Genomic DNA, 144,179 nt, shown 5'->3' with positions numbered 1-144,179 from the left:
CAAAAAAGCAGCCATGTTAGCAACAGGTAAAAAAACTGACAAATGTATAGATAATAACTCTAATGTAAATAATAGAATTGATGCGTGTAAGCTCAGACAACCTGTTAAATGGTGGGATAATGAATGCTCAGAGATAATAGAGAATAGAAAAAAAAACTAAAGATATGGAAACGGACAGGAAAAGTGGAGGATTTTATTGAATTCAAAAAAAGTCGCGCACTAGCTAGAAAAGTCATCAATAGAAAGAAAAAAGAAGATTTTATTAAATTTTGTAATAGTATTAATAAACATACTAGTATGAAGTACGTTTGGAATTCAATGCGTATATATAAGAATGTAAGAAATAAGATTAACTGGAACGTTTGGCAACATAAAGATAGAGAACAAGAAATATGGAATACGATTGAAGAACTTGCTCCTCCATGGGTTGCAGAGGAAAAAACAACAAGACGGATAACAAATACGACAGATAGAGAGGAGTTGAATAGGATGTTTTCTATGGAAGAGCTCTCCCGTGCCCTATGGATGATTAAAAGAAACTCAGCTCCAGGGTTAGACGGAATAGATTATATAATGCTAAAAAACCTACCGAAAATTGGCAAACAATTACTTCTAAGGTTGTTCAATGAAATTTGGATGAGGGATTGGTTTCCGTCGGATTGGAGAAACTATCAGATTTTGTTTATTGATAAAATAGGAAAAGAAAAAGTCAGACCTGTTGCACTTTCTTCATGTGTAGGAAAATTAATGGAAAGACTGATAAACGAAAGACTTATTTGGTGGCTAGAAAAAGAAAAAAAGCTATCATCAATGCAAAATGGATTCCGTAGGGGGAGATCATGTATGGAAAATTTAGTAAAGCTAGTATCGGATGTTCGTGGAACGAATCTGGCCGACAATTACACCTTAGCGGCTTTCTTGGACATCTCAGCGGCGTACGATAATGTAGACTTTGATATATTAATAGAGAAATTAAGAAGGGAAAAGTGTCCAACGGGTATTTACAATTTTATTAGTAGATGGTTAGAACCTCGTGATACATCTTTTGTGATTAATAACCAAAGAGTAGAAATTAGAAAAGTTAACAAAGGCTTGCCACAGGGAGCAGTTCTTAGCCCTATTCTATATGCGTTATACACGAATAAATTGACTTCCAGATTGGAAAATTCAGTCCAAATAGTACAATTTGCGGATGATATCGCGGTATATGTACAAAGTTCCAACAGATTTGAAAATAAAATAAACTTGGAGGTAGCAGTTAATAGAATAGCGAAGAATCTAGAAATTCTAAAACTAGACTTGGCACCACATAAAACAAATCTGGTGGAATTTTCTAAAAAGGGATTCTGTGATAAAAGGCTCTCTATTAATGTTAAGAAAACAAGAATTTTTAATAATCAGGGAGCTAGATTTCTAGGAATTTGGTTAGATAATAAGCTGGATTTGGATAAACAAGTTAGTGATATTAGAGGCAAAGTTAGTAGAGCTAATAATATTATGAAATACCTTAGTAATATAACTAGAGGCGTAGAAGTGAATACTGCTTTGATTCTATATAAAAGTATAGTAAGATCAGTTATGGATTACGGTTTGTTTGTGTATAGTCCAACTTCAAAATCTGTTCAACTTAAATTAGAAAGGGGCCAATTCCTGGGAATTCGTACAGCTTTAGGATATAGAAATAGCACGCCAAATAATGTGTTGATTGCAGAATCCAAGGTTATTTTATTAAAAGATAGAGCTTTGATGTTAGCTAAAAATTTTTGTAGCAAAATATTTAAATATGGAGAAAATACACTTAGAAATAGTCTTAATAACCTTCTAAACAAAGAGATGTTTGCAAGATATAGAAATCCAAGTTTTAATAAGAGTACTATTAGTGAAGCATGGGAGTATACGCGTCGTTTTAGCAACAGACTAGGTGCCCAAGAACACACTTTTGAAATATGGAACATGGAATATAGCTCCCTGACTAATGCGATAAATATAGATTTTGAAATCGGCAAGATCATTAAAAAAAAAGGAAAAAAAAGTGACTGTGATATTAGTAAAATAAAAGGATATAGGACTTTAGATATTAAAATGATTAACGAAATTAAACAGAGATATAAGTTAGATAATAAAACTTTTATTATGTATACTGACGGTTCTAAAGACATAACGGCTCAATCAACAGGTGCTGGTATAGCCATTGAGGAGCAAGACGAAGGTTATTATATTAGTTTACCTAAGGAATGCACAATATTTACGGTAGAGGCAATAGCAATTTCTACAGCTCTAAAGATTGCAGAAAGTAGAAGGAATTCCTTCAATAATGTAGTTATATTTTCTGACTCGAAGTCCGTTCTTCAAGCTATCTCTCAAAATAATATTAATGTATATAAAAATAAGTATGTTCTTGAAATAAGAAGGCTATATAGTCGATTTAAAGATCTTTATTTTAAGAATATATTGTTTGTATGGATTCCATCTCACTATGGAATCTCGGGAAATGAAATTGCAGATTTCCTAGCAAAAGCAGGCACCCAGGAACCGGCAAATGTTGAATTTGATATTCCTATTAGAGATTTAAGAAATATATATAAAAATGAAGCGTGGATAAGAACACAAGAATATGTTATTAGAGATTCTAGATTGAAAGGAAAGTACTATTTTTCTAACTTTTATGATAGGAACAGTAAAATACCGTGGTTTGAACATTTTAACGAGGAAAGATATTTTGTAACCTTTGTAAATAGATTAAGAGCGAATCATTATAATTTAAATGCATCGTTAGCAAGGAAAAACTATATAAATGACACAAGATGTGATTGTGGCTACGAATATGAGGATATCGATCACGTGATTTGGCGATGTCATCGATACGACGAAGAGAGAATGAGAATGGGAGACATCTTAAGTAGCAGGAATATCGACGGAGTGGAAAGCGTTACAGACATCCTGAAGAAAAAAGATTGGAAGAAATTTGGTGTTATATTCAATTTTATCAAGAAATTGAACAGAATTATTTAAAAACTTACTGGGCTCGCAGATGCGAGTAATTTAAAAAAAAAAAAAAAAAAAAAAAAAAGGCGCCCTCTACCCTAGCCTTGCGTTATATCGGGTGTCCACCGTGAAGTAATGCTTACGCGGTTCCGCGGTGGACAATACCCATATGACCAGGGGCTTCAGTCAGGTTTTAGGTCGGTCCCCCGCCCGATAGTCCCTCGGGATACTACGGGCGGGAATCCACCACGAAGCCTCCTGGCCCTCCCTCAGGGGTCAGGACGGCGAAGTTTGGTTTAGGCAAATTTCCTGACTTAAAAAAAAAAAAAAAAAAAAAGCCTTGCGTTATATAACCTCAAAAACCGATCCGGTCAGGTTGACGACGCGTGTCCCGAGTGAGATACGAAAACCAAAAAAAAAAAAAAAAAACGGTGTGAATAAAAATAAATGTTACAGAGAAACAAAAAGAAATTATGTTAAATTTTATGAATAAACATTCGGATTTCGGTCGGGGCCGGATACATTTTTGAACATGCTTGAATAAAATTGACGCGGCGTGTTATGAGAATTGATCGATATAAAACAATACATTAATAAAAAAGTAGTGTTTAAAAATCTTTTATTATAAAGTTAAGAAATGTACTGTGATAATCTTAATTATTAATTTATTATAAGATTATGAAATGTACTAATTTTATGTGATACAATTTATGTGATAAATATATATATAAATTTATATATAAATATATATATATATCCTATTCAAAATACCATCACACAATATTTCTTAATTCGTACTTCTTCTGCTTGCATTATATTTATATCATTAAATGGTATCGGCACTTCTCCTTCTTCCTCCAAATATACTTCATTTCCCATACAGCACCGATAGATTGCAAAAACATTACAACAATCTTTCACCGCAATATTGCAATATTGCAAATTCACTGCAAAATGTTGCTACATCATTGCTGTTGAATTGCAGCAATGTTAAAATGTCCGCTTTTTGGAAGATTGCAACAAAATATTACAACAATATTGCAATGTTATGAATTTGCAATAATGCATTGTTATTGCAACCATAAACTAATGTTGCATATACAGGTATATAAATGTAAATAAATCATTAATGAAAATACGTTGTAATTAATTTATATATATTACAATATATAAATTATAGAATTTGGATTACATGCAATATTTCCGAAATATTAATGTCATGTTGCTACAAGTGTGCTGAAATTTTGTGCACCTATATCTCTGCAATGTCTTTATAATGTTGCATTGCAACTTGCAACATTGCAACGTTGCTGCAATATAATTGCAATAATCTGTGCTGTATGGGTTAATGGAATTCTCCATTTATAAGCAATGTTATGTAAAACACAACATGCATTTACAATTAGAGCTGTAAAGAATAGATTTAAAAAATACCTTTTCTTATCTCAATTATGCACTATAATTATTTACATACCAGCAAATTCTGGTGTATAATGTAATGTCCTCTCTTTTAATACGTATTTTAATCGCGCTCTACTCTACATAACATATAATGCAGTAGGATATACGACACATTTTGACATTATTCGACACAATAATTCTTGTCGAATAATCTCACGTGAAATATTTCGCGTTTCCATTATAATGAAAATTAGCCAATCAAGTAAATGCTCACTTTTGTCATTTTCACTAGGTTTTGAGATACACAATCGACCCCCAGGGTACCTATTACGGTTATTTGGGTGAGTTTGCTCACGAGATGAAAATCACAAAAGTGAGAGATTCACTAGATTTTAACCAATAGAAGCGTAGACAACCTAGTGAATCTCTCACTTTTGTGATTTTCACCTCGTGAGCAAACTCAACCAAAGAACCGTAATAAGTACCCAGGTCAGAGTCGGGTTATAATGAGCAGTCTGATGGACGCGGCAAGTTGCCGCGCGCGGCAGTTCAGAAAGAACTAGATCTAGGGGCTTCTGAATCACTCCTGCGTTACCGCAAGTGAAGTTGGAATAATCCAACTTCACTTGCGGCAACGCGGGAGTGGTTATTTGTGCACATTTCAAAATAAAATTGAAACGATGGCAGGAGTAAATGTGGAGATTCCAAAGGTTAGTGTATGTTATTATATCCAAATATAATATAAGTTTAATATAAAAAAATATTAAGAAAGCAATCGCGAAGGTAATATATATGATTGTGCATAATTCAAGATTGGAGGTTAAGTGTATGTTTTGGTCGTTTCGGAAGAGAAAAACGTATTGTAACATGTGCGTACGAATCTATTTCAATTCTTATAAACATTTATGACTTGGAACCGAACTTTAGAATGACACATCGGGTGATATAATTGATTTTTTTTTATGGCAGAAAGTATACACATGCGAATTATGCGAAATAATTCTTGGGGACCTTGAGGATGAAGAAACATGGTCCCATGAATGTTTTGCAAATTATTCAGAGATTGTTTTTGATGTGAATAGCTTGTATTTATATCCCAAATGTGGTAAGTAAAATATAAAAGGTGAAAGTGACCGATATAATACTATTTGAGCGAATGTAACAATTTAAATATCTTGTAGAAGATGGAAGCATTGTGCGCCGAAGTGCGATTAATGGAGCAGAGCAGATTGTAATAGAATCGCCTCTTCCGACACAAGAGCCGTGCCCAGTGGAAAACCTGGAAGAACTTATCATTACAGAAGTGTCGGCACGAGAACTGTTATGAAATCAAAAACTGAGTATAACAAAACGTGACAGGCAAACTGTACAACAACTTTGGAAGCAAGTGGCTAATGCGACGAATGATACGTATATATATTTGTGTGTGTATGTGAGAGAGAGAGAGAGAGAGAGAGAGAGAGAGTAGTTAAAGAAAACTCAATAGAATTAAAGTGATATAACAGTACGATTTTATTATTACAGGCGAATGTTCTGTCGATGAGGTAAAAAAAAAATGGAAGAACTTAAGGGATCGTTACATGAAAATAATCTCTCTTGAAAAGTTGCCAAGTGGATCAGGAAGTAAACCATCTCGCAGAAAGTGGCAACATTACGAATTATTGTCTTTCTTACGTGACACTTCTTTGGAAAAAGAGTTAATATTTCACAAAAGCATTCACTGCAATACTAAAAACAGTTAATATTGATATTATTTCATTTTATTGTATTTTAGGACAGTTTCAAATATGATGAGTCGTGAGGAAGACACTAGCAATGATGACACGGAAATCCAAAGTGTGGACGTCGTAGAAGTCAACGGTGCGATTGATGCATCAAAAAGTATTTCGTTCATAAGCTGTACGGGCAAGTAAATAAATTTAAAAACAGAAAGAGAATAATAAGAAGAATATGCAATAATAAAATAAAACTTTTGCAGGGTCTACAATGTAGTCGTTATGACAATACGACGCTGCAACGGACCAATCAGAGAAAAAAAATCATATATTCTCTTCTTTGATTGATCCGTCACAGCGTCGTAACATTGTAACGACTGCATCGTAGACCCCGCATTATATTCAAAATTCCACATTAATTATCAACCGACACACATATATATATATTGTAGGAAAATTGTACAAATTGAATATCTCACTTGTTAGTACTATTACAGCTAGCTACATCAATTTTGTCCAATAATACAAAATGTATTATTATGTAAAAGTCATTCTTTCATTTTCAGGAATGAAAAGAAAACGAAAAAGTACTGAGCGCGAAGAAGACTTGATGAAGCAGATAGCAGAGGCCTTGCAGACTCCACGACCACCTTTGCCAACTCCTCCTGTTCTTGACGAAGTTGACAATTTTACTTCGATGATTGCCTGCCAGCTACGAGAGTTGTCATCAGTCCGCAGACGCGCAATAATGTTGAAAATTCACGAGCTCTTACGTGCTGAATTATTGCGTAACGACAATTCGGCAACAACAATAATATAACGTAAAATATAATAATATGAATAATATATGTATACGTATAGTAATAAAACGAGACTGATTTTGTTAGTGCAATAAAGCCGAAGCGTATTTATTCAAATAGTTATTACTCAACTGGACCGGGATACCAAGAAACATTAAAGTTATGATTATCTAGGAAAGTAGGAAAAAGAAGTTTTAAAGAATTAGTTTGCATGATTAAAAGGTGTGATTTATTTCCTTTGCATGTGTAGTATACAAATAATGATTATATCTGTGATGTCTAGTATAATATTATAAATAAAACGAAATAATATGCTAATGTATCATTTATCATTTTGCCATGCCACTGAGCCTTCATTATTAAAATATTTACAAAATTCATCTCTAATGAGCATGGCACCCCGAGTACTTGTATTTGTACTACATTTGGAGATGTCCACAAGTGCACAACCATCTTCCATAATCGTCCTCCACGAACCTCGTATGTGATCACCCACAGCCGTTTCTTTATCCAACATACCTGGTGGAATATAATTGTTCTTCTCGATATCACTCTTGCGGAGCCAGTTATGAATGCAGATTGTACCTTGTACGATCTTCATAGCAGTTTCCACACTACTAATGATCGGTTTTCGATAAACTCGCCATTGGCTAGCAAGTATTCCGAAACAATTCTCTATCACTCGTCTGGCTCTACTGAGTCTATAATTGAAGATGTGCTGTTCGGCGGACAAGTTATTTTTGCCAGAGTATGGCCTTAGCAAATATGATTTCAATGGAAAGGCTTCATCCCCGACAATGCAGTAAGGCAAAGACGGGCCTCCTTTGTAAAAACTGTCCGATTTTGGGATATTCATTTGACCTGCATTAAGTTGTTGACCGAATCGGCTTTCACGAAAAATGCCTCCATCACTTCGCCTGCCATACGCACCAATATCGACGAACCGGAAAATATAATTGGCATCACAAATAGCTAATAGCACAATGCTATGACTGTTTTTATAGTTGTAGAAATTGGAGCCAGCATTATCCGGATACTGAAATTACACAAAGATTATTATATATTTTTCACATACTGCAAGAAAATTGGAGTCTGCTCGTATTGTTTTTTCTATTTATTTCCCGATAGTTTTTAATATTTGAATAATGCCTGAAAAGAATTATAATACAAGTATTACTTACTTGAATGGTTACATGCTTTCCATCGATTGCTCCAATGCAATGTGGAAAGTCCCATATATCTTCAAAATCTTCTGCGATGCTCCGCCAGTCATCTTCGAATAACTGAGGTGGAAGAACCAAAGGACACAAATGTTCCCAAATAATCTTGCATGTTGTAGCAATAATATTGCTTACAGTCGTCAAGCCTACTAAATATTGATATGTCATTGAAGACATGGAATCACCAGCTGCCAGAAATCTGAAACGTAATGCAAATTGATGTAATGCAACATTTACATTCATATAACTAAAATAAAAACAAAAGATGTTTACCGTAATGTCAACGTCAATCGTTCTGCTGCACTTATCGGCTCTCGCACGACGTATTGTTTCTCTAGATGCGGGCCTACAATGGCTAACAACTCTTCGTATTGCGTGGTTGACATCCGAAAATAATTATGGAACCGCAGATCTTCCAATTTAAGTGTTGGCAGCAAGGCATGGTAAAAACCATGCTCACAGCGTTTTTTAAAAATTGGAGCAACCCAGAAACGCTTCTTTTTGTTGATCCGTCTGTTTTTTGCAGCTAATAACATAGCTAATGATCCGAGCAACTTGTCACGTCGGTCTGCTTCTACATTCTGTTCCTGACTGCACTGCATTGACCACTCATAAATTTTCATTTTCGCAGACATGATATATTGATTATTTAAACTGATAACTGAGATACTGAGGAATTGAGGTTATATTGTTTCGCGACAAACGCGATGACGCCGAATTCGCGCGACAGAGCGGCAAGCGGCATCAGTTTCAGAAGCCCCTAGATCTAGTTCTTTCTGAACTGCCGCGCGCGGCAACTTGCCGCGTCCATCAGTAGGCACCTTTACGGTGGAAACACCAATAACCCTACCCTATAAAATTTTAGGGTAGGGTAATTGATGTTTCCACCGTAAGAGTTCACTATAACCCGACTTTGACCTGAAAGTCAATTGTGTAATTTTTTCTTAAAGTGGAAACGTGAAAAGTGAAAAATTTTCGCCAATCACGCATTGATTTTAAAAGAAAATCGATGTGTGATTGGAAGAAATTTTTCACTTTTCACATTTTCACTTTAGAAAAAGTTATACAATAGACGCCCTGGACTCTGACCTGATTTAAACTCTCGGTGAAAATAGTCTATATTTAACAAAAGTGCTCGACCCTATATGTTGTCCTAGGGAGTTCCGGTTTCGCCTTGTTGACAAGAGGTTTGTTCTTTTCAACTGAACTGGCTACACTAGTTCAGAGGTTATCTTTTTCCCTTTAATGTTGAGCAAGAAGGACAATCTCAGAACCAGTTTAGCTGAAAAGAACAGACCTAAAGATGCAGTCCCATGCACAGCGAAAAATCGGAAACGGCAAAAAGAGAATTACAAAAACGGAATAGACGCGCATGCGTAGTGTGCAGTATGTAAATCTTGTATCTATGTGATCAACATAAGATTGTAACATAACCCCCATACGGCACAGAAATATTGCAGCAACATTGCAGCAATATTTATTTGCAAAATTACAACATTGCAGCAATATTGCAGCAACGGTAAAATGTCCGCTTGTAGCAATATTACAATACAATACTGCAGCAATATTACAATACAATACTGCAGCAATATTACAATGCAATAGTGCAACAATATTGCAATATAATATATGTATATATATGTATTATAATGCTTTGTATTGACGTAAGATCGCGTTGACTGAACTTGCTGCACTAGTTCAGAAGTTATCTTTTTCCTTCCAACAATGTCGAGCAAAAAAGACAACTTCTGAACTAATGCAGCGAGTTCAGTCAATGCGAACAGACCTATAAGTGGTATTTTTACATTCTAATTAAATCTGAGATATATATATCTCATAGATTGTTAGAATGTGCGTGTTTGTAAATATATATTACATGCAGTATAAAAGAGAATATTTCAGAAATTAATATTTATGTATATATATGAGTTACATAAAATAAAATATACGCAACATTTAAATTTATTCTTACTATATATTGCAATAAAAAAACCAAATTATATAAAAATTTTATATACAAAATATGTTAATATATAACACGGTATATATTCATATATAATAATCTGCGTATATAATATACATATATATGTACACGTGCACAACATATGATATAATAATTTTTTATAAACCTAATAAAAACAAAAAATTTACTTAAATTGCATTAAAGTATCTTAATCATGTAAGAACAAAAAATACATATTATTTTTACTATTTATAAAATTATAACAGTATATTTTCAATATTGCTGCAACATTATTACCACACTATTACAGCAATGTTCTATATTCATATTTCAGCAATGTTGCTGAAATATTGCTGCAATATTGCTGCAAGGTCCTGTGCCGTATGGGCCCTCGATGCTGCGCATATAAAATAAAAGTACAGCGAGCAAGTTTAAATTGTTAAAATCATTTATGAATGTTCTTCTCTTCTTTTTAGTAAAAGATAAAGACAGTACATCTTGTTAATTTGCTCATAATTCTTTTTGGATTGCCAAGATGTTTGTGGCATTCGTTGCAACTGTCTGCATTTTTGCATTATTAATATCAAATAAATTGCAGATTTCATATTTACGTACCCAAACAATTATTGACACATTATTGCAGAATATAGAATTAATAAAAATTTTTAATAAACTTAAATTTTTTTAAAAATTTTGCGTGTCTTTTCTGTTTCTATTTTTCAATTTCTAGCATCCCATGGAGCAGATTTTTCAACAGGAAATAATATCCTAACCTTTCTTCAACCAAAAATTTTAAAAAATACAAAAATTAGTATACTTTGAGTGTAGTTATTAGTTACACAAATATTTAATAATAATTATTTTATTTATATAAATTATACATTTTATTTTTTACCTTAAAATAGCGTTTCCGATTTTAACAAATTTCGATTTGTCTTCACTTTTTCTGTTTTTTAGCGTGCATGGGACGCCGGGAATTAAAAAAACGAAACAGAATGAGCAGACGACACGCTGTGTAGCAGCGCATGCTCCATTCTCATTTTGCGATTCCCTTTTTGTCTTTCCGATATTTGCTATGCATGGGACTGCACCCTAAGAAGACGTGTGTGTGCCCAGTGTGCCTCGCTCAGTGTATCACTTCGTTATATCTAGTGACTTTAGACATCCCATGATGGCAGGGACTCATGCGGTTATCATACAAACTACCCAAATCATTTTCATTTTGAAACTTACCCCTACCATTAAAAAGTGACAAAGTTTTTAGATCTGTATGTACGACTGTCGTCTTGCCTTCTCCAATAATCTTAGAATTTAAGGGTCGGCAGGCGACATGGTGGAGACGCCTATCGGCCGGCCGGGAATTACGGATTCTTATTTTCCAGATATTAGCGAAAATATTGAATGAATCTTATTAAATTTAGGATATTCTTAATCAGTAAGCTCATTTGTAGTCCTCTAAAGAGCTATTTTATGAAAAAAAGATAAAAATAAAAATTTTTAATAAACTTGGGGGAATGCACAGCTAGGAACGGGTAAGGTTGGGTTAGCCGCGAATCCGTATTTTATTTATTATAAATTTTTAAGAGCAAAAATGTAAAATCCGGCCTTTTAGAGGACTGCTTTATTATATAAAGAATATATTAAAAAAAAATTCACGAAGTTATGTCACTTATTTTATGAAATATCTGGACGATAAGATTCTCACTAGATTCATAAGGAGCAGGGGAAATTTCTGTGGTAACATGCTGACTGCTTGACAAGGAGAGAGCATCATTCCATCTTTGTCTCTCTTACATCGCATATGTAGTAGCGTCCATGTAGGTACAAACACTAATACGTGAGCACACGGATGCAATTATTGAGAGATAATGTCAGCAAAAAGGCTATCATATTATTTTTATTTTTTTGTATATGTATGCATATGTAAATAAAGAACAAAAATAAAAACTATTTTAAGATGACATTTTATAATTAATTTTCTATATGTATTTGCATTTTATTAATATATATTACATTTTTGATATGTTTTTAATTTATAATTTATATAAACATAAGTATGAAATAAAAATTGAAATAGTTCTGAAAATAAGTATATTAATGATAAAATTATTCAAAACAATAAAAAAATTAAATTTAATATTTTTTAGTGTTTGTACCTACATGGACGCTACTACATATGCGATGTAAGAGAGACAAAGATGGAATGATGCTCTCTCCTTGTCAAGCAGTATTAAAAGCCATATTAAAAGCTCTAGCTTCATTCAATTAATAATCCAATATAATAATCAACAATTATTTTTATATAATATATAGTATTTTTAAATATTTTTAAATATTTAAAAATATTTTTTTTAAGATTAATTGAGGAAAAGAATATTTTAAATATAAAAAAATATTTTAAATATTCTTTTTCAATTAATTTTTAAAACAAATTTTTAAAAATATTTTTATATATTCAAATACTTATTATATTATATAAAAATTATTGTGAATTATACTCATTGGAGTAATAATTATTGATTGAAGCTTGTTATGGCACAAACTGAACATCTTGTACATTGTCTGTATAATATTTTACTTATTTATAAAATGTTTTTTATAAATAAATGAAATATTATATATATATATAATATATAAGATTATAATATATAAGATTATTGATGTTACATTGTATAACTCTCATTTCTTTCTCTCTGCTACATAAGTACTTATGACGTGAAAGAACTTACGAGTAACGTATGATGGCTCAATGCAAGAATATTTAATCACGTAAAAAACTTGAGTTCAAATATATCAATATCAATTTTTTTATAATATATTGGAATATAGAAAATCATAGAAATATATTTTTTATATAGGCGATAAACTTAAAAATTTGATATTGAAAATATTTTAATCATTTTACAACTACACATACTATAAATATATAAATGCAAAATAATTCCGTAAATAAATTTCAAGTAATAAATCAATTGCACACATGCACACAGCTGGTATGTAGATTTTTATTAAATTTATTTTCTGAATTATTTTACACTTATATATAGTGTATGTAGTAAAAATATTTTCAATATATTAAAAAATTTTTAAATCGCCGAAATATATTTTTTTATCATTTTTCTATATTCTAATATATATATATATATTATATAAAAATTGATATTGATATATTTGAACTCTAATTTATATACTGGATGATATACTGAACATCCTTGCATTGATTATACATTACTCAACGTTCTTTCACGTTATAAGTATTTGGAGCAAATTATACAATAGCATCAATGATCAAAAAGAAATCAAGAATATAATCAACATATCCCTTATATAATATATATATATATATATATATATATATGTTATATATATACGTTATGCACATATGTGCATAACCATATATACAATTTCCAAAAAGTGGGTGCTTATTAGTCTTGCTACGTTACTGCTTTCTGCTACGGAAGGCCAGAAAGCATTTTCAGGCGGCATCTCGCGTATACCGGCACGGTAGATGAACAAGGAGAACACGTGATTATCGGTCCTTGTCTCTCTTACGTGCGTCCGCGTGAGCGATGCAGTTGGTGTATGTACGTGTACAGACATACACCACTACATAAAACCCGAGAATTGGTTTCTCGGCGTTGGCAACACTGAAACCGGAGTTTCGCGTTGTCACCGCACGAGGTCTCCAATATCAATTCGGAGTTTGCCTGGGTGTACTGCCGACCCTTAAGCGGGGAGCAAACACTTTTGCAAAGATGCATAAGCGTAAGCATAAAGCGGGGAGCACACACTTTTGCATAGGCGCATAGCATAAGCATAAGAATCTTAATTAGTCTATGAACGTATGCATAAGAAATTTCAACTAATCGAATTTCTTATACATATACTTATGCGCTTATGCAAAAGTGTGTGCTCTCCGCTTTAAAACAAGCGTGGGGTATACAGGGTGTTCGGTAATTGTCGCCTCAACTGTTGTGTGCAGGTAAAGTGAGTTAAATCGAATAGGAAAGTCCTCTACCGTTTTGCGATTTACGCAATAATTATTGAGTTATTAAATAAAAAAGATCGGCCAATCCACGCGAATAGAAGCGCGCGACGAGAAGAGACGACCTACTCAAAGTCTGTAGATGAACGACGGGAGGGGAAAGAAGGTCGTCGCATGAGCCGCCATTTTGGGACCACAAAGTTATGTGTGTTGTATGTCGGTGTGTGTCATACGAAGTATTAGTGAAAAAAAACTATAGTTGAACAGCTGTCCGGTGGCTGGATTGGTGGCGCTATTTTGGGGCTCATGCTGAAACAATGATGCGACCTTACCCTCCTGTCGTTCATTTACGGATCTTGGTCCTACTGCAACACGATACACGAACATTTTTCGAACACGATTTGTACACAGTCATCGTTCGTTCCTCCCTCTGCTTTGCTGCGCGCCGTGTATCGTGTTACAGTAGGACGTTTCTTCTCGTCGCGCGCTTCTATTCGCACTTCTATCTTTTTTATTTAATAACTCAATAATTATTGCGAAAATCGCAAAATGGTAGAGGACTTTCCTATTCGGTTTAACGTTTAACTCACTTTACCTGCACACGATAGTTGAGGCGACAATTACCGGACACGCTGTATACTATGTAGCATAAGTAGTAAGCAGTAGCCGTATGGACAAACCTTAGGCTGTATTTGTATTTCTCTAATAAAAAAATCTCAGAATTTATAAATTGCTATATAATTTTGTCTCCCAAGCAGAAATGGCGTATGGGCATGCTTTGCTGAAGCCCAACCAATCATAAAGAGAAGAAGAAAATATGTTGTCCTAACTTAATTTAACCTAATCTAAACGTGACACTATTGTTCATTCTATCTGATTCTATCAAGTTTGTTGGCGTCCTTTGACGCGTTCAGACGTGTTTCATCTGAAAATTTTTTTCCGTTGTGTTCCGTTCTGATCCTAATATCTTCTCAAAATAACCCGCTGATGGCCGAAAGTCGTACTTGCGACTGGGTCAAAAAGAAGATCTGATTCTATCCCTATCGTATTTAGAATACAACGCACATAAAAGCAGCAAAATATTGATATAAATACGTTCCTATTATATATTTTACAAATATGGCGTTAATTTTAAATGTTTGTGCTCAAAAAAGACTTTTATTTGAGAATTTTAGTAATTTGAAACATGCTCTAATCTATAAGGTTAGAAATTTAGTTTTCTAAAAAAAAAGTTCTTGAATTTTATAAAAGTGAATTAATTGCTACATAATGGAAACGATTTTCCCGATTATTAATACATATTTATGATTTTGTAGAAGTTTCCTATGGTGTATAATGTGAAGTACTTTTCAACAAAAAGTTATGAGGAAACTTATATGGACAGAACTGAAATTTATCATGGAACTTTAACAAGACAAGTTAGAGCTCTCAAACTTTTTTCGTTATTGACATCCACTGGTGGTTTATTGGCTCAACCATTTCTTTATTTGAAGGCTGTAGAAAGTGGTAATACAGGAGTTGTTTTAGGAATGTTTGCATTTGGATTTTTAGCTGTAACCACTCCTTTATTAATACATCTAATAACAAAGAAATATGTAACACACTTATATTACAATGCAAAAGAGGATAAATATATTGCAAACACTTATAATCTATTTGTTCAAATAAAAGAGGTATTTATAAATTGTACATATATGATGTATTGTTTATAATATCTTTTGGATAATATAAATTTTATGTTTCAGCTTACATTTACGCCAGACGATGTAGTGGTACCAGATATAACTGGCATGTTCACAAATTGTGTTATAAAAGGTACACCTTTATTTTTAGAACAAGAGTTTTTCCATGATTCTGTTCACTATATACGAATAATGGGATATGATAAGCCAATAGATTTTAAATTAAGTAATAAAAATAGTATTGATCAAACAATTACAGTGAACACTAAATGTAAAGATCATATAAATAAAAAATAATTATATTTTACTTCCGTTTAGATTTTTTTTCATCCTAAGAATCTAATGATTTCAATAAGTTGTTAATTAAAATTTAGTCAAAGTGGCTTTTATTGTTAGTTAAATATTTTATTTTTATCAGTTATAAAAAATAAAATTAATAATTTGGTTGGAAATGAAGTCGACATTAATAAGTTTGTAATAAGAATATTATTATATTTATAATATCTTTGTGTGTATATACACACTATACTTTTATATTTATATATATATATATATATACATATATGTATATACATAAAATTTGGCGGCTATATATAGAGAACAATTAGACTAAATATCATTTCCAATATTATGGTTCATTCTCATCATGCAAAACGTGCTTTCTTATCATATGGTAACACATTCCAAATGTCAAGCAAGCTATTGCTGTTCCTTGCGCAGCAACTCGTAGCTGTATCAGGTACATCTGCGTAGAGATCTTCCTCTTTTTGAAAGCATAAGCACCATAGCCACAGATGCTCGTCAAACTTATTAAACCTGTTTAGAAAACAATAGCTGATATTAATGACAAATATACTTTTTTACATATTTTATTATGTATATACATACTTGCAACAAGAAATGGTGATCTTCGTCCTTTTTCTAATATTCTTTCTGACAATGTTTGGTCTACTATATCATTATTGGCGGCCATTTTGAAGGAAATTTAATTTCTGTTAACCTGAAAATTAATTTTTAAAATAATTTGTTTAGTACAAAACTTACATATTAGATTAAATATTCTAGATATTTTAAAGATAATTTTCATGTTTCCAGTAAAGCTGAACTTTCAAAATATATTATTTATTTCTAGATTTAGCATTTCTATTCAAATTTAAGTTGAAAAGACTTGTATTCATAAATTAATTTTTATTGATTTATATTTGCAATTAGACTTATTACAATTCAATTAAATATAATTCTATTATAAATAATTAATAATTATATAACGAGGTATATTATGGATTTTAGTTATACTGTATTTTCTGATTCAAGATTGAAAGAAACATTGTTCATTGATCTATGAATTGTTTTCCTCTTTTTTCAACATTATACTATTAATATATGGATATATATCACATTTATATAATAAGTATCCGTTAATAATAAACTAAATATAAGTATCATTTAATTATAAAAATCTATATTGTTCTAAATATACATCAAATTACTGATACCTAACCTAATTTAAAAATCTAACCATAAAAATAGAAATGCTTATAACAATAAAAATTTTCAAAACATATTTTCTTGTAATTTTTCATATTGAATATATTGAACTTAAATCATTTATATTTTTTCATAATGAACCTTGAAATCATTTAACTACGCATTCTTTCTCTTATATATTAATTTGTAACATAAGACATGTGAATTCTCTATTTATGTATTTCGGATAATTCTCTCTACATAAAAACATAAATCTGCATTCACGAAAGCACATATCAACTGTTGTGATGGGCTTTTCTCACCTTTATATATTTAGAAGAGTGCATAAAGTGTTGGAGTTGAAGGTGAAGGTCCCGTTAGTGCACATGTAATAGCACACATTCTTATATTGGGTGCGTTCCGTTATGCACTGCAAGTACTGACAGTACTACCAATAGCGTTCCGATATAGATAGCAGTGCACTGCGAAAGTACTATCATGAGTATATGACGTCATTAATTTTGACGTTATTTCCTGTTGCGATTACTGCAACCGGCGAGGTAAAGCACTCGCAGTAATCAAGATGGCTACCTCCATGTGTACGATGGAACTAACTTTTAAATTCCATATCTGAATATAATGATACAATATTTTTAACGTAATTTTTACATTTTATTCTAGGTATTTTAATTTGTCGTCTCATTTCATTTATTAATTCCATTTCCAAATCGCTTTCACTTGATGACTCACTCGAATCATATATATTCTCGATTAAATTATATGTAATTAATGCAATAATGGTATTATCCATTTCACCAATTTTTCACTCGATGATTATTAGCGAAAAAGGTTAGTTAAAAGTCTGCTGAAAGCGTACTGTAGTGCGTTCCGTTTTACTATTTTGCAGTAGCTTCAAAGTGCACAAAATTAAAAAGGAACGCTGTCAACAGTACACTTGCATGACGTCATAGTGCCAGTACTTGCAGTGCATAACGGAACGCACCCATTGATTAATGGCTGGGGCAGAGAGAAAGATGAGAGCGGCCAGGCCGGCGTTTTGGCTATTACCGTTTTTACGGGACTGCTTGAAGCGCCCCTCGCACCCGTTTTTAATATCGGAACTAACTGCACACCCATTTTCTGGCAGGGTCGATAAAGTTTGTATTTGGTGCGAGTCCGTGCTACGCTCATAATTTTCGTGTTAACACAGTATCACGTATTCATTCTGTATATGTGCGATCTTTTCTCTTTATTTATATATATATATATATATATATATATATATATATGTATGTATTTATATAATTTGTATAAAAACTAAAATATAATTATTAAAATATATATATATGTATATGTGTAATGAAATATATAAATCTTATTTTAATTAAAATAAAAAGAACGATTAATTGTTCGATCACCTGGATTTTGGAATGTAATTTTTAATATATATTATATTATATTTAATATTTATCGCCGCTTCTATTAATATGAAGTGCAATGTCAACGTGCAATAATGTACAATTATTTAAAGTTTCCATGCCTAATGTATCATGCCGGTATAAAAGAACGTCAAGTAGCATGCGTAGCCGAGCAACTAAGATGACGAGCTGAAATCGTGGACATTTCAAGTTCATCAAACCCCTGCCTTTTTCAGATTTTTTTTTCACTTTTTTCAAATAAGTTATTATGTGTATAAATGTGTAATAATCAATATATCATTATTTGATAATTTTTTTTGTAATGGAACAAAATAAATTATTTTTTAATTCTGCAAGGAATTTAATTATTAATGCAAACGCCCACACACATAATTTAGATATTCAATTTTTTTTAGTTCAAATGTTTCTTGCAATCTGTATACGACAATCAGTCCACTCGCTGTGCCACAGATTGCATCGCATAATACGCTCAGAGTTATAATACGATAGAGATCGCTTTACGCTGTTTTTCCTTGAAATAAATAAATTTTACGTGTTGTGTACGCGTGTTTAGTATATTTGTTTCTTTCATATTAATTTTAACTATAATTAGTTTTTTAATTAAGATTATTTTAGTGTTAGTTGTTTATTTGTTAGTGTCCTGTTTTCTTTAATTTCGCATTTTTTAATTTTCTTTTTTTTTTGGTGTTGGTGCTAATTATTATTTTTATTTTACAATGTCGAGTAAACACCGGTTTTACGATAAATGTGTGTATTTAAATTGCACAAATATTAGGACAAAAGATGGAAAACGTTTATTTCGATTTCCATTACAAACGGGTGCGAGACATGATTTATGGTTACGCAATAGTGGTGAGTTTATAAAATTGATTTACTTATTTATATCAATATATAATATATATTGATATGATATATGAAACAAATATATATATATATTCTTTGTTTTTTTTAATAAAATATGTCAGATATTATGTATGTTTACGTATGGATTACGTTGAAGTGTTTCTTTGCCGCGTTTTTCTGATCTCGCCGAACGGTTCGCGAATCCTGTGCGAATAAAAAACGATGCGCGTGTGTGTGTGCGTGCGATTGTGATGATCAGTTTCAGTTCGTCTTCAACGCTTGACGAGAGAAGAGGTCCCGAACTGCTGTAAGTTTATAAAAACATATTTTTGTATAACACATTAGAACGATTTTATATTATTTTTTTTGTCTAGAAAACGTTATATTAATAACCGTTATGAAAACGATCTCAACGACGGTCGTCACCGGCATCGTCGCCGTAGAATTCTAATGTAGATGAAATTTAATCTTAGTTTAATTTACTTTTAATTTTTTTAATTTGTAGAATTAGAATAAGATAAAAAGTAAGTTAAACCAATAAAATTGAAATTAATTTGCGTTAAAGAAGTAATATATAATATTTAGAAATAAATGAAAAAATCATACAAATTAACAATTAGTATTAATAATCTTATCGACTTCTAATATTACTATATATTTACCATTCATTATTCAATATTCGAACTATTCACTATAAATATTGCATATTTTAAATAAATAAGTATTTTTGAAAATATAAAATAAAATATTTTAATTTTTTTTTAGCAAACTATATTATACACGAAAGAAAGCATGAGTAGTGACAGAGAAAAAGCAATTATTGGCACGGCAATATCAATAGGAAAAAAACTTTTGTCCAATTGCGAATTTGATTCCGATTCATCATTATCTGATAGTGAAACTGAAATTTTATTGACACTTATTTGCTCAAAAAAAAAGAGAAACAAGGCTAAACGCATTGAAAGATATGTGGAAGAAACCATTCATCATTTCACTGACAAACAATTTCAGTCAAATTTTAGAATAACACGTGAAACTTTCCAAAGTTTACTTATTATTGTTGGTCCACAAATAGAAAATACTAATACTACTGGAACTGGGAGACCAATGGTCCCAGTTGAAAAACAGTTATTAGCAACAATATGGCTATTAGCGACGCCAGATTCTTATAGGTATCCTGACATTTTTATATATATGTAACGCTGATTTTTATTAGAAGTATGTAAATGTTTGCTCTTTCTGTAATCTAAAAGTAAATAACATTATGATGAAAAGAAAATTTTACTCTAAAAATTCAGACAATACCAAAATCAATTGTATATTTATTTTTAAACTATCATTAAATATATATTTATTATGTCTAAATTTAATTTAAAAATGATGTTCTTTTATGTAACAACAGATCAGTTGGAGAAAGATTTGATTTAAGCAAATCTACATTATTTTCCTGCTTTGTTCGAATTACGACAGCTTTAAATGATTTAGCACCTCAAGTGATTCATTGGCCAACAGAACAGGAACTTCCATTGGTAAAAGAAAAATTTAAAGCTATGGCTGGAATTGATGGTGTTATAGGTGCTCTCGATGGGACATGTGTACCAATTAAAGCACCATCAAAGGATCCAGAAACATATCGAAATCGTAAAATGTAGTACGCCATAACGCTGCAAGCAATTTGCGATGCTAATTTAAAATTCATAGATAGTTATTCAGGATATTCTAGTTCAGTACACGATGCTAGGATTTTTAGAAATTCTGACATTTATAATTTGATACGTCAAAATCCAGAAAAGTATTTTCCAAATGATGAATTTATTTTAGCCGATAAAGCTTATCCTACTTTAAAGTGGTGTATTACTCCATATATAAATCGAGGAAATTTGACAAGACAGCAGGGAATTTTTAATACACGAGTTTCACAGACAAGACAAACAATTGAAAGAGCATTTGCTCTTTTATTTGGTCGATTTAGACGCTTAAAATATTTGGACATGAACAGAGTCGATTTAATACCCAAAACGATACTTGCATGCTGTGTTTTGCATAATATATGTCTAGATTTTAGCGATGATTTGATATGCGAATATGTACAAGAAGGTATGGAGGCAATAATGGAAAAACCACAGGAACAAATTATATATGAAAATGAAAATGAAAAACAACTTGGAAATGAACGTCGCGATGCACTATGCAAAGCATTAAATCAAAATCGTCGACAAATGTAATATGTTCTCAGTGCTATATTCTGTAATATAACATATATTCTATAATATATTTTATAACTATATTTTATAATATAACATAAATAGGATATTCAAAAATAGGATCGCCCTAATACAGTTAAAATAAAAAATATACTTTTAAAATAATATACTATATAATAATATCAATTTAAAATAAACTTTTTCATTTAGATACTTTGAGGCGATATTTTTTAGAGTTAATACAGTAACCACGTCTTTGGCACAGATTTAAAGAAATTGAAAATCAATTTTTTTTTTCGCATTCAAGAAAAATAATTTATTAAGGGTGCTTTCCTTTTAGCGACACAAGTTGACACAATCATCATTCTGTCTTTTTTAAACATTCAGGCTTTAATAAAAGATAGAATGATACTTGTGTCAGCTTGTGTCAACTTGTGTCGCTAAAAGAAAAACGTATTAATTCAAACAATTTTTTAATCATTAACTATTCAATCTCATTTTTCTTGGATGCAAATCTTCTTATAATTTAAATTAATACTGATATACTTATCATTATATAAAATGTATTGCAGAGCCGGACGGAACAATATTAAATAATCTTATCACAGCTTTATAGCTTTTCCATTAATTTTTCCATCATGCGTTCATAAGAACTTATACTTTGTCGAAGAAGTTCTTGTTTTTCTTCGTGCCTGGCCTTCTTTGCGTTTTCTTTATCTTCAAGTATAACTTGTAAATCACTGAGAGTTATTGTACTCGCTCTCTTTCGTTGTTTTTTTTATTATCTTTCGCATCATCAAGATCTTTCTGTGTAACTGTAAAATAATAATGTAACTTATAATAAATGTAAACAAATTCTTAACCAAATACATTTATATAAAATAATAATATTTATCATACCTTCAAACTTAATATTGTCATTCGATAAACTTGCTATTGCAACAGGAATAACATTGGGTTTATTTCCAAACAATTCATCGAGTTCCTCAAAGTTATCACATTTTACTGGTGCTGCACCAGTACTTTTAGGACCCATATTATCTATTTTTTTAAAATACTTTTTCTTCATGTATTTCATTTTTTCTTTACATTGTGCTGCAACAAAATTATAGCCTTCGCATTTCATACCACAGGCAATTTTAGTCCAGATATCGTCCTTTTTAATGCAATTGGAACTAAAATCATTTTGATACTTTTTGTACAAATGTAGCAGCATTGCTCTACTTTTATCTGTCCATAAGTTTTTCATTCCTTTATCCAGAACTTTTTCATTGCTCTCTTCTAAGGGTATCAATATTATGTTCTCAGTTTCTTCTAAGATAGATGTCGAACAGCGAGATGAATTTTCTGTATCAACATTTTTTTCGGGTAACATAATTTCTATTCCATACGGTTTGAGCAAAGTTTCAATAATATATTCCGTTAAAGGAATATAAGCCATTCTGCCTGCTGTAAAATATAATTAAAAGAGGTTATGTTATTTGTAAACGTTTTTTAACAATTAACTTGAGAATTATACAAAGCAATTTTTACAAAGGAACTAGATATTAAGCATTTATTAAGCATAATTCGTTCTTTGTCGTGTCTATTAAGACACAACAAAAGGCGAAATAAATGTACCAAATTTCTAAACATATATTTTGTAACTTACTTTTATTGTCACGTAAATAAACTTCCGACATTTCTGCGTTGAAAATTGGATTTCTATCGGCACCTTCTATAACTTTATACAAAGCTTGGGATTGTGATATCTTACAATTAGACATATTTGGTACACTATTGTAATTTCACTTATTTCACGTACGGACAGAGAGGTTTCTTTCCCCTGGTACGGAATTCTTGTGTAAAATGTGAAAAGTGCGTTTCTGCGCATGACGGGTAAACTCTACCTCAGTCGCGAGCAGGGTACATAAGGAGCACCCTGGGTAATTCCTCAAGAACTTTCTAAACGCATGTGGGTAAAGGTAACTTTTCCACCATAATGTATTTTTCGACTTTCTGAACGAGTTCAGAGACATTTATACCCTGCGGGTAACGTTTACGAACGCAGCCTTAAGTTGACTAGATTCCGGGAAGAACGAAAAAGTAACCTCGACATCTTGTGTTCAGTTAAGTAATGATTTTTATTATATGTAATTAAATATAGAAGATGATCAAGAATATCACGTATGACAAATATAAAAATTATTATTATTCAGTATAAAAATGCTATTACATTAAGTACATTAATTATATTTTAAAAAAGGGTATAGGTTCGATGTTTATATAAAAAGATATAACACTTACGGTGTCATTATCCATTTTTTTCACACATTCTACATAATTTACAGTTTTTGGAATTATTCTTCTAGTTCGAAGAGTTGTAATTATTTCTTCTTGCTCGCTTGAACTAGAAGATTCCAAAAATGTCTCCAAAATATTAAAGAGAGCCAAATCCGAATTGCTCATTATGTCAAATTTTCGTTCAAAAGAATGCCCTACTGCTTGCATGCATCCAGTGCACTGAACTGGCACCGTCAAAATATCTCGTGCCACTTAGTGCGCACTGAGTGCGCTCTATGCGAGTGTTGTGCGTTCAAACGAACACACAACACTAGCCAAGTGCGCATTGGCACTACCAATCGAACACGCGCCTGACATTCAGTGCAGCCAGTGCACCCCAATCGAAAACGCTATAATAATATAGCCCAAAATGTCGCGTTTTTCCGCATCTCACTTGTTGGTATAGAATTATATCACAAAAAGTGCGCATGATGGAATGAAGTTAGAAATTTAAATTAATCTTTATCTTAATATAATATAATAATAAACTTTATTTATTTAATATCAAACTTAATCTTTATCTTAATATAATATAATAAGCTTTATTTATTTAATATCAAAATTATAATGACTTATGTGGATAGATCAGAAATTTATTTAATATCAAAGTTATGACTTATGTGGGTAGATTAGGAATAGAAAATAATACGCATTCTTCTGCGTTTCTAATACCAAAATTAGTAAGTGTGATATAATCTTCATCTTCAAGATCATTTTCAGTGGATAGTGTAAAATGAGATGTTTTTATTGGTTTAACGTTTAACTTATAGCGCATGGCATGATGCGACGTATGACGAACTCAGTGAAAACGTGGCCCAAAATTCATAATTGTCTTGTAATTGGTCAATTCGCTTATAATTTGTGATGTATGACTTATTATCAGAATCGGCATTCGGCATAAAGAGTTTTCACAGTTTCAGACTTGTAAAACGAAATTGAGGACTTTCGTTAACGGAATAGCCCAAATGCGGATTTCCGCATTTGAAAATTTTTTACCGCACGCAGACCCCTCTAGATAGCCCAATTTGCGGTAAATAGCCCAATCTGGCAGCTCTGATTGCATGAGCTTTTTAGTCAAGAGATTGTGACGTAGTAGACATACTGGTACATAATTGGTTATCGAATAGGGAATTTTTAGTCTAAAGTGGGGAGCACACACTTTTGCATAGGCGTATAAGCGTAAACATAAAGCGGGGAGCACACTAGGCGCATAAGCGTAAGCATAATAATCTTGATTGGTCTATAAATGTATGCATAAGAAATTCAACCAATCGACTTTCTTATGCATATGCTCATGCGCTTATGCAAATGTGTGTGCTCCCCGCTTTAGTATCACATCACTGGCATATTTTTGGCAATTTGATATTCATTTACACGTAATTTGCTGGTGTATCAAATAATACATAAGCTAACCATTTGCGTGCAATATGTACAACTAAACATATTCCACATGCAAAACTCAAGCAAATCTCGTACACAATTTATATACATAAAACGCACAAATTTTGCACGCAAAAATTGTTATCTGGGTTTCTTTATTATTTATGTCACATGTCTATGTATATATATAAAGATAAGATAATGTCAAAATTTCATCTAAATTCTAGATGATTATCTATATCATTTTATTTAGATAACAGCAAACATTGATTGTAATATTATTTTCATATTGGGTTTTTTTATTTTATCTCTAGAATACATTATTATTAAAGTATTGTACAATAATTTTGGGACATCTTTTACATTATTATATTTTATCATGAAAAAAAGATAATAAATTTGTATCATTTGAGATTTACAATTTGTAACTAAAATGAATAGATTTCGTAAAAAAACTGGTTGTTTATACATATATTAACTTCGCCACATCACATTTTCTTATTAACGTATGATTATTATGTTATATACGAGCTTTTCATCAGAAGTGATTAATTTTACTTTTTGTAAATTTTTTACATTTACCACATACCACATAGCATTATAATTTTATTTTTGTGCTCTATATAATACAATACTAAAATTAAGAAATCTACAAAAAGTATCAATTTGGTTTTTGAGAAGCTTATATTTTACATATATTTCCAGCAAAAAAGTTTCTTCTGAAAACAATCAAATTGAACTCCTTATTTTACTTATATATATTTTATATCATACATATACAAAAGCGCACGCTGGGCTATTTTAACGCGATAATTGAGAAAACAACATGTTATTAAGCCTAATAGGCACCTGTATTTTATCGACTATGTTTGACCATGCATATATTTTATATTCATTCTTTATTCTTTCTGTTACATTCATCTGTTAATATTATAAATCAATAATAAAACATACATAATTTTTAGCTATAATTTATATGTACGCATAAATGAGTATATGAAAATAGAAAATTCATAAAAAGTGAACATCTGGAATAAAATTCATAAAAAGTGAGCTGGACAAGAAACTCAAAGGCATTTTCAAACAGAATCTCTGATATAATGATATGCTTCGATTATAATCATTAATGCTTTGTGTAAATTGGCACAATAAGAGAGAGAGATATATATATATATATAGAGAGAGAGAGGGGGGAAGAGGGGAGAGAGAGAGAGAGAGGGAGAGAGAGAGAGAGAAGAAGCGAGATAGGGACCCAAGTAGCAAAATGACGATATTTTGACGTCTAATGATGTCATTCGACGTAAAAATGACATATACTACGTGGATAAGGAGGGGAGAGAGAAAAAATATTAGTATTTCTTATTTAACATCAGCTTCCACACGACAATCACGTTTATGAAATATGAATGTACTGGTTTGTAGCTGCGCATATGATGCTATAGATAGATCTACATGCACTGTGCAGGAAATAAATATAGTGTAACTGTTTCTTTTCTAAGCAATTAGTATAATACTACAGACATTTTTTAATAATCTCTATTATAATGCGGTCCAGTATGCGCTATTAAATGCTTTGACCGCTACGTTGCAAGTACCATAAAATATACGGTTCACGAACGCTGTAGATGCTACCGTTACTAAGCAAATGGACCAGGTTATAACACTTGTAGCTGTGTAGCACGAGCATATTCTTCTTCTGTCACATGTAATGTAAATATGTCATCAGTTTTTTCATCAAGCAATTGTAATTCCATTTAAAATTTTTTAATAGTATTACAACTTTTCTTAGTATGTACTACAATTGTTCATGGATACCAAATTTCTATAACATACAGCTAACCCACCTCGTAAGGACAGGCATTTGAAGCGTCTTGGGGTGCGTTCCGTTATGCACTGCAAGTACTGACAGTACTACCAATAGCGTTCCGATATAGGGTGCGTTCCGTTATGCACTGCAAGTACTGACAGTACTACCAATAGCGTTCCGATATAGATAGCAGTGCACTGCGAAAGTACTATCAGAGAGAAAGATGAGAGCGGCCAGGCCGGCGTTTTGGCTGTTACCGTTTTTACGGGACTGCTTGAAGCGCCCCTCGCACCCGTTTTTAATATCGGAACTAACTGCACACCCATTTTCTGGCAGGGTCGATAAAGTTTGTATTTGGTGCGAGTCCGTGCTACGCCCATAATTTTCGTGTTAACACAGTATCACGTATTCATTCTGTATATGTGCGATCTTTTCTCTTTATATATATATATATATATATATATATATATATATATATGTATTTATATAATTTGTATAAAAACTAAAATATAATTATTAAAATATATATATATATGTATATGTGTAATGAAATATATAAATCTTATTTTAATTAAAATAAAAAGAACGATTAATTGTTCGACCACCTGGATTTTGGAATGTAATTTTTAATATATATTATATTATATTTAATATTTATCGCCGCTTCTATTAATATGAAGTGCAATGTCAACGTGCAATAATGTACAATTATTTAAAGTTTCCATGCCTAATGTATCATGCCGGTATAAAAGAACGTCAAGTAGCATGCGTAGCCGAGCAACTAAGATGACGAGCTGAAATCGTGGACATTTCAAGTTCAAACACCTGCCTTTTTCAGATTTTTTTTTCACTTTTTTCAAATAAGTTATTATGTGTATAAATGTGTAATAATCAATATATCATTATTTGATAATTTTTTTTGTAATGGAACAAAATAAATTATTTTTTAATTCTGCAAGGAATTTAATTATTAATGCAAACGCCCACACACATAATTTAGATATTCAATTTTTTTTAGTTCAAATGTTTCTTGCAATCTGTATACGACAATCAGTCCACTCGCTGTGCCACAGATTGCATCGCATAATACGCTCAGAGTTATAATACGATAGAGATCGCTTTACGCTGTTTTTCCTTGAAATAAATAAATTTTACGTGTTGTGTACGCGTGTTTAGTATATTTGTTTCTTTCATATTAATTTTAACTATAATTAGTTTTTTAATTAAGATTATTTTAGTGTTAGTTGTTTATTTGTTAGTGTCCTGTTTTCTTTAATTTCGCATTTTTTAATTTTCTTTTTTTTTGGTGTTGGTGCTAATTATTATTTTTATTTTACAATGTCGAGTAAACACTGGTTTTACGATAAATGTGTGTATTTAAATTGCACAAATATTAGGACAAAAGATGGAAAACGTTTATTTCGATTTCCATTACAAACGGGTGCGAGACATGATTTATGGTTACGCAATAGTGGTGAGTTTATAAAATTGATTTACTTATTTATATCAATATATAATATATATTGATATGATATATGAAACAAATATATATATATATTCTTTGTTTTTTTTAATAAAATATGTCAGATATTATGTATGTTTACGTATGGATTACGTTGAAGTGTTTCTTTGCCGCGTTTTTCTGATCTCGCCGAACGGTTCGCGAATCCTGTGCGAATAAAAAACGATGCGCGTGTGTGTGTGCGTGCGATTGTGATGATCAGTTTCAGTTCGTCTTCAACGCTTGACGAGAGAAGAGGTCCCGAACTGCTGTAAGTTTATAAAAACATATTTTTGTATAACACATTAGAACGATTTTATATTATTTTTTTTGTCTAGAAAACGTTATATTAATAACCGTTATGAAAACGATCTCGACGACGGTCGTCACCGGCATCGTCGCCGTCGTCAAGATCGTTTTCATAACGGTTATTAATATAACGTTTTCTAGACAAAAAAAATAATATAAAATCGTTCTAATGTGTTATACAAAAATATGTTTTTATAAACTTACAGCAGTTCGGGACCTCTTCTCTCGTCAAGCGTTGAAGACGAACTGAAACTGATCATCACAATCGCACGCACACACACACGCGCATCGTTTTTTATTCGCACAGGATTCGCGAACCGTTCGGCGAGATCAGAAAAACGCGGCAAAGAAACACTTCAACGTAATCCATACGTAAACATACATAATATCTGACATATTTTATTAAAAAAAACAAAGAATATATATATATATTTGTTTCATATATCATATCAATATATATTATATATTGATATAAATAAGTAAATCAATTTTATAAACTCACCACTATTGCGTAACCATAAATCATGTCTCGCACCCGTTTGTAATGGAAATCGAAATAAACGTTTTCCATCTTTTGTCCTAATATTTGTGCAATTTAAATACACACATTTATCGTAAAACCGGTGTTTACTCGACATTGTAAAATAAAAATAATAATTAGCACCAACACCAAAAAAAAAAGAAAATTAAAAAATGCGAAATTAAAGAAAACAGGACACTAACAAATAAACAACTAACACTAAAATAATCTTAATTAGAAAACTAATTATAGTTAAAATTAATATGAAAGAAACAAATATACTAAACACGCGTACACAACACGTAAAATTTATTTATTTCAAGGAAAAACAGCGTAAAGCGATCTCTATCGTATTATAACTCTGAGCGTATTATGCGATGCAATCTGTGGCACAGCGAGTGGACTGATTGTCGTATACAGATTGCAAAAAACATTTGAACTAAAAAAAATTGAATATCTAAATTATGTGTGTAGGCGTTTGCATTAATAATTAAATTCCTTGCAGAATTAAAAAATAATTTATTTTGTTCCATTACAAAAAAAATTATCAAATAATGATATATTGATTATTACACATTTATACACATAATAACTTATTTGAAAAAAGTGAAAAAAAAATCTGAAAAAGGCAGGTGTTTGAACTTGAAATGTCCACGATTTCAGCTCGTCATCTTAGTTGCTCGGCTACGCATGCTACTTGACGTTCTTTTATACCGGCATGATACATTAGGCATGGAAACTTTAAATAATTGTACATTATTGCACGTTGACATTGCACTTCATATTAATAGAAGCGGCGATAAATATTAAATATAATATAATATATATTAAAAATTACATTCCAAAATCCAGGTGGTCGAACAATTAATCGTTCTTTTTATTTTAATTAAAATAAGATTTATATATTTCATTACACATATACATATATATATATATTTTAATAATTATATTTTAGTTTTTATACAAATTATATAAATACATATATATATATATATATATATATATATATATAAATAAAGAGAAAAGATCGCACATATACAGAATGAATACGTGATACTGTGTTAACACGAAAATTATGGGCGTAGCACGGACTCGCACCAAATACAAACTTTATCGACCCTGCCAGAAAATGGGTGTGCAGTTAGTTCCGATATTAAAAACGGGTGCGAGGGGCGCTTCAAGCAGTCCCGTAAAAACGGTAACAGCCAAAACGCCGGCCTGGCCGCTCTCATCTTTCTCTCTGATGAATACGTGATACTGTGTTAACACGAAAATTATGGGCGTAGCACGGATTCGCACCAAATACAAACTTTATCGACCCTGCCAGAAAATGGGTGTGCAGTTAGTTCCGATATTAAAAACGGGTGCGAGGGGCGCTTCAAGCAGTCCCGTAAAAACGGTAACAGCCAAAACGCCGGCCTGGCCGCTCTCATCTTTCTCTCTGGTACTATCATGAGTATATGACGTCATTAATTTTGACGTTATTTCCTGTTGCGATTACTGCAACCGGCGAGGTAAAGCACTCGCAGTAATCAAGATGGCTACCTCCATGTGTACGATGGAACTAACTTTTAAATTCCATATCTGAATATAATGATACAATATTTTTAACGTAATTTTTACATTTTATTCTAGGTATTTTAATTTGTCGTCTCATTTCATTTATTAATTCCATTTCCAAATCGCTTTCACTTGATGACTCACTCGAATCATATATATTCTCGATTAAATTATATGTAATTAATGCAATAATGGTATTATCCATTTCACCAATTTTTCACTCGATGATTATTAGCGAAAAAGGTTAGTTAAAAGTCTGCTGAAAGCGTACTGTAGTGCGTTCCGTTTTACTATTTTGCAGTAACTTCAAAGTGCACAAAATTAAAAAGGAACGCTGTCAACAGTACACTTGCATGACGTCATAGTGTCAGTACTTGCAGTGCATAACGGAACGCACCCTTGGTAGCGAATATGATGACGTATTTTATGACGTCATGAAGTTTGCTGTAACATTTTATAGCACAAGTGAACCAACCGTAGCGCTGCTACAAACGCTCCGTAGTACTTATAGCGTAAACCGGACCGCACTATTAGTCAGTTGTGCTTTATTGTTTGCAGAGCTAATGACATTTGTCATTTTTGTATTTTACTTTAAAAAAATGTTTCTTTATATATCCCTTACATAGAAGTATGGTATAAAATCGGATTTTGTAATTTGGCTCTCTTGAATCTTTTGTAATAAATAAATACAGATTCTGGTCAAAACGCATTTTGATCTACGGCTAGCTATACATTGTTTATCAATTAGCGATTTTAATCTTCAAAAAAAATTTACATATTTGCGTACTATGCTGATTACAAATATCACAATTATAATACAATTTTTTTATCGTAAAATGAGAATAATGAGTTCGTTTATAATTTTTTTTACGGCTTTTTTATGTGTATAGTCGCTCAGATTTTCAGTCTTCATAAAGTATTTTTCATTACCGACTTTTTAAAAGGTGCATGTAGCAAAGCCGTATCGTCAAAGATAGATATGACCACTACTTTGTCAATATTTCGACTACTCCTAATTCTATGAAAAATTCAAGGCACATGAATATTTTTTCATACAGATGCGAGTCGATGTGATTTATTTCATTTCGATTATCTCAACAATATAAAATAAAAAAGTTTTCTAACTTTTGACATAACAAATCTAACCTGATTGATATTGTCAAAAGTTAAGTAACTGCATCAGTGGCATAACTAGAATAATGGGTGTGAGTTCCTCAAAAGGATGGAGTCAAAACAATAAAATAAAACATGAAAAAAATTTTTGAATGTTTTTCAAAAATTTGTAAGAAAGATATAAGGAAGTATTTCAAAAATAACATACCAACATTTTTTTGAAATTCAAAATTTCGAATTTTTTTGAAATAAAAAATATTACGGATAGACAGAGATACAAAAATATTAAACACCGGATATAACGCAAATTAGTTACGGCACTGAAATGCATATATATAAAACTATTTGGGGTCTACTTATTAAAACTTTAATCATTCCAATTTTAAAGTCCTTTTTCGTTTAGAATTAATAATGCATTAATCTAATAATTTGTCCATTTTTAGGAGAAATTTGTTTCAATTAGAATTTTGCAGCAATATATACACATTATGATGAGAACAAATTTTCCAGCAAGAAATCACAGAGGTAGACACAATGTGATGTAATTAGCTATCGAATATGATAACCAATCTTGTAATCAATTGTGTTTGTGTATTTCTTATGGAAAGCTTTCAATGTGTTCACAGTTGATTGTTCTGTTACTATGAAATTGGTTTATAATATAATATTGTAATGACGTGTGTGATGACAGAAACATTGATATAAAGATCACAGATTAAAACCATTATCTTCGAAATTGATTCAAAGACATGAAAAGAGTATACTAGCTCAAGTTGTACGGATATTGTACACTAAGCTGGTAACAAATCGAAGTCGTCTGATACATGTACCATTGGAACATGAACATCTTCTATCTGAGGAATTATTTTGGATTCACAAAGACCCACTTCTTTCAATTTCCATTCCCAATTCATTTGCTGAACAGCGTGCAATGATTCTGCTTCATTGTGATGTCTCAACAGCATACCTTCCTGAAATTAATTAATGATTATAAATAGAAATAAGGATTTTAAAAAAATATATATATAGATCATTCCACGTCAAATCGCCCCCCCGCCCCCCCGCCCAAAATTGTATTGAAGTAAATTTAACTTCCAAGGTACCAAAATTTAGCTTGAAGCATCTAATTTTTTATACCGTGTGGCGATTTTGAGAAATGTTAAATAATGACCTTGGTTTTGTCAGTTATATAAAAAATGGTACGTATTTTCTTATTCAAATCTTTACTATTTTCTTACAAATAAAGTATAAAAGTCATTTTTAATGTAATTTGATCCGCTGAATCCGAATCTGAAGTCAGAAAAACAAAATATATATTTTTGCAAATAAATAATTAGTTAAGAGTTTAACAAGGCTCTGTAATATAAATATAAATTTAAAGATATAAGACAGGCAATAAGAGCCAACTCGCGGATGACAGTGTGTTATCCTAACAAAACTAAATTTTTCGTTAGGATTAAGTATCTGTGCACAAGGCACCAAATTTTACTTGGTCACGGCCAAGATTCAAAATATGAAATAGTCTCATATTTGAGATTTAATTTCAATAACCCTTTCACCCCCCTACGGAAATAAGTAAATGCAAGAGAAAAATATAGATCCGAAAGTCGCTGAATCGGGAATTCCCGAGCTAAACGCGGATGTTGCTGTGGAAACAAATCGTGCACAAGGCACATATTACTCTTGGTGTACTAACCAAGACTTTGAAAATTGAAATAATCTCTTACTTGAGATTTTCTTTCCAAAAACCCTTTGACCCCCTTATTGAAATAAATAATTAATTGCGAGAGAAAAATATAGATCCGAAAGTCACTGAATCGGGAATCGAATCCGAGACCTTTCGCTTGCCGGGCGACTGCTCTTCCAACCCCCTTCACCGAAATTTGAATATTTTACATTTTATATAAAAAAATTGTTAACTTCATAACTCAAAACGTACTTAATGAAAATGAATTTTATTATAATGTTTTAAAAAGCTCTCGAGATAAGCTACAAAAATATATAATGAGAAATAGGGGTTTCCATTAAAAATTGTTAAGTTAACCCTCAAATGACCTCCAAATTTGGCGTTTAGGTCAAAATCAAGATTACCATCAGATATCCCCCTCGAAATCCTACAATTTTTGTATGAAACATTTTTTGAAGGAAGCCTTGGTTTTTGAAATATATTAATGCATTATTTAAAATGGGACACTGTGTGTATACATTAGAATTTATTTAGCTTCCATTTTTGATAAACGTATAAAACATAAAATAGCTAAACTCGAATGGCTAAAGTCTCCACACAATTTGATAAAGTTTCTATATATCTGATTTTTTCCAGTTGAACAATTCTTGTTCTTTACTCGCAATAATAGGCAGCAAATATCGTGAAGGTTTTTGTGTAATTTTTTGCGAAATTTTTCCATCAGAGTATGTAATGTCTTTACCTTAATCTTCTCCCATTTGTCATCGACGTCTTGAAGCCAACTTAAGAACAATCTACCGTTGTATCTACTCCTTGCATTTCTATCTTTCTCTTCTTGTTCAGGAGTAATGACGTTATAAACCTCTTCGTCTTTGAGAATCGTGCAAACAGAAAAGGGAAGAGACTGATTAGCGAGTGCTCTAGCAGCTCTACCATGAACTCTAAGAATTTCCTGTTCCACCGACAGAACTAATTTCTCTTTTTCAACCACATGCTGCATTCTGAGACGGTATCGCTCCTTTTCTTGTTCACTGTACAAATCCTTCATAGATCCATGCAAACCGGCTGGTGGGTTAACATTTGGCTCTTTCGCATTACTAGCTAATACGTATGTACAGCGATTCATTAAGTAATCTTTAAAACCTTGAGGAGGTTTTGGTTGAACGGGAAATAAGCTTTTTCGTCTTCTTTCAATCTGCAAAAAATATTAAAAATTTGTGTATTGAATTTTATAATTTTTTTTATATGTATGAAAACTGAAGTTTTTCTTTTTTTTTCTTTTACAGTTTATATTCTAATAGTTGATACATACAGGGTATAATAATAAAAAGGTCAGAACATTGGATTATCTAGAAAAATATAAGTCCTACAAAAAATGAAAATTGTAGGGCTTAAAACACGCTATGGTATAAAGTACAATCAATTGGTATAAAGACAACAGATAATTGTTTAAAAAAAGAAATGTAATTTGCAACATGCAGCTCCATACTTTTTCTTAAAAGCAACACTGTGTTTTCTTTTCACCAAAATTATGTTTTTTTACACCCTATTTATTGATCTTATTGTTCCGTGCAGTTTTATGATTAAAAATTAAGGTATGATTACCGAAAACTGAATATTTTACAAGATATTTTATATTTTATATAAAAAAATTGTTAACTTCAAACCTTATAATTCGAAAAATACTTAATGAAAATGAACACTATTATAGTGTTTTAGAAAGTTCTCGAGAGATAAGCTACAAGAATATGTAATGAAAAATAAGAGGTTCCATTTAAAAAATTAAAGGTGACCTTTAAATGACTATCCAAGGTCAAACTGATAAGATCAGTAATTTTTTGTACAACTTATATTTTTCGAGATAATCCAGTCTCTCGATCTTTTTTGTTACACCCTGTATATGCGTTGTATGTGTCATCAAATTAGAAAGAGCAAATAAGACAATAAATTTATTTTGTGCAGCCGGCGCGCAAAAAGTCGCCCTTCACGCACATGATGGGATTTTAGAAAGGGCTCCCTTTCCACTCACCGGTCACACAAAATATCGTAACCAACATGTGCGGGTCATAAATCGGCCGATCGTGCGGATTGTCACACTTGGCTTCGCCTCATGCGCCAAACTTCCGCAAACTCTCGGCCGATTTACGATCCCCCGCGCTTGTTAGCTAATATACTATTTAATAATATTACCTGCTTTCTAATATTAAGAAATAATTGATAACAATTAGTGATCGGTTGATCGTGCGGATGAATTTCTGGTCCCGTATTAATAGCTTCAGTCGCTTCGCTGGCAGCGACTGTAGCCGTAGCTTGTTGTGCTTCTTTGTTAGGTCTCATTTTTCTTTTCCTAGGATGAAGTTCTACAGGCGGCGCCGGTGTACCGATATTAGACATAGAGGAGGTATTAACCGGTATGTTCTCTAAATTTTCTGTACTATTATCCTTTTGATTTTTTCCTGAGATATCTACATTTTTATCCGATTTTTCCACGGTTGCGTTAGACTTTGGGATGGTCCCTGTATTTGTCGATTCTGACGAAGTAGCCTTATTAACATCGGATCCAATTATTTCAGGCGTTGGCGAGTGATGTCTTTGTTGTGGCGAAGAATTATTCGAACGATCCATGGAAGTATTAATTGGTAATGGCGACGAATTGGAATAATTTCCATTTCCTGACGAAGGAGTGGTTTCTTTTGATGTGGAACCGTTATTACCATTACCGGTTCTGTAATAATAGTATATGGTTATGAGAATTATATATAGTCATTTAAAAATAAGTAATTTATAACTATAACTTTTCTTATTTTTTTATATAATGATTTATATATTTGTTCTCTCTGTATATTAATATTTTCTGATCCATCATAATCTTTATAGCATAAAAGTTGTGTGGATAGAAAAATATAACTTATTTTATTAAAATAAATATATGAACACTTTGCAGCACATATTTATAAATAACTTTACAAAATCATAAGTGTATTTACTATTTAAAAATTATAAGACATATAACTCAAAGGAAAAGCATATTTGGACCCATATGTTTATAGGAACTTTTTTCTTATTTTGACCTCTAGAATACGCCCTTAAAATCTTCGACATATGTAGGTTTAGAAACTCCCTGTACTCTTTAAAACCATACAATTTCAGTTTAACTCATTTTTCTCTACAGATAATATTGATTATAACATCAAACTAATATTTTCAAAAGCCTCATTTTGTATATCTGAGTAATTAGAACAACAATCTAACTCTTTATTTACCTGTGTGAACTTCTCAATACTCTTTGATGATGCGTTGATCTTTCTTCTCCATGTAAAGCTGAAGCAAAGTCCTTTTTATCGTCTCCTTTTGTATTAGTAGTATTTTCCGTAGGACTAGTTGTACCACTGGCCGACTGATTTTGCTCTTTCTCAGTTGAATCGTTGCTGTTCGAACTAGCAACTACGTAGGGTAATTGATGACTTCTATTCGCAATATTTTTACCGTTTCTATTGCCTTGCTCTTGTTCTGATGCTGTACTTTGTGGGATAACTATCTTCAGAGGCGGTACTTTAGGAGCAATATTAGAATCAGAGCACTTTGATCGATCCTCTTCGCCATCGGATTCAAGAGCTGGAATACTAGTTTTAGCGCTTGTCGAACTAGAAGTATTCGAAGGTTTTGGGCTACTGGCCATCGAGGAAGTACTAGGACTCTTTCTATCTGCGTTGATGGAACTCGTACTTTGACTTCCTTTACTGGATGTGACCCCAGATCCTTGTTTAGTTGATTTAACACACTGCAAATAATTATATATAATTATTATTATAATATATGTATACAATATATAATCGCTAGAAAGAGAATATCCCGCGAAAAATGATTAAATATGATTTAAATATGGTTTTTATTACTTGTTTATATGAACTAAATTAAACTCAAATAAAAACCAATGTCAAATTTAAAAGTAATTAAATTCATATATGTTCTGAATATGCATCCCAATTAAATTTAAATATGTTCTTGCTATCGAATTTAACTTGTCCAGCCGCATATATGGATTATATTAATATTTAATAAGCATCTAATCAACTTGAGTTTCTAATTTGGTTTAAATTTGAAACAAATAAATTTTTAATTAACACACAAATTGTTAATTAAATTAATTAACACATGTAAGAACTGTGTTTCAAGACTAACAAATATTCGGCGTACAGTTCGCATAGACTAGAATTTGTTAATGATATTAATTATTCGTATATACACAAACCGTGTTGGCTTTTAACATACTGGCGTTTATTTCGATATTTCTTATCTGTTTATTATGTTTTACTGCGATATGTTTACATATTTTATAATTTCAGTTTTAGTTAATATAGGTCATTAGCTTTTAATCATTATAAATATACGTACTCAGATAGCCACAGTGATTATTATTATACATAAGTATACGAAAAATTAACATTGAAGATAAGTAAATTAATAAAAATGGACTTACAGTTAAATCGAGTAAGATGTTATATTGTGACGTGGAGGCTTTTCGATGTTGATAGCTCGAGGTAACAATAACGTATGATTTTTAACTCTCAGAGAGACGCACAACTGAGAAAATAGTTAGTTGTTTATGTTTTTTAACTTTCAAATCTTTGGTAGTCTATGTATAATGTCGTCATAAATTACTGGCAAGTCATCAATATCTGTTTTTAAATTGAGACTGTTATTTTGCCTTTTTATAAATATCATCTCTGAAATCAATCTTTTACTATATTGCGATTCTTTATCAAGTATTTTTTCATTGTCCCAACAAAATTCATAATTATGTTTTAATCTATGGTCAGTGATTACCGATTTTTTTACATTTCTGTGTATATTAGATCGATGTTCAGATATTCTAGTAGATAATTTCCTACTAGTCTGACCAACATACGATGCATTGCACTCTTTACAGTCTATCTTATATATTACATTGGTATTTAAACACTTAGGAATAGGATCTTTATGTACTTTAACATATTTAATAATATATGAATTTTAAATCGGCCAATAGAGCCCAAGCGCGAAAAAGTAATTCTTCGGAACTGTATCTCTTGGTTTGAGATTACTAAGTTCCATATATAAATTAATCTCAAATTTACATATGGAGAAAAATAGGCGAGAAAAATATAGGTCCGAAAAGTCGCTGAAGCGGGAATCGAACCCGCGTCTTTCACTTTCCGCGGGTTCGATTCTCGCTTCAGCGACTTTTCGGATCTATATTTTTCTCGCCTATTTTTCTCCATATGTAAATTTGAGATTAATTTATATATGGAACTTAGTAATCTCAAACCAAGAGATACAGTTCCGAAGAATTACTTTTTCGCGCTTGGGCTCTATTGGCCGATTTAAAATTCATATATTATTATTATTATTAATATTGATGAGAGCCGACGTATATTTCTTATCTGATTTAATATATTTATTAAATTTGTTAAAACTATAAAAAGAGAGTTTAACATTCATATCTTTAATAATGTTTCTCTATTGTTCAGTGAGTGTCGGTAAGAATGGGATGCAAAAATACGAGACTTTTACATTTTGGTCATTCTTATTTGTAAGAATATTTCGTTTTTCTTAAATGTTTTAGTCTTTGGTTCATTGTGTCAAAAATCAATTTCAGAGGATAATTATTTTCAAGTAATATTTTGATTACTAACTCTAAATTTTCTTATGAAATTCTGGATTTGATAATAAGAAGGCTCGATCAACTAGCCCCATTATCGTACCTCGTTTTTGACTCATAGGATGTTGAGACAGGAAGTTCAGATATCTACCAGAAAACATTTTTTTATGGTACCAATCATATATAATGTTATTATTTTTTAATATCAATGTTAGGTCGAGAAAATTAATTTTATTATTGTCTTGAATTTCAAGAGTAAACTGGATTCTTTCGTGAAAGAAATTAAATAGATTTAATGTGTGATCTATGGAATCCGATGGAGCAGCCATTATTATATCATCAACATATCTAAAATATATAGGTGGACAAAACTTTAGTAGTTAAAGAGCTTTATTTTCTAAATCCTGTAATACAATATCAGTTATGATAGAAGATATCAATCTTTTTAGTCAGATGGTTTTGTCGCTAGCAATCAATATTTTTTTATGTATTGCTATTGATCTTTTGTAGAAATGTATTACTAGTAACGCCAATTAATCATTTATTTCTAGTGCTTAAAATACTGGTATACAGTAATTTAAGTACTAGAAATAAGTGATTAAGTACTTAAAATAAGTGATAAATTGGCGTTACTAATGATAAATTTCTATAAAAGATTACTGCCTATAAAGTGTTGCGTTTTATAAATTTTATCAAAAGTTTATCTTTTTTTTTTTAATTCAAGGTTAAGTTTCTTACTAATTGTAAGCATATCCCTTATAGAAATTTATCACCAGTAACGCCAATTAATCACTTATTTCGAATACTTAAAATACTAGTATACAGTAATTTAAGTACTCGAAATATCAGTGATTATAAGTACTCGAAATAAGTGATAAATTGGCGTTACTAGTGATAAATTTCTATAAGGGGTGGTCAAACACTCCTACAGCACGAAATATTACTAAAATATTGCATAAATATTTCAATATTGCGCCATATTATAAATATTGCAGCAATATTGTGCAAATATAATAAGTTATTATTTTATTGGAGACATTGCAAATTATTACTGCTATATTATAATGCAATCACATAGTTCTTTCATTTACCACTATGCGCCGCAAGTTGAACTATCTAACTCGCATTAAGTTTTAGTCCCGAGAATTATATAAAGCATGCAAAAAGTAGCAATTACAATCAACACTTTTAATGAATTTAATTTTTTCTGATGCGATCCTAATACAAGGAACTCAAATATTAAATTGATTGCTCAGAAATCAGACAAATAAATGTCTGAATAAATGAAAAAAATAAAAAAATAAATATTCTGCAATATTTTATAAATATTATATTCACCTTTGTAGAAATAAATCAGTATTATTGCAGAAATGTTGCACAATATAGTTTGAGAACAGACATATCTATATATTGGCAAGTTTTTAGAAATATTGCATACAATATTTCAATTTTGCAAAACAATATTTTTGCAATATTCTGTCAATATTTCGTGCTGTAGGGGCAAATAAGAAATATATAATAATAATAAATTAAATATATATAATAATAAATATATACATATTAATAAAAAAGTATATAATAATGTTTGTGTATATATAAATAATTAATATTATTAACAAATTATTCTAGCCTATGCAAACTGCGCGCCGCACATTTGTTAGTCTTGAAACACAGCTCTTACATGTATTAATTAATTTAATTAACAATTTGTGTGTTAATTAAAAACTTATTTGTTCCAAATATAAATCAAATTAGAAACTCATACAGGTTAGTTAAATGCTTATTAAATATTAATACCCCCATAGCAAAAACATTGGTGATATCATGGTGATGTGCAAATGTTCGCTTTGTCACAATATGATATCATTGTGACATCACACTTGTGACAAAGCGGACATCGCTATGACATCCAGAACACATCAAGATATCATCAATGTTTTTGCTATGGGGGTATGATTCATATATGCGCCTGGACAAGTTAAATTCGATAGCAAGAACATATTTTAATTTAATTTTGATGTATATTCAGAACATATATGAATTTAATTATTTTTACATTTGACATTTGGTTTTTATTTGAATTTAATTTAGCTCATATAAATAAGTAATAAAAACCATATTTAAATCATATTTAACTGTTAATCGCGGGATACATAAATTCCTTTATTTATTGCTATGTGACACGCAATACACGCTTATTTATCTCGTATATTTTCGTCATGAGAATTATATAAAGTTAGCCAAGTAGTTATTATACATATATTAATAATATAATTACATGACCTGTTTTTATAGTTGAACTAGTTGCGCTAGAGTTTATCTTTTTCTCCTTCTAATTTTTTAAAGATTGATTGTGAGATACAGTATTAAAAAAATATTTTTCATTTATTCAACAATTGACCAGAAAAAAACGATTGAAAATCATTAAAAACTAATAATTAAATATCATTAAAAACTAATAATTAAATAAAGCTCCATTAGTAAGTAAAGTTCTCGTCCAATCACTGGAGTTAAGCAATGCTTGATCATGATCAATCTTTAGATAGGTGGTGACCGCTTGGGAGCATTATTTTATTTTGTATAAAATAATTTAAATTAAATTTGAATTAAGATTCAGAACTTATTAATTTCATATATAATTTCAATTAAATTTTAATTTAATTTAAATATATTAGCTAATTAAATCCTTATTAAGACAAATTAAATATGAATATCTTAATGATGAAATAATACTAAGAATTACGTATATATACTTTGCATACTTCGAAACATATGTACGAATATGCATGTCTATTAAGAATATATGACATGTAAACATATGTTTTGTAGTATACAATATATATATATATATATATATATATATATATATATATATATTTATTTATATATATACATTCTAGACATTTTTAATCCACATTTTTATATTCTTAATTAGTTTTATATATAGAACAAATTCAATTCTTACCTTTTCTCCACCACCAACAGCATTCCTATTGATATTCTGCCTTCCCAATGTGCTAGTCTTCGCGGTCTCCTTCGTGTTCTCGGAATCTTTTCGTTTCTTCCGACGAACTTCCTCATCTTGCTCCTCCGCGTTGTCACCCTCGAAGTTACGCTTCGCTGTTGGCGACATCGAAGCGGTCGATACTTCGTCGGAGGTCAGTGGTGTCGTTATTGCTTCATTGATAGATATTGATGAACCACTGGCATTATTATCACCGCCATGATTATTTTGGCCGTTCAAGGATTTACCACTATCCTTATCCTTGTCCGGATTAGGATTCGGAGATGAGCTCGCGCCTCTCACCGGGGTCGGCTCTTTCGAGCTCTTAAATTCGTATATGTCACCGCTATCGGTAGACGATGCATTGCCGGATGTGCTGGTACCCGAAGCTGCATTTGTGCTTACCGACGACGTATTGGCTGGTGTTTTCGACGAAGTCTCCATGGAGCCTTGACTCTATTTATTAATAAAAATATTTGCATTAGCAATAAAATATAAAGAAATTGATATACACGAGCACATCGAATTTTAACTCTTAACTACATTAGCGGGATATCAACGTACAATTATTACGCAAATATTTTTCAAATAGTACATGCAATGTTCCTAAGCTCTACAAAGTTTATTTTCCATTATATTTGTAATAAATGATTATCTTTCAGTTTCAGAATATTTAATTAATACACCAGATATAAAAAACACCAACTTTATAAATTTTATTTCAGTTAAAATACATTAAAATTTGGGGTACAAAATTACCCTGCGGATGTAGTTGTGTAGCCAGATCTGGCCAATGTTAAAGGTTAAATGTGCCCTTTGAATCTATTCTTCTCTCTTAATGAATAATGTTTTATATTTTAAAATTTTAATCAACTAAGATTCGATAACGGCTCTGTAATATAAATATAAATCCTAAATGACAAGAAGGCGTAAAGAGCCAAACGTGGATGTTGAAAATAAACCGTGCACAAGGCAACGTATTATTCTCGGTGTACTAACCAAGACTTGAAAATTGAAATAAACTCTTACTTGATATTTAATTTCAAAAACCCCTAACCCCCCTACGGAAATAAATAAATGCAAGAGAAAAATATAGATCCGAAAGTCGCTGAATCGGGAATCGAACCCGAGACCTTTCGCTTGCCGGGCGACTGCTCTTCCATCTGAGCTATTCAGACCCTTCGACTCTATTCGCTTTGTGCATGATTACATGTGGCGCCGACTAACGGTAAAATATAATACTTAGACTGAAACAATTTATGAAATGTATAAGGAGAATTAAAATAAAAGTTTTCAATATACTATAATAATTACACATCCAAATATCGTAAGTACTATATAATTTTACTAATTACTTTAATTCTTTTAACTACTATAATAATCTAATTATTAATACTATATAATTTTTATTTCATAAAATATATTAAATATTAACCTCTGTAAACTGAGAAAAATATCTTAACCAATAACAATTTTTTTATTTTTCTTCTTAGACTGATAAATTGTTCAAAATGAATATAATTTTGAGAACAGGATTTAAAGGAATTACTCATTCAATTGATTTTCATCCTCAAACTATCGTAAAAGGGAAAAAATTAGCTATATCTCATGTTCAAAGAGTAGAAAAAAATATACAAATGACACTGGTATTTTGATAACAGGTAGTGTCATACGTCAAACTTCTGTCACTTTACACCCTTACAAAGTTAGTTTAGAGAGGTAAATATTGACATGATTGATATTTAATAATTTAATTTATATTTTTTATAACTGATTAAATGTATTTTAGTTGGATAATAATCGTCATGTGCTTCTTGTTTCTTGTAATTGTGTGTCAAATGCAGGAAAGAAATGCAAACATATTTATGCTTTAGTATGGTATGTAAACTCTGATAGGAGTGCAACAAAAACATCTATACATCAAGAAATGTACTCCAAGTCACTAATAGTTTCCAAAGAATTCAAGAAAAAGCTATATTACAAGAATAAAGTAATAATTCCTTTTAATCTTCAGATATCAGAGTGAAAAGCGATTGTGCGTTATTAAGAATTTTACAGGCAAGTAATATAACAGAAACTGAAAGTATTGTAAAACAAATTATAATAGTTATTTTAGACAATGTTATAAAAAGTTTTAATGTTAATCGAATGAAAGAAACAATTTTAAAATTAATATATTTAACTAAACATAATATAATTTATGGTACAACAAACATTGTGATGGATGTTAAGTTAGACGAGTTTTATAATATAAATGTGAGACTTATAAATGATCAATTATTACATTTGTGCATAAGAACCAAAGATCAAAGTGAATGCAAAGAATGGTTTGATGCAAGATGTGCAAGAATAAGTGCGACTAAAGCACATAGTATAAAATGTAATAAAAAAAAAGATAAAAATGAACTAGCAATTGAGCTTTTGAAACCTAAAAATTTGAAAATAGCGTCTTTAGAATATGGAAAGAAAAATGAAAAAAAGCTATATGTGATTATATTAATAAATACAATAAAAATGTTCAAATATTAGGTTTATTTGTAAATCCACTTCAATCATGGCTTTGTGCGAGTGTTGATATGGCATTGTAATTGATACGAATGATTTAAAAATTTTAGAAATAAAATGTCCTTCATCTTGTAGTTATACACCAATTTTTGATGCAACAAAAAATACATTTAATGTATCTTATTTATACTTTAATGAAAATAATGAGATAAAACTGAAAGCTTCTCATTCGTATTATACTCAATGTCAGATTCAAATGTATGTAACAGGACTGCATATGTGTCATTTATATGTATGGTCTAGAAAGGATAGCTGTTTAGCAACAGTTTTAAGAGATGAAATATTCTTGCAACAAGTGGTTCCTAAAATACAAAATTTTTATTTTCAATATTATTTAAATGCGTTATATAATTCTTACATAACTAATAATTTATAATAAGTTTTTGTTGTTTAAATTATTTAAAGCAATATTGTTTTTTAAAAGTTATAAATTTTAAATAGCGTTGATATTGTTACATTTTTTAATCTAAAGTAAAAATATTAATACTAAATAATTTTATATATTAAATTTTTTAAAATTGTAAGAGAAAAATTATTATTAAGTTATAATTTTGTTCATATTTTAATATTTATATAATGCATAAATTATAATCTAACACATAAAACAAAATATATATAATGAAATTTAATAAGAGTTTACTATTATTATTTATTAATAAAATTTAATTGTTATCCTGATCTGCTATGATTGGCAGTTGCAGATTCACCAACACACAACACATGGTAATGTCGTCACAATATGGTAGCATATTTAGGGTGAATTTATTTAAAATATGATAGGTTCGAAGACGTTGCATTATACGCTCTATGTGAATACGTATACTAGCTACTCTATAAGTTTCTTCTATTTCCTCTTCTGAGAAAGTTCCATTCTTCAAAACAGGAGGCATAACTAGTAAAACATTTTTTCCTTCGTCATCCAATTTGTTTTTAACTTGAGAAAATCCTTTGTCAGCAAGAATCTGATCATTTTCTTCAAGTAAATTTAATATTCCGGATTCTATTTTGATTTGTGAATCTGCTGCACGTCCACCAAAACATTTTGATCTAAAAGAAATAAATCCTGATGGAGTACAACCAACTAAAATTTTTAATCTGTATCCTTTTTTATATTGAGTAAAAGAACACTCGACGTTCAATAGAAGAAGGTGTCTCAACCAAAAACTCTGTGCAGTCAATAATAACTCTACATTTAGAATAATTTTCTTTGAAATATTTGGGCATAGTTTCATCTACGGTGTGTCGACTAGGCCATGTAATAAAATTTTGACAAGCACTGCTCAAATGCTGAAGCACAGAATAAAATATTCTTGTTACTGTTGTTCTATTTATATTAAATAGCACACTTAAGGCTGAAAAACTTAATCCATATTTCATTTTAAACAAAAATATAAGCAATCTATTTTCTTCATTAATTTTTTTATAATTATATTGTTCATTTGCAATAATAATTTTTAACAATAATGAAAAATTTGCTAACGTCACTCCGGCCAAATCATTTCTCTATCAGTTTTTATACTTTTTAGACCATGAAAACCATTTTCACATTTTAATAAACCAGATGTTCCAACACATTTATCTACATATAAAACTTGATTTCCACAACTTTTTTCAGCCATTTTTTTCTATTGTATATTATTTTTGGCTCTTCTGGGCAACATGTTTGTGTTTCTACAGAACACTTTGTACTATCATTATAAATATATCGATTGCATATAAATACATGTATGCTTGATCTTTCAGAGTCTAATTTTTCACACATAATTTGTACTTGACATCCTTGATCGACTGTCCGAGATCCAAGAATATTATTTTCATTTTCTTCTAAAGAATCTTGTTGAATTAAAAGATTACAATCTTCTTCTTTTTTTAAACTCAATATTTTTCTTCTTTTTAATCAAATCTTCTTTATCAGACCCTTTAGATGATCTTTTTAAAAAACGTTGATATCGCCCAAGAGCAACATTGTCTGAAGTATATTTTTTTTATAAATACTTGGGAAAATAGTGGGATTGTAGCTGGGACTACGAGGGTCTTCTGACTTTTTATTTTCAATAAAATGGTCACTGCATATGCGCGACCTATTATGTGGCTTCCAATCTGATCCATCGGGTCTAGGAAATGAAATTATTAAAATAAATAAATAAGCTTTATTTGTGCATATTTTTGAATTTTTAGTCACTAATTAATTATATTTAACTTAATTTTTTTTATAGCTCTTAACCATATTTCACGTCTTTGTACTTTATGTGAATAATGTACATTAGATGTTGGAAAACAATAAAATGATTTATCTGGAGTATCACAAGAATTATTTTTGCAATTTAATACACAACAATATAATTTTGCTTTTTTTTTAATTGTTTATTTTCCATTTTTCTAATTTATTAAAAGATTAGTGTGTTTTGACAGCTTATTCAGGCTAACTTTCCAAAATAGCCAATATGAACGCTTAAATCGTTTCGCGAATCCTCTCCACATTCATGCACAAAGCGAATATCTTTCTCTGCTTATATATAATCTAAATATTCGCCGGCGTGTGCATAAACAACTAAGATTCGATAACGGCTCTGTATCTATCTTAGTTGTTTATACACACGCCGGCGAATAGGCGATATTAAGATTATATATAAGCAGAGAAAGGTATGGAGTTGAAGAGTCTGAATAGCTCAGATGGAAGAGTAGTCGCCCGGCAAGCGAAAGGTCTCGGGTTCGATTCCCGATTCAGCGACTTTCGGATCTATATTTTTCTCTTGCATTTATTTATTTCCGTAGGGGGGGTTAGGGGTTTTTGAAATTAAATCTCCAGTAAGAAATGATTTCAAATTAAAATCTCAAGTAAGAGATTATTTCAATTTTCAAGTCTTGGTTAGTACACCGAGAATAATACGTTGTCTTGTGCACGGTTTATTTTCAACATCCGCGTTTGGCTCTTTACGCCTTCTTGTGATTTAAAATTTTAATATTAAACAGTTTCCTTGATAATCAATCAACCGTAAAATTTCAAAATATCTTTTTATTCCAAAATGGCATTTAAGAACTTTTAGCGTGTTTTCGCGCTTTTGACGTCACAATTCCAACAAGTCGTACTCCAACATACTCATATCCAACATACTCATACTTTACATTTCATATTGCTACATATATTGTAATCCTGACTCAATTAAATATTAGATGTTCGCTTTCGTTTATGAAATATAACTTTGAAATATTGTATTTTTAATCTAACCAGCATAATAAATTTAATATAATAAAACTATATTTATAATACAAAAATAATATTTATTGAATTAAATTATTAATTAAACATTAAGTATTTATCAAAGATAAAACATAAATGTGCGTGGAGATACTTATTAGTTAATATTCTTCTTTTAATCTAATCTCAAAGTGAATTAATGCGGTTGTAAAGTTTATTGATATTATATAAGAATACACATATATGAATAGAAGTGAAGCTGTATTCACTTTTTATTTTTAATAAATATTTAAATTATTGAACTCTATATACATACTAATAAACTTACATATTAACCATTTTTTATTATAAAAATAACAATTATTTTGTTATTTTTACTATTTTATTAATTTTTTATAATTATTTTATTTTATTATTTGTTATTATTTTATTATTTATCCAATATTTAAGTTTTATGGAAAATAGCACACTATTTTATTTTTAATTTTTACACCAGATAAAAAGATAAATATACATTTAATTTTTTTCAAAAGCATAAATATGTGTAAACAATAAATTTTTTTTTAATTAATACATACGTAATATACACGTATTTAATTACTCTGTATGATAACTACTGATGGAACGAAATCATAATCTGAACTGCTAGTCTGATTCACAACGATAAATGCTTTTATAATTAAAAATAAAATAATGTTGGTATTGCATCAATGTCATCTCATACATTTTAAGATTGCATAAGCCTATTGGTTTATTCATTGCATTGTATCATTGTATTGGGTTGTTCAAAAAGTCATTGCGTTTTTTTCCAATAGATAGCGCTGTCCACATTTATTTGTATCTGAGCGTGCCATGAATGTCAAATGTTTATGCACATTTTGTTGTTGACACTTAACCTAAAAACCAAAAAAAAGTTGACGCAATTTAGTCGAGTTTTGTGCTTGCAATTGTAGTTTAAACATGGAGAATTTTGAAGAGCATATTCGCCATATTTTGCTTTATTACTTTAAAAAAGGGAAGAAAGCAACTGAAGCAAGGGAAGAGTTGCGTCAAGTTTACGGCAGAAATGTCATTGAAAAACGTCAGTGCCAGAACTGGTTCGCCCGATTCCGTGGTGGTGATTTTTCGGTTAAAGACGCTCATCGCTCCGGTAGGCCTTCCGAGATTGACGACGATAAAATCAAGGCATTGGTGCAAGCAAATAAGCATTCAACGGTTCGGGAGCTTGCTACCGCTCTAAAAGTGTCCATTGGAAGTGTTCATGGACATTTGAAATCGCTTGGTTTCGTGAAGAAGCTCGATATTTGGGTACCGCATGAGTTGAAAGAAATTCATCTGACAAAGCGTATGAACGTCTGCGATCAACTCACCAAACGCGAAGAAAACGATCCGTTCTTGAAGCGTATGATCACGGGCGACGAAAAATGGATTGTCTACAACAATATGAGCCGAAAAAGGAGTTGGAGTAAGCGAGATGAAGCACCGGAAAGGCAAGCAAAGGCGGACATCCACCAAAAGAAGGTGATGCTGTTAATCTGGTGGGATTGGAAGGGACCAGTCTTCTATGAGCTGCTTCCACAGAATAAAACGATCAATTCCGATGTCTACTGTGAGCAGCTACAGAAATTAAGTGATGCCATCGCACAGAAACGTCCCGAGCTGATCAATCGTAAGGGTGTGGTGTTTCACCACGACGATGCGAGACCACACACAAGTTTGGTCACTCGGCAAAAATTATTGCACATTGGTTGGGATGTGTTGCCACATCCACCATATAGCCCAGACCTTGCGCCATCAGACTTCCATCTATTTCGCTCCTTGCAAAACTCCTTGAACGGTAAAACGTTTGCTTCTGAAGACCTCATCAAACAGCATCTTGACAAGTTTCTCGCAGAGAAAGATAGGAAGTTTTATGAACGCGGTATTATGAAATTGCCCGAGAGATGGCAAAAGGTCATTGAACAAAACGGCCAATATATTATTGATTAATGTTCATTACGTATATTAAATAAACGCACCTGAAAATCAAATGAAAAAAACGCAATAACTTTTTGAACAACCCAATACATATTAATCTATTTACGACTTTAATTTTTAATGTATAAAAATGTTATTTTGATCATATGCGAAAATTATCTACTGCGTTGATTGGTACAATTTGTGAATTATATTATATTATATATATTATACAATTTATTTATTTTATAAATTATTTTATAAAATTATTATATATATATCTAAATATATAAATTAATAAATTAAATTTGTTAGATATAAATTATAATGTACAATACATGTTGCAATCGGTTTTATCGCTCCATTTAAAATTTTTAAAAATTATGGGGAGTAGGAGGCAAATTTCGAAAAAATATGACGTTTTTGAGAAATCTGATTTCACTTTTACGATTAACGTTAAAAATCTTAAAACTTTTATTTGAAACTTTTATTGAACTGTTACATCTACGTAGATTCCATGATTCTTTTCTTTTACTCATACTATCTTGACATTATAAAATCTATGAATTTTAAAAAATGAACCAAGTGACATATCTGACAGGCAAGTTGAATTTCGAAACAATTTTGAAAGCATATAACTTTAATGAAGGCTATAGCCGGATAAGAGGGTGAAAAATGCCTTCCGCACGAATTGACTTAAAAGTATTTGTGCAATATTTCTAAATCAAAAGAAAGTTTTTTTAGCGCGGTTTATAACTCTTCACCCTTTCCCTCTCCTACATAACAAAGAAACTGTTATGTATTTAAGATGTATATGGAGAGTTGCGCGCCGCGAGGCAAAGGAGCCTAATCGTGACACCTTTCGGCGTTATCGTTCTAGTTTACCCCCGAATATCGGCTAAAGCCCGGCTTTTAGCCGAGTCATCGTCTCCCGCTGTCGCAGAGACCAGGACAGGCGCGTAGCGAGCGGATGCTCCGTTTATAAGCTCCGGTTACTCCGATTGTGTTCTAACTAATAAATAGTTCTGTGGTTAAAAGTGTTCGAATCATTAACTCCGGTTCTCCTTCTCTCAAATATAATATTCGAATATACAAGAATATAACAGAAACATTTTTTAATTTAATTTTTTATTAAGAGTTTAACAAGGCTCTGTAATATAAATATAAATTTAAAGTATAAGACAGGCAATAAATCTCAAATATGAGATTATTTCATATTTTAAAATCTTGGCCGTGACCAAGTAAAATTTGGTGCCTTGTACACAGATATTTAATTCTAACAAAAAATTTAGTTTTGTTGGGATAACGCACTGTCATCCGCGATTTGGCTCTTATTGCCTGTTTTACAGTTTAATGAAGGTGACTAGCAGACCTCTTCGGATCATGTTACGTTACGAAAATTATTTTTATAACTAAAAAAATATTTTTTGCATTTATATTTTTAAACAAATGGCGGTGACTAGAGCTCTGCAACTATGACACTCGTTTGGACAGTGACTTACGGCAGAAGCACCCGCATCTCATTATATTGTTTTCAAATTAAAAAACCAATTTTTCATATTGTCATACAATTACTTTTATATCATTTAGTCACCAGAATCTATGTTCCTAAAATTAACGCATAACATAAGTGTTTTTGTAACTTGACCCAAGTTTAAGGAAAAGTTTCCATTTTTTGACAAAATTTGCCGACGAAAATTGTGTTCAAGTTACCAAAGTAAACTTTAAAATCGCTAGTTTCGCACATGCCTTAAAGCTACGTGTTTAATTTGAAGATCGCGTTTAAGAATTTTGTGGGAGTTTATGATGTTCCCAGTTTGAAAAAATGATTTCGAAAAAACGAAAGTTTTATTACCCCGCACTAAACCACGTGATTTTGGGCCCCTGTGAAAATGGCTGAATTTTTAATATGTTGTACTTTTTGAGTCACTGAACAAATATTTCCTCAGGCAAAATTACAAAAAATGGACAGTTTCAGCGTTTCAACTCTTAGAAGCTTGAGGTCAGACGAGCAAAGATATCACTTTCGGATCAATGCGGTTACTGTTACAAGGGAACAATATGAATTTTTAGTGAACAAAATAATTAAAAAGTAATTTGTTTGTGATAATATTGTTTAAACAATTTATGTCGTGACTAGGGGTCGTGACTATGAGTCGTGCAAGGGGACTCACGTACAGAAAGCAACCCGAATCGTTCATGTAAATAATGATGTTTTCAAATTGTTTAGACAATACTATCATATTATTTAAACAATATTGTCATAAACAAATTACTTTTTAATTATTTTGTTCACCAAAAATTCATATTGTTCCCTTATAACAGTAACCGCATTGATCCGAAAGTGATATCTTTGCTCGTCTGACCTCAAGCTTCTAAGAGTTGAAACGTTGAAACTGTCCATTTTTTGACATTTTGCCTGAGGAAATATTTGTTCAGTGACTCAAAAAGTACAACATATTAAAAATTCAGCCATTTTCACCGGGGCCCAAAATCACGTGGTTTAGTGCAGAGTCCTTTATATTAATTTTTTATGTTTATGTTTATGAATTTCTCGATATAAAAAATATGTTAATATAAAAAAAGTTTCTTTTTTACAAAAAATTTTTGTTTTATTGCCATTTAAATTTAAAAAATTTTTTAAATTAAAAAATGTAATTTTTATGAAGTGACGCTTTGAAAAAATTTTTGAATATTGCTCTCAAAAAATAATTTATGGAATTTATTCAGAATTTTCGGATTAATACAATAACATATTTTAAAAAATTAGAAACCATATGTTTACATTATTTTTTATATAAAATGTATATAAATGTAACTTATATATTAAATCTAATTATAAATATTTATTTTTAATATATCTGCATGTATTATAATTTTGTTATAAACTTTCTATCTTATATTTATTATAACATATTTCTAATCATATTGGAATATTTATATTATAATTATATTATAATACATATCCCGATTTTTATTTTATTAAGTCAAAATTTCTTAACACTGAAATTATCCATTTATAATGTTATTAACATAGAACTTTATTGTATTACTATAAAAAATATTAAATTATTACGTACTTAAAAAATTCTAATTTAACACGAAAAAGTAAATTTAGATATAGTTACATTTTTGGAATTAAACTTATCATGCTTTAATACTTTTCTGTACAGTATAAGATTAATCAATTGGTGTAAAAAAACATAGTTACTTATAAAAAAAGTATGCAGCTACATGTTGAATATTACATATTCTTTTTAAAACAATTATCTGCTTTCTTTATACCAATTGATTGATCTTATTATCCTGTGCAGAAAAGTATTAAAGCATGATTATCGAAAATTGAATTTTTACAAGATATTTTACATTTTATGTCAAAAAATTGTTAGATTCAAACTTTTATAACTCAATGAAAAAATACTTTATTATAGGGTTTTGGAAAGCTGTTGAGATAACCTATAAGAATACGAAAAATAATGAAAAATAAGTAGTTCCATTTAAGAAATTGAAGTTGACCTTCACGTAACTTTCAAATAGCTTTTCAAGGTCAAATCAACAGCACCACCTTATGTTTCCCACAAAACCATATAATTTTTGTCTAAAACGTTTTTCTCTAAAATGCTTAGTTTGTGCAAGAAAAGAAGTGTACGGGTAGTTTGCGACACCCGGTATATAACATTGGCAAAAATTTATTGTCTATGATTATGCAATAATCTATATTTTTTCCCAGAACACCATGAACAGCTTCTACTAGTTATCGAACTTTTGTCACCAAACGTGAATCATTCGATTCTTTAATTATTAATTGTTTACGTTTTCCTTTAAAAGGCGGTATATATTAATATATAACATCTCTATAGCTATTTTCCAATTTGTTTTTGATGCTTATAAAATCTATCTAAAACAAATATATCACCTTCTTTTATTAGAGAATTCAAACCATCTTCTTGAGACATAACGATTTTTAAAATAGCGTAGCATCATTTTGGTTTGCATAAAAAGATTCAGCTAAATCAATGACAAATCTGTTTTTTATACAAATGGTAAATGGGTTACACAAAGTTACTGCTTTTTGCACAGAACACACTTTCCGTTGATAATTGTTACTATTTTTTTTATGTCAATAATATATAATATATAATATGTTCCATCAAGGTGCAATTTCACGTGTCGCTAAAACAAGTGATTGAAGCGACAGATTTGTCGCTCGTAATCCAGCATCAACAATTTTGTAGTTTGAATCAGTTCAACTACAAAGCATTTACTGCTGAAACGTTCAACTTTATCAATTCTATCGCGCTGTTATCCTTTTCATGTACAAAAATTATCGCTGTTTAGTTCAGCGACAAAAGTTGTTACATGATCATTTTGTCGCTCAAACAATCGGTTTCAGCGGCTCGTGAAAAGGCACCTTCACATATTACATACAATTATTAGTTAAGATTATTAATATTGTGCACTTCTCAACTTAAATTAAAAAGTAATGAGTGCTTGGACTACGCAGTTCGAGATTTTTTCATTGATGTCAGTAAACTAATTAAAAAATTAATATTTTCTCAAATCAAACTTGTAAATATTTTTAAATATGCATCGCTCATAGAATATAATTGCTAATTTGATTATAAATACTCGAGTCCTCTCTTGACATTGTCTCCTTGAGAAAATCTAGCAACCTCTTGCAATTCTATATAACACATTCTATACAATACATAAAAAATAACACGAATATTTTGAAATTCTATCAAAAATTGTTTTTTAATTAAATAAATACTGTAACAACAGTAAAATCATTTTTAAATCTTTCTTAAAATCATAACTTTAGTTTATGTAAAAACTTGCAATTGAGCTTTAAATGGTACAAAAGTTTCAAAACTTGTGTAACATAAAAAGCAATATTTCTGAGTAGCAATGACTCGAGAAAATGGCATTTCGACAGTCAATGACTGTTCTGTTGGATGATTCAAGGTCTGTAGATTGACAGGAGGGGAAGTAAGGTCTTCGCACTCATATTTCCGCATTTGGGCTCCAAAATGGCGCCGCTAATCCAGTCACCAGACAGCTGTTCAACTACATTTTTTTTTCACTAATATTTTGTACGACACGCACCGACATACAACACACATAACTTCGTGGCCCCAAAATGGCGGCTCATGCGAAGACCTTCCTTCCCTTCCCGTCAATCTACGGGTCTTGGGGTGATTCATATATAAATTCGTCTTTTGATGATTCTGTTGTAGCTTGACTACTTATATAATCTACATTGTGCTCTGGTTGACTACCCAGATAACCAAGTATGCCCAAGCAACGTATGAAAATAAAATGCTAGCAATGGATGCTGGTTCCAGAAATATGAATTAAATGTTTGAGTGGCTAAATATAACGTTAACATTTTGTCGTAATCAAATGCTTAGCTGAAGAAGAGCATATTAAATAAGCATACTGTTAACAAAAAATTAGCATAATAATGTTTTCAATCTGCTAATAAATGCGAACACTTTGCTATCATTATGCCAGCATTAATTGAAATTAAGTTGAAAGTAATGTTTATTTTATGCTGTCATTATGCTAAGATATGGTACGCTTCTTCATGTCTTATCGATAAATCGAATATGAAAAAGAAATCGATAATTGAATCAAATGCCATGAACGCCACAAATAAAGAATCTATTATGTACATATAGTATATCGTTCCGTGAATTCTAAATTTGACTATGTGCTTTGCAAATTTATTGTTTGTGTTCTGTGTGAAACTGAAACAAAAAATTGACTAATCCTCTATTTGAGAAGCATCGAAAAAATATATACATTATTTTAAGGAAAATGGTAGGGCTAAAATTTAAAAAAATTCGATTTTTTTACATATTTCGATAGTGTGATTCTTTAAGAATATTTCTGTTTTATTTTTTGAGAAATTCGTAAAATTGAACTCAAAAGAGCCAAAAATGTGAGACCGTGCACGGTCGGCAAAATTGAAATTATAAACTTTTTTACAGTTTTTTCTGCGCTGAATGAACTTGTAGTGCATAGTGTGCAAAAACGAAATCAATTTTAGCACGGTCAATCACTGCGTTTGATATCAAAGTTACTTGTAAGCAATGCGAGCCTTGTTATGTGAATTCAAGTCCAAAAACGACTTCTCATACGATGTAAATATGCGTTTTGTGTTAACTACGTTTTTTTCGAAATAATATTTTTCGCTAGTTTTGCCACAATAACTTAAGAACGGTTACAGATATTGACTTGAATTTTTTTTTAAATAAAGATAATGAATTTTTCCATAAACTGAATCTATTTTAGCGCATAAAAATTTATTGTTTATAATTGTTTTAATAGCAAATCACTTGAATTTTTTGAACTTTTTTTTATTTTTAATCGCCACTATTTTTATCTTGGAATTTTTTCAAATTTTAGGTTTAGTCTATAGAAAAGAATCTTAGCAATAAAACTAAAAAAATTAAAAAATTCCAACGCGTTCACTTGGAATCATGGCAAGAACAGAGCAGTGCGCAAATTACGCGGTTGCATTTAATTATTAATATTTTCCTTCATTATTTTTTGAATTTTTTTATTTAATTTTTCATTTTGTTTACTAAGGAAGCATTAAAATCATACTTAAAAAATTTTTATGTATGTTTATTCGTTTGTCCACAAACAACATTTGAATTTTATCTAATTTTCGGCCGTTCAAATCTTCCTCTTTATACATTTCTATTTTTCGTCTTTCTAGATTAAGTTACGTGTTGAATATTATAGGGCCTTTTTTTGTAACTTTTAACAATGTTGTTATGCATCAATACGTAGATTTTTGGATCATGTAATATAGTTGCGCAATAATACATATTAATGACATCAATAAAGGTTATAGAATAGGACCCTAATTTAAAATACATATTTTTTTTTACAGATTTGCGTTTATGTGTCATTGTAAAAAAAAATTGTAAATTTTTAAATTAATTTTTGTATATATTTTTATATATATTTTTATCTTAAAAATAAAAAACTGTATGTACGACAGCAGCAAAAAATTCGAAAAAAATTGCGTGAGTCAATAATGAATAAAGCAGTTGCAGTTATTAATGATAATGCGAAAACAATCTCACGATAATTTATCTGACATTGATTATTTGTGCTTCAGAAAGCGACCTTTTTATTATTACAATCATCAATGCTAATCATGTTATCCTTGACTACGAAAACAGTTTTAGTTTTTCATCAATAAACGATGATTGCAGTGATTCTCAAGAATTCGATGATTTCAATAATGAAAGTGATTATGAAGAATCCACGAGTAAAAAGCGACAATGATGATATAGTTGTGATATATCAATAACAAAGAATCATTTCAAAATCTATATAGTAGATTGTTTACAAAAAAATATTACATATAGTGGGTAAAGACACCTTGGATGTAATATAAGAAGTCATAAATATTTTATTTATCTGCCACAAGATTCAAAAATGTTACTCAAAATTCCTCGTGCAATATCGAATATTATTACGATTGAGTCAGAAGAAAAATATCTTCATCTTGGCGTGAAGAAAAAAATGTATCGAACTCTTGCTCAAGCATTGCCACTTGTTATTCCAGAAATGTCTTTAATTGATTTCAACACTGATGGTATGGCATTGGATAAGAGTGGTAATATCAACTTTGGCCTATACAAATTAGAATAACGAATATACACGATAGCAAGCCAGAGCTAGTAGATATTTACAAAGTTCCTAGTAAGCCATCCAGTGCTGAGAAATTTGTCGCAGCATTTATCTCCGAAGTAAAAAAAAAATCGAACAAGCGGGCATTATATTTAAAGATAAAATTATACCTGTTTCTCTGAAGTGTTTCATGGCTGACTTGCCAGCTCATTCATTTTCTTTAAATCATAAGGGTCACATGTCTCTTAAACCCTGTCCAAGTTGCAAGATTTCTAGCAAAATGCATGAAAGACGTCTTGTTTTTCTTGGTTCAAATTACTTTCTAAGAAATGATGTAGTATGATAAAAGATCCAATGCTAATCATCACAAAGAAGATGCGCTATCTAGTCTTCCAATAGGATTAGTTTCTCAAGTACCTTTTAAGTATATGTACTTATATAAGGGAACCATCCAAGTGTCCGACGCCGATTTGATTCTCCTTAATATGTTGTAAAGTATACAATTTTAAGGTATATGTTTTTTTTTATACGTGCCCAATTGAAGGTTTAAGGGGTGATTCACCCTTGTGAAAAAAAACGAATTTTTTCTTTCCAAGAGAATATTATCAATACCAAAAGAGATATGAAAAAATGTTTGAAACAAAAATCACACGGTTCTTTATGCACTTTATGCCTGTGTATTTCAAATTTTGAAAATTTAAATTTTTGTTTCAAAATCTAAAAATTTATTATTTAACAATAGTCAACTGCTGGAAAATCAATTTATTGTTTCTGTTCTTAATATTTAATAAGTGTAGTTTTATTATACCATTAGCAATGCAATGTGCTGCTTATTTCTTATTTTTATTGTTTCGGATATTTAATTGTTGAGCAATTTTATTGATAATAATTACTAACTTTATTTACTTAAGTTTTATTCGAATTTTGATTCTATAAATGTGTTTACACATTACCATATAGGTATAAAATTTTCTTCGTTAATGTATAGTTTTCATAGGTATAAAACTTTCTTCGTTGATTTAATATGAATAGTAAGAAAATTATGTATATTAAAATATTCGTATATTACTGCTACAAAATCCTAATTGTCTGGAAATTTATAAGAAAGAAAATTGTAAAATTGTTGTGAACATTTTCTTTTCTTAGGATATAATATTGTATGTGCACGTTCTTTCTAAAAATGCACCTTACAAGAAAATTGGTTTGATTACTTTTATTGTAGTAATAATTTAATTTCATTGTACTTCGGGTTTTCTTATACATTTTCTAGGTACATTTACGTGTACAATTTTTATATTATTGCTTGTTTACAAAAATGTTTTTCATTTTTTTGTCTTTTTCAAGCAGATGCTAAACTTAATCTTTCATTTTCTGTTTAATGATTAAGATTTTACAACGGTACACATTAATGAAAATATTTTTATTTTTATCTTTGTTAACTCTACAGTATTACTTTTATTTTTTTATTTAACAAGTAACATACTGAATTGGAAAAGTGCCTCTAATGCAGCCTCAGAGAAATGTTCCAAAGCCACGAAGATATTAATCTTCGTCCAGTGAAGCAGAAAAGACAGAAGCGATAAAAAAGTGAGGCAAGTGAGGACAGACGATTAAAACCGTCACACAAATCAGAAAGCAAGCGAACTCTGTTAAGGAAAATATATTATTGGTTATGAAAAGGGTTCTTAAACTTCAGGCTGCACAAGCTTATAAACCAATTCCTCTTTGTCCATCTAATTCTTCATCCGTTTTACCTACAACTCAAGAAATGCCAAGTTGTTCAAATACTTTGTGGAAGAAAGCAATTACTATTCCATCGTTGCAAAATCCAACAACTACAACTTTCACGTTTATCACTTCGAATCCTAAAAATTTTGTGACATCCGAAATAACATATCGTTATAATTGTCTGACTTCAGATACGACAAAACATACTGCGTCAAACTCAACATATGTACCATCGTCATGGGAAGCGATTCCATATCTGTGCAAGTTGCACATGTAACAGCTTGTAAATTCTGCAAGTTTAATTGTGATCTAATAGTATATACGAACATGTTGACGTCAAACACAGACCACGTAGATGATGAACTCATTGTCAGTGTTTCTACGCACAAGCAACGGCTTATTGAGAACACGCAGAATTTTGTTGAAAGCACACAGTCAGAGGTTTTTCGAGGAAACAAGTATTCCTGAACTTCAAGAAAACTTTTCTAATAATCAAATCAATGAAGAAGATACAGAAGATAACAAAATAGAAATTAACAGGTGAGAATGAAAATAAATTAAACGAAGAGGATGAAGATGAAAATAGCAATAATTCTGTAAACGCTGAATATTTGAATGCTAATCAATCAACTAATTTGTCAGTTAATTATCAAAATAAAGCACAAGATGCTAGTGACAGAGAAATTGAGTAAATATATGTATATTAGGTATATTCTTATCGATAAAAGATGTCCTTAGACATTATATAGATAAAAAATTGATTAATTATCGCCAAAAAATAGTACTGCAACGTATTCACAACTTGTTAGGCAATACATTTGAAGAATCACTTTCTTATTCATGGTGAGAGAGAAAATCAGTTAGAACATTACCATTTCACTCAACAAGATTAGTCAATGCTATACAAAATACGAACACTATTTTAAAAAAACCTTATTTTAAGGGTGCGATTTCACTTGATATTTGTCGGACGTATTAGCTATTAGATAGAACATATATAGGATTTTCATTAAAATTCTAGAAATTCCCTATTCGATAACCAATCGATACGTCCAACAAGTTGACAAATATTGGATGTATAAAATCGCATCTTGAAACTAATAATGTAATGATAATCTATAGTTTTACTTCTTTTAATTATTTATTTAGGAAATTAATTATTAAACGCCTTTAAATATATTTTTCAGATGCCATAGCCAATAATGAATATTTTGATCTTCCAACACAAGCTGAATTTAAAGCGGGACTGCAAGAGGCTTTATCGCGTTGTAAAGCAAAGATTCAGAAACTCTCAACAAAGAACAAACTTCCCTGTTAGATCAGAGAAGACAACGAGGCTAACGGGATATTAAAGAATTGCCTAATATATATAATATATATATATGAATAGAACAGAAAAAATATTTTATATGATTATTTTTCTAACTAGTTATGAAAATATTTGGTATTTGATAATATAATATAAATATATTTGTGTACAAGATTATATTCACGAAAAAACTTATTTGCACCCTAGCATGCATGCATGCAACTAAGCAATTAATGTTAGCACAATGCTAGTAATATTACCCAGCATCTGATGCTAGCATAATGTTTGAGATTAGCAAACAAAAGACGTAATGTAGCCAAGCATTTATTTAATTCTAATGCTAGCACAATGTTTAAAACGTGCAAAGTTCCATTTCCAACATCGAATGTTAACAAACAACAGCGCACGAATGACATAGATGCAATGCTAACTCTTTTTTTAGCAACATGAAGGCGTTCACTTGCGTTCACTTTGGCTATCTGGGTAATTGTTAATCGATTTAAAGAATCTTGTGATATAATTAATTGCTCCTCAAAGTTATCCAATTTGTGCGCTCCTTTTAAAACTTTTATTTTTGAAGTGATTGGCTATAATAAAAAAGCAAAAATTAGAATTGCTTAATTATTTATATTTCAATTAAAATATTTATTAATAAACAATAGATAAAAAATATTTTTTTAAGTCTTCCATTATGTAATAGCAAAAAAGTTTTTAAATAAAAAAAATCAAGATATAAATAATCACATTATCTGTATGTGTTCTTTTATAATTTTTATATTTACCTGTTTAAAAATTCTATTTTGATCTTGTTGAAATTGTTTTTGTATTTGATTATCACTGTTAGTTTCTTTTTGTTGTTCATTATTACGAAAATTTTTTAATGCTTTATTAACTATTTTCCAACACTTTAAACACAATTTGTTCCCAACAGTCACAAGTTTGTTTATGCAAGTAGCAATAGATACTATTTCATTCTGAGATATTTCTTTTTTAGGTCCACTAATTTTTCGCAAAAAAATATTGCATCGTATACATTTAGTATTATCGAACTTTAATCTTCTTGATGCATTATTATTAGTGGCCATACTGTAATCATATGAGTATAATTACAACGTTGCATTGAGAAAAAAATCAGTTTAATATAAGAGGAAATGTTATGTTTAGTTTATGTTAAAGGAGCAATATTATATGTATATACTGCCAACACGAAATAAGTTGAACTAACTTAAAACTTCATCGGCAACACGCAAAAAATATCACTATAATAGAAGTAAGATTATATCGACATATTTTATATTTAATATACATTTAGAGCGACATTTGATTAACACTTAGCACTCGAAACAAATATATCAAAAATGTAAATATATCTTATTTTACTTTTTCCCATTAAATTAATTTTTTAAGTACATATAATAATTTAATATTTTTTATTAGATAGCAATATAAAAGTTCAATATTAATATCATTAAATGAATAATTTAAGCGTTAATTTTTAACTTAATAAAATAAAATTTATATATATGTATATATATATATATATATATATATATATATATATATATTATAATTATAATATAAATATTCAAATATAATTAAAATATGCTACAAATATAAGATAGAAAGAAGAATATCAAAATTTGGCTATCGGTATTCATCAATGATATAAGTGTCGTTAGATAGATCTCGTCTAATAAAACAAAAGTTGTAATGGTCATAATTCGATTGGTGCATGAGGTCAAGAGTTACAAAATAAATAACGCAAAGCGACAAAGTATGTCGTGTTCGTCCATCTACGAACCTTGATAGGAACGAACTTAATTCTTCTCTATAATACCGAAAATAAAATCGAAATTTTATTTCATTTTTTATGGTATTCGGTCTCAATCTTATCTAATTTTTCTGCAGAATTGCTAAAAAAATTTATTATCGTCGCCAAATCTGTCTATATATATGTATATGCATTAAATAACAACTCAATGCAATAGTTATTAATAGATAGGGACAAAAATGTATTTTGCGCACAGTGTAATATTAATCAGTAAAAAAGGAATAAAAAATAAAAACATGAATATATGAATATTGCATTATTACTTTTGAGAAATTATTTTTCTCCACACTATCAATCGCTATAGAATCAATGTATATGTGTATAATCGTCGATAATACCTGTGTGCTCATGCTGCCCTGACGGGAATTTGATGCCCCTTTCTTTTCATCCCTTGCTCCTCGCACCTGGTTAAGTCGAAGCGTCACCTCGGCGAGCTTCCAGACTGCCCAGTTCCCGATCTATCAACTGTAGAGAAAACAAAACGTTAATTAATTGCAAAAAATAATGGTATGCCAAAAATGTTGTATTATTTTCACGAAAATAATACATTTTTACAATGTTATAGAGAAAAAAGAGAAAAAAAATAAATTTTCAAAATTATATTAATCATCAAAAATTATTTTTTCAAAATTTTATTAAAACAATTAAATAGAGACATTTTTACTATAAAACTTTTGTCTCAAACATTTTTTGATATCTTGAATAATTTTCGAAATATATCGAGAAAAGCAAAAAGGCATTCTATACTTATGAGTGATGACTTATGACTATTTCACCCCCTTAGACCATAATTCAGCACGAACAAAATAGTATCTTATGTGACAAGTGCGGAAAAGAACGAATTATGTCGCGCGTGAAGTTGCCGCATGTGTATAAATATAAATATAACAGTATATAAAATACTATTTCTTAAAAGATGTAAAAATCTCTGAAGTCACCAGATGATAATTAAAAATGGTAGTAATTTAATCAACCAACTCTGGCTATTAATTTTTTAATTTTCTAATAATTGTCATTATTATAATTTGTAGCTTATATGAACTATATGAAATATCTTATAATATTCATTTTTTGATAATCTTATTTCAATATTTTTATGTACAAAATAATGAGAAATCAATTAATGTACAAAAAACATAATTACTTTAAAGAAAAAGTATGTAATTTGCAACTAGCAACTGCATTTTTCTTCTTAAAAACAACTATGTTTTTAAAACTATTCTTGCTTTTTATATTAATTGATTTCTTTCACTATTTTGTGCATAAAAGTAAGGTATATTGATGTAAGATAATAAAAAATATAATTTTACGAGATATTTTATATATAGATTATATAAAATTATGTCATATTAAAGTACAAAATATCTCGTATAAACTATTCATTTCTATCATCCTACTCTTATAACTTTTTGTGCCAAATATTGTAAGGAATCGATTTATATGAAAAATTATAATAGTTCCATTTTAAAAAATAAGTGGAGGTTTGTTTCTTTTTATTCCTTAAAGGCCTTCAATATTGTTTTAGTCATCAAATTTTCAAACACTTTGTTCCATTTAAAGTATTCCTTTTATAACACTAAAGTCTTAAGAATTCACTGATTTTTCGGTACAAATAAAGTTAAAATGCATATCTTTACACCAGAAAAAAAATTAAATCATATTACCGAACTTATAAAAAAAAATTATGACTTTCAAAATTTGATTATTTATACGTGACTTTAACGAAAAAGTTTACTTTCCACATTTCAATATAATATAATTTGTTTATCAAATATCTTAAGATATTAAATATTAACTGCGCTACATATTCACTAAACTCTATACTTTCGATAGTGTCGATAAAAATACAGAGCCACCGAATATTTAAACAAAATATTTCTGTTAAAACTTAAAACTTAACGAAATGTGGTTTGTAGATGAATGTTTTTAATGGCGACGGAATTATATTTGACAACGTTTCTGTAACCTTACTGAATCTTTTCTTTGTAGAATTGATAATATTTTTAGTGCGGTGCTTTACGTTTATTTTCACAAATTGTCCCTTATTTTTGCCCACATTACTCCTCACTTTATAGTGATTATCATTCATTATTATTATTATAAAATCTCTCTTTGGTAAAAAGAAAATGTCACAATATTCTTTAATCTTTAATCGATGAAATCAGGTCTTGTTCTTTTTGGCTGAACTGGCTACACTAGTTCAGAGTTCAGAGTTTATCAGGGTATCCAGCAGACTCATTGAAAAAAATTCCCTGACTTTTTCAGATTTTCCAAGACAAGAAATTAATTTTTTCCCAGACTTTTTAGTATTATTTTTTCCAAATAGATAATTTGCATATATCTATATGATAATTCAATTAAATGTTAAATCATGAAATCATTGAGATATTTTTTTTAACAATGAAAAGGCTTAGAAGTTAAAAAAACAAAAAGTTAAATCAATTACAATCTACATTATGTACGTAATCGAAACAAACATATCACTATAAACTATTTAAGGGTCGACAGATCGTCCGGCCAGGAGGTCGATTGTGTATCTTGGGTGAGTTTGCTCAGATGGGGTGAGATAAAAATTACAAAAGTGAAAAGATTTACTAGATATCGACAAATGAAACTGTGGGTACTCTAGTAAATTTCCTCACTTTTGTAATTTTTACCTCGTGAGCAACTCACCCAAGATACACAATCTACCCTCAGACTCCAAATTGATGTTGGAGACCTCGCGCGGTGACAACGCGAAACTCCGATTTCAGTGTTGCCAACGCCGAGAAACCAATTCTCGGGTTTTATGTAGTGGTGCATGTCTGTACACGTACATACACCATTGCATTGCTCACACGGACGCACCGTAGAGAGACAAGGACAGATAATCACGTGTTCTCCTTGTTCCTCTACCGTGCCGGTATACGCGAGATGCGGCCTGAAAATGCTTTCTGGCCTTCCGTAGCAGAAGGCAGTAGCGTAGCAAGGCTAATAAATACCTACTTTTTGTAAATTTTATATATGCTTATGCACATATGTGCGTGTATATATATATATATATATATATATATATATATATATCTAATTTACTGGATGATATACTGAACATCCTTGCATTGATTATACATTACTCAACGTTCTTTCACGTTATAAGTATTTGGAGCAATTGATACAATAGCATCAATAATCAAAAAGAAATCAAGAATAATCAACATGCTCCTTATATAATATATATATATATATATATATATATATTATATAAAGGATATGTTGATTATTCTTGATTTCTTTTTGATTATTGATGCTATTGTATCAATTGCTCCAAATACTTATAACGTGAAAGAACGTTGAGTAATGTATAATCCAATGCAAGAATGTTCAGTATCATCCAGTAAATTAGAGTTCAAATATATCAATATCAATTTTTTTATAATATATATATATATATTGGAATATAGAAAAATGATAAAAAAATATATTTCGGCAATTTAAAAATTTTTTAATATATTGAAAAAATTTTATTATATACACTATATATAAGTGTAAAATAATTCAGAAAATAAATTTAAAAATAAATTTAATAAAAATCTACATACCAGCTGTGTGCATGTGTGCAATTGATTTATTACTTAAAATTTATTTACGGAATTATTTTGCATTTATATATTTATAGTGTGTGTAATTATAAAATGATTAAAATATTTTCAATATCAAATTTTTAAGTTTATCGCCTATATAAAAAATATAATTCTATGATTTTCTATATTCCAATATATTATAAAAAAATTGATATTGATATATTTGAACTCAAGTTTTTTACGTGATTAAATATTCTTGCATTGAGCCATCATACGTTACTCGTAAGTTCTTTCACGTCATAAGTGCTTATGTAGCAGAGAGAAAGAAATAAGAGTTATACAATGTAACATCAATAATCGGAAAAAATCAAGATAACGGTTGTCATATCTGTGTATATATATGTATATATATATATATATATATATATATATAAACTTATATATTTTAAACTTATATATATATAATATTTCATTTATTTATAAAATACATTTTATAAATAAGTGAAATATTATACAATGTACAAGATGTTCAGTTTGTGCCATAACAAGCTTCAATCAATAATTATTACTCCAATGAGTATAATTCACAATAATTTTTATATAATATAATAAGTATTTGAATATATAAAAATATGTTTAAGAAATTGTTTTAAAAATTAATTGAAAAAGAATATTTAAAATATTTTTTTATAGACTAGTATGTTATTGCTCCGACCTTGCGATGCTGAAAAAAATTACATAAATTTTTTTTATGAATATAGTAAATTATTTATTATATATAGTTTTATTTAATTATTTACATAATAATTATATTTTAATATACAGGGTGTCCGGTAACTAACGGACCAATGATTAAGGGCGGATTCTCTGGCCAATTTGGAGACGATTTTTCCTTAGCAAAAAAGTTGAGAAGTCAATAATTTTCGAGTTATAAGCGATTGAAAAAATGGGTTTTTTGAAAACTAAACGTTTTGGAGTGAAAAATCTAACATAATTACATTCTTCAGTTAATTTCAGGTAGAGTTTACTATAATAAAATTTTAATTTGAGACTTAGTTATAAAGATATTATACATAATGACAAATATTGGAAAGTTGTAAAAAATGATGACCTTTTCCGACATTTTCGCTGAGGAAAAATCGTTCCCAAATTGACCAAAGAATCCATTTGTAATCGTTGGTCCGTTAGTTATTGAACACCCTGTATATTACGCACACGGATAAGAAATATTTTACATTTGCTCATCATATATAAAAATATAAAAATAATGGAAATTAAATTTTACATTAATTTATAATAGTATTATGAAGTAGTTAATACATGAAAATCATATAAGATGAATGCTGTACATCGATTAGCATAATATGATTACAAGTCAATAAATGATTTTGCTAATATATTATTTTGAAAATTTAAAAAATATAAAAACAAAAAAAATGAAATTAATAAATTTTCTTCATTCTTTGTTTTCTTCTTCTATTAATTATTTTTTTATTATTTTAATAAAAGATGTATAGTGTGTAATAGATTAAATAGATAGATAATTTATATAAATATATATAATTACGTTTTGAAATTTATATATATATTATATATATATATATATATATATATATATATATATATATTAATTTCAATATATACATATATATATAAATTATTATTTATCTATTTATTATTATTTATCTATTATATATATAATTATTATTTATCTATTACATACGATACGCCTTTAATTCAAATAATAGAAAAAATAATAGAAAAAAACAAAGAATGAATAAAATTTATTCATTTCATCTTTATTTGTTTTTATAAAATTTTTATTCAAAATAATATATTAGCAAAATTATTTATTGCGACGTGTAATCATAATATTACGCTAATCGATGTACAGCATTCATCTCATAAGATTTCCATGTGTTACTACCTCACAATACTATTATAAATAAATGTGAAATTTAATTTGCATTACTTTTATATTTTCATATATAATGAGCAGATGTAAAATATTTCTCATTCGTGTGCGTAATATATTGGTTTTTGTATTTATACTGATTTTACACATATCAAATGCAAGAGAGACAAAGATAGAATGATACTCTCTTCTTGTCAAGCTGTCAGTATGTTACCACGAAAATTTCCCCATGAGTATAGATCTAGTGAGATTTGTTCATCCCAAATATTACATAAAAAGAAGTTACGTAGCTTCGTGAAATATTTTTTAATATATTCTTTATATAATAAAGCAAGGAGACAAAGAGTCGAATTTTGCATTATTGCTCTTAAGAATTTATAATAAACTAAATACGATCTCGTGGCTAACCCAATCTTACCCGCTGCTGGCTGCGTATCTCTCCAAGTTATATTATGAATTTAATATTCATCTTTTTTCCAAAAAATCAATCTTTGTCTCCCTGCGGACAATCCTACTGATTAAGAATATCGTTAATTTAATAAGATTCATTAAGTATTTTGGCTAATATATGGGATGAACGAATCCGTAATTCCCGGCCGGCCGATAGGCGTCTCCACCATGTCGCCTGTCGACCCTTAAATGATCACCTTTTCTATTTATATTATATCAAATTTTATTTTTAATGTATTTTAACAAATTATAATACATATATTTTAATATATTTAATGGTGTATCTAATATCACAACAAAACTTTTAAATAAAACATTTTTAATAAAATTAATGTATTAATTTTTAATAAAAAATGAATTAAAATGAAGTTTTTGAACAATATTATAATTCTTGAGCAACATTATAATATATTTTGAAATATACATATAATACATTGAAATAAAATAACACGACGATGAAAATATAAATTAATGAATACGCTGTAGATGAATCGATTTTTAACAACACAGAAAATTAGCATACTGGGAGTTAAGGAAAAGTTATATTTATTTAATAAAAAATTCCAAATTATCAATATTAGATGTAGAATAATGTAAAAAATCCAGATAAATAGTAAAATTTCCTGACTTTCCTGACAATTTCAGATTTATAAAATTCCTCGACATTACCCGTTTTTCCAGATTTCCCTGACCGCTAGACACCCTGTTTATCTCTTTCCTTCCAATGTGGAATAAAAAAGATAAACTCTGAACTAGTATAGCCAGTTCAGCTTAATTCAATCAATTAGTTTCCTCAGTGTCATTCTAGAGATACTAGTTCAGCTGAAAAGAATAGACCTATTGAATTTCATTCATGGTGGAAATATACAGGTGAGTCAAGGCACAGTGTGATCCCACCGAACAACAGAAAGCTAGAATTTTTCGTTTTTTTCGAGTCATTCTTCCACTTAGGGCATTCTTCCCTTTAGAGCATTGTTTCAATTCTTGGTAAACTTTACCCGACAAGTAGCATATATTTGTCTCTTTTTTAGAACTTATCTGAAAAGAGACGAAAATATGCTACTTGTCAGATAAATCTTACCGAGAAGTTGAAAAAATCGGTCCTTAATAGCACAGTAGATCATGGTTGACCATTATGATGAAAAATAAATCTGGAAAATGATATTTTATGATGACAGGTTTCCTAATCTCTTCACACTGATGTTCGTACAGTTCACACATATACACGACCCATGTTTTTAGAACAATAAAATGACGGATTTAGTGAGTTGCGCAAAGCGAACGAAAATTGATCGCTAGACTTGACTCACCTTGCATTTTTCTACCATGCTTTCATTGATACTTTTGTTAATTTCACATTTTACAATCGGCGTCTTGAAAAACGCAGCGTTGCCGCATATTGTTCTGACAGTAAAATTGACCGAAAAATGTAAAATTTCTAAATATACATAAAATTTTCATTTTTTTCTTATAATTAAACATAATAAATTATAACATGATTTTATATAAGTTTAATACAATGTACAACAGTTTGTTGAGGTCTTATTTAAGCGCCTAAAAAATACGCTCCTTCGCGAAAGGAATATCTTAATTTAAAAAAAAACCAGGAAAATCTTAATTAAAAAAAATTTGACGTCACTGTTGGTAATTTTTAGAAAGTACAAATTTTTGTTATACTAACACAGCACAAGCGCGCCATTGTCCGATTTATGTTAAAAACAATGTAATTTTTAAAAAATAATATAAAGTTCGTCTATTTTTGCCTATATCTTTTCTATATCTTATCTATATCTGCATCTAGACACAAAATATAGTATCTGAATTGCTTTTCTCAGAATTACCATTGATGTTTGCAGATTGATCAATCAGTCGGCAAGTTATTTTGCTCTGATTGGTTAATTTATATTGCTAAAGATATATAAAATCGAATTATTCGATCAATATTATAAAATGCATTATAATGAGAATCAACATCAAATAAAATCTTTCTTTATAAGATATCTTTTCTCTCTGTTTCTTCTTACAACATTAAAGACACGAGAATATCACAAGAGATTAAAGCATATTATTTGAATTAAAGTTATTAAAGATACCATTTAAAGGAAATATATATCGCAGATAAGTCTCTTTCGTCTGTTAAAGCCGTCAAAAATTGCGTTATATATATCTAATACGTAAGTGTACAATTAATTCTTTAGTATAGGTTTATCATACTTATTTTCAATATTACACAAATCGCGAAAAAGTATTTTACTCTAATAATCATATTTTAATTGTTATGAATAAAACAGAAATTATTTTAATACAATTTATTTATTTTGATATAGAATGTAAAATATAAAAAATAAAAAATAAATGGTATACAGAAAAAAACCATTTTAGAATAATAAAATGTAATATTAATTTTTTTAAATTATGAAAATGCGATGATAATTGCATATACAGGGTGAAACTGTAAAACATAAAACATATGGAGCACATTAATAGATTCTCTGGCCAATTTGAAGACGATTTATTCTCAGTAAAAATGAGGCAAAAATCATCATCTTTGCATTTGCTCAATTTTTGTCATTATGTATCTTTTGTACTAAATCTTAAATTAAAATTCTATTAAAAGTAAACTTTATCTGAAATTAACTAAAGAAGGTAGTAGATATTAAACTGACTATACTGGCTGTCTATTCGATTTGTTAAACTATATTTATTGACGTTTCGACCATACGGGTTGTGGTCCTTTTCAAAATTACAATAGAAGCATTTTAGAAATTAATGTACATGCAATCAGAATCAACATTTAAATTGAACGTGAAATGTAACAAATGAGACTTACAATGAGTTACTGCATATCGTTATTGACATTTAAAAGTACGCTCCGGTGAGACTTAACTTAAGATCGGATGGTAAATTAACTGCGTTTCACTTGTGTCATCTTGCTACGACTGAGCACACTGTACTAACGAATAAACACGCCGAAAATTATGTCAAAGTTAAAAGTTAACAATATTTACATTCTCGCTAAATTGTGATGTACCATATGGCAAATTACTAAATTATCATCTCTTCTATTGGGAGTCCAACGTATATGATGGCAAATTATTTACACTCTATCTTACTAAATTCAATTCAAAAACCTCGATCGTTCGTCAAAGATAGTTGGGAGTTCGTCAAATCAATAAATAATAAAACCATAGAGTCAACCGATATAATGGTGTCGTTGGATGTCTCTTCACTCTACACTAATATTCCGAAGGAACTAGTCATAAAAGGTATAGAAAAGAGATGGAATGAGATATCGGGACATACTAATTTTAGTTTTCAACAGTTCAGGCATGCGATTGATGCAATATTGTGTTCAACTAGTTTCATGTTTAATGGGATAGCTTATGAACAGATTTATGGGAGTCCAATGGGCTCACCTCTCTCCCCCATACTCGCAAATATCGTAATGGAGGATCTTGAAACGGATTGTTTGTCCTTGCTTGGTTTCGAAACATCTTGTTTCTATAGATATGTAGATGACATATTCATGATCCTTCCTAACGATAAACTGTTAGAGGTGAGCGAGGTATTTAATAGCTATCACCCAAGACTAACTTTTACTTATGAGATTGAAACTAATAATTCTCTCAGCTTTTTGAATACAATTGTCCACAGGGATGATAATAAGCTCATAACTAACTGGTACAGAAAACCAACATTCTCAGGAAGATACATCAATTTTTTCTCGAATCATCCGACGAAATATAAAATTAACACCATTACCAATTTAGTTGACCATGCAATAAATTTATCTAACAAACGGTTTCATGACTCTAATTTAAAAATTGTAAAGAATATTTTGAAAAATAATTGCTTCCCGGAAAATCTCATTAATAAATATGTCAATGATAGAACCCACAAGCTGTCACAACCTATAAACAATAAGGATAAAAAAATTATAAATGTAGATTCGACGGATGTTTCGAGGGAAAATTTCATCGTCATTCCATATTGTAATCGGTTCACTAATGACATATATAGATTTCTAAACAAAAAGAACCTTAACGTAATTTTTACCATCCCCAAAAAACTGAACTGTTTAATAAAATTGGGGAAAGATAATTTAGATATTAATAAGCAAACCGGCGTAGTCTATTGTATTAATTGTAACAATTGTGATTCTAATTATGTAGGGCAGACAAAAAGACATCTCAGTACTAGGATTAACGAACATCGACGTAATATTAAAAATTCAGCGAGCAATTTTTCTGTTGTTAGTGAGCACAGAATTAATCAAGGACATGAATTTGATTGGTCGAATCCTTTAATTCTGCATAAAGAAAACAATAGAAGAAAAAGAGAAATAGCCGAAATGTACTTTATCAAGAAATTGAATTCCACTATCAATTTACAGAAAGACACTGAAAGCTTTAGTACGATATATGACAGTTTGTTTAGAAATTGAAGTAAAAAATTTTTTAACATACATTGTTGGGAGCTATTATTAGTAGTTTATTATTGGTATGTTAAGGCAAGATGACATAAGCGAACCAAATATATTTATTTATTTATTTATTTGTCTTTTTATTATCTTATACTTTTTATATTTTATTTTTCATTTTTTATATTTTATTTTAGTAATTTGCCATATGGTACATCACAATTTAGCGAGAATGTAAATATTGTTAACTTTTAACTTTGACATAATTTTCGGCGTGTTTATTCGTTAGTACAGTGTGCTCAGTCGTAGCAAGATGACACAAGTGAAACGCAGTTAATTTACCATCCGATCTTAAGTTAAGTCTCACCGGAGCGTACTTTTAAATGTCAATAACGATATGCAGTAACTCATTGTAAGTCTCATTTGTTACATTTCACGTTTTCAATTTAAATGTTGATTCTGATTGCATGTACATTAATTTCTAGAATGCTTCTATTGTAATTTTGAAAAGGACCACAACCCGTATGGTCGAAACGTCAATAAATATAGTTTAACAAATCGAATAGACAGCCAGTGTAGTCAGTTTAATATCTACTACCTTAGTATTTCATTCCTGGCGAACGAAATTTAATATTTTATTGTTATTAACTAAAGAATATAGTTCTCCACAAATAATTAATATAATATAAAAATATTGTAACTCTACAAATAATTAATTTAATTTGCAGTGTTATCTTAATCATATAGATGGTTATTTAGATAAAATTTTGGCGTCATCTTTTATCTCTTTATAGATAAGATTATCTTATCTATATATAGATAATAAAAATATGCATTATCTATATCTGCATCTTACATGAAAAAAGTGTTATCTTTATTAAATTATCTAGAATAATGTTCAGATAATTTGGATCGTAGCATATAATAATACTTAAGTAGTAAAACTTTAGTAGTAAACAATAAAAACTTACAAATTAAAGTATAAATATATTTTTATATTCCTTTTATAATTTACATTGTTTTATAACTGTTTACATAAGCGGTCTTAAAAACAATATTATCTAAAAGTTATCTAAATAAATCACCATATAATTTTATCTCGATATATTTAAAACAAAATCATCCTTATCTTATCTAAGATAAAATTACATATTTACATATTAATATAAAATGAATTTACATATTAATAATATTTTTATTTCTTTTTTATAACTTGAAAATAATTGGTGACTCATCGACATTTTTACTAACATTGAAGAAAAATCATCTCCAAGTTGACCAAAGAATTTAATAGTGTGCTTCATATATGTTTTCTTATTTTACACCCTCTCTCTTTCTTTCTCTCTCTCTGTGTGTGTGTGTGTGTGTGTGCGCGCGCACGCGCGTGCGTGTCCGTGTGTTTATATATCTCTGTATACATATGTATTGTATATTAGAAATATAAAATTTTGAACGATATAAACAAATTACATATAGTCGCTATAGTCAATTCAAACTTACAAAAATTATATTGAGAACTGTTGGAACTATATTGAATTGTTGGTGAAGATTGTAAATCTTATCCGCAGTCGGACTCGTTAAATCCTATTTCCTTGCATGATTCATGTGCGACTTGAGCTTTTAATTCGGATCACTTTTCACATAATTCGGCGCATATATTCACATGAATATCAATCGAAGTCACGTCCTATTACACTGAGCACCGAAAACACACATGTTATTATGAAAGCTTACTCAATGTCGTATATAACCGCCTATGAGTCAATGTTCGATCATAGGACAGATTCCGTGATATGGGACTGATAATCATTAAACACTAAGTTCGTATACTTGATATCGCAAAATATGTATGTTATTTCACTGTCGTTGAATTTAGCTTCCTTTAGAAGGTACGATCACCCTAATGATGGACGCAGCCGTGAACGCAAACGGGTCCCACGTACTTGCCAGTCAGCATTCTCCCTCCTTGGTTCTTCCTTCTCTTCCCATTCTTTCTCCTTCGTCGATTCGTTTTCCCTCTCTCCTTACACAAATGTCACACTCTTCTTCTTGCATGCTATTTGCTTCTTTGTATTATCTCACGTTCTTTCTTATCCTCGCCAACTAAGGCTAGAAAGTAGGTTTCTTCACTTTTAATCCAGGTATCAGAGTTTATGCAATGATACACAAGTTTTTTGAAATAATTAAATCTGAGATATGTGTCAAATCATATGAGCCATTTATAAGAATATAACAGTGTAAAGAAAAGCAAAAATTTCTAAATTGACGAGCTTTTATCCGTATTGCGTTAGATTAGATCAAGTTAATACAGCCGCTAGTACGCACAGAACTATTAAAAGTCATTGTATATAAAAGTTTTTTAATCGTAATTAAACTTCTGTAAGTAAATTGACTTGAATTATAGTTCAATATTCTTACTATATTATAATAATGTTTAATTGGTTGATTTGGTTACAACTATGATCATGGTCTTCAGTGTTGTGCTGAGATGATTTTAAAATTAGCTAGATAAAGATGAGATAAAAATATGTAAATTTATCTCAGATAAGATGAAAATGATTTTGTTTTAAATATATCTAGATAAAAGATCAAATTATATGGTTCATTTAAATAATTTTCTAGATAATTATTTTTAAGACTGCTTATGTAAACAGTTATTAAAAAATGTAAAATATAAATAGGATATAAAAAATATGTATTCATATTTTTATTTATAAAATTTTATCTCTTATTGCTTAAATTCTACTATTTAAGTATTTTTATGTGCTATGATTCTAAATCAAAATTATCTGAAAATTATTCTAGATAATTTAGTAAAGATAATACTATTTTTCATTTAAGATGCAGATATAGATGTAGATCATATTTTTATTATCTATATAAAGATAAGATGACGTCAAAGTTCCATCTAGATGATCATCTATAATATATAATTTCATTTAGATAACAGCAAACACTGATGGTCTTACATACAGACTTTGAAGGTCAAATTTTAGTGATGAAAGAAGATCTCAATTTGAAAACAATGATAATTGTTTATAACTAGAGATTCTATAATTATAATTCACGATGTTGGCACCATACGTAGGTGTTATTCAGAGTGTGCTGTGTTTTAAAAATAGTACATAATATATGCTCATAATTTCATGTACAGAGTACATTTTAATCTATACGTTAATCTATCTTAATGCTTTTGAATTAAAAAAAAATTGAATACATAGATGCTGATGTGTAATTGTAAATATATTTCATTTTATCAAATCTCACCGATGACTTGCTTGATCAACCAATTAAATTCTTAGTAAGCTTAATTGATTAAGATCTTAATGTGAAAATTTTCATTTAAGATATATTATTAATAAAAGAAGAGTTATCGTAAAAAATAGTTAGTCTTTGAAGTCTTTCTAACAGGTGATGACTCTATCTCTTTAATCTGTTCTGAAAAATCTCACTTGCGCGCTTTTCAGTATGTTATATAATGCAATGCAAATTTTTAATTAATCACTGTTTATTTAGTTTTATGGTATGCTATGTATTTATACTTCTATATATACAGTGGTCCATTTTAAGTGATACAGTCGATTATCTCGCAAATCAATGATTTTATTGAAAAAGGTTCCAAATCAAAATTGTAAGGTTTTGAAGGAGACATCAGATGGTGCCATTGATTGACCTTAGTCATTTGAAGGTCACGTGAAGGTCATCTTCAATTCCTTAAATGGAACTACCTATTTTTCATTGCATATTCTTGTTGCTTATTTTAAGAGCTTTCCAAAACCCTATAATAAAGTATTTTGTCATTAAATATTTTTTGAATTATAAAGTTAACAATTTAAAGTTAACAATTTTTTTACATAAAATGTAAAATATCTTGTAAAATATTAAGTTTTCGATTGTTAAAAGTGATCAGGATTTTATACTTTTTAATGTAATAATTGTAATATATAATTTTAGCTAATATACCCGAAAAAAAAGAACATATACCATACATAATCAAATATATACATAAATAAATTATATATATATAGTATTTCAGAAATAGATCACCAAATAAGAGCACATTTTACTCACTTCAACGCTTCCTTTCTAAATTATTAACATTTTTTTATTTAAAACTTTGGTAAGAACATTTCATTAAAGAAATTGCCGGAAATGATTTTTCTTCGCATCAACGCATGTCTGCATCGACATCTCATTAACTGTCGAAGATATTTAAAAATTCTCAAAGTATGTTGTATTTTATCATGCAAAGAAATTTCAACCTGCCTATTCTGTAACTTTTTAGCACTTGCATTATTATTATAACGCATAAGTTACTAGATTTGGACTAATAAAATTATAAATTTTCTAGTGAATCATGCGTTATAATTATAACGCATACGTTAAAAAATTATAGAATACTCGTAAGTCTGTAAAACACTTCCATAGTAACAGATGTGTCGTAAATAAAATTTAAGATATCTTCATATTTCATAAATCAAAATCTGAAGGTTTAAATCGAGAGATTGTTTACTTCTAATAGAAGATAAATAGAAGGATAATCTATGAAACATCGATGCGAGATATGTTATCTATTGTAAATAGTGTTTATAACTTGGAAAGGAAGTATTTCTGGATTCATGTTTATATGACTTTTTTCATCCTTACAGTGAGTAGAATATTGTCTTAAAGTTTAGCAATCTATTTCTGGAATACTATAGTTTATATATATTTTCATGTTCATATATTTTCTTTTTCTTGTTTATACAAAAAAACTCCCTGTTTGAAAAACAGAAGAATAAAAGAGAATGTTAAAAAAGTCCAATTTTTGCCCCCCTGCGAAATTTTAGTTCACCGTAAAAAGTTGTTGTTTGGGATTCACATGAAGAAGAAAAAATATTCTTACATCTCACAAATGCAGAAAACATTATTTTTTGAGATTATATCGAGTTTCTTTGTGAAAGCTAAATATTCGATAACTACGCTAAAATTTTTCATGAATCGAATGCATTGCAAAGATTTTTTTATTATAATTTGTATATATAAATTTTTGAAATCTCTGATCACTAATCTATGATTCAAATGGCAAAATGTAAAAATGACGAATCAAAAATGACGTCCTTGACAGTAGTTGATGAATGACGTCCTTAACTTGTAATTTTATACGTAGGAATACATTATTTAAATATTTTATGAAAATAAATCTGAGCGGGCTTTTTCAGATACGCTAATTATGAATCCATTTATTAAATGAAAAATCTGCTAGGATAGCGAATTCAAGATGTCCGATAAAAATAAAAAAATTAAAAATAATGGAGGCAGTGACCACTACGTCCTTATTCTTCATTTTTATTATTTTTAAATTGTGCTTTTTCTTAAAAAAAACGATAAAAATATAATACAAAATCACCTAATCTGTAAACAATGTTTAAGCTCGTATATAAACAAACACAATGATAACTTATTAACTATTACGAGGCCATGTGTAACGAGCAAATAAAAAATTATTATAAATCTTGGAAAACTTTAATTTAAAAAACCAATTACAAACGTTTCGACTGTACTCAGTCTTCTTCAGTGCGCAATAATTATTATAATAAATAAATAAATATAAATAAAAATTCTAATAAAAAGTCGCAATACAATGTCAAAATAAATTAAATAATTATGTCAAAATTAAAAGACGAAATATGCTAACAATAAATTTAAATTATTAAAAATAGTTCAACCCGAACATTCCCAATTAGATGCAAAAATCGCATTAAAATAATTTATCCGGCTAATCAATATTATTTTAAAAATTATTATTGAGAACTCGGAGTGGCACTTAGACATTACTCCAAACCAACTGCTCATCATTAGTCGGCGAAAGGTTATCAGTCCGGCAATGATCGTGTCCATCATCTCCAAGTTTTTTTAAAATATTATAAACTGAATTTGAAAATAGAAATTGACTTATGTATGTGTAAAAAATTAAGAATTAAAAATTAAAAATTAATTAATTGTTGCTTACAATTGTCTCCGAATAAATTAAGATGACCATGCCTCTAATTGTTGTTGAACTTAGTACTTGACTGATGTCGAGTCATTTGAAAAGTTGAATATATAGGTGTCAATTCGCAAAAACATAAATATTTTAATAAGTCTAAAAATTTCCTATTTCTTCTAGAATGTCTAGAAATATTTTTTAAATTATTTTTTGAATTATTCTTTTTATTATTTTTGCTGTACATATAAAAATAACACAAAAAGGAAAAAATAGACATACAAAACGCATGTCAAAAACAAGGGCCGGTCGGCCATTAAAATAAAACAAATTAAGAAATAGTATATTATAGCTAACAAGTGCGGGGGATCGTAAATCGGCCGAGAGTGCGGAAGTTTGGCGCACGAGGCGAAGCCGAGTGTAACAATCCGCACGATCGGCCGATTTATGACCCGCACATGTTGGCTACGATATTTTGTGTGACCGGTGCATGGAAAGAGAGCCCTTTCTAAAATCTCATCATGTGCGGAAAGGGCGACTTTTCGCGCGCCGGTTGCACAAAAAAAACATTTATTACTATAGTATAAAACTTAAAAATAATTAAGTTTTATACTATAGTAATAAATGTTTTTTGTATGTCTATTTTTTCCTTTTTGTGTTATTTTTATATGTACAGCAAAAATAATAAAAAGAATAATTCAAAAAATAATTTAACTTAATTATTTTTCTATATAGTTGCCGTTATTTCTTAAACATTTTTAAAACATTTTTTTAACAAAGAATAAACATTTTTATGCCTTGTAAAAATCCACCGCCTGTAATTTTGGTCAATTTGATACTGTACATACACTGTTTTCTATAAAAAAGCTGAATATTAATAATATTTATAACTTATAGTTATGTCTCACGTATTTTATAATCTTTCTAGTAATATAATCTATATTGTAATCTTTCTCTATACTACATACATTATATCATAATAATATACAAATAATGGAATAAGACTCTAGTAATATTTGAATAATGTTAACAATTATTAAACGATTTTAATTTTAAAATATTTTGCAAATTTTAATTCAAAATATAAAAGTATATAATATTCAAAAAATATTTTTTAAATTCCTTCAAGAAAAATTAAATTAAATTGAATTATAATTAGGAACGGAAATCGGGCTAATTAAGAACGCTGTAGACCGTGAGCGAATATTCTTATTTAAAAGTGATTATTTATTGTTCGAATTATGTTTCAATCAGATTCACAATCAAATCAATTATTTTAATTTTTTTATTTTATTTTAATTTTGTTTTTGTAATTGACAGACGTTGAAGATAATCCGAAAAGAAGATTTAGACGTTCGAATAATGAAGAATCACTTTTAAACAAAAATATTCGCATGGTTTACAACAACGGTTTAGCTCAAATTAACCCGATTCCCGTTCCTAATTATAATTTTATTGGGCACAATTATATTAAACACAATTATATTAAAAATTAATTATATTAAATTATATTAAATTATATTCAATTTTAAATTAACTTTAAAATTAAATAAAATTAATTATCAAAATATTATTTATGTAATTATTGCAATAATAATAATATTCAAAGAATGTTGAAACCAAAAATATCCTTTGCACTTATGCATAATGTATATAGCCATTTTATTGAATTTTGATGCACTATTTTCTTCTTAAAAATAACAATTGGATTATTAAATTTTTTCAGATTGATAAAAATTTAATTGATAAATATTCACTTTAAGCTAACTATATTTAAATACATTTTGAAATCTTAATATTTTTAGACACAAAATAATTAAAGGAATTGATTGGTGTAGAGAAAAAGTTGTTTTTAAGAAAAAATTAAAATGTAGCTACTAGTTGCAAATTATATTTTTAAAATGATATACTACTCAACCTCTATTGACGTTTAAGACTTTTGAATAACTATCCCTGAATGAGAGGGATAAAGCAATACCGTTGTATTTATGGATCTTATATTTCCCCTTCGAAAAACAAATTTGACTTCTTTTGGAATTTTTTTCGCACAAATTAGTCGTTCACAAAATAAACAGGATGAAAATTTAATAAATTAACGTCCTATATATATATATATATGTGTGTGTGTGTGTGTGTGTGTGTGTGTGTGTGTGTGTGTGTGTAGAAATATTATTACGTTTTTTAATTAGGTTTTATTTTGTAAACTGACTTAACGAAATTTTAAAATGTTTGTTCATTATGTTATCTAATAACATTACATAAAATAACTTTAACATCTGTTATAGAACTCACGATAGACAACTTTAATTAAAATTCCACTTATTTACGCCGATATTGAATTACATTATTTACACTTAATTATGTACATTTATTGAATTAAGATGTAGAGCATTAGAATTGAAGTGTTAACAAATAATATAAAAAGATTATTTATTATTTATTTATTACAAATATAATACTTTTCTTTATTATTTAGTTATCTATTTTTGTTATTTCATGATAGTATGCAACTGACATATTTTAGTTTAAAAATACTGTAAATATTATAGTCACTCCCAATGTTATCAATTTTATTCCCTTATCTTTGTAACTTTTTATTTCATATTTATAATCATATTTATAACAAGATTATACAAGAGCATTCATCATTTTTATAAAACTGTAAAAAAGGGAAAGAGAAGTCAAAACAGGAGTCTATTTCCATTGCTAATTTGTCCTTTTTATTTAATTACCTTATACAGAATGTCCCATAAGAAATTGCTGAAACCACTGACGAGGTACTGTCTGAAACTAATCAGCCGTCATTTTTTAATGCATGCAGTTATATTGAGAAAACAAAAATTGTGTTGAAAAGAGTTTGCAATTTTTAATGGATATAAATAAAATATTTGTATACTAGTGCAAGATACTCCTACCCTGGGCCTAACCTAAACTGAATATCCCTAGTTACGAGAAAAATACCAGTCAAAGTCGAGCGAGATATATCGATTATCGGAAGCGTGAGGTAGGATAAGATATTGAAAACAAGCTGACGAGAAGGGATAAAAGAGGAGATTTCCAGAGGCATTCTGCTCCAGGACGTCCTTTAATAAACACGTGTTCTTTTGCGCATCTGAACTTATTCTTTTTATACTAATAAATCTGGTTAATTTTATACATTTAAAGTATTTAAATATCTTTATTAACTGACCTCTTACACCAGTTTATTTTATTGAAAAGTGCTAATAATCATATATGTAAACTAATGATAAATATTTTCAAAGTGCATACCATTTGAATTTGTACAAAATTCATTTATTCTTTTACGAAAACTCGTAAAAACTTTCTCTAATGTCATTTTTAATGTTATTGACAATTCTTTTAATAGTGGCTATTAAATCTGGCATTGTTGAAAATATTTATCATTAGTTTGTGATTTGTGACTATTAACACTTTTTTCATTACTTTTTATCAATAAAATAAACTGCAGTATACAAATATTTTATTTATATCCATTAAAAACTGCAGATTTTCATCCTCTTTTCAATACAATTTTTGTTCTCAATAACTGCGTGCATTAAAAATGACAGCTGATTAGTTTCAGCAATTTCCTATGGGACACCCTGTATGTGAATATTTATTTTTTATGCAAATCGTGCAAATAAAGCGAATAAATTTTTAATTCTTAAAAAGAGGAACTTACCTTTATTTTGTGGTGGTGTCCTCCGCATCTCATAGGAGGCTCCACTGTCCTCAGCAACGTGCGATGCAGCGGCTGCGATATTTCCGGCTGCGCGTTGCTGTTGGTATTGCGTATGGTACTGATAGAGTGGTTGCTGCTGCAATTGCTGCTCTTCTTGTTCGCTCGACGGCGCTGCTGCTGTTGTTGCCACTGTTGTGCTCGTTTCAGAAGGAGAGCACGGTTTATCGAGAGTAATCGTGCTCTCGTCAGGTAAACCAGTAGTGCCTGCAACGTCTGTTCCTATGAATGAATTCGAAAAAAGGTCTCTGTATCGAGTTTCTCTGGGGAGGGGGTCTCTCTCACGGAATAGCCAAACGTCGTTAACAATATGAGCGATATGGCGGATCTATCAGATACTCTTAACGTGGCACAATGGCGTATCGGCGAAAGGTTAGAACGCTGTCTCTTGTCAATCGATTCGTTTAACAGAATATTGATGCAATATCTCTCAAGCAAATGTCGATTTAAGCATTTCTACAATACAATTTTCCTCGATAACTCAATGAAATTTTTAGTATGAATCAACTTCTACGATGATAAAATCACTTCATGCTATCATCACAGTTGTCAATTTCGTTGAAGAATTTGCGTAGTTCCATGAGAGTATTCCAATCTTTTAATTTTCTGCAAGAATTCTACGGCTAATTAATTGACGATTTAATTGACAAAAGTCGATTGCACATAAACATGAAAATATTGCGACATTCAACGATTGGTTTATTATTGAGGATTGATGGATCGTCTTGTTATTCTCACGTACAATATTGGTATAAAATTTGACTGGTGTTACGATTCTTCGTTTTCGCGCATTCGATCGATGTCACAATCACTCTTCCCCCCTCCCCCACCCCCCGCCACGCTAGTAGTCGTGTGTCATCAACGATACGACAGATTAAATCTTCTTTTTGATTTTAGTAAAAACTAATAAGAAAATCGTCATGCGGGACAAATTTAACTCGGCTTAAAACACGTACGGCGACATCTTACGATGTGCCGGAGCGAGTCTATACATAAACGTTGCCCGACATGTACGTGAACGCGGTCTCTCGCCAACTGATGGCCATGTTGTACAATGCATGATGACGCTCGATTCGGGTAGACACTGCCTTTCTCTGCTTCTCCCCGCCTTGCAATGCTGTGCCGCGATGCGCAACATTCGCACGCGCACAGGGCTGGTTCTACAACGAAAAGGCACTTGTCTAATTGTGCTCTTATTTTGTTATTGCAAAATTATGCAAGAAAGAGTATTCGATATGTATGTATATTCAAAATCCATGTAAAATTGACTTAAATAATTATAATATATCGAAAATTTATGAAATCGATATATGAATTAAAATTAGTTAAAATAACAGTTAATTACATGATAATATAAAAATTTTATTTTGAAATATTATCCGGTTTGTAATATTTGGAGAATTTATAATTTTTATATACAAATTTTTAAATTAAACAGAAAAACTAAGTTTAAGGCTTTTATATTAATATTTTAACTAACGGCAAATAAGCCATTAAAGGCCTGGCATGATTAAACGTAGATTCTTTTCTTTTAATGAGAATTTATTGATATTTTGAAAATGTACGCTTTAATCTTTGTGTTATCAACAAGTAAATCAAATTAAAATAAAGTGCGTACAACTTTTAATGATACTCTATATAGCGATCCTCACAACGATTGATTGCGATAATTTTTCTTCGGTTCTATAGCCATTGAAGAAAGAAATATCTAATTGTGGTTGCTCAGAAGCATTGCATAATATCCGAACACTTGATAGTACATCGCCTGAGCACACATACCTAACCAAACGCCACAAAAAAACTCAACTTGATATAATTTGACGCCAAAGTGACATGAAAAGGTACCTTTATAGACGCGAATCCTCCATCTATTGCATGCATTTTATTATACAATAATTTTATATACAAATAATTATTTAAATATATGCCACTAGATTTATTTTCATTTGCATCTCGATCGGCAGAGAAATAACTCATTAATTTATCACAAACATACTTATTACATATACAAATGTATACAACAAATGTATACGGCATTCAGTATCATTACGTCATTAACTTTTTGGCAATGTGTACACATATATCATATTTTGTCACACTTTGATATACTTTTGTCATCATTTAACACTAACGCAATAACATTTTTATATTTTATCACTAATTCGATCACTTTGCTTTTATGTATTATGAATGTTCGTTTAGATATAATTAAGGTAGTTGTACCCTAAATTAAAAGTCTCAAAAATCTTCTGAAATTTTGAGAAAAATTAATTTAAATATTGTTGCATGTCTGTGTTAAATTTCACCGAAATTCACGTCTCGATCCACCGTACAGATTCTGAGATATACTCATTTAAAACTTAGCGATTTTTCGTATGATTTGACCTTAAAATCACGAATGAGCAAAAAATTCAGTTCTAGCAATTAAACCAGTCTCGAGACACGTACGTATAAAAATTTGTAGAAAATTAGTTCAAACGTTTCTGAAGCCTATGTATTAATTTGAAAAACTTTTACCATATATTAATAAAATAATCGTAATCCAAATTTTCTAGTTTCGTGAAATTTTCCGATATCCGAGTAAGCTTCTCAGACATGGAAACGTCGCATTGTAAGAACAGGTTAAACTATATATGTCACATGGCACGATATCGTACGTGATATATATATATATATATATATATATATATATATATATATATATCACGTACGATATCGTGCGAATTTTTTATAGAAAATAAAATATTGCAAGTTAAATAATAAAAGTAAAGTACAATAAACAAAAGGAATAAATCTTCCTTTATATCGTAACATATTTGACATTTCTTTCTCTCCGACATGCAACGTTGCCATGATTTATCTTCTGCTTTTACTACGTAATACAAAAGGTTAATTTATTTTTTCTTATTATGTATTTCATTATGTTTTGTTATTATAACATCATGAAAATTCATGTTTTTTACCGTTAATATTTTAGATAGAAAAATTTCATGTATATTATAATATTTATTAAATAAACTTTGTTTGACTCAAGCAGTCAGAGTATCACTACCTTAAAAAGACGATAAACTATAATAACACCATATGAATATATCGCATTATAATGCGAAATTAACTTGAATAAATGCTAGCACAATCTCAATATAAAAATGCTACTTTTTATTTAATACTTCTATATCAATGTAGAAAATCAGTAATGTTTGCGCGTATATGACAAAACAATTGAAATTGAACAACTGATAGAGAAAACAGTGAAAATGACATTTAGGACCAATTTTTCAATAATAGTTTGAACATAAAAGTTTTAAACTATACGCACATGTAATCTGCGCAGTGTTAAACATTTAAATTAAATGTTTAAACGTCTTTATTGTAAAGTTATATCATATATTATTTTATCTTAATAAAATCACAGAAGTTTTTTTGGTACGATTATTAAAAATCTGCAAAAATGCTTTTGGCAAGATTAAAAGAAATGAGCAAAAAAATCCAACTTTTTATATTTTGTGAGCACTAAAATGCGGAAGGATATTTTAAGGGCAAAACCTCGGGCAGATCCAATTCTTTATATCTCTCTTATCAATTTTTTTAAATACTTTATTCTTTTAGTTTAATTCACGGCAAGCAATGTCATCGCGCCAGAAAATAATGATAATGCTTTCATTACTAATTGTAAGAGACGTAAATACATAAATAAACCATTCCAGGTAGCACATATTCGTTTCAGAAACGTTTCATAACCGACTCTCGGTAAACATTTTTTATTTGTTAAAATTTCCATTCGAAAAACGTTAAAAGAAATGTTTATTTTCGAGTTTAAAAAACGGTCAAAATACCATTTTTTACCGTTTTATATTTTATTCGTGCATTTGCATTAATATAGTTTACTCCTAAATCATATTGTGCAACGCTGATATATTTTCTGCAATGTTAATATAACATTTATAAAATATTGCAAAATATTTCTTTTTTTTAATTTTCTTCATGTATTCGGACATTTATTTGTCCGATTTTTGAATAATCAGTTTAATATTTGAATTCCCCGTTGAAATTGTATTAAAAAAATTAAACTGATAAAAATAATTGATTGTAATAGTTACTTTTTGCATGCTAATTCTCGTGACTAAAACTTAAATGCGAGATAGATAGCTCAACGTGTGGTACATATTAGTAAATGAAGAAACTATGTAATTGTATTATAATATAGCAGTAATATTTTGCAATGTTTCCAATAAAATATTAACTTATAATATTTGCATAATACTGCAATATTAAATGCTGCAATATTTGTAATGTAGTTCAATATTAAAATATTTATTTTATTTACAATATTTTAGCCATATTTCGTGCTGTGGAGATATAATTTAAATGTGAAAAAAACATTTCTTAAATTATAGTTTAAAAACTTTGATAAAAGATAAAAGAAACGTCAACTTAAACGAGCTACATTAATTCAGGATGTCAAACAAAATTTATTATGAATAGAAACACATCAAACAAGTTATTACAACAGTATGCGTTTCGACAGTTTTTCTCAATACATTAAATTTTACAATTGATGCATGATAAAGCAAACATTTACAGCACATTAATAGTAAAATATTTCAACCACAGACCGAACTAAGAATTTCAAAAGATTAACTCCTAAAGAAATCGGATTGCTTCACTTTTCGCTTACTAACGACAAACTTTGAGTTGACAATTTTTTCTTTCTTTGGAACATGATCCTGATAATAATTATATTTGTAACATTGCAAAACATTTTAGACAACATAAACTAATTATCAATGTGCGACTTAACATTTATTTTTAGACATAAATGTTTTGTTTGATTTTTCAATCTTTCGTTTTTAAATATCTATTTGATTTATCATGCATCAATTGTAAAATTTAATGTATTGAAAAAGATTCGTACAATCGAAACGTATACTATTGCAATATAACTTGTTTGATGTTTCTATTTGTAATAATAAATTTTGTTTGACATCCTGAATTAATGTAGCTCGTTTAAGTTGGCCTTTCTTTTATCTTTTTGTTGAATTTATACAAGCCAAAACTTTTAATATAAATTTAGTTTAAAAACGTTTTTGTCGAAACGTTTTTTATTGATGCTTATAAACAATTAACAGATAGAAAAGATTTTTGAAACGATCATATGCTACCTGATTCTGTAACTCATTATGATAGCGATATCGTTAACGAGTTGTTGCGCATATATATTTTGTCAAAAAAGATGCGCAACGACTCGTTAAACGATATCGCTATCGTTATAACGAATTATAGAATCAGAGGGGGGTAGCTGGGATCTTATACATGCTTATCGACCTAGCCTACCACTTGCTACGTGCTCATTCGCTTCGATATTTTAATTAATAATGCAATAATTATTGTACGAATTTAGCAAAATGTATGGGACTTTTTTGTATATCTCAATCTGTTCCATTTCCTGACGAATGTTGGCATTAATGTTCTGAAAGATCTCATATGTATATGCACCTTTCACAATCGAAAGGATATATTCCAGTTATGAATAAAAAATTACAGTAGCGATATGCTGATTTGATCTATAGTAATGTCACAATTTATTGCCATCTGAGTCAGCTTGATAACTTGTCTTCGATGAGCTCGCAATTAATGGCAATTTATGGCATATATGCTATTGATATGATCCAACTGCAAGAAAAAAGTGCACGCTACTGTGCGAGCAGTGTAAGTCCTGTGCCTGTTGTTGACATTCGTTTTCAATTTTCCCATCGCGTGTCGATTGTGCAGTTTTAGCGATCATTTTTTCTCTCTCTTTCTTTCTCTATACATTTTATAATTTATCTATTACCTGATACCATTTCCTGAGATGTCATTTGTAAAAGTAGTGCAAGCTGTTGTCGCTCGGACATCCGCGCTGGGTAACCGCGGAAACGACTGTTACCGCCTGCGGGCATTCCGTCCTCATAATTCATAAAACGCACAGCACAGAAAATGCGGCCGCAAAACGTTAAAAACGAACATAGGACGCGCACTTGCACTAGAGAAGTAATGTGTATACGTAGCAACGGATATACGCGTACATACGCAGTTCTCTACCACGCGGCGGGGCCTGCCATAAAGCGAGGATAACCTTAAAAGTGCGCAGTCGGTTCACGCCATTTTGACCTACCGAGTTCGTATATGAACACACGCATAGAATCAACAACGACACGGCTATACGAGTGTGATGATAACGACGCAGTCACAAATGCCGTCGCAATTGCGGCCGTTAATCGTGCGCGCGACGTACACGAGATAAGATTAATCGCGTAACGCGCAGTTCCATGCTGTCGCTTCTTCAGGTCCAAATCATCGCCGATGATTTGATTTCGCGAGACGACATGTGCGCGGGCTCTTTACTTTGAAAACGAGATTCGCAACACTGATTCTAGGACACGGTGCACAATATGATGCAATACGCGATATAATATATATTTTGGTTCTGTGCGTTGGCACATCCGCGTTGCGTCGCAGGGAAATTTAACTTCGCGGCAATATTTAAATTCGCCACGTTAGGAGTGTTATCTAAAATAAAATTATATAGATGATCATCTAGATGAAATTTTGGCATCTTATCTTTATATCGATAATAAAAATATATATGTATTATCTATATATATATATATATATATATATCTACATTTTACATAAAAAAGTGTTATTTTTACTAAATTATCTAGAATAATGTTCAAATAATTTAGAGTTTAGAGTCATATAGCACATAAAAATTTAAATTTAGTAGTAGAACTTAAATAGTTAGCAATAAAAAGTAAAAAATAAAAGTATGAATATATTTTTAGATATAATTTATATTTTTTATAACTATATTTATATATAAGCAATCTTATTAAGCAAATATGTGGAAATTATACCTAGATGAATCGCCATGATATAATTGTATCTTTTTATCTAGATATATTTAAAAAAAATTATCTTTATCTTATATCTAAGATGGATTTACTTATTTTTCTCTTTTGTAGAAATAATAAACCAACAAATCTATTTATATATGTATATAAGTATATATCGTCTGTCTGTCTGTAGGTTTGTTCGCGTCGCATGCCCCAACTTGCTCCTTTTTACTTCAATGCGCTCGTATTGGTTCAATTCGAGGAGCGCACTAATATGAGCGCATTGGAGTAAGAAGAAGCATTTTGGGGCATGCGACGCGAACCTTGTATGTCCGCGAACTACTTTCACATTTATGGACCGATTTTCACCAAATTGGTACCAAAATGTTAAAGAAAAATATAGACCAACAAATGTTGTAATTAGGCCAATAATGACCAACAAACAATCAACAAACGATTGGTATTACAAAAAATATTTTAAAAAGTAAAGGCTCTTGCACAATCTCAGGTAATAGGAATAAGAAAGAGAAAATATCAACCAATCGGAAAAGGAGATAGATATTATTCTCTGCTTCTATTGGTGGATATTTTTTATTTCTTATTCCTATTGCCTGTTGCCTGGCATTGTGCAAGGGGTTTTAAAGTTGGCCGGCTAAGTTCCCGGAGCTACAATTTTATGATAGTATATTAAAGAAAAAAATCATATATCAATTAACAAAAGAAAAAAATTTTTTAAACAAAAAATAAAATTAAGGTAACCCCAGAAATATTGCTTAGAATTAAGCGGGGAGTACACACTTTTGCATAAGCGCATAAGCATATGCATAAGAAATTCGATTAATTGAATTTCTTATGCATACGTTTATAGACCAATCAAAGATTATTATGCTTGCGCTTATGCGCCTATGCAAAAGTGTGTGCTTCCCGCTTTAGAATAAATTTTGTAGGAAGAAATAATAAACATTTAAAATGAGAATAGTCAACATTTTAAACATAAATAAAAATCTATAATTATTATTTTTTTTTATAAAAGTATTTTATTTCTAAATGTTGGTAGTTTTGCAACCGGAGTTTCTCATTGTCACCGAAAGAAGTCTCCAATGTCTCCAATCTCCAATATCTGTTCGGAGTTTGTCCATCACTTTTCACTAAATTGATGTAATTTTAATGACAATAAAATTCTCAAAGTATATATATTATAAAATTTTTTTCATTATTTTTGATTCAACAATATTGTACTTTATTTTATATTAATACTTTCAAATAATGAATATAATTATAAAGATTTCTTTCGAGATATAATGAACTCGTTCATTTTTTTGCAATTGCTATGTATACTTGATTTTAATATTAATTATATGTAAACCTTTATTATATTTTTAGTATCCCATCTATTAATTTTACGTAAAAAAATAATTCGCACGGTTAGTTCGCAAAAATATGCATTCTTCGTAAATTAACAATTATCAACAAAACAGAAAACGTAACCCATATTGTCCCATACTCTACATTCTACGTTCATGAAATGTTAATACAACACTTTCCTACGTGTGATTTTTCTTACTTATCGTATTATACGAATTATAAGAATTCATTTTGAAAGCGATAATCTGTTGTAAGTGTCAATCTACGCATTTTTATCCATTATTATAGAAAGTTCGTGAGGTAAGTGTAAGAATTTATATATAGAATGTGTTTTCAAGAATCTACACTTATAAATGTAACATTTTGAGGTTATGTTTTCGCGTCAAATAATAATGTTTATTTACTTTATAGTATATTGTGCATTTTGAATATTGTGAAACAAAATTCTTATTTTAAATATATATTCAAAGCAAGTTGCATTTTCTTGTAATTGTGTTTACATGACAAAATCGACGTCTAGTAAAAAAGATATAATCAGCAAATTATAATCTAACATATATTTTGTTGCAACTAATGACTAGAGACTAGAATGAAACTAATTTTGTTGTCCTACATTTATTTATATTAATAAATTTATGAAAGTTTTTCACATTGATATTATAGTTTAGAAGTAACAGCAGAAGAGTATATTTTCAATTTTATTTATGATTTATTATATATCTTATATAACAATAAATAATTAAGTTTTTATATAAATAAGAGTAATTGGAAATAAACAAAAACATAAAAAAAAAAAAATAATTGTGAATTAAATTGAAAAAACCAAAAAGTAATTTAATCATTTGTACATAAAATCTTTGTGCAAGTATTTTTTGTCATATGTCAATAATATAGTTTCTTTATTTAAAAAATTAATATCTCTAAAACATCAATCTTAGAAAAAATATAATTCTTAATTAAAATATGATTATGTTTGTGTGTGATATGATGATATTTGTATGTATGTAATATTTTAGTTCTACACTATTTTATATTATCTCTATGACTATATAGTAAAGAATTTTCTATATTCTTAAAAATATTTGTCCTTTTCTATTTCTCATAGGTGCAAAATAAAAATGAAAGTAAAACGCAGTAAATCTCTGTCTCCCGAACCATCCAGCAGCAGGGATACAAAACGTGTAAAATTAGAAGAAACTGCAAATTTAAATAGAATAACAGCTTCTGCAAACATACTTGAATTTTCAGATGATGTTTTACTCAATATACTGAAATACTTACATCCGCAAGATCTTATGGCTGTCAGTTTGTGAGTTCTATATTTATTTCTTTGCATATTTTACATTTATTTTTCTCTCTTTCCTTCTCTCTGTCTCTCTCTCTCTTTCTTTCTCCCACTCTTATAATATTTTCATATTATAATTAATTTTTCTTTTATTCATGTAGATGCTGTCACAGATTTGCACAATTGACGCAAGATAGAACCCTATGGAGAAGAGTAGACTTTCGAACAAAACCAATTCTTGTAGATGATTTAAACCAATACATGAAGTTCCTGCAACCAATAACAATGAGTTTGGCAATGCGTGGCAATTTTGTCACTGGCAAATGTTCAGCTCTTACACAAATATTTTTTAAGAATATAAAGATGCTATGTAATCAGCTTAAAGAATTGATTATTGAAGAATACTATATCAATGGAGACAAGGTATATTTAAATAATAAAACCTTTCATATTGGCAGACAAGCATTCCATCAAGGTGCAATTTCACGTGCCGCTAAAACAAGTGATTGAAGCGACAGATTTGTCGCTCATAATTCAGCACCAACAATTTTATAATTTGAATCAGTTCAACTACAAAGCATTTACTGCTCAAATGCTCAACTTTCAATTCTGTTGCGCTGCTATTCTTTTCATCTACAAAAATTATCGCTGTTTAGTTCAGCGACAAAAGTTGTTACATGATCATTTTTGTCGGTCAAACAATCGATTTCAGCGGCTCATGAAAAGGCACCTTCACAGAATCATTGATGAAAAAGATGTCGTAATGTTATATCTACATTTTTTAAATGTTTACTGTACATTTGAACTTAATCTCAATATATTCTCTCTCTCTTTTTCTGTTATAAAAAATACTGTATTATAACAATTTTTACAGATTCAAATAACAGATTTTCCATGTACCATTGAAAAACTTTCATTAGAAGGTTGCCAAATGGAGTATCTACAAAATAATAAATCTTATTTTTTTAAAATGGATTTATACATGCCTAATTTGACAGTAAGTTGATATTTTTACATAGATATAAATTTCAAAATAAAAGAATGTTTTTTCAGTATTTTATCTTTTTTTTATTAATTTTTTTACATTTACATATTATATTTACCACACTATAGCTTACCATGAATTATTCTGTATAATATATGAAACTATATTTTATATTAATTGATCATTGTACAGTACGTTATTTAGGGCATGTTCTGATATACTGCCAGTATTGAAAATCTATAGTTTACATTATGTATATTATACTGGCAATGTAACATGAACATAATAAATAAGTTATTTCGTCTCTATAATCTTATTTGATGTCTATGAAAAATAACTTTGAAAAATAATGAACAGATACACACTCATATATATTATTATAATTCTTCTGCATGCTAATCACATTACTACTATTGTATATTGAATACCATTTTCAGTGTTTGATTTTGAGCAATTGTCAATGGTTTACACCACATTCCTTATTAGTTATCAGTAAAATACCCAAACTTAAGGAACTTAGATTGAATTCATGCCATCGTCTGGGTGAATGTGTTGCATATGCTAGTCTAGCAACTAGATTTGGATTTAGAACATTAGAGGTATAATATATTTCTCTACTCGTGGATTATTTATACTATTTCAGTTATCATTCTTATCTTCAGTCTCATCAGAAAAATATAAAATGCTTTATGTTTTATGTTAGATTTTAGATTTACGAGACACGGCACTCGGAGATAGCGAGGTCGGTTGTTTTAGTAGCACTAAAACTTTGACGCATCTTTATTTGGAATGCCCTTCTACATTAAGAAATGAAGAATCTTCTGAGATTATGCAGCAACAGCAGCAGCAACAACAGCAAGCTTTGCAATTACCAATATTTGAAGATAACCATTTAGCACAGGTATTTTTGCAGAAAGTCTATTTATAAGTACTAATTATAAAAACTAATATATCCTTTTTCTTTAAGGTTTCTAAGTCCTTGCCATGACCATATTGGATTGTGACGGCAAAAAAGTACATGCTGAAAATTCTTTGATGCCATTTTTAAATGTTGTTTCACCGAAATATCTTTTTATTTCGAAATGGCATCTAAGAATTTTTAGCGTAATATTTTTAGCATAAGAATTTTTTCTCGTCTCTGACGTCACAATTCTAACATGGTTAGCGAGGAGTCAGGAGCCTTAAAATGCGTGTTTAAAAATGCTATAAAAATAAATTATTTTATTTAGTTTTTTAAATTGCATGCTCTAAAACGCTGTAAAAATGAATTATTTTATACAGTTTTTAATCGAGGATGTATTTGCTTTTGAGAATAATGGATTTCAACGATGTTTAATATCGGATAGAGCAATTTGTGCTCTTGGAAGTGATTCTTGTGATAGAAGGGTGATAAATAGCTCTCCACAAGGAATGGTAATATTACAAGAAAATAGACGAATATCGAACAATCCAAATCTTAAAATATTAGTTGTTAGGTGAGTTTCAATTAATTATAAAAGAATTCAAAAAAAGAAAAGTAAGAAAATGGATACAAAACAAAACAACTATCACTATTTGTTTCTTTTTTCTTTTTAGAAATTATCCACGTGTAACAAATTCAAGTCTTGTCCATTTGGCTGTAAATGCATCGAAATTGGAGTATTTAGATGTAACTGGTACTTCTGTAACAAGAGATGGTATCGAATCTTTTAAATCACAGAAAACTAATGTGAAGGTCGTTTCATCATTCGATGAGACATAGTTAATATTATATGTAATATATTAGGATTTAATGAGTATTTATTAATACTTTTATTTATAAATAATTAATTTTTTTTTAAGTATTAACATTTGTATACACATCTCTCTCATGCTTCGAAATTAAGGTTTATATAGTGTTCAAACTATTTTATAGGTGCAATTAATTTCCATAATATTAAATAAGTATAATTTATTTAAACGAAAATAAAGCATAACATTTGCATTTTTTATAAGTCTGTATGTAATATTATTATAGTATATATTATATATAAATAACTCTATAAAAACAATATATTTTATCCTCAAAGTCTTACTAACTTTGATTTAATATTTTCTGGGATTATTATCATTATTTATATTACTGTAATGACTTTATTTATTTTGAATGTTATTATTACCTTTTATCCTTTTTTTATTATATGTGTACTAATATTGTGTCACAATATTCATGGATTTTTACTTTCCATGTATTATCATAGAATTGTTCTCATTAACAAATAAAAAACTAAACATTATATGCATGAATATGAATATGTATTATAATATATAGAATACTATATTAATATCTTGATTCATGCATGATCAACATAAAATAACATTTGTAGTATATAATAAATATATTGTGGATGTTTATATCTGCATACATATATATGTTATATTATTTTTAATTAAGTCTTTAAATTATTATATATTATATAAAAATAAAGATTGTACATATGTCAAATGTATTAAATTTTAATGAATGGAAATACAAACATAAGAAAGCACATTTGACAGATCTCATACAACGATCTTAAATATATGACGAAAATGACTATATTTTTGTTCTACGTGATCTATAATTAAAGATATGCAAAATCCAAAGTAGTTTATGATTAAGAAAATGTACTTAAGTAGCGTTCTTGACAGAGATATAGATTTTTATTTTGACAGTGTGTCATGATGTGTGTAATAAGGATTAACATACGCGCGTTACAAAAGGTATGTATTTTAAATATTAAATTAAAAAATTTATTAATAAATGTTGTGTAAATTTGAAGTATATCCTCTCCAATTTTTTGGAAATTTGTTCACTTTTATTCGTTGCTATATTACATTTACTTGTATGTATTTTATTGATCTTTAAAATAAATTATTCTATAATAATTATAATTTTTGCGAAGGAGCGTATTTTGTAGGCGCTTATATTATAAACAGGGCCTCAGCAAACTGTTGTATATTGCATTAAACTTATATAAAATTATATTATAATTTATTATTATGTTTATTAATTATAAGAAAAAATTAAAAATTTTGTGTTATAGAAATTTTACATTTTTCGGTCAATTTTACTGTCAGAATAATATATAACCACAATATTTCCAATATAACCACATTTTGTCAAATTTTAACATAAATATATTTTTATGCTGTTTTCTAAGTCGGGCAATAGAGCCAAAGAAACGAAAAATTAATTACTCGGAACTGTATCTCAATTTGAGATCCCAAATATCCGCGCCTATTTCTCCATATGTAAGTTTCGAGATTAATTTATATATGGAACTTTGGGATCTCAAATTGAGATACAGTTCCGAGTAATTAATTTTTCGTTTCTTTGGCTCTATTGCCCGACTTAGAAAACAGCATATTTATATTCTTTATATTGAGAGCCGATAAAAATATTTATTTCTGAGAATAAATATATTTTGTTAAATATTCGGTGACTCTGTATTTTTATCGGCATAATCGAAGAAAGTATATAATAATCTCTAAAAACTCACCTTTAAAAAAAGGTAAAAAAAGGCGACCAGTTAAGGGCACGCCATTAACAAAAATTATCCATTGCAAACCCATGTAGAATCCTATCCTATTGCAAACCCATGTAGAATCCTATGAAAAATTAATCATTGCAAACCCATGTAGAATCCTAGGCAAAATTAACCATTGCAAACCCATGTAGAATCGTACCCATTGCAAACCTATGTAGAATCCTATGAAAAATTAACCATTGCAAACTCATGTAGAATCCTATGAAAAATTAACCATTGCAAACCCATGTAGAATTGTATTAAAAATTATCCATTGCAAACTTATGTAGAATCCTACATTGCAAACCCATGTACAATAGAATTGTATGAAAAATTATCGATTATAAACCCATGTACAATCGTAACAAAAGTAATGAAATAAAAAAAATAAAAAAATGTAGAATCGTACCATAAAAAAACTTATCTTTTAAAAAAAAAGATAAACAAGATGCCAAGTCCATGCGCCATGTGAAAAAGAAATAAAAAAATTTTAGTTAAAAAAACTGGGCGCGCTGCTAAGTTTCAAAATTACAATGCACCTTAAAGTAACATTAATTAATTTAAACACAAAACATATTTTAACTGTAATGAGTTTAAAAGTAACAATTTAATTTTAATATTGTTAGAATATTATTTAGCAGCGCTCCCAGTTTTTTTAACTAAAATTTTTTTATTTCTTTTTCACATGGCGCATGGACTTGGCATCTTGTTTATCTTTTTTTTAAAAGATAAGTTTTTTTATGGTACGATTCTACATTTTTTATTTTTTTATTTCATTACTTTTGTTACGATTGTACATGGGTTTATAATCGATAATTTTTCATACAATTCTATTGTACATGGGTTTGCAATGTAGGATTCTACATAAGTTTGCAATGGATAATTTTTAATACAATTCTACATGGGTTTGCAATGGTTAATTTTTCATAGGATTCTACATGAGTTTGCAATGGTTAATTTTTCATAGGATTCTACATAGGTTTGCAATGGGTACGATTCTACATGGGTTTGCAATGGTTAATTTTGCCTAGGATTCTACATGGGTTTGCAATGGTTAATTTTTCATAGGATTCTACATGGGTTTGCAATAGGATAGGATTCTACATGGGTTTGCAATGGATAATTTTTGTTAATGGCGTGCCCTTAACTGGTCGCCTTTTTTTACCTTTTTTTAAAGGTGAGTTTTTAGAGATTATATCCTTCATTTTTGTATATTTTTATGACCGGAATAGAACAATTATTAAACATGTTTATCTAAACTTCTTTGCTTAAAATGATGTGTACAATCATATCCTAGAATCCTGATCATTCCTCCTAAAGCACCCTATTTATATAAATTTACCCATATGTGTGTGTGTGTGTGTGTGTGTGTGTGTGTACTAATGTCGAGCATTTTTTATACATTTTCTATTAAATTTAGATAAAAGTTGCAGGATTTCGAAAAAGAAAAAGTTGACACAGACTTTTTCCTAAACGGGCGATTTTCAAGGTTATTTAAAGGTCACTTATATTTTCAAAATAGAATTACCTTAATTATTCTCATATAAATCGATTCCTCGCAATATTTACTATAAAAAGTTGTAAAGGTATAATTTTTACATAATCTTACATAAACTTCGAAATATTACAAATATTTTATTTTATGAAATATTTCAGTTTATGTAAAATTATGTTAACTATCTTTTAAATTATTCACTTTTAGCCATCTTACCCTTACAACCTTTTATAGTGAATATTGCAACAAATTGGTTTATATATATAATATATATATAACATCAGTTATTATTAATTGATGTTTACATTTATTTTTAGACTTACTAGAGCTCAAATGCTCCACATTTTTTGCAAAAACTGTTTATTCTACAGATTTCAAATATGCTTTTAAATGATGATTGAATATTTCCTTTTTTTAATTATTTTTATTATTATTTTTCAATCTCAATCAACTTTTATAACTTTATGCCAGCACGATACAAATACATGTGTCTTTATTTTTTTTATTATTTTCATTATTATTTTTCAATCTCAATCAACTTCTATAACCTTATGCCAGCAGGATACAAATACATGTATGTCTTTATTATTGTATCAACTCTTGTCTTTTCCATGTAACCATGTCTTCATAGTTTGAATTATCCCTTCATCTTCTCAATCTTTCGCAGAGATTTAATTAATTAAATACACTTCACACGAAATAAAGTTTGCTGGAAGATATACAGCAAACGATAACTGTAAAAACATGATTACGTGGAAAGAACAAGAGTTGGTACAGTAAAGGCAAGTAAGTAAGTACATGTAATGTATCGTATTGGCATAACGCTATATCCGCGGAGCAGATAATGTGGCTGTAGAGGTAGTCTGCAGTGCAGCTAATGTGGACGTAGATGTTGATTGAGATAATTGTCTAATATAAAATAGAATTTAAAAATTTAGTTTAAAAAGCTGTTGCATATATAAATAAAGTTTATTTTTTCTAAATTTGGAATATGTTTAATTAATTAATTTTTTAAGTCTATGTTTAATAAATTTTTTAAGTCTGTATTCAATAATTTTATTCATTTGATAAATACATGTATGTCTTTATTTTGATATGTTTAATATAATTAGAAATTCATTATTAATTAGATATGTAAACTATAAATTCCTATATAATATTTGAAAATATATGTGAATATTTAAATTTTTATCTTCTCCTTCCTCTCCTTCAATCTCTTTAATATCAATATGTGTATGTGTGTACACGCGCGCACATTTGTACGTATTTATTTAATTATTGGATAGTTGAGAGTACTTAATTGATAAAAAATTATGACAATAATAATCCTTGTTTTTTTTTCTTATTATTTACTCAGATTTTTTTGTCTATCTTATAAGATAAACACTTTAGAGATTGAATATTTCAAGTAAACTAATTGTAAGTAAATTTCACATTAATGCATATAGATGTTTAATCATGAATGTACTAAATAAGTACACAAGACGAACAGTGAGTGAGTGAGTGAGAATGAGAGAGTGTGTGTGTGTGTGCGTGTGTGTGTGAGAAAGAGAGAGAGAGAGAGAGAGAGAGAGAGAGATGAGAGCGAGAGAAGAGAGAGCGGAGAGAGCATACTCGCTAGATGAGTAGAATAGCGCTATCTCGTCTCTCATGCTCGCTCGCGCTCTATCGCTCTCTTAGCTGTCTCTCTCGCTCTCTCTCTCTCTCTCTCTGCTCCTCTGCTCGCTCCCTCTCCTCGCCTCTCTCTCTCGCTCTCGCTCTTCTCTCCTCTCCTCTCTCTCTCTCTCCTCCTCTCTCTTGATCTCTACTCCGCTCTCTCTCTTTCTCCCCCCATAACCCCGCACGCTGCCGACATGGCGGAGCGCCATCTGTTGTAAAACGTGCGAGATGGACAAAATTACCACTACATGCATCTTGCATGTGTTGTGTACGTGTGATATATGTGTGCGCATGTGTTGTATACGTGTGAATACGTGTAGCACGATACTACTATGTATGCGTGGTCGATGATGATAATGATGATGATAATGATGATAATGATGATAATGATGACGGGGACGTTTCTTAATAGAAATTTTTCATATTTCGACTTTGCATTTATATATCTCTGCTTACAAATCACGTAGAGCAGAAATAAAGACACTTTTATTATATAATTCGAACTCAATCTATCGATTAAGTCTAGTATAAACTCGATTGCTTCAGCCATTATTGAGGATTCGAAATATTATAAAGACTCAAATGTCCGACTCGCGTTAAGATACACGGTGTCTCCGCTACGCCCTTAACTGGTCGCGAGACACTACCGTGTCTCTTGATACCTGCAACATCAACGCAAATATTCCCAGATAGCAAAATATATGCATTCTGTACTCATATTTCTCAAAACATGATGACAAAAATAGACACAGATGCAGGCTCATATGCTACTCAAAACACGGACATATTATGATATCTTAAAAATGTTTGCAAAAAATGTCATTATGAGTATATATATGAATATGCTCAAATCAATACATTTTTCATCATATGTATGTAACTTGCGCTCATAATACCTATCATCATAATATGATTACAAGACATACAATACATTTCAATCATATCAGAAGATCATGACATGATAAAATTTGATCATCAAGCATTTCTATCTGGGTTATTATAGTGGTCATGAAATCGTTAAATTATCCAAATCTCCCTCTACGAAAGAAATTGGAGAAATTGGCGTCATTCAGTTAAGGCGCAATTTCACGTGCTGCTAAAACAAGTGATTAAAGCGACAGATTTGTCGCTCGTAATCCACAATTTTGTAGTGTCAATCAGTTCAACTACAAAGCATTTACTGCTGAAACGCTCAACTTTATCAATTCTATCGCGCTGTTATCCTTTTCATGTACAAAAATTATCGCTGTTTAGTTCAGCAACAAAAGTTGTTACATGATCTTTTTGTCGCTCAAACAATCGGTTTCAGCGGCTCGTGAAAAGGCATCTTTACAGACGTTTGAAAATGTTGCAGGAACTGGTTTGAAGAGCATTACGATTGAAGATTTAGATCGTCTCAATCCATTAACAGAAGTTCCATGGTCAGAGCCATATGATACGTATTTTATGGATGTGTATAAAATGGTTAGAAATCCCTCTAATTCCTGAATGGAAAGGATTTATGCATAGTGTGACGAAAGATCTATCTTATGAATAAGTAACAAAGATAATTGCTCTCCCTTTTGTAAATTCTCCACTGAGTAATTATGACACGATTTACACTGTACTCAATCATGCTGTTGATCAATGTCTAAAATTGAAGCAAAAAACTTGCTTCGTTACTTTTGATCAACCACTATACACAGTGTTCTATAACTCGCGCCCCACCCGTCAGGTACAGGTAGAACAGGTCAAACTGAGTAAAACAGTTCTTTACCGTTTTGGAGAACTTAATTAATAAATTTCGGCCAATCCACGTAAGAAGAAGGGACAGCCCACTGTGACGCGGTCGCTAAGCACGCGGCGAGAAGAAATCGCGGGGAAAAGGCTTTTCTCCCCGTGATTATTATTGAGAAAATCGCAAAACGGCAAAGAACTGTTACTCAGTTTGACTTGTTCTACTTGCACCTGACGGGTAGGGTGCGAGTTACAGAACACTCTGTATATAAAAGCATGAGAAATTGTTGCAGCTGCATCTAAAGAGTCACCATTGTCAAATATTGTGATAAGGCTTGGGGGTTGGATACATAATGGCAAGAAGTGGCTTGAAAGAAACTATTAGATATTATTTATGTTCCGACATCTGTAGAAAAAATGCTACTTGATCATGCTTATGCTAGAGCCGTGTGTGCTCATATATTAACTCACAAGGAAACGGTCGGAAGTGTCCTTCACCGATTTTAATGAATCTTGAATATGTTGTAGAGCATTAAAAAATATAAGACCCGTATGTTTTTTAGCGCCGTAATTCCGATATTTAGGGGGTAAACCACCTCCTTGAAAAAATCGCTTTTTTTATTTCTGAGCTAATACCTTCAAACCGGTAAAAGATATTAAAAAATGTTTTAAGTAAAAGTTTTATGGTTTTTAATGCTCTTTAAAACAGTGCAAAAAAATTTTTCAAAAATTTCAAATTTTTCAAAATTTCTTCCCTCTTCCATAATTTAAAAAAATTTTTAATTTTCTTTATAAAAATTCTGAAAGCTTATTTAATTTCAAATCTAACCATATATAAGAAAGTAGTATTTCGACAACGCATTTTTGAGAAATAAGCTAGAAATGCCACTATACACGCTCCATTCGTATCTGCCAGACGCTCGCTACTGGTGATGACCGTCTTTCCTTCGTAATCTTATAGAAAGAATGAAATATCAATACAAAATTTATAGATATTGTCAAAATTAATAAAAGTAATTTAATAAGCCAACAATCGAGCAAAAATTAGGTGTAAATAAAAACTTTTTCTTTATTAATATTCTTAACATGTAAACGTTTCGACCTCACTAAGGTCTTTTTCAATACAAAATTTAAAAATTAATAAAACATTAAAACATGATATAAAATTATGATATAAAAAAACATGATGTAATGTGGTATCGAAAGTATTTAATTAGAGAAAGCTATGTCAATTCGAAACTCGGATATCGCCAATACAGTAAAATGTTCTAAACAATTTTGTACAAGTCATTCAAAAAAACCTTTGGCATAATTCCTCGTTGATAGGCAAAGGAAAAGATGATTAAAGTTTCTTTATGAGTTATTGTCTTAAAAAAGCCGCACAGTCAAAATTTGGAATTCAACGAGTTTCGTAATAATCCGCACTACACATATACATAAGTTATTAGTACTGAGAAAATTTAACAAAAGATACTTTATCGCAACGTGATAAATTATTCACTTCTATGTCCATATGTTGAAACAATTAATCGATAAATTAGTTAAAATATCATAAGAGTCACAAACATTTTATATAATTCTATTTTTTTCCGATTTTATATAATTGTTGTTATACGATTGAAAGTCAAAGTTAAAATGAGAAATGAACGTCGGTGTAAATTAATGTCTATATTGTTATATTTATTTGTCATGACTAAGATAATTTATTGAGAATGTCAAAATAACTATCGAGCAATTCAGTGTCCTTGTTTAAGTTAATGCTATTTTTGTGTTCTTTAATATGTAGCATTTCAGATATGAGCATTTTTGGTAATTTTTTTCTCATTGTCCAAGACTTTTACATTTGTGACGACCCGATTAGCCGTCACTAGTCGCCCGCGCTCATGTAAACGGCCCCTTTCGGGGCCACCACACGAACACGTTGGGAATCCGCCTTTCGCCCCCACCCGTCACTCGGCCCCCTCCAAGCTAGTCTTAGAGTGGGGTGGCCGACGGGTATAAAGAGCGGCGCAGCCGAGACTTCACCACCAGTCCCGTCCTGGTCCCTCGAGCGTACTCAGGGATCACTCCTCAACTCCCACACTCCAAATCACCCCGGCCGACGAGCGTTCTCGTCGTGCAGGCCGAGCGTCCTCGGTCACCGGGTCCTGTCCGTAAATCACCCCGGCCGACGAGCGTTCTCGTCGTGCAGGCCGAGCGTCCTCGGTCACCGGGTCCTGTCCGTAAATCACCCCGGCCGACGAGCGTTCTCGTCGTGCAGGCCGAGCGTCCTCGGTCACCGGGTTCTGTCCGGAAATCACCCCGGCCGACGAGCGTTTTCGTCGTGCAGGCCGAGCGTCCTCGGTCACCGGGTCCTGTCCGTAAATCACCCCGGCCGACGAGCGTTCTCGTCGTGCAGGCCGAGCGTCCTCGGTCACCGGGTCCTGTCCGTAAATCACCCCGGCCGACGAGCGTCCTCGTCGTGCAGGCCGAGCGTCCTCGGTCACCGGGTCCTGTCCGTAAATCACCCCGGCCGACGAGTGTTCTCGTCGTGCAGGCCGAGCGTCCTCGGTCACCGGGTCCTACCTGAAAGTCACCGGCGCCCGACGGAGCTCGCCCTTCTCAGGGCGCCCGTACGCGTTGGAAACTTTAGCAATAAGTCGTGTCCGCGTCCGTATAATCTGGTCGCGTCTCGTCCGTAATATTTCTATCTGTCGATCCTAGCAATAAGTCGTGTCCGCGTCCGTATAATCTGGTCGCGTCTCGTCCGTAATATTTCTATCTGTCGAGCCTAGCAATAAGTCATGTCCGCGTCCGTATAATCTGGTCGCGTCTCGTCCGTAATATTTCTATCTGTCAATCCTAGCAATAAGTCGTGTCCGCGTCCGTATCATCTGGTCGCGTTTCGTCCGATCATACTGTGCTGTGTATAATGGTTTGAATCACGGGAGAACCACAGGAAGGTGGCCCCGAATAAACTCTACTTTTACCAGAGCAACCGTGTGTCATTGTAAATCTGAGTCTCCCCTCTTCCCGAATCCTGGCACCGGCGAGCCGATCCGTGGCGTCGGGAAGGTGCTACGTTACACATTTTTCCAATTAAATGAATGTCACCGTTTATAATGTGTTCAGAAATCACTGAGTGTCTCGTAGAGTCTAATTTAACGTTATTCATATGTTTTTTAATTCTGGTGCGCAATTATCTCTTAGTCTGACCTATGTATGTCGCATCGCAATCGTTGCAGTTTATTTTATAGATGACGTTAGAATCATAAGGTTGCTCATTCTTGTCCTTCTGTACTTTTATAAAACAATCGAGTTTCTTAATGCAACGGTATCCTATACCTTTAAGTCAGATTTTTTTATCGCGGATGCAACAAATTCTGAGATCGTCTCGATGTAAGGAATATCAATATATTTTTTATTATCTTCAGTGTTATTGTTATTGATTCCGGTGTTCTTCGTTTTAGTTTTATTGAAATTATTGATAGTGAAATTTTTTAATCTGCGTTTTATTTCTATAAAAACTACATCAAGAGGGTATCCGTTAGACAGTAATGTGTTAATAACAATTTTTAAATTTTACGCGCAATCGAGTATCGCGTATCACACATACAGTAGGGGTAAACAATATAGTGATTGGCCACTTAAGCAAGATCGCAAAACAAAAATCGAATTATGAACCTGAATTCAATAATTTAGAGAAAAAAACCACTAGTACTAATCTCTGTGAAAAATAATAATAATCCATAATAAAATAAAATCCATCATAAAAATTTAGGAATTAATAAAAATTATGTAAAAAAAACTCTCTTGTCAAAAAAGATAATCATTGACTATATTAACACAGTTATTGTACAACAGTGCGATAGTGATTGGCCTCTATCCATGCTAGAATGAGTAAATATATATATATATAATTAAAGAGTGACAAAAAATTATTTAGCATCAAAAAACCAAAATTATTAAATCAATATATATTTTATTACATATATTTAACATAAGATGAACATATTAATTAAAATATAAACAAGAGAAACAAATTTTGTTTAACAAGTATAATATTATTTTAAACTAAACGAACTTTCTTTGAAAATATTTCATTTTTCAAAATTTTTGGTTTTAAAATTGCCTGATCCTTTTTCCTCGTTTTTTTTTGGTTTTTCATCAATATTTTCTTTATTGTCAACTTTCTCTTTTTTAACTTTCTGTAACATCGTTTTTTTCTCCTGTTGTTTTTGTAGTCTTGCTAATTTTTTTTGTTCTTTTAACTTTTCAGCTATTTTTTTCTTTTCTAACATTTGTTGTTTTTTATCATCCTTTCGTTTCTGTTCCATTTTTATTCGTTCTAATTTTTTCTCTTCATTTAATTGCCATTTAAAGGATGAAATCGCATATGATGTTCGTTCGGTAAACTTTTTTCCTTTGCGCGTAGGTGTTACTGGTCGTGGTAAAAAATCTTTCAGTTTTTTAGAACAATCTTTACGATGACTCAGAGACAAATCAAGTACTTTATTATCTTCAGTCTTATCGGCTGCTAGATTCAATTCTAAATTATTTATATTATTATTATATGAAGTTTTATTATATTCAACAATATTATTTATTTCTAAATTATTAACATTGAATTTAGGCTTACCATTTGCTACAATAATATTATTTACTCCTAAATCATTCGTAACATTACTTTCAATTTTATCAATTATTGCAATATTATTTAATTCTGAGTCATTTATAATATCACCTTCAATTTTATTAGTTGTAATCTTATTATTTAACTCTAAATCACATAGTATAATATCACATCCAGTTTCATCAATTGCAATACTATTTATTTCTAAATTATCTGTAATTTTACTTTCATCCTCATTAATAGTCAATATATTATTTAACTTTAAATTTTCTATAATATTATTAGTATCAGTCTCATCATTTATCGCAATAATACTAACTAACTTTAAATTATTTTTAATATCACTCTCAGTTTTATCAATTTTATCAATATTTGACTCTAAATCACCTACATTTGACTCTAAATCAACTACATTTAACTCAAAATCACCTACATTTGACTCTAAATCAACTACATTTAACTCAAAATCACCTACATTTGACTCTAAATCAACTACATTTAACTCAAAATCGCCTACATTTAACTCAAAATCACCTACATTTGACTCTAAATTACCTACAATATCTGTAGCTAATTGTGCATCATAATTATTTGTTGAATTTGATACTTTTGTATATTCTTCAAACAATTGATGGAGAATTAAAAACTCTGTTGACTTGCTTTCTGCTGTGACTTGCTGAGAAGGAAATAATTGTAATTCTTTCAATAAGTCATCTCCCACTACTTTGGCATACGTTTCAAATGAAATTGTGGCTGCATTAGATGGACGATCAATAGTGATAATATTTTTGGTCTAACACCAAGACATTTTGAGTAATCTACTGCATCTGGATTCCAAGGATATAAGCCACATGCTTTGAAACCATTTCTTATGGTATTACCATCAGGTGAAAATTTATCAACAGCATTTTTCAAAAGTGGAGCCATTCTATCTAATGATAACGATAGTGTTGGATTTTGTTGCCTCTATTCTAAAACACTTTTTTTCCACATATTCTTTAAAGGTCTAAATGCTGAGACATCAGCAGGTTGTAACATTCTTGTTGAATTTGGATATAAACAAATAAGAATTATCTCTAATTCTGAACAAAGTTTGCTTACTTCTAAAGTGACATGACTACTATGCCCATCGACAAATAAAATAACAGGAAACACAATCTTTTCTTTTTTGAGATAAGGATAAAATACATTTTCTAAATATTCATAAAATAATTCTGCATTCATCCAACCACTTGGTGTTACACCGATTCCCCAATCATCAGGTACTGATCGTCCAACAGAGGCAGGTAATCTTTTGTAAGGAAACACAACAGTCGGTGGAGTTGTTACTCCACTTGCACTAAATGTAAATAATACAGTCAAATTTAACTTAGAGTTTCCTCTATCAATTTCATAAACATTTCGTGCTCCACGAGGAGCTATCACATTTTTCATCTTTGGACATAACATAAAGTACGTTTCATCACTATTAAATATACGTGTTGGATCTTCCAAAATATGTAAGTAGTTATGTTCTGCCAAATAATTATATATCTCTTTAAACCAATTTTTAATATCATTTTTACTAACACAAGAACTAGCATTAGTAACTCCTTCTGGATGTCTTTCAGTAAGAATTGGGTTTCTTTTTAACAAACTTTTATACCATCCATTCCCTGGCATGTTATTACGAAAAGGATTTTTTTTCTTTGTTTGATCCAAAAATTCTTTGACACTAGTTTGTACGTTAATTTTTCTCATAGGGAATCCTTTCCGTTGGCAATCAATAATCCAATTTACTAAATCGTCTTCTCCACTACGACCTAATACAGGAGCTGGACCTGGAGTTGTTTTTACAAATGCATTACTCATTCTGAACTGGATAGTCGATCTTGGGACACCATATTGTTTTGAAGCTGCATGTTTTGACATTCCATTTTCTATTGCATGAATAGCATCTTCAATTTGTTTTTCACAATATTTTTTTTGGTACTTGTTATCTTTCTTAACTTTTGGCATTTTGTTCAATTTAGAAATTAATTCTAAAAATTAAAAATTTGTAAATTAAGAATTTTATCAATTATTATAATTTGTATTATAAACTGATTTATTTATAATAAATTATTTGTTTCTATTTTATAATGATATAATACTAATATCCTATAGTATTGAATATTTTACTTACAGCTGACTGAAAAGTAGTATATTTTCTAGTAATATCAAATTATTGTTTTAAAGATGTTTTAACAATCCATTTTTACGACTGCATGAATAGTACTAATCTTCAATTTGATTTTCAAAATATTTTTGTTAATTTTTTTAACTTTTGGTGTTTTTTTTGATAGATTAATTTTAAAATATAACCTAAAAATTAAAAATTTTTTTAATAAAAAATTTTATCAATTATTATTTTTACATAAATTTATATATTTTTAATAAATTATTTCTTTCTATTTATTATGATAGAATATTGAATATTTTATTTACAGCTGAAAAATATATCTTTTTAGTAATATAACAAATAAACTTACTGTCTTATCTGTCACTCGATATAAGGGGCCAATAACTGTCACACAGTTTCCATAACCACAAAACAATCATTGGCCGAGTGGCCAATTACTGTTGTAAAACGTCAATCGTGTGTTAGTCGTTGGCATAGTTATAATTTTTAAAATATATATGTATTTTTACCGATACGAATTTTTTTTACACAATTTAAACTTTATTAATGCATGTATATCACGAAAACAAAAATTATATGTCATAAAAACATTTAAAAATTTGCAAATCGTTGGCTCCACTCTTACGGTTTTTTGATTGAATGGCAACAGTTTTCAAAGTATGTTACCAAAGTCATTTTATTCATTATTTATATAAATTGCAATACATAGAAAATAATTAAATATTAATTGTATTTGAAGCAGAAAAATGTATTAAACATTTTTTTATTTATAATTGAAAATATTTTAATAGTATTTCCTTATAATCTTTAATTTTTTAAAATGTAGCCAATCATTGTAGAGTGGCTAATAACTGTACTGTTTACCCCTACTGGACAAAATAAAGTACGCACCTCGAATATTTTTATATTTATATGAATAACTCGACAGTTTTAGCAAATATAATAATAATGTATTTGGACAAAAAGAAGGTTTCTTAATCTACTTTCGTTTTTTAACAATAAAAATCTTAAATACATTCAAAATTTTTCAATAGTTAAGTCAGCTACATTTATTATGAGATTTTCCTTGGACAAAATAAAGTACGCGCGGCAAATTTTTTGCTTTCCTTTTGGCGTTGCTAGGAAACGATAGAAGCTATTTAAACAAATGAATATAGTTGCATTTTGTGAAATATTGTTAGATATTCATATTGTTAAATTCAGTATAGTAGCGATTCTTCACTAGTAATCATGGAAAATAAGCAAATTTGTCTGCAAATTCGAAAGTTGATAATTAAGGATCAGTAGGAGGGACTTTCCAATAGAAAAATCGCTCGCAAATACAATATAAGTGAAGCTGCAGTCAGGAAGAATTGGAAAAAATTTTAGGAGCTTGGCACAGTAGCGGATAAATCTGGACGTGGACGGAGAAGAAAGACAAATTCAGTTGAAGACCGTAGAATTATACGGGAAACAAAGAAAAATCCAACAATTACCAGCCGTGTTATTCGAGAAAACATGCAGTTAAACATTTCTGATCGAACTATTCGCAGAAGACTTCGGGAAGCTGGGTTGAGAAACAGTTTTGCACTGCGTCGCTCTTTGATTCGAAAGGTGAATAAAATCAAACGATTACAATTTGCAAAAAAATATGTCAACAAGTCACTGGACTTCTGGAAAAAAGTTCTTTGGAGTGACGAAAGCAAATTTGATCTCTTCGGTCATAAACAGTGACCGCGGGTCTGGTTAAAGCCTAGCGAAAAACTTTTAGATAAAACTATCCAAAAGACAATTAAGCACGGAGGAGGCAGTATAATGGTGTGGGGATGTTTTGCGTGGTCAGGTATGGGAAATTTGTTCAAAATCGACGGTATAATGACAGCAGACTATTACATTGATATTCTCAATAAAAATTTGGAAGAATCTCTGCTAAAAGTTGGTCTGGAAGATAGTTTTATATTTCAACAGGATAACGACCCGAAACACACCGCTCGTAAAACTGCTGCTTTCTTCCGTACTTCACATATCAAACTACTGGATTGGCCAGCACAATCACCGGATTTGAATCCGATTGAAAACCTGTGGTCTATTTTAGATCAAAAAGTTGAAAAGGGCAAAGTAACAAATAAAATTAAGTTGTTTAAAGCATTAGAAGAAGCATGGGAAAATATAGACCAGCAGCACATCCGAAACCTTGTTGAAAGTATGCCTCGACGTTTGCAAGCAGTCATAGAAGCAAAAGGCGGCCATACAAAGTATTAATTGTAAATTCTATGTTTGATTTATTTCTTTTTATCACTTGCGTATTTTATTTTGTCCAAGGAAAATCTCATAATAAATGTAGCGGACTTAACTATTGAAAAATTTTGAATGTATTTAAGATTTTTATTGTCAAAAAACGAAAGTAGATTAAGAAACCTTCTTTTTGTCCAAATACATTATTATTATATTTGCTAAAACTGTCGAGTTATTCATATAAATATAAAAATATTCGAGGTGCGTACTTTATTTTGTCCAGTACTGTACGACCAACACTACAAGAGACCGCAGGTTTGGATTTAATTACACTATCGATGCGCGAAGCTCAGAATGGCACAGTTAAAATGCTATTCGATTCAGGGGCCTATTTTATTAATAAAACTTAAATATCTAAAAGACGACGCACTAATACATAAAAGAAAAATAACACTCATTGGCATTACAGGACACAAAGCGCGGACAATAGGAAAGACACATGCGACAATTGACATAGGAAATCGGAAAATAAAGCACACAATCTACGTCGTCAAGGACGATTTTTCCATGGAATACGAAAGAATTTTCGGGATAGATTTTTTGCGAAAACAGGAAGTTAACTGCAATTTTAAAAAACGGGAGCTCACCATAGGGGACGCCGTGTTAAATTTACAACCGTATGAGAAGATCCGATTACAGCCGCGCAGCGAAACGATTATCCGAGCCGCCACAAATAAAAATAGCGCAGGAATCGTAAGAGCAGAACAAACTGCACCCGGTGTCTATATGGGACGATGCCTCGTGCAACCGGAGAACTACGTGTGCCCAATTAGCGTCATAAATACCACTGACGAAATTGTCGAATTACGAACATCATTAATAACCAATAGATGAAATAGATGGGGAAACAACGCGCGAAATAAACGTCATACAAACAGAAATCCCAAAATATTCGAGCAAAAGAAATCGGAAAATATGACAATCATTACGAACGGACCACCTTAACTTAAAAGAACGACAGGCTATACACAGGATATGCGAGAAATACTGATTTATTTCTTCTGAATGGAGACCTATTGAGCTGCACCGCGACCGTGGAACATGAGATAACCACGCGTGCCGATTCAGCACCGGTCAACGTACGACCGTACCGTCAGCCGGAGAAGCATAAGGCGGAAGTAAACAAACAGGTTAAAGAGATGCTAGATGCCGGCATTATCAGGTCAAGCGTTAGCCAATGGAACGCCCCGCTGTTAGTAATGCTGAAAAAAGCTGACGCATCCGGAAACCCAAGACTCAGGGTAGTTGCAAATTTCCGAAAGGTAAATGACCTTACAATAGGCGACTCGTTCCCGCTACCAAATATCACATTTGACATTTTGGACCAGCTGGGAAACGCTAAATATTTTACAACGCTCGATTTAGCATCAGGTTACCACCAGATATCAATGGCTGAATATGACAAAAATAAAACGGCTTTCTCAACTCCTTTCGGACACTACGAATTCAACAGAATGCCATTTGGACTGAAGAACGCACCTGCGACCTTCCAACGGCTAATGAATTCAGTATTGACCGGAATTCAAGGGCTCAAATGTCTTGTATATCTCGACAACATTGTCATATATGGATCAAGTTTAGAAGACCATAATAAGAGGCTTACGGAAGTATTGCAGAGACTACGGACACACAACCTGAAACTGCAGCCAGATAAGTGCGAATTCCTACGAAAGGAAGTTATCTACTTAGAGCACATAATCTCGGAAAATAGTATATTACCCTGATCCATCAAAATTAGAGGCGGTAAAAAATTTTCCGACGCCGCAAAAAGTCAAAGATGTACAGGCATTTATAGGGCTCGCCGGTTACTACAGAAAGTTCATTCAGGATTTCTCGAAGATCGCGAAACCCTTGACTAAGTTAACAAAAAAGAGCGAAACCTTCGGATGAAACAACAAACAACAAATTGCGTTTGATATTTTGAAAGAAAAGCTAATAACGGCACCAATATTGCAATATCCAGATTTCAGTAAAGAATTTAATGTAACCACAGACACGTCCGATTACGCAATCGGAGCCGTGCTCTCACAGAGGCTCATAGGCAATGATCGCCCTGTTGCTTACGCAAGCAGAGTGCTATCTCGCGCGGAGCAAAATTACAGCACAACTGAAAAGAAATTATTAGCAATTTTATGGGCCGTAAAACATTTTAGGCCATACATATACGGGACAAAGTTCAAAATTATCACAGATCATAAACCATTAGTATGGCTATTCAACGTAAATGACCCCGACTCAAAGTTAATTCGCTGGAGGTTAAAATTAGAAGAATATGATTACGAAATCAAACATAAGACCGGATGAGCGAACGCAAACGCTGACGCACTAAGTCGGAACGTAATCCGAAACGCTGACTCAAGCGAAAGGATGGAAGAAATATGCAAGACAGAAAAAGAAGAGGTAAACGACTCCGATAATGAAAGGGTGTACACCAAAAAGGAAAAACAACAGATACTTTATGAATATCATGATGCGCCCATTGGAGGACATCAGGGAATAGAGAGAACAATTAAGAGGATCCGTTTAAATCATGATTGACCCGGTTTAACGAAAGACGTCGAAAAGCACATCGCCAAGTGTGAATCATGTCAAAAAGATAAATTGTCGCGGAAAAACAAGACGCCGTTAATAATTACAGATACGCCTAGCGAGCCATTCGAAAAATGCGCATTAGACATCGTAGGGCCGCTAACAATAACTACGTATGGGAGTAAATATTTATTAACATTCCAAGACACCCTAACAAAATTTAGTAAGGCGATTCCAATACCGAACCAGGAAGCTGGCACAATCGCAAAGGAGTTCGTAACAAAAATAATCCTAGAACACGGGATACCGGAGAAAATTTTGACAGATCAAGGGACAAACTTTTTAAGTGAAATATTTAAGGACACATGTAAACTGTTAAAAATCAAAAAATTACAAACAACCGCGTATCACCCGGAAACAAATGGGGCACTCGAACGATCACATAGGACATTAGCAGAGTATCTTTGCCATTATGTTGACGCTGATCAAACAGACTGGGACGAATGGACACCTTATGCAATGTTTACTTATAATACGACCCCGCACAGTGCAACGGGGTACACGCCGTTTGAATTAATTTACGGACATCAGGCCAACCTACCGACGGCATTAACAAAACCACCGAGGGCCACATACAGCTACGACGATTACGCTCAAGAGCTTAGGGAAAGATTAAGGGCCACACAACAAATTGCGAAGGATCGCGTAAACGAAGAGAAAATCAAATCAAAAAAATATTATGATAAAGACGCGAAAGAAATAAAATTTAAAGTCGGTGATAAAGTACTTATATATGACGATACGCTACGACGCGGACGATCAAAGAAACTTGACGCCTTATGGGCAGGACCGTATACAATAATCGAAAAGAACTCCGACGTCAACTACACAATAAAGAAAGGAAGAAGAACAATACGCATACACACAAACAGACTAAAATTATTTATCGAAAATTGAGACTTACCTATTCCGGTATCGCGAATCGGTCAAGGCTGGTCGTCCCCACCAAAACCACCACTTCACGCACTACTCGCGTATCGGTGCGCGTATCAAGGGTGACGTGCAAAGAATGCGGCTCACCCGCCCTCCGGGACACATTCGCCCACCGGAGCACCACATCGTACGCCCGGGTATACTCGTCCCCCATTATTTCGGGTTACGATGACTACACCCAAGAGCTTAGGGAAAGGTTAAGGGCCACATAACAAATTGCAAAAGCTCGCGTAAACGAGGAAAAAATCAAATTAAAAAAATATTATGATAAAGACGCAAAAGAAATAAAATTTAAAGTCGGTGATAAAGTGCTTATATATGACAATACGCTACGACGCGGACGATCCAAGAAACTCGACGCTCTTTGAACAGGACCATATATAATAAGCGAAAAAAATTCTGATGTCAATTACACCATAAAAAAGAGAAGGCGGATGATACGAATACATGCAAATAAAATAAAGCACTATATAGAAAATTAAGAAAAATACATACCCCGAGGCAGCTAGATCACGACACGCAAAAACAATTTATATATCCAATGGTATCTACTAGCGGAATAATAATAATAATAACATTAATTATAATATTTATTGTAGTTTGGAAAATAAGAAATAAAAAAAAAGAGATGATAAAAGAAGACCGAGAGTCACGATACTTGACTGGAATTTACCTAGATCTATACTAAAAAGGAGTCAAAGTACTAGATTTTAAGAAACAATTATAAAATCTACTATATATCGGAGAAACTATAATTGTAAGGTAAAGTGGGGTGTTGTGTGCCGGGTTTTGTTTTTGGACCATAACTTTCTCAAAAATGCATATTGTTGTAATGTTAAACATTCTATTTTTAGCTTATCTTATTGTCGAAGAACCTGTAATAGCAGTTTTTTGAATTTTGCAAATTTTGAAATTGTTTTCGAATTCTGAAAAAAAGTGTAAATTTGGGATTTTGAAAATTTGTGGGGTGTTGTGTGCCACGACTGTAAATAGTAGAAAATAGCATTTTTTGATAAATGTTCTTTATTAAACTTTGAAAAAATAAAAATATACGTTTATAATTATAATAGAAAAAAAGTTTAATCAGTTTCAGCCGCTTCGCATTGAGAACAAGTGAAATATCCTGTTTTCATATTTGCACACTTTAGATGAACAGCCCGATCGCATTCACTGCAATGAATTGCGTTATTTCTGTTCAGTTTTTTAGGCATATTGCGCATACAAATAATGCAGAAGTCGACGTCCTAGTTGCAAAATGTTGAACAAACGAAGCGAAATAAAACAACTTACCGTTTTGCCGCCAATTTTGCTACTTTGCTTTGTAAGAAAATCGACTAATTTATCATCTGACTCAGTTTCTATATTTGCCACCGTCATTTTTTCTATACACCGAGACAATTTCATTCTACAAATATTATATGATATGCTCACTGTCCGGATAGATTTATTTTCAATTGCAATTTCTTTTATCGCAGCAAGTAACTCAGTAATATTGGTCTCTGGCTTCGGCATACTTTTGTAAGTATTGCGAGGCATAGTGACTATGAAAATCCTGTGAAAAAGAAACAAAAATTTAAAAAAAGTAATAAAATTCCACTTCAAAAATTACTGCAATTACTTTACATTTGCATGAAAAATGCAAAGAATGCGTTAAAAATGTCTAAAATGTATGACACATGTATACTGCGTTGGTAAAATGTCAAAAATGGAGTAGCACACAACACCCCATATGCTACATTTCGAAATAGCCACCATAACCTCGTCACATGCTACATTAGCACAAAATCACTTTAACGATTTTGAAGGCAATAGTCCATAGATACTTTTAAATATCTGAAGATTTACCTGTCGCTTCACTTGCCTGCAAAATTGCGTGAAGAAGAATCGTCTAGAAAACTTTACGGAGCACAACGAAACGAGAACAATTCGTAAAACTTGTGGGACGCGTGCACAAGCGTCGGATGCTCATGAAAAGTGAGAGTAGGTCTAGAAACTAAGCTGACATTACGTAGATGACGTCATACTAATCCGACATGGCGGTAAACTGAGTGGCACACGACACCCCATGGCACACAACACCCCACTTTACCTTACGTAGAATAAGATATAAACATAATCAAATATTGTTAAAACCAAATGTATAACGAAAAACCTCGTACCTCCGTTTTTCTTTTTCAACGGGGGAGGGATGTTATAACCCGAAAGGCTATAATTATAAATATAGCGGATATAAAATATAGAATTACTATACTTTCCGCGAGGAGACCGCTGATACAGCAGCGGGACGGAAACCGCAAAGACGCAAGCTAAGAGCTTCATCTTTCGAGCAGCTTTGCGCTCAAAATCTAGCCGCGTAAGCAAAAACTATTCACCAATTGGGTGCCTGGCGACAGGCTTTCCAAACGAAATAACGAAAAACCGAGTTCACGTAAGAAGTGAACAGAAAGCGAGTTCAACTAGACCAACCATCCGAATCACATCAAGGATAATTCCCGACTCGCAATCAGACGAGTCGTTAACTAGCGTTATAAATCCAGAATCGCTCTCGAGTCGTTAATTAAGAGTAACCTCGCTAACCGCGTGCGATCTATAACATCTTATCGCAGTCGCGCGCGCGATTCACGAAGTCATACGTAATCGCTTTCGCTCAACTATAATAGTTAAGTAACTACAAAGTGTAATATTGTAAAAATAAAGATAACGTCAAGTGTTTAGTTCAAATAAAAACTTTTTAATAGTGAGAACGTGAAGTGAATTAATACAATAACCCCGATCCAAGCCCTAACGCTCCGGATCCTCATCCTAATTTGGCGCGATTCCTTGTGCTCGACCCGAGGCACACAACACTCATGAAACTGTGGATGTGATAATAAAATCGCCCTATCAACTAAATTGTAAATTACTCCTATTTTTTGGCATTTGGGATGGTTGGAATAAAAAGAAAGTAGTCTACCCGAATATATTTTTTTTGTGAAACCAATCCGTATAAATCGTGTTATCTATTATTTTGAAAGAGACGTCCAAAAAATTTAAGCTACGATTAGCCTCGTATTCAATTGTGAATTTTAACCTCTCATAGTAATTATATTAAATTTTTCAACAATCTGTGAGACTTTCTCAGAATGAGTGCAAAGCACGATATCATCCACGTAACGGTAGTAGAAAGTCAAATCAAAGTTCAGCGCATTTAGTATTGATGTCTCTAGATCTTGCATGACTACATCAGCAATAAAAGGAGACAGTGGAGACTCCATAGGAGAACCATAAAAGTTTGTTTATAGTGTTATTGAATGTAAAATAAGTAGAGGATAAAATAAATTTTATGACATTATTAAATTCATTCATTGGAATACTTGTGAAGGTTTCTATATGTTGCCATCTTCTGCTAATACCGTCCAATGCAAGATCCAGAGAGACATTAGTAAATAAAGATATCACGTCTAGTGACAATAATACTTCTAAATTTTTAAGAGTTTACCAGAGAGAACGTTACACAAATCGAGATTGTTACCAATGTGGCTACTTGTTTTGGGACGCAGCTATCTATTAGAATTTTATGTAAAAATGACGCCAAACGGTATAAAGCAGTGTTCACAGAAGAAACTATTATTCTGAAAGAAATGTTTTCTTTATGAATTTTAGGAAGTCCGTATGCTTTGGGAAGGAGAGAGTAACTTGAATGTAAAAAATAATATTCTTCCTTTGTAATGAAATCACTTTTTAACCATTTTCTTAAAAAATTATTCAATTCCCTTTCGATCCTTGCTGCCGGATTATTTTTAACAATCTCATAAGTGCTATCGTCTCTTAACATTTTTTCAACCTTGTTAGTATAAAATTCTTTGTTCATTGCTACCGTGATACCGCCCTTATCTGCTCTTGTGAACACGATGTTAGGGTTACTATTACAAACATTATTCGTTGCTTTGTACATTTGAAAGTTTTTCTTGTGTCTCTGTTTTTTTAGAGTTATTTTGCAAAAATAGAAAAAACTGAGGAATTGCAACATTACGTATAGTCCTAAGATTTTTAATGTTGTTAGAGTTACATTCGATATCTGTAATGAACTCATGGATCGCCACCTTTTTATTCATATTAATTGGAAGGCTAAAATTGTCACTCATTTGTAATAAATTAGATACTTTTTGGGGTATTTCAATATTTGTTAGAGTTAACAAAAGATTTATTTGTGTATATTATTTACAAGTGTGTGTGTAATCGTGGGTGTGTGCGTGTTCGTATAATATAGGTATATCGCTGTGCGTGTGACGGCGTGGATGATTTTACAAATGTGTGACGTGCGTATTCGTGTGCGAAAATAAATGTGTGGGTGATTGATCAGCGCGGGTCCAGTTGGCGGTGTGTGTCGGTGTCGTGTATCGGCGCTGGAATAAATGTGCCGGTTATTAATCTCGCGATATTAGGCGCAACGCGAAACAATGTCTTTTACTTTCGCGTCGGCGATCGAAATTCGAGATTTAAAGGAACGGTCCTTTAAATTCTCACGGCCGTGTTTATTTCCTTTGGCTAGGCGCGGCGCGGTCCGGGGCGCGGTGCGGTCCCGTGTTGTTGTTATCGTGCGAGCGACTGTCTCTCTCTCCCGCGCGCGGTTGTGAGAGAGAGTCACCGCTTTCTTTCCCTTCCGCGAAAACGAGGTTTGATCCCGGGTATTCGCGACGCGGGGATTCCGTGATTATTTTCGGTGGAGACAATCGGCCGCGGGAGCTCCCGACAGAGGCGGAGAACGCCCAACCTCTGGTTTACTTGGCCGATCGTGTCGGAAAAGAATGTAAGAAGAGGATTCGGAAAGGAAACGTTCGGAGCAGCTTAGTTAGTGGGAACGCACCCACACGAGACAGGGTACCCCCGATCTCTTCGTTCTATGCTTTTCTTGGCGTTTTCCGGAGCGGTAGTCGTCCTAAGACGGTACGGAGCGGAATGTGCCTTTTCGATTTCTTCCGGTCTTTTTATACGGCTGTTCGCGTAGGTTCGGGATTTTCCGTCTGTTGTCGAGCTCGTTCGGTATCTTTTTACTTATTATGAATCGTGGGGGAAAGTATTATTCGACCATTCTTTCCCCACGCTATTTATCGTATGTATCGTCGGCGCGTACTGTATTGTTACGAGTACAAGTATACATTATACATTGTACATTACATTGTACATTATGTTGTACATTACGTTGTACATTATGTACAAAATATGTTAAATACATGTCACTTGTCTATATTACTTTGTTATCTCTTATATCTTTATGATTTTAGTACAAGTGAATAAAATAAGAAATTAACCAAGAATTAGGGGTAAAAACTTAAACGCCCAGCAAACACCGATATATAATTGTTACATTGCTATAATAAAACAAAATATAACAGGCAATATAACGAGTACGTTACATGTAACATTCATGTTAGTTATAATTTCCCACTGATAGATGTAACATTTTAATATAACATATATTACGTTGTAGTTATATTGTAATTATATACCAAATAGCACATTGATGTATTGATAAGTCAGTGCTATCTTGGGATATAATGACAATATAACTACAATGTAATATATGTAATATTAAAAATGTTACATCTATGAGTGGGAAATTACAACTAACATATACGTTACATGTAACATGCTTGAGTATATAACATTTATATATTGTGTTTGCTGGGCAATATAAGAATTTTTCTTTATTCTTAATTTGTATATGCAATTCCTAATTTTTTTCATTGTGATTCAGCCTTTAAAAATATTTTTAATATTTTAATATTACAAACCCCTTTTTAATATTTTTATATTTTAATATTGTAAATTTCTTTTTTTATACGAGAAGAAAAGAGTATATTGTAATTAATGCGGAATGAATGAGGCATTATTGTAATTGTATTACAATTTTAATCTTCCGTCGAGATTCTGTCGAGCGGTCACTTTGAATATCCGCGTCACGAAGAGGAGAACTGCAATGCCATCGCGTTGCATGCAGATTGCGCGATTCACTTTAGTTAGACACTTCGACCGCTAGGCGTATGTCAGCTTATACCTGGCTATGATTCATTTAACAAAATAATTGCAAAATTGTATGAAAAGTCCCTCGACGGGTCCGTATAATCGTCGCGAAAAATTTACGAATATTTATTGAATTTATTAGAACACTGCGTATCGAAATCTCGGGCTCCGTAGTCTAGCTCGTAATATGCACGCCTTACTATGGTGTTTCTCGATAGCGCTCTTGTCCGATGCATTTCGTATATAAGGGAGAATCGCCGATACTTCTTACGGATAGTCTGATGCTTCCCAGGGAAACGAGCGCATATATGCGGCCTTTACTAGTACTCACGTTCAGTTTAAAACCACGTGCGTACAGAAACCACAAAAAACCACAAAAAGAATCGGGCTGGTATAGCTTGTTTGTCATTTAATGAACGACTGAGGAAATAGTTGGACTATCTTTGCCAAAAATCTTAAAAAATTTTGCTTTTCTTCAGTATCTCGATAACAACACGTTCTATTCAAAATTAATTCTATTTTTTTGCAAATTTTACAGAAACTTCATAGATAACAAGCGCACGTCATTTTGACGTCATGACGTCATTAGACGTCAAAATAACATCAAAATTATTTTATTTTGATCAAAATGATGGTATTTTGTCGTCTATGACATTAATTTGCTATTATTTGGAAGAGATATAAATTATTTATATATTATTATTTAAAAAATAATTTTTTTGCATCTGAATAACAATCGTAGTTGAAAATAATTATATTTTTTTGCAAATTTTACAGGAACTTCCCAGATAACAAGCATACGTCATTTTGACGTCATGACGTCATTAGACGTCAAAATAACATCAAAATGATTTCGTTTTGATCAAAATAATGTTATTTTGTCGTCTATAACATCAATTTGCTATTATTTGAAAGATATATAAATTATTTATATATTATTATTTAAAAAATAATTTTTTTAATTATTTTAATTATTAATTCATCGAATTTTTATTAAGTATGTCTCAACATAATTTTAATTCATTGAATTTTTATTATGTCTCAACATAATCCGCCATATTGCAAATTGAGTCATATAAAGAAGAAATAGATCAGGTAAGAACAAAACAAATATTCATTTAGCGAATGTGATTTCATATTCAGAAAATGTGATTTCACTGCTCATCGTTCAGCTGTGTATTTCTTATAACATTATACACTACGTATACCCAGCGAACACAAATATATAACTGTTGCGTAATATGTATTAACTAATATGCATTACAACTAACATGTTACGTGTAACGTACATGTTAGCTGTAATTTTCCACATAGTAGTAACATATATTATATTACAAATACATCTACAAGTAGGAAATTACAACTAACATGTACGTTACACGTAACATATAACATAAATAAAATAAAAATGAAAAATAAAAATAAAAAATAAAATTAAGAAGACTACGCAAGAAATTGTTTTTTATTTAACATAACAACATAAAAACATTTAAAATAATATCTGAGATTTAAAAAAGTTCAAAATATAAATGTAATTTAAGAAATTTTAATTTTAATTTGTATTAAATTTTTTCTTAATTTGCAAAATTTTTGCACATAAGTATTAAACTGCCTCTTTCTCAATAAAATATCGTAAATTTAAAAGGACTTATGCAATAAAATGATAAATAATCTGTTTCGGTTTAAAATATTTATAAAAAATTTTAAATTATAAAAAAATATAGAAATAACTTATTTGTTGTATTATTAATAACTAGCAAGATGTGAGGAAAATACAACTGTTAATGAGGTGATTTTCTGTGTAAGAATGAATTGAAAGCAAACTTGAAAATACGGAAAGTAATTATTTTATACAAAACTTTAAATTTATATTTTAATTAAAAGAAAAAGATTAACATTACTTGAAATATTTTCTATTATTATCAATTTAGATGTATAATATATATATATATATATATATATGTATATATTGCTGTGTGCCTCGGGTAAGGCACAAGGGGGTCGCGCCAAATTGGGATGAGGATCCGGGGCGTCAGGGCTTGTATCGGGTGTATTAAATACTTTTTCACTATTAAAGAACTTTTATTCCAATTAACCACTTGACTTTTCTTTATTTCAACAATGTTACACTCGTACGTTACGTATATCAGTTTAGCGGCACTATTTAACTATGACTTCGTGAATCGCGCGCGCGACTGCGATAAGATGTTATAGATCGCACGCGGTTAGCGAGGTTACTCTAAATAATCTCTAAAAACTCACCTTTAAAAAAAGGTAAAAAAAGGCGACCAGTTAAGGGCACGCCATTAACAAAAATTATCCATTGCAAACCCATGTAGAATCCTATCCTATTGCACACCCATGTAGAATCCTATGAAAAATTAATCATTGCAAACCCATGTAGAATCCTAGGCAAAATTAACCATTGCAAACCCATGTAGAATCGTACCCATTGCAAACCTATGTAGAATCCTATGAAAAATTAACCATTGCAAACTCATGTAGAATCCTATGAAAAATTAACCATTGCAAACCCATGTAGAATTGTATTAAAAATTATCCATTGCAAACTTATGTAGAATCCTACATTGCAAACCCATGTACAATAGAATTGTATGAAAAATTATCGATTATAAACTTATGTACAATCGTAACAAAAGTAATGAAATAAAAAAAAAATTGCGCCAAGTGAAAGTAGAAACTTGTACCAGTGGAAAATTAAAGTTGCAGACATATATAGAGTCGTATAATGAATCAGTAAAAATTTAAATTTGCAAATGTAGAATCGTACCATAAAAAAACTTATCTTTTAAAAAAAAGATAAACAAGATGCCAAGTCCATGCGCCATGTGAAAAAGAAATAAAAAAATTTTAGTTAAAAAAACTGGGCGCGCTGCTAAGTTTCAAAATTACAATGCACCTTAAAGTAACATTAATTAATTTAAACACAAAACATATTTTAACTGTAATGAGTTTAAAAGTAACAATTTAATTTTAATATTGTTAGAATATTATTTAGCAGCGCTCCCAGTTTTTTTAACTAAAATTTTTTTATTTCTTTTTCACATGGCGCATGGACTTGGCATCTTGTTTATCTTTTTTTTTTAAAGATAAGTTTTTTTATGGTACGATTCTACATTTGCAAATTTAAATTTTTACTGATTCATTATACGACTCTATATATGTCTGCAACTTTAATTTTCCACTGGTACAATTTCTACTTTCAATTGGCGCAATTTTTTTTTTATTTCATTACTTTTGTTACGATTGTACATAAGTTTATAATCGATAATTTTTCATACAATTCTATTGTACATGGGTTTGCAATGTAGGATTCTACATAAGTTTGCAATGGATAATTTTTAATACAATTCTACATGAGTTTGCAATGGTTAATTTTTCATAGGATTCTACATAGGTTTGCAATGGGTACGATTCTACATGGGTTTGCAATGGTTAATTTTGCCTAGGATTCTACATGGGTTTGCAATGATTAATTTTTCATAGGATTCTACATGGGTTTGCAATAGGATAGGATTCTACATGGGTTTGCAATGGATAATTTTTGTTAATGGCGTGCCCTTAACTGGTCGCCTTTTTTTACCTTTTTTTAAAGGTGAGTTTTTAGAGATTATATCATTCATTTTTGTATATTTTTATGACCGGAATAGAACAATTATTAAACATGTTTATCTAAACTTCTTTGCTTAAAATGATGTGTACAATCATATCCTAGAATCCTGATCATTCCTCCTAAAGCACCCTATTTATATAAATTTACCCATATGTGTGTGTGTGTGTGTGTATGTGTGTGTGTGTACTAATGTCGAGCATTTTTTATACATTTTCTATTAAATTTAGATAAAAGTTGCAGGATTTCGAAAAAGAAAAAGTTGACACAGACTTTTTCCTAAACGGCGATTTTCAAGGTTATTTAAAGGTCACTTATATTTTCAAAATAGAATTACCTTAATTTTTCTCATATAAATCGATTCCTCGCAATATTTACTATAAAAAGTTGTAAAGGTATAATTTTTACATAATCTTACATAAACTTCGAAATATTACAAATATTTTATTTTATGAAATATTTCAGTTTATGTAAAATTATGTTAACTATCTTTTAAATTATTCACTTTTAGCCATCTTACCCTTACAACCTTTTATAGTGAATAATGCAACAAATTGGTTTATATATATAGATATATATAACATCAGTTATTATTAATTGATGTTTACATTTATTTTTAAACTTACTAGAGCTCAAATGCTCCACATTTTTTGCAAAAACTGTTTATTCTACAGATTTCAAATATGCTTTTAAATGATGATTGAATATTTCCTTTTTTTAATTATTTTTATTATTATTTTTCAATCTCAATCAACTTTTATAACTTTATGCCAGCACGATACAAATACATGTGTCTTTATTTTTTTTATTATTTTCATTATTATTTTTCAATCTCAATCAACTTCTATAACCTTATGCCAGCAGGATACAAATACATGTATGTCTTTATTATTGTATCAACTCTTGTCTTTTCCATGTAACCATGTCTTCATAGTTTGAATTATCCCTTCATCTTCTCAATCTTTCGCAGAGATTTAATTAATTAAATACACTTCACACGAAATAAAGTTTGCTGGAAGATATACAGCAAACGATAACTGTAAAAACATGATTACGTGGAAAGAACAAGAGTTGGTACAGTAAAGGCAAGTAAGTAAGTACATGTAATGTATCGTATTGGCATAACGCTATATCCGCGGAGCAGATAATGTGGCTGTAGAGGTAGTCTGCAGTGCAGCTAATGTGGACGTAGATGTTGATTGAGATAATTGTCTAATATAAAATAGAATTTAAAAATTTAGTTTAAAAAGCTGTTGCATATATAAATAAAGTTTATTTTTTCTAAATTTGGAATATGTTTAATTAATTAATTTTTTAAGTCTATGTTTAATAAATTTTTTAAGTCTGTATTCAATAATTTTATTCATTTGATAAATACATGTATGTCTTTATTTTGATATGTTTAATATAATTAGAAATTCATTATTAATTAGATATGTAAACTATAAATTCATATATAATATTTGAAAATATATGTGAATATTTAAATTTTTATCTTCTCCTTCCTCTCCTTCAATCTCTTTAATATCAATATGTGTATGTGTGTACACGCGCGCACATTTGTACGTATTTATTTAATTATTGGATAGTTGAGAGTACTTAATTGATAAAAAATTATGACAATAATAATCCTTGTTTTTTTTTTCTTATTATTTACTCAGATTTTTTTGTCTATCTTATAAGATAAACACTTTAGAGATTGAATATTTCAAGTAAACTAATTGTAAGTAAATTTCACATTAATGCATATAGATGTTTAATCATGAATGTACTAAATAAGTACACAAGACGAACAGTGAGTGAGTGAGTGAGAATGAGAGAGTGTGTGTGTGTGTGCGTGTGTGTGTGAGAAAGAGAGAGAGAGAGAGGAGAGAGAGAGGAGATGAGAGAGAAGGAGAGAGAGAGAGAGAGGAGAGAGAGAGAGAGAGAGAGAGGAGGAGAGAGAGAGAGAGAGAGTTAGCCAACATAACCCCGCACGCTGCCGATATGACGAGCGCCCACTATCGCCATCTGTTGTAAAACGTGCGAGATGGACAAAATTACCACTACATGCATCTTGCATGTGTTGTGTACGTGTGATATATGTGTGCGCACGTGTTGTATACGTGTGAATACGTGTAGCACGATACTACTATGTATGCGTGGTCGATGATGATAATGATGATGATAATGATGATAATGATGATAATGATGACGGGGACGTTTCTTAATAGAAATTTTTCATATTTCGACTTTTGCATTTATATATCTCTGCCTTACAAATCACGTAGAGCAGAAATAAAGACACTTTTATTATCTAATTCGAACTCAATCTATCGATTAAGTCTAGTATAAACTCGATGCTCAGCATTATTGAGGATTCGAAATATTATAAAGACCTCAAATGTCCGACTCGCGTTAAGATACACGGTGTCTCCGCTACGCCCTTAACTGGTCGCGAGACACTACCGTGTTATCTTGATTAACGACTTGAGAGCGACTGCCAGCGACCCCGGGCCTCGGTCCCCTTCTCTCGTTTTTATAGTCTCGCTTTTTGGAAGTTCTTGATCGGATATGGGTTGCCCTGGGCAACGGGCCCCCTCGGTTCAAGGACCTAGGTTGCACACGAAAGTAAATTCTAAGTCCTTCCGCTTTGCTGCACATTGGCAATTTCGGTTCCGCGTGTATCTCGCAGCGTATGCATTTTACGCGGTCAGGTCCGTCGTCAAGCGTATGTAATAGAGTAGTTATTTATTTAATAGTTATATCTTTTAGGGAATAACAATATATATATATATATATATATATACTTATATATATATAGATATGTCAATGTAGTACACGAAATCTGCGTGGGTTAATAAATCATTCATGAATAATTCTTTTTAAATTTACGATATTTTAAAATAAATTCTTAATTACATTTTTAAATATTTTTAAATCTCAGATATTATTTTATATAACGATATAAAACTGCAAGGTCACCAGACGATAATTAAAAAATAGTAAGAATTTAATCGACCATTCCCTGGCAAAAAGAAATTTTATTAAATTTCACAACGTTTCGGCCGTGAGTTTCGGCCCTTATCAAGTGCTGTTAACATAAACTAACCAATTATGAGTAAAGAAATTATAAAATATTATAGAAACCTTTCACACGTTAATACGCAAACATACCTATGTCTTAAAACCAAAGTAATCACAACTTTCTTAAAAAACAAAAATTCGATCTTAGAATATGACCATGATATAATTAATATGCTAGTATAAAAATGGAAATAACTATGTTATTGTATCGATTTTAAGCTCCTTATATATTCAATATTAGATCAAACTAAAGACCCCTGTATAATTTCTCGGAAATATTATTTAGATTAATCCGCTTGTCTCTCTTGTAAATTAATTGTGTTGTCACTTTTTTTATATAAAACATTTCCGCGATTTCTCGTTTACTAATGTATTTTCTCATGATGTAAAATTTCTGGAGCAGACCAATCGAAATCATAACTATTATCCAATTTATGATTACTTATGACTGAATAATTACTATTGTGTACTTTAATATTATTAAAATGTTCTTTTTATACGCGTACCTTAATTGTCGTTTAGTTTGACCCAATATATGATGAGGAACAATTTGCGCCAATTAATTTTATATACTACTCCTGTTTTTTCTTTTAATGGAGGTTTTTTCTTTCTACTTAAAGGATCTTTGACGCGTCCTAATTACGTATTAATTTTTTTTTCGGTATGCAATAAACACTTTGCATGCCAGTAAATTGTAACAATCTCGAAACATGCCCATCACTAAGTTCTTCTTGACATACGGTAATGTATACAGTCAAATTTTTGTACCTATTTGATTTTTGTTATCCACAATACGATCGTCATTATTTCGTGTGTCCATAAGCAAATTTAACATGTTCTTCACAAATTATAATCATATTCGACGGACAACAATTATTCGTCAATATCGATTTCACTTTTAAAGATGTTTCTTTGATGAAAACAGTCGTCTCGATAATAAAAATTGCTATGATCAACAAGAATAAAAATAGTATTCTTTTTGTATTTAAAAGAATGATTAGACTGATAATTAATATATCTACCCGAGCAAGTGGGTTTTCATAACCAATCAGTTAACAATATACCATTATGTCTAATCAAGTAGTGTTCAAAAATTAATCGCGTTATCATTTTCAATTTTATGCGTAATTTCAATCTCGGGTGATAATCATTAAAAGTTTCTATATATTTTATAATTTTCTTTACCCATAATTGTTAATGTTATGTTACAGCACTTGATAAGGCCGAAATCCACGGCCGAAACGTTGTGAAATTAATAAAATTTCTTTTTTGCCAGAGTTGGTCGATTAAATCTTTACCATTTATTATTTTAAATGTTTCGAAAAACAATTTTTTGCGTAAAGTCTTTAATATACTGCATTTTAAGGAGAAATGGTCAGTATTCTAGAACATCATGAAAAGCAAGATAGTTTGTATAGACATATGTTTTGTGGGTGGTTAAAAAGATACAACGTATTCAGTTTTAGGAATAAATACATTCATTAACATTTATTAAAATCAATGCTATGAAATAATTACATTAAATTAAGCTAACAATATATATATATATATTATATATATATTTGTATAAAGAATATTATATAATAACAATAATTCATGACAATCCTATTAACGATGATCAAGTTTTACTTCCCTTTTTTCATAAAATTCCCTCTTCTAATGGGACAGTTTGTACCACGATATTTTTTAAAAAATAGATGCATTTTTCAACTGGCTTATAGCACATTTTCTAATATAAAATTAATTGATTAAATTGTATGTTTATTTTATTAATTCTATAAATAATTTGGTATAAAACTCCTTTTAATAAAATATTTTTTCTTGCTTTAACTATGCACAATACTCTTTATTTTTTATTTATCCATTTTTTCCTGATATTATTGTTTTACAGCAGCAAATTTTGCGGAAATACTTGTCAGCATTTGATTTGGTACATAATGAGTACTCTCAAATCTATAAAAATAGCGATCTATTTCACTATTATCGATCTATTTGGCATGGTTGAAGTTATATTATTTGAAATAAAATGTAAATAAAAATAAATTTATAATAATTAAAATTAAGATAAAAAATAAATATTAAATAATAACGAAAATATATGTAATAACAAAATATAAAACAAAAGCCCATTAAAAAGTTAAATATTTTAAAAACTGTATACAAAAATAATGATCTTATTAATGAACAAAATTAAAAGAGATTACGCAATAAAAAAAATTATTATTGTCTACAGGAAACTTTGTAAAGTAAACAAATGTAATTTTAAATAAAACTTATCTAATGATATTTATACCCTTCGTCACATAACCACAAATCACTATGTTCGGTCAAAATCTCGTAAGTCTATTGTGTCTACTTCTATAAGCAGAAATGCAAAGGCGTGTTTCAACTCCAATCTACACATGAGCGTACATCCGTCGCACATCAGAGATTACATGGTCCATCAGCATATCGGTGCAAGTCAGTACCATCCTATACAATTACTTTTCGTGTCCCAAATGTAATATGTTTGATGTTTTACGATTATTCCTACTACATATATTTGACGTCCTTTGGTTTGGACCAGTTGATTTATAAAGCGAAGTTTTAAACTAGAAAAAATGTAAGATCAGGCTTTCATTGATTTTACTTGTCATCTCCTTTTCTAAATGACTCTAATAATAAGATATATTGCAGATGTTTAAATTATATGTAGATTATAATAATTTAGAATAATTGTATGTCGTAAGTGTGCTAGAAAAAATTTATAAAAATTATATTTAATTGTATTATATACTTTATACAAATATACGGTATGTGTATATTTCTGACATATTCTACGTCTTTCCATGCGGGGTTCATAATCTTCTGAATCCATCTCAAAAAAGTGTACTAAAGTAAACAGATAAATGCACTTATTTGTTTTAGGTAATATCACACCTAAAAAAAAAGATAAAGCTTGAGCAAAAAGTAAATGTGAACAAAACATTAACTATAACTAAAAATAACATGAGAGATTATATAATTCTATTAGCAAATCTTTATATATAAATTACGTGTCACGTTGTTTGTCCGCGATGGACTCCCAAAATTTAAACCCATTTCAATCAAATTTGCCAGGTGTGCACTTTGGATCCCAACTTTAAACATAGGATAGCTTAATCTCAATTATAGTCGCAATATTATTTTATTGCAAATTTTATTTGTTTTTTTATTTATGACAGTCACAATTATCGTTATCTCCACGTTGTCACAGATGGCGAATTTTGACTGGATTGTCATTTACTATGTACTTTTTAAAGTAAAATTAATTGACAGTCACAGTTTTCGTTATTCCAAACGATTTTCACAGATGGCGTATTGTGATGGGTGTCATTTTTTATGTATTTTCAAAGTAAATGACTTTTCCATTTTGTTTTGCGCGGTGACTTCGTGAACAAACCCGAAACATCGAAAAAAACGACCCAATTCGTTTTAAACCCCATTTCCCCCGAAAGGGGTTGTTTAAAAAATTTTCGGGGGAAATTTTCCTGTTTTTTAATTGTTGGCCTATTGTTAAACAAATACAAAGTTTAACATAGTTGCTAGCACAAACACCGTGATGAAAAGTTTTTTTTTTTTAGGTTTTATTAAACCCTTTTAAAAAATTTTTTTTTGACTCCTATTAAATGGCATATAGCATTTTTAAAATTTTTTTTTTAATTTTAAATTTTAAATTTTTTTTAAAGTCAAGCCACCGAAAAACAACCTCGCAACGCGGGGAGCAGAAGGACGACGCAAAGGCTGAAAAGCTCATCGCCGAAAAATCTCAAAAGGAAGAGTCAAAAAAATCAGGACGGGGGGTGTCCCAAGAACTCAAGAACACGTGACAACGTCGCAAAATATTGCGAAACCCCAAAAGGGGCACAAAAAAAACAAAAACCCCCAGCAAAAAGAAGACAGAGGCAGGGACCCCCCGCCCTAAACCCCGTGCATATTTTTTTCGTTTGTTTCGAAAGACCAAAAAAACTATTCCCCCCTTCAAAAATTACGGGCAATGGAAAAGTATAAAAATTTGTAGGCATAAAATTTCAGAATAAACCCGGCATTTGGCGCCGGGAAAAAAATTGTGTGTACTCTTCCTTTATCCCCGGAATTTTATACCCTTCTGGGGCTTTTAATTTTTTTAAAATTTTTTTGCGAAGATACGAAATTTTTAATTTTCTTGTTCCCAAAGGGGGCTTTGGGGAAAAAAAAAATTTGCATTCCCCCTCCGAGGACGTAATTTTGAAATACTTAAAAAACAGGAGGGTCCCAAAAAATGGGGGCTTGATGCAATGCGAAAATGATCCGAAATTTTTAAATTTTAGGGAAAATTTAAGACCCGCGTAACAACCGGTGCCAGAAATTTTTTCCCCGAACAAAAAAAAGAGAAATTTGTTAGTGGAAAATTTTTAAAAGATCAAATAAACCTAATTAATTGAAAAAAAAGGTTTCGCCCCGTTGCAAAATGACAACTTCAACCGTCAAAAGCCAAAAAATCCCTTAGGTAAACTGGGCAGATTCAACGCCCAATTTTGATGGGTTTTTGCTTTTTTTTGGGTTTTTGGGGTGCCCCGTTGAAAAAAGATTAAAAAAATTAAAACGGCGAGAAAACTGTTAAAAAGTTTCGGATTCACCTTCCTATGACGCATGAAAACCAAATATTTTGGAAGGACAGGATGAATTACTTAACATAAACGGGTCCAATCGGTAAATTTAAAACTATTTTTTTCTTCTTTTTGACAATTTTATTTTTTATTTTTTTTATTTCTTTTTTTTTTGGCCCCAAAGAGAAAAAATTTTCTAAATTTTCCCGGACAAAAATAATCACGGCCCTGATAAAACTGCACGTGTGTTCAAAAACAAAAATTGAAACCCCTTAAATTGGGTTTTATTGGGTTTAAAAATTTTAGTTTTTGGGTATCACAGTTGTTGGCTTATTTAAATTTAGTGGGGGGGAAAAAAACGAGGTTTTTCCTCTGCCCCCCATTTTAATTTGGGTTCAAAATAAAACCTTCCCGAAGGAAAATTTATCAAATAAATTTCCCGCCCCGGGGGGAAAGTTCCCGAACCCCACAATTGATCCCAAAAATTATTTGATTTGTTTTACCAAACCCCTTATCCCCGGGGGGGGGTGGGGGTGGGGGTTTTTAAAATGAAATTTCCATGGCATGGGGAAAAAGGGAAAAAGTAAGAAAAAGGGGTTTTCCCCAAAACCGCATACGAATGCCATATCACGGATATTTACGGTTATCCAAAATTTTCGAGCCGAAATTTCTTAGAAGGGGGGCCACCCATTTCCCATGCAAATGGCGAATTCTACCCCAAAACAATTAGAATTTGATTTAAACGGTGGGTTGGTTTCCAAAACCAAACCATTACCTTTCAAAAACTTTGAGGCCCCCATAAACAATGTCGAGCTTTGCAGTTCTGGGAAAATTTAATTAAGTACATTTTTTAAATAGTAAAAAAAGGCCGTGATTTTGGCCCTTTTTTAGTACAAAAATTTAAAAAAAATGACGAAATTACACGATACCAAAGGGTAGATACACAGCACAACGAAGCTAAATTTGGGATATTTTTAGCTTTTCCCTACACGAAAGAGACCCGCTGTCCCCGCCCTCTTTCAAAAACAAAACCCTTTAAAACGGGCAACGTTATACTTTCCCGGGAAAAAAATGTTCGCCCCAAAAGCGCTTTTTAGGCTTTCCCAAAAAAACACTAAATGAGTTTTTTTTCTTTTGTCAAAACTTTACATTTTTTGGGCCAAATTTTGCAAAGCCCTTGATTTACTTAAAGTTTTCCCCTTTTTTTCCCCTTAACCCCAAACTGGTAAAAAAAGGGGCCCCAAACCAAAGGGAAAACCCCCATCCTTCCCTTACAGGCATAAATTTAAAGCTAAACATTGGGGGCGACTTTACCCGGTTTAAACCAAAGCAAAGTGAGTGCTTCTATTTACGTTTATTTTTTGGTGAATTTCCCGGACCAACGCTTTTGAAAATTTTTTGCGAAAAGTCAACGGGGCCAGTAAATTCAATACACCCAAAATTTCATGTTGGTTTACTTCAAATTGGGTAAAAGGATAAACCTTTGGGAAATTTAAACCCCTTTGGCCTTTATGCCCGCGGGGTTTAAAATTAACGCCCAAAAAAATTTCTTCCGCTGTTTGTGCAAAATTTTTACGACATGTTTTTCCTCACAAGGCCAACCCTTTGTGGGGAAAAAAAATAAAAATTGGGAAACAGAAGACTATTTTCAAAACCCCAAAATTTGACAACAGATCAATTTCCAAAATAGATTATAAAGCCTGAGATGATAAAGAAACTTTTGTGGGTTTATCGAAGGAAATTTTTGTTTTTTTAATTTTTAAAATTTTAACCCCTTAAAACATTTTGGTTGCCATCCAAACCCGCTGCCCCGCCGCCGACTTTGTCCCAAAACCGATTTACAACGAGAAAAAAAATATAACCAAACGTAATTTACAACAAATTTTCGTGAACAGTGACCATTACCCGACCCCAGAACAAAAAATTTTGGGGGAAATTTTGGGTGGGGGTTGCCCGGGGTGAACAAGACGGTTTTTTTTTTTTTTTACGCACCAGGTGGGGAAACCCGGGAAAACATTTTTAATACCCTTTTTCTTGCCAAAATACGGGCACAACCGAAAATCGCATTGGGATCGCATCGTCCCGGCATTGCGGCTACTTTTCTAATGGTGGGGGAACGGGACAAATTTAACTTCAAGCTGCCATTGGGGCATTCATAATTTAACCCCAAAACCCTTATTAAAAATAACAAAAAATATGGAATAGCAGCAGTTTTGCGGAAGAGTTTCACTCAAAAATTTGGGGTGAGTGCACCCCTGGGGACCAAATATTCACTCGAGGCATTGGGATAGAAAATAAAGCAAGATTTAAAAAACAATATAACCTTTTTTTGGGGGGGTGCTAATCTTTCTATTAAACTGGGATTTCCCCAGCCTTTTTCCGGTTAACCCTCCCCTTCTACTTTTTTGCGAAAGAGATTTAAAGCAAAGGTTTAAAAAACTCTTTCTTTTTGGGGAAGTTTTGAAAACAAAATTCGTTGACTATAATATGCGGGGGATTAAAATTTAAAATTGAATCCATCAAACACCAAAAATTTTTCCGAAAAATTACTAGATTTGGGGAAAAGGGGGAAAAATAGAACTTGGGGGGGAAACCAAAAAACCAAAAAAGCTTAAAACGCCAGAAAAATTTCCCGCACGTTCTTCCAAAAATTGAAAAAAGGGGGGTTTAATTCCAAGGGGGTATGGTTCCCCGGTAATTCCCCGAGAATTACGTGAAATCCCTACTCTAAATGATTTCCCCGGGCCCATTTTTTTCAAAACCAAAAAATGGTTTGAAAAAGTTTGGGGGGCCGAAATTAACTTCCAGAAAACAAACCCCTTTGTTTCCCAAAGGGAATCTGGGGGTGTCCCTTTTTAATCAAAACGAAAAACTGCTGTTATTAAAATTTCAATTTAAAATTTTTCCCAAATTGGGGAAATTTTTTAATTCACTGGGGTATACCTGGGAATTGCCAAACCCCAAATAATCTTCGAAAATTTAAAAGATTGGTTCCCCCTAAACCCTTCAATTTTGCGTAAATTTGAACCCCCCAAACCGGGGGTTAAAAAAGGCCAAAGGTACCGGGGGGGGGGGGGGGTTTACACCAAAAAAAAACACCGGGGGGAAAAAGTTTTTGGGGAGCCAACCTTTTACCGGGGAAAAGGGGTTTTAAAAAGGGAAAAGGAAAGGGCCTGGGGGTTTGCCACCGGGGTTTCCCAAATGGGGTTACCCTCGATTCTTAAAGATTCCCCCCCTTTAGAAGGGCTGTTTTCCAATTCGCTTTTAGCTTTTTGCCCAAAGTCCATTAAAAAAGGTCTCAAGGTTCAAAATTTTCCATTTTTTTGGTTTTAAAGGATTTTTGGAAAAAATCCCATGGGTTTTTTCATTTTGGGAAAACTAAATGGGGCCAAAGTTCACAGGGGGGTTTTAAAAAAAAACCCTGTTATTTGGGAGGGGGGAAAAAAAACAGGTTTAAAAAAACTTTTGGGGGCCACCGGGGTTTGTGCCTAAAATTTAATTTGGGGGAAAGGGAAAAAGGGGATTTAATTCAAAAAAATATTTTTTATTGCATACAAATTTAAACTATCTTCCCTACCTACCCCTTTAAAGTTAAAGGGCACCCATTAAGGGGGGTTGGGGAAAAACTGTTTTTTATAACAAATTTGTAATAAACTCATTTGTTTTCCCCAAAAATTTAATAACAAAAAATAAATTTAAAATTTTCTTTTGTTTGATTTCTACCTTTAAATCAAAATGTACGAAAAATTTTTTTCCAATCGGGGGTTCAAAGTCCTTTTCCCCTTTAAACCCAAATTCCCGTCGATTTTTATACCAGCCTTTAAGGTTTCCGTCTTCGTTCGTAAATATTAATTTCATTATATTAAGAAGTAGTAACGGTAGTAGAAAATCAGTCATGGAGGTCACCATGTTTTTTTACAAATGGCATCTATGTAAAAAAGCATAGTGATCCTCATGACTGATGTTCTTCTAACTTTCTCCGTGAATAGTTTACTACGAGCAATGTAATATAATATGTAAAAATGAATTTGTTTATGTGTTCGGGCTTTATGCGTTCGCGCATCATTCAACTAATTGAGTTGAAACTTGGTACAGTTGTTGTTGGCACTTGCGTAAAGGTTTCTGACGTAGTACCAACAATGTATAATAGGGGGCGCGCGAGATGTCGATTGAATAATTCACTTCTAATCCGTAGGATCAATCACATTATTATCTCGAGCGAAGCCGAGACAGGGCATACTAGTATATATATAAAGCACATTTTATTGACTCATACTAAAGTTACAAGTGTATTAATTATTTTTAAATTAATAAAAAAAAATATATTAGTAATTGACAATCTTCACAACGCTATAAATTTAAACAAAACCAGATTATAACTAAAAATAAATGAGAGTTTATATAATTTTATTTGGCATATAAATACTATATATATTATATATATATATATATACTATCTATATATATATATATAGATATATATATATAATGTTATACCTAGATAGGAAAGCGTGCAGAAAAATTTTCGTATCATTTTAATTTTAAAATGTAATGTATATTATACTATACTATAACTATAAATTAAAATTCTGAAATCACTGATTCTAAATTTAATTATTGTATTATGCAGCGATCTTTGTGAAATTGATACCTAAAATAGATGCTACTATAATTGTAATACTTACAGGAAATATTTAGCACAATTATTGCTGAATATATTTTAGAAACTAATATTGTAATTATTACGAAAATTGCTACAGCATAAAATTGTACAATTATTATGACTCTTTCAGCATTGACAGAGTCATAATCTCCCCGAACGTGGTGTTAGCGTCGCTCTTTCTCTACTCGCTACTGTTTACCGTTGCGTCACAGTATACATTGTGATTGCGCGTCCGTTCCAGTTTATTTGGGAAGGAAATAGCGACGAAGTAGTGTCATGACGAAGTAGTGTATTGTGCTTTCATGTATATAACCACACACATATATGGTGTGTAATCTTAGGCAATTAAAGATTGGGCGTCCAAACTGCAATGCAAGAATAATATTGTCTGTCGGCCACGAGGCCTTTATTGTTCTTGGCGGGTGACGCATTTCGGAAAATAGTTTTTGTGCAGAATATTAAAAATACGTTTAACGTGATAAAAAAGTTTATGTGTAAGGAACAAAGAATATATAATAATATATGTGTATATTACACAGCTTACCTGTCAAATAATATTAATAAAAACACTTATATACATGAAAACTGAAAGCACAATACACTACTTTGCCATGATCCTACTTCGTCGCTATTTCCAATGCACCTTTTTTTTTTAAAAATCAATTTTTTAAATTATTTTATAAATATTAAAAATTTTTTCTCTAAATGCTGTATTAATTGAGACATTTAATGCTGCATTAATTGAGAAATTACTTTGTATAACGCAAAATATTTTGCTTTTACAACTTCTCAATGTTTGCAATTTATAATTGCAAAATTCTTTTTCAACAAAAAATATGCGTTTTGATGCATCACCTTGCAATAAGTATTTCGAAACTATTGTAATAGAAAGAAGCAATAATTATGCATTTATGCTGAAAGTTTCCTATCTGGGTATATATATATATATATATATATATATATATATATATAAATGCATATTTTATTGACTTATTACGAGTTCATTAATTCTATTATTAAAATTAAGAAAATAATATATTAGTTTAGTTGACAACCTCCATATCGCTTATTCCATATAATGTTGCTATTGGAATGGGAACCAATAGCATATTCTTAAGGGGATGCCGGAGGTCTACTTTTACCAACCGAACCGATTATATTTTGCCACAATCGAGAAGTTTTTATTGCGTTAATAGAATAACAAATGCTTTTTCCACGATTAATGTTAATACAATAATAAAAGAGGAAGCGGTCTAAATTTTTAATAAAAAGACAAAAAATTTTTAAATACGAGTTTTTTTTGGCTTCTCGCGTCACGTCATAACAATATTTGCTTGTATAAAAGTTTCACAATTTATATGTACAAAATAAGACTGCTTCCTCCAAAAGATTGCATAAAGGAATATTAGTGACCTTGCAGAAATAAGTTTAGAAGTCTAATAAAAAAGATCTCGGTTGTGGAATATTTCATTCACATGTGTATATGCGAAATGACATTTGAGAATAATACAGAGCAGAAAATTAGTTGTGCGATGTTGCGATAGATGGAGCTGCAATTGTGCAGTTAGACAAGGACAGACAGTCATATTATCTTCGTCTCTCTCATACATAGAATAATATAACGCAAAACGTTTGCCTCTTTGTCAACATAGAGTTTCCTTCAAGAAAGACTGGATGAAAAGGTTAGTATATTTCTTTATATTCATGCATGTATAATATGTATGTATGTATGTATGTATGCGTATGTATGCGTATGTATGCGTAGAATATGTTTATAAAGAAATATATATATATATATATATATATATATACATACCTATCAATTTATTTAGCTATCTGCCTGTCTATCTATCGAACTATCTATCTATCTATCTATCGATCAACCTATCTATCTATCTATCTATCGATCTATCTGTCTCTCTGTTGTCCTGTTTCTGTCTCTCTCTCTTCTCTGTTTTCTACATTGCATTCTTTCATACATGCACACGTATATATAATTTTTTAAAAATAATCTGCATTACATAAATAAAAATAATTAAATTTATAATCTAAAAATATATAAAAATCTTTTATGAATATAATTGATTATAAAGTTTTAGTGGATAATTTTTTGTAATAAATAAATGATTTATATGATTTATTCTTATCTAACTACTGCTCTGTTTTGATAATAATAGTATTATTATATTCAATCTCTAAAATATTTTTATATAAATCATTTATTTATTAGGATAAAGTTCCGAATAGGTGAACCCTCCGATTTTTTTGAAACTACACTATTTTTTGTATTTTTGAACGCTGATTACGAATATGATAATGAAAATTTGCGACTAGGTCATTTTCAAGGTCAAAACTCAAAAAAACTGACAAAAATATAACTTTTTAGACATTATTTTGATAAATATTAATGTAAGAAAAAAATGTTTCAAATAAAAGTTGTTGTTCTTGTAAAAATACATCATTTATGTCCTATAAATTTTTTGCGTAAAACTGATAGTTTTCGAAAAAAATTAGATAAGAAAAACCCTCTCAAACATTAATATATTCTTCGTTCTCAGCCGAACCCGGAGTCAATGACGAGGACGTGACGAAGAACTGACTCCATTTTTTTGTTTTTATAATTTTTATATTTTTTTATAATTTTTTTATAATTTTAATATTTTTTATAATTTTTTTTATATTTTTTGTATTTTTTTTACATTTTTAATTGTTTTTTTTAACGCTTTTTTATTTTTCAAAACTATTTATAAAACGCTAAATATATTACTCCTTTCCCGGATAACATCTTTTAATATCGATAATCAATTGCTTGAAAGGATCTTGACCCAATCGTCGAAGTCGACGACGCCACATAAATTCACACAAATGATCAGCGATAGAACTCTTTTGAACACCACCGCGAGATAATTCACGACGCATCCAGCGCCAGGACGACTCAATATTCTGAGTGTGAGCATCAGTTTCCGGATCTACAAAAAATTCAGAATGATTCACCGTCTTGTGGACATATCCATGATGTTCCAAATCTATATATCCCTTCCAACAATCCGTATGGATCTCAGTCCCAGGCATCACATGTTTTTTTATTAAAGCTACAAGAGTATCTTTGTCTCTCTTGTTGTCCGGGCAAATTTCGAGCCGATAATTAGTAGCATGTCCACGGTGAATCATTCCGAGAATCTATGATCCCTCAACAACACGTCCTCGTTCTTACTTCCGACGACCAATCTTACACTCGTCAATTTCTATGATTCCACCTCCCAAAAGACCCTCTTCCTGAAACTCCTCATCAAGTGCAGCCATGCAGACTTTTCGACAAAAAGAAAATCTATCGGCTACAGTTTCACGAGATATATACTGCCCATCAATAATACTGCTTTCTCGAATCGTTTGATTAAACGACATATTGACAGAAAAACAGTACGTTATGAGAATACATGCCGCAGGAGAAATATGACACCTCTCGAACCATGTATCCTCCGCAACAGTCGCAGTATGTCGATATTTTTCTTTTTTCATACAAAGGAATCTTCCGCATTCAAGATCAGATTCTAGCAAATTCATGTATTTTTTATGATGACTGCAGAACCTTTGTGTTGGAATCAAACCAACTTCTCTCAACCACTAAAGAGTTGATGAACGATTTTGAAAAATAGACGCCAATAAAAACAAATTGTATGTTTTATCCATTTTTTTCGTAACAAAAAAAATTAAAAGAAACAACCTTATTAATTAGGCTCCAAAACTTTTATTCGAAATTTACGCTTTGCATAAAAGTCGCAAAACTATATAAAACTGTCTATAATTATAAACCTAGTTTTGCATCCGAAGCACAGAACAATAAGAGGTAGACCTTACTTTGCAAGAAAAGTCGCAAACCCATGTAAAGCAGTGTAATAATAAATTTTGCATCAAACGATGGATGGTAAGCATTGCTTTGCATGAAAAGTCGCAAGATATGTGCGCGCAAAGAGTTTATATTTATTAAATCTTTACCTTACTAAAAATATGATGAGTCAACAATATACTAAAAGTATTAGGTACAGAAAATATTAGCAAGACCCCTACGCAACGAAAAATGTATCATGAATCAAAACTAGATAAGTAGGTTTCCGTGGAATCTCGCTTCCCATGGAAAAGTGTTTGCGTGGAACCTCGCTCTGCGTGGACAATTGCAAACCCACGTAGAACCTCGCTTCGCATGGAAAAGTGTATGCGTGGAATCAGTGGGTTCCACCCTCCTGCGGGGGGCTCCACTACCGTAAAACTAGACAAATAGGTTTGCGTGGAACCTCGCTCTGCGTGGAAAGTTGCAAACCCATGTGGAATCTCGCTTCGCGTGGAAAAGTATATGCGTGGAATCAGTGGGTTCCGCCCCCCTGCGGGGGGCTCCACTACCGTAAAACTAGACAAATAGGTTTGCGTGGAACCTCGCTCTGCGTGGAAAGTTGCAAACCCATGTGGAATCTCGCTTCGCGTGGAAAAGTATATGCGTGGAATCAGTGGGTTCCGCCCCCCTGCGGGGGGCTCCACTACCGTAAAACTAGACAAATAGATTTGCGTGGAACCTCGCTCTGCGTGGAAAGTTGCAAACCCATGTGGAATCTCGCTTCGCGTGGAAAAGTATATACGTGGAATCAGTGGGTTCCGCCCCCCTGCGGGGGGCTCCACTACCGTAAAACTAGACAAATAGGTTTGCGTGGAACCTCGCTCTGCGTGGAAAGTTGCAAACCCAAGTGGAATCTCGCTTTGCGTGGAAAAGTGTATGCGTGGAAATAGTGCGTTCCGCCCCCCCTGCGAGGGGCTCCACTATCGAAAAACTAGACAAATAGGTTTGCGTGGAACCTCATTCTACGTGGAAAGTTGTAAACCTATGTGGAATCGTATATGTATTGCAAAGTACATGCTTAGATGGGAGAACAGATATAAGATTTAGATTTCATCGTTTTTGTTGAAAACTATCATTCGTACGGTAAAATTTAATAGGACGTAAAATGTTTTTCTCTGTAAGATCTAAAACTTTTGTCTAAAATATTTATCATGATTTGTCGTATTTACTGAAATAACTGTTAAAAACTATAATTTTTATGGGTTTTTCTTGATTTTCACTATAAAAATGAAAGGTGCGCCAATTTTCACTATAATGTTCGTAATCAGTGCATCAAAATACGTAAGAATACTGAGTTTCAAAAAATCAGAGAAGAGCACTTTTCGGAACTTTACCCGCCGTTTTTAGTCTTTAACATCGATTTTCTCAAAAACTTTCAGTTTTACGCAAAAAATGTATACGGCATAAATGATGTATTTTTACAAGAACAACAACTTTTATTTGAAACATTTTTTTCTTACATTAATATTTATCAAAATAATGTCTAAAAAATTATATTTTTGTCAGTTTTTTTGAGTTTTGACCTTGAAAATGACCTAGTCGCAAATTTTCATTATCATATTCGTAATCAGCGTTCAAAAATACAAAAAATAGTGTAGTTTCAAAAAAATCGGAGGGTTCACCTATTCGGAACTCCACGCATTTATTATAAAGGATTATTTACTTTATAATCAATTATAATTATTATAGATAGGCCTTGTCGCGACACATCCGATCTCGTCGCTCCACTCCAATTATGTTTGGTTGCTATTCGGCACGGGTTTGGGACGTCGCAAAAGATGGAAAATGATTACGCGTTAAGTATAACAAACTCTAACACAACAACGGAATTTATTGTTTATTCACTCTTACATTGATTAACAGAATAAAGTTTAGACTCGCGGGAGCGGAATAGTAGTGCTTAATGCACGAGATCGACTCGAATAATCGCTGATGATCCGTCTTACAGACTGTCGCAAAGCGATCTGAATCCTCGAGCATCCATGTCGTCAGACCACGGGAGCGCGCTTCGAAGATTCACGTGATTAACACGAGAAAGCGGATTCAAATAAATACGATCACGCGGCTGTCACAGGACAGGGCCGTGGTTCAAACGCGCTTCATTCAACAAATATAACATCTCGCAAAAAAAATGTACACCTGCCTGAACAGGCCTGTTATACACATACACACACACAAAAATTTTTGTCACACTCACATATGTATATATATATATATATCCATATATATATATATATATATATATATATATATATATATATATGTATGTATGTATGTATGTATGTATGTATGTATGTATGTATGTATGTATGTATGTATGTATGTATGTATGTATGTATGTATGTATGTATGTATGTATGTATGTATGTATGTATGTATGTATGTATGTATGTATGTATGTATGTATGTATGTATGTATGTATGTATGTATGTATGTATGTATGTATGTATGTATGTATGTATGTATGTAGATTAGGGTGTACAAATTTTTTTTTGTCCACATTCTAGCTAACAAGTTATATGCGTGCGTGTGTGTGTGTGTGTGTGTGTGTGTATGTGTAGAAACAGGCCTATCTTTTATAATTGATTATAAAGTAATTAATTCTTTGTAATATATAAATAAATGATTTATATAAAATTTTATTTTTAGAGATTGAAGAGTATTTTTAAGATTGAATAGATAATAACACTATTATTATCAAAACAGAGCAGTAATTAGATAAGAATAAATCATATAAATCATTTATTTATTACAAAAAATTATCCACAAAACTTTATAATCAATTATATTCATAAAAGATTTTTATATATTTTTAGATTATAAATTTAATTATTTTTATTTTGGCAATGTAGATTATTTAAAAAAAATTATTATATACGTGTGCATGTATGAAAAAATGCAATGTAGAAGAGAGAAAATAAACAGAGAGATAGAGACAGATAGATCGATAGGTATTATAGATAAATAGATAGATAGACAGATAGACAGACATATAGATAGATAGATAGATAGATAAATCGATAGATATTTCGATAGATGGACGACAGATTGCTAAATAAATCGATATATATATATATGTGTATATATACATATACAAAGTGTCCCAAAAAGATCGGAACACTGAAAAATCTCGAACGATTTGCATGTGCGTTCTGATTATTAAAAAAAGATATTTTATACCAGAAACGATATATTCGTCTGCTAGTTGCTTTTAAAAATATCTTCTCCCAGAACGATTTGCATGTGCGTTCTGGTTATTAAAGTTAGTATCCAATCGTTAGTACCTACGATGCAATGCCTGGAGTCAAATTCAAATACAGGTACGTGTAGTAAAATAGTGGAACTTTGCGAAGATAACAATCATTTTGTTATCTGGAGAATAGCCCTCTGAATATAAATCGTATCCAGGAAAACATGCGCTCAAGGGCGTCGCATTGTCGACTCTTCTCATATGTTGAATGAACTTCAGAGATCATTCAATAATCATATGCAAGAAATAGGGTGCCAATTTAAAGAATGGAAACTCATAAAAACTAAAACCGAAGGCCAAGAGGAAAATGGCTCTAGCAATAGCACAGATGAGAATACTAGCAATGAATCCGTCAATTTTCAAAAATCGGTGGAATTATTCTCAGATACGATGGATTCTAAAGTTAGTATTCAAAAAGTGTCGCCTTTTCTTAAATAATAAGAATTTATCAAATCAATAATTTGTTATTTTCCAATACATATCGTTGCAAAAAGACGCTTCAATGCAAATGTCTCGTTTGCTATAATCGGATAGACGAAAAAAAACATTTTGTGGCTGCGTTCTCACGAGAATGGGCGATGGAGGGGCCCATTTTATCCTCGATATTTAAAAAAATATTATATAATATTTTTTTATTATCGAGTTACATATAATTATCAATATAATTACTTATCATTCACATGAGTGTGTATGAATATATTTACTGAGCATTCACATGTGTGTATAAATATATTTACTGAGTGTTCTAAATAAAA

At 30.7% G+C, this 144,179-nt stretch overlaps 5 protein-coding genes, 4 long non-coding RNA genes and 2 pseudogenes across 14 annotated transcripts in view; 6 read left to right on the top strand and 5 right to left on the bottom strand.

Annotated features, from left to right (window-relative positions):
- The window catches only part of LOC114943619 (uncharacterized), a 4,855-nt gene extending 1,102 nt beyond the window's left edge, over positions 1 to 3,753 (top strand). The window contains exon 2 of the mRNA XM_085480696.1: positions 1 to 3,753. This exon is cut by the window's left edge and continues 682 nt beyond it. Coding sequence (XP_085336822.1) covers positions 298 to 3,012 — 2,715 coding nt within the window. The 5' untranslated portion in view covers positions 1 to 297 and the 3' untranslated portion in view covers positions 3,013 to 3,753.
- Positions 3,754 to 4,004: 251 nt separating this feature from the next.
- LOC146723965 (uncharacterized) lies at positions 4,005 to 4,610 on the bottom strand. The gene is made up of 2 exons (XR_014924262.1): positions 4,460 to 4,610; positions 4,005 to 4,393 (listed from the first exon to the last, which is right to left on the bottom strand). It is a non-coding gene; the product is annotated as an uncharacterized LOC146723965 (long non-coding RNA).
- Positions 4,611 to 4,995: 385 nt separating this feature from the next.
- Positions 4,996 to 6,997, top strand: LOC114943631 (uncharacterized; annotated as a pseudogene). The gene is made up of 6 exons (XR_014924261.1): positions 4,996 to 5,096; positions 5,356 to 5,491; positions 5,568 to 5,810; positions 5,911 to 6,082; positions 6,161 to 6,267; positions 6,668 to 6,997. The product of XR_014924261.1 is annotated as an uncharacterized LOC114943631 (transcript).
- Positions 6,998 to 14,264: 7,267 nt separating this feature from the next.
- Positions 14,265 to 16,058, top strand: LOC114943623 (transmembrane protein 70 homolog, mitochondrial). 2 transcript variants are annotated; one of them, XM_085480694.1, is made up of 3 exons: positions 14,265 to 14,724; positions 15,386 to 15,742; positions 15,815 to 16,058. In XM_085480694.1, the coding sequence occupies exons 2-3, from the start codon at positions 15,395 to 15,397 to the stop codon at positions 16,046 to 16,048; spliced, it is 582 nt and encodes a 193-aa protein (XP_085336820.1). In that variant the 5' UTR covers positions 14,265 to 14,724; positions 15,386 to 15,394; the 3' UTR covers positions 16,049 to 16,058. The 2 variants fall into 2 exon arrangements, with proteins under 2 accessions (XP_085336820.1, XP_029175110.1); XM_029319277.2 differs by lacking the exon at positions 14,265 to 14,724 and adding an exon at positions 14,741 to 15,272.
- Positions 16,059 to 16,218: 160 nt separating this feature from the next.
- LOC114943625 (HIG1 domain family member 1A, mitochondrial-like) lies at positions 16,219 to 17,630 on the bottom strand. 2 transcript variants are annotated; one of them, XM_029319279.2, is made up of 3 exons: positions 17,542 to 17,630; positions 16,640 to 16,751; positions 16,219 to 16,567 (listed from the first exon to the last, which is right to left on the bottom strand). In XM_029319279.2, the coding sequence occupies exons 2-3, from the start codon at positions 16,722 to 16,724 to the stop codon at positions 16,380 to 16,382; spliced, it is 273 nt and encodes a 90-aa protein (XP_029175112.1). In that variant the 5' UTR covers positions 16,725 to 16,751; positions 17,542 to 17,630; the 3' UTR covers positions 16,219 to 16,379. The 2 variants fall into 2 exon arrangements, with proteins under 2 accessions (XP_029175112.1, XP_085336821.1); XM_085480695.1 differs by lacking the exon at positions 17,542 to 17,630 and adding an exon at positions 17,381 to 17,499.
- A 2,904-nt stretch (positions 17,631 to 20,534) lies between these two features.
- LOC114943626 (uncharacterized) lies at positions 20,535 to 23,750 on the bottom strand (annotated as a pseudogene). The gene is made up of 3 exons (XR_014924260.1): positions 23,356 to 23,750; positions 22,605 to 23,153; positions 20,535 to 22,519 (listed from the first exon to the last, which is right to left on the bottom strand). The product of XR_014924260.1 is annotated as an uncharacterized LOC114943626 (transcript).
- An 8,046-nt stretch (positions 23,751 to 31,796) lies between these two features.
- LOC114944394 (uncharacterized) lies at positions 31,797 to 89,274 on the bottom strand. Its single transcript, XM_085480693.1, is given in 9 exon segments — positions 31,797 to 33,187; positions 34,646 to 35,098; positions 36,094 to 36,628; positions 37,167 to 37,684; positions 42,510 to 43,004; positions 63,128 to 63,213; positions 63,216 to 63,254; positions 82,782 to 83,060; positions 88,672 to 89,274. Coding segments are annotated over 9 exon segments (2,709 nt in total). The 5' UTR covers positions 88,796 to 89,274; the 3' UTR covers positions 31,797 to 33,007.
- Positions 49,132 to 50,460, bottom strand: LOC146723964 (uncharacterized). The gene is made up of 2 exons (XR_014924266.1): positions 50,331 to 50,460; positions 49,132 to 49,208 (listed from the first exon to the last, which is right to left on the bottom strand). It is a non-coding gene; the product is annotated as an uncharacterized LOC146723964 (long non-coding RNA).
- On the top strand, positions 59,690 to 61,541 carry LOC146723963 (uncharacterized). The gene is made up of 2 exons (XR_014924259.1): positions 59,690 to 60,189; positions 60,837 to 61,541. It is a non-coding gene; the product is annotated as an uncharacterized LOC146723963 (long non-coding RNA).
- Positions 73,264 to 73,697, top strand: LOC146723962 (uncharacterized). The gene is made up of 2 exons (XR_014924265.1): positions 73,264 to 73,546; positions 73,620 to 73,697. It is a non-coding gene; the product is annotated as an uncharacterized LOC146723962 (long non-coding RNA).
- Positions 89,275 to 90,932: 1,658 nt separating the features above from the next.
- Positions 90,933 to 95,253, top strand: LOC114941063 (uncharacterized). Of its 2 annotated transcripts, none has more exons than XM_085480692.1 (8): positions 90,933 to 91,378; positions 92,184 to 92,387; positions 92,525 to 92,786; positions 93,238 to 93,360; positions 93,786 to 93,947; positions 94,052 to 94,249; positions 94,660 to 94,823; positions 94,924 to 95,253. In XM_085480692.1, the coding sequence occupies exons 2-8, from the start codon at positions 92,197 to 92,199 to the stop codon at positions 95,087 to 95,089; spliced, it is 1,266 nt and encodes a 421-aa protein (XP_085336818.1). In that variant the 5' UTR covers positions 90,933 to 91,378; positions 92,184 to 92,196; the 3' UTR covers positions 95,090 to 95,253. The 2 variants fall into 2 exon arrangements, with proteins under 2 accessions (XP_085336818.1, XP_029171740.2); XM_029315907.2 differs by having other exon boundaries at positions 90,935 to 91,378; positions 94,630 to 94,823.
- The last annotated feature ends 48,926 nt before the right edge of the window (positions 95,254 to 144,179 follow it).

This window comes from Nylanderia fulva, unplaced genomic scaffold (genome assembly GCF_048542155.1).
Source record: "Nylanderia fulva isolate GAGA-0341 unplaced genomic scaffold, ASM4854215v1 Scaffold158, whole genome shotgun sequence".
Lineage (NCBI taxonomy): Eukaryota > Metazoa > Arthropoda > Insecta > Hymenoptera > Formicidae > Nylanderia > Nylanderia fulva.
This window is presented reverse-complemented; position numbering and strand designations above follow the sequence as displayed.

Bases quoted from the DNA above. Each gene is read 5' to 3' on its own strand.
- LOC114943623 (XM_029319277.2), top strand. From the start codon at position 15,189: ATGGCGTTAATTTTAAATGTTTGTGCTCAAAAAAGACTTTTATTTGAG. The intron at 15,273-15,385 runs GTTAGAAATTTA...ATGATTTTGTAG, and splicing joins AACATGCTCTAATCTATAAG to AAGTTTCCTATGGTGTATAA. The intron at 15,743-15,814 runs GTATTTATAAAT...TTTATGTTTCAG, and splicing joins TATTTGTTCAAATAAAAGAG to CTTACATTTACGCCAGACGA.
- LOC114943625 (XM_029319279.2), bottom strand. From the start codon at position 16,724: ATGGCCGCCAATAATGATATAGTAGACCAAACATTGTCAGAAAGAATA. The intron at 16,568-16,639 runs GTATGTATATAC...TTTTCTAAACAG, and splicing joins ATCACCATTTCTTGTTGCAA to GTTTAATAAGTTTGACGAGC.
- LOC114941063 (XM_029315907.2), top strand. From the start codon at position 92,197: ATGAAAGTAAAACGCAGTAAATCTCTGTCTCCCGAACCATCCAGCAGC. The intron at 92,787-93,237 runs GTATATTTAAAT...CAATTTTTACAG, and splicing joins ACTATATCAATGGAGACAAG to ATTCAAATAACAGATTTTCC. The intron at 93,361-93,785 runs GTAAGTTGATAT...TACCATTTTCAG, and splicing joins TATACATGCCTAATTTGACA to TGTTTGATTTTGAGCAATTG.